Source organism: Erithacus rubecula (genome assembly GCF_903797595.1).
Source record: "Erithacus rubecula genome assembly, contig: SUPER_Z_unloc_7, whole genome shotgun sequence".
Taxonomy (NCBI): Eukaryota; Metazoa; Chordata; class Aves; order Passeriformes; family Muscicapidae; genus Erithacus; species Erithacus rubecula.
Genome location: NW_027635539.1, coordinates 80,516 through 188,637, shown reverse-complemented (window position 1 = coordinate 188,637; position 108,122 = coordinate 80,516). Strand labels below are relative to the sequence as shown.

General features: G+C 41.8%; 1 protein-coding gene and 1 long non-coding RNA gene across 2 annotated transcripts; both read right to left on the bottom strand.

Annotated features, from left to right (window-relative positions):
* Positions 1-12,608: 12,608 nt before the first annotated feature.
* Positions 12,609-61,713, bottom strand: CAST (calpastatin). Its single transcript, XM_079331684.1, has 30 exons — positions 61,532-61,713; positions 56,936-57,001; positions 49,293-49,361; positions 34,709-34,765; positions 30,516-30,566; positions 30,187-30,243; positions 29,899-30,015; positions 28,786-28,884; positions 28,157-28,258; positions 27,501-27,581; positions 27,354-27,407; positions 26,651-26,746; positions 26,410-26,505; positions 25,621-25,719; positions 24,424-24,507; positions 23,701-23,748; positions 22,148-22,252; positions 21,757-21,852; positions 21,252-21,368; positions 20,217-20,300; positions 19,681-19,728; positions 19,436-19,531; positions 18,827-18,925; positions 17,979-18,080; positions 16,875-16,967; positions 16,413-16,466; positions 15,882-15,974; positions 14,984-15,063; positions 13,780-13,846; positions 12,609-13,261 (listed from the first exon to the last, which is right to left on the bottom strand). Exons 1-29 carry the CDS (start codon positions 61,691-61,693, stop codon positions 13,789-13,791), a joined length of 2,463 nt encoding a protein of 820 aa, XP_079187810.1. The 5' UTR covers positions 61,694-61,713; the 3' UTR covers positions 12,609-13,261; positions 13,780-13,788.
* Positions 61,714-81,312: 19,599 nt separating this feature from the next.
* On the bottom strand, positions 81,313-83,575 carry LOC306815086. The gene is made up of 3 exons (XR_013777313.1): positions 83,468-83,575; positions 81,876-81,949; positions 81,313-81,578 (listed from the first exon to the last, which is right to left on the bottom strand). It is a non-coding gene; the product is annotated as an uncharacterized lncRNA (long non-coding RNA).
* Between the last annotated feature and the right edge of the window lie 24,547 nt (positions 83,576-108,122).

Below are 108,122 nucleotides of genomic sequence, written 5' to 3'. Positions count from 1 at the left end.
TTGGGATCAGGTCTCCCAGCTGTGCCTCCTCCCAAATCCTTGTGCATCCCCTTGCTGGCAGGGCAGTGTTAGAAGCAGGAAAGGACTTGGTGCTGTGCAAATTCTCTTCAGGAATTAAAAAATTATCAACACTCCTTTCAGCACAGAGCCAAAACAGCCCTGTGCAGTAGCCTAACTACTGTGAAGAAAGTTAACTCTATCCTAGCCCAAATCAGCACACATGCTAACCTCCAGGTAACAAGTGCTGGTGGATGGCAGGGTGCACCTTGCAGGACACAAGGTCCCTAAAGCTCCTTCGCAGCAAGGATTAGCTGCTGTCCTCTTAATGGGCTCAAGACCTCCTAATCCCGGTTTTGTGCTGCAGGCTGGCTTGTCTTCCTCACCTAGGACAGGCACAGGTTCTGAGTGTGATGTTGTCTGCCACAGGGAGCTTCTCCAGGGAAAAGATGTGGTTGTGTGGAGCCCCTGCCTCGGGTGGGAGAGCGCTGTGCTGGTGGCTGAGGGTGCCCAGCTGGTGGCACTGTGTCCCTGTCAGTCTCTTCAGCCCCAGGAGAAGGTGATTCACCCATGCCTGACTGGAAAAACGCCTTTTGCTGGCCAAATAAATCATAAATAGCTTTACTCCGACGGGCATTTATATTTAATAGTGTTTTTACCCTGTCCTCTGGAGGCATGTTGTCTTCTGAAGCAGTGGTTTCAATAGAAGTTGTCGGGCACATTTGGACAACTTTGTCAAAGGAGAGCAAAACAAGCCAGAGAGATGGAGGGTGTGAATTTGTGAGCACTTTTGCTGCTTCATGACCTGCATCATCCCAGGGCTTCTGCCACATCACCACAAGACCTGAGTCTAGGTTTTGCGTCTTAATGAAATGTAGACAAATTGCTGCTTCTATTTATATTTTTGTTGTTTTGCTGAGAATGTAGTGCTAACAAGGGACCCTGCATCTACCACTTCCACCTTAATAATACTTCAAGAGTGAAGTTCAAACCCACCCTACCTAAGAGTCCTTGTTCAAGTAATTTCAAGGTGAGATGGTTAAAAGTAATTGAAAGTGCATTTCTGCCTGTGGGAGTTTTTGTTGGTTGGACAGTCATCAGGACAGACTCAGGAGCTCTCTATATTCTGGTCTTGAAGTTTGTAGTTTATTGCTAGGGTGTGGGTATACAGGGCCCTGCTGAGAGCTGGCAGCCACAACTCATAGCAGGATGGAGAGAGAAGTATGAGAGGGAGATAGTGTAAGAGAGAATAAGAGAGTAAAGAGAATAGAGTATAGAGAGTGATTTCCCATTTACAATACAATAAGTATTCTTCTATGTTGAATATTCTAATTTCCATTAACCAATCTACTACAAAATACTAATTTCCTAATACTTGCATGCAACCTATAGGAATCGCTATATTACCATGTTTTATGGCTTTCTTATCTATAAACCTTATCTCTAAACCTTTCCTGCCATACTTGGAACAGGATGTCTGTTAGCTCCTTGGTATTTGTGGTATTTGGCATTATCTAAACAAAGGAAGAGGCCTTAAACCTTCACATGGTTGCTCAGCCCCACAGTTGAAAACTGCTATCATTTCTATTTCACTTATGGTTTCAAAATCTTTCACTAAGCACTCATATTTATAAGATTCTTCTATTTCCTCATTCCCAACATCTGCCCTCCACTTTGCTTGCTGAGGGGGTCAGAGCCAAGAGCAATTGAAAATCCTACCATAACATTTTGTAGGGAGTGGTCCCACTGGTTTCCTCACAGAGAGAGGAAGTGCAGCACGGATGTTCAGGGAGATAACATCCACTTTCACTCTTGCCTGCAGAAAGCAAGGAGATTAAAGCTTAAAATAGCAGCAGAACTACGTGGCCATCAACTCATCTTGTAAAAGGCCAGGCAGAGATTTCAATATATTTCACCACCAGCTATTAGGGCAAGCCAGAATTGGAGGCAGCTTCCTTTCTTTTTTCCTTTAGCTCAGGTGATGTTTAAAAACACCAGTGAAAAATCACACTTTATATCTGACTTGGCAAATGACAGAGAAGTGGAAAGGTGAGGAACTTTGTCCCAGATTTCAGGAGCAAAGTTGGGGTGCGCAGCCATGGCTGTGTGATGCCTTAGGTCTGAGATGGAGGAGAAGAGACATAGAAGGAAGGTCTAGTTGGAGGAGAGGTTTGGATCATACGTGATGTGCAAGGCTGGGGACATGGACTTGATCTTGGAGAATGATGGGACAGCAGAAAAGAGAGGGAGGCACAACCAGGCAAGGATTAGGGGAGGGTGTGGAGGAGAGAAGGGACTTAAGGCAGGTAATGGAAAAGGAAATTGTCAGCAGAAGCCCAGACTGAGTTTTACATGTGGCATGAAGACCTCCTGTGTGTTCAAAGAAAAGCAAAAATAAGGACTACAGTGACTGAGGTAAGGTAAAAAGCAAAATTTCTGATGTGTGAGCCTGGGGGACAAGAAGAGGGTTTAAAATCACATTTCTGCACCTCAGTCCCAAATCCAGGGACTGCTGTGTATCCATGCATGCTGTAGGAAGCAGTTCTACTCTGCCAGGACATTAAATTAGATTCCCTGATGGGCTCTGAGCTGCCAGCAAGATCCAGAAAACTCAATTTGCAAGGATCTGCAGTGAAATGAGCAGGTCTGGTTTGGTTTCCTGATAATGCATAGTGTAAAGAGCAGACCAAGGGTGTCGCAGAAGAATGTGTCAACACACACAAAGTTGAAGCAAATGCAATTATTTATGGAGGATATTGCAGAGCTGAGCCTAACACTGCGTGGCTGCAGGTCCATGAGGGGAACTGTGGGCACCTAAAACTTTTTCAGGTGATTTTTATAACTGTGGCCTCCTGGCTGTGCTGGGACAAGGGTACCAGACAGAAAGCTTGCTCTTCAGCACTGGTCTGATCACAGCATCCTGCTGAAAAATCCCTCTTGCTGGCAGGCCACCATGAAAATTGCTTCCTAGCTTCTTGGCAATACTGCTCAAATAAACACACAGTGAGTTTCAGGGAATATGCATTTACTGTCATGCTGTTTCCATGTCAAAATTACTCAATCGGCAGCGTATTTAAAATGGGGTCATGATGAAGCATATCATACTCACTGATTTTACTTGCTTTTGTGGCTGGCCTATGGCTGCACAGATAATTTGGCCGTGACAAAACCCCTATTTAAGAGAGCACACATCAATAAACTCCAGCTATTACTGCATAAACTCAAGTGTGTATATGTTGTGTATTTCACACCCATGTCACAACAGGTGGCAGTGTTGTATTGGTTATATTACACATTTCTTGTGGTGCTGCATGCTTCTCTGTAATGAAAAATTACTTAGTAATACAATATTATCATCATTGTTTTATGGTAGTAGGATATGTAGCTGGGGAGCACAAAAGCCCAGTGAAGCTTTAGCATAGCCTATAAAGACTTGTGGAGATAGAGTCAAGTTTGGTGTTTTGTTACTATAGCATAGACCCAAAGCAAAGCAAGTGCCATGGATACCCCAGGGTCTCATGAACTTGCAGACCAGAAACTTAACCTTTTAGCATTTCAAGGGAAATGTTAAAGAAATTAACAATTAAATACATATTCCTTCATAATTACAAGTGAGGGAATGTATTGTGTGGCAGCCAAACTGTTGTGGAAACTTACTTTATTGAAAGTTAATTTGCTTTGTTATTATCTTTTTTCCCCTTCCACCATACATTAACAGGTCATAGGATATTGTATAATAACTTAATGTTTGACTAACTCTTTCAGATTGTGGACAAACAGCAGGTTTTCTTCTAAGTGCACCTTGTATATAACATCAAATACTTCCAGCTTTTAAAGGGTTAAAGTTCACTGTGGGCATGACTTTGCCAAAGATTAGAATACATTAATGGAAAACAATCATTAGCACATCTAAAATGTTCCTCTACATCCTACTAATAGGATGCAATCAATTTAATTTAATCATTATTTAATAATGACATGTAATTTATAATTTATAATTTAATATAATAATAATTCATAGTTTAATATAGTTAAGTTGTGCAAGTCGAAAACGCTCTATTTAATGACAAACATCCATTTTAGGAGGCTGCTCCTAAAATTGGGGTGCTGGGGCATTGCTGGCTGATGATTGTACCCGAAATCCATGTGCTGGAACTTGGAAATAAGTTCTGAACTGGAGCCCTGGTTCCCTTCCGTGCTGTGATGAGAAGGGTGACAGAGGAGTCAGAGACGAATTTGCCTCTCCTGTGACACACCCCAGTGCTGTGTGCCCAAGGCTTGGAAGCATGACTGACTCCTCTGTTTCTCTCACAAAATGGCTCCAGGTGTGGGAAGTATTTTCCTCAAGTTTTTCCAGAGCATGAGGGAATTTGGATAATTTTGGATGAGAAAACTGATCAAACAGGTAGTTTCATTGACATTATAGCTTTAAGCTGGTACAATTAAAATTATTTTTGAAGTCATAAGTCACAATCAAAATAATTTTTTGAAGTCGCAACCAAAATAATTGTGTGAAATAATAGTATTATTTTCCTGTGTCTTTATAACTGCACTAATAATTCATTTAAATAAATGTTAAGGCTGCTATAAGGAAAGCACTTCATGGCTTGGAAGGGTTTGTTGGCTGCTCTTCCTGAAAAGGGGCATTTTCTGAGCTTTAAGCACCTGGCTGGCACAAAACAAACAAAAAAATATATGGAGCAGTGGCTACACTGCCTACTATTTAAACTGTTCAAACTAATCCAAAAAGCAGTATCATATGTTTCTTTCTGGGTATATAACTCAGGAAACATAGCTGTTGTGTTTTCCCCTGCGTATATGAAAGTTGTTGTCATTTTTTTCTGTATTGTCAAAGAGGATGCTTGATGCCTGACCATCTCGTATTTCCTCTCTGTGAAATTAAATCTAAACATAGTTGAATTTTATTTGAATCTTTGTTGTTGTTACCAATATAGAGTAATCTGGTTCCTTGATTGCGTTTTTCTTCTTATTTGAGAGATTTATTTTGATCATTTGTTTGTTTGGTTTTCAGCATTAATAAGTACTTATCTTAAAATATATATATATTTCAGCCTAGAAGCATATTACTAAGAGTGACATCTGGCTGAAATCAGCAAGATTTAACCATAAAATATTAATTCCTCTGCTATTGAGAGAGAGAAATGTATCTTCTTCAGCTGAAAAAGTAATCAATAATTTTGAAAATGAGAGTTCTCATACAGTCTGCATCAATTGTGTATGCAGTAAAAGCAAAGTTCTATTGTATTCCATGGCTGTCCCATGTAGCAAATGTCCTTTTGAAGAGGAAAAAATAAAAAAAGTCACAATTGAAATTATTTTTATCCAATCTGCCAGAGACATTTTTCTCTCATGATACAGCCTTAGTGATGCATTAAGGTGACCTTTATGACATTAAGGAATGTTGTTTTCTACAAGAGAAACAAAACAAAATGAAACAAAAAAACTCCAAAACAACTCCCCCCCCCGACTTATTTTGCAACTCCATTGTGTGCAACTCACAATGTTCTGTGAAGGGTTTCCTCAAGAGGTCAATGTAGCCAAAAAATTGGAGGGGTGATCACTTAATGGTGTCTCTACAGATGGTGGGGGGGAAAACTAAAACTTCTGTATTCACATTTTATTGCATCTCTGTGGGAAATGGTGAAACACAACAGAATTACTGTATTGTGGTTAAAGTGCTTGCCTAATTGACAATAAGCTAAATAACACACTGCTTGTGAAGTTCTCTGTAGATGAATTGCATATAAAATAACCTAGTGCAGGAATATTCTATGCAGTTTGTTGAATTTCCTTCCTTCCTCCTTTCTTTCCTTCCTTCCTTCCTTCCTTCCTTCCTTCCTGGAATCCTGGAATCCTTCCTGGAATCCTTCCTGGAATCCTTCCTTCCTTCCTTCTTGCCCCAAAGAAGGGGCCACAAATCAGGAGGGACACCTACAAAGTAAAATTATCATGTAAGATGGCAGCTGTGCAGTAATTCCTGTGCATTACCATGGCACAGCTGTGTCATTTTATATGGAAAATTGTTTGGGTGGTTTTGCAAAATGATTTCCTGGGAAAGCTCCATAATTATTTATATACATAGAGAGAGAGAGAGAGAGAGAGAGAGAGAGAGGTTCTCTTTGTTCAGTGATAAAAAAAGTCAAATTTAGCACAGCACCACTATTTAGCAGCACAGGTCATACACAGAAATGTCAGTGGGCAGAGCACACCTGATATGTTTCAAAACAAGAAAGTTCTACAAATTGCTCTTATGAATGCACTTCTTAGAAAGCAATAATAAGGATAAATGTTTCACGCCCATTAATGGTTGCTCTGCCTTATTTTAGCTTTCCTGTGTGTTTCAATATTTAGCAAGGTTCGTCTCCGAAAACATGAATCACGTGCAATATGAATTATTTCTGAGCACTATATTGGTGGAAGGAAGCAGCCTCTCAGGGCTTCAAGTACTAAAGGGAATGGAGATGATTTCTCAGAGGAGATGATAGGTATGGCCAAAGCTGAGGAGTTGCTAAATTTCTGGATTGCAGTACTTAAGAATTCCAGAAGTTTGCTTCAGGTTCATCCAGTATTTTCCTTATGTAATTAAAGACATTACTCCATGACAACAAGTTTTTGGTTTAGAGCTTTATACCACTAATTTTAATTTGTCAAATTGTTCATCATCTTTAAAAAAATAAATTTTATATACTGCGTATACCCTTCAAGTTGCAAACCTTTTAAGCTCCAGGTGAGTTAGCAGTTTGACCAGTCTTCAGTACAATTTGGAAATGGGCATCAAGTAAATGTGCAGTCCCACCCTGGCTGCAGATGTCCTCAGCATCCTTGGTAACTCTCTGATAAAAGATTTTTGGCCTCCTTTTAAGATATCTTTTAGAGCCAAACTTATACTTCAGGGGGAAAAAACAACATCTTGACCCAGAAATATAATTGTAAGAAAGTCTGAAGATGGATGGGCACCCTGGAAATTGATGCAGGTTTATTGAATATTTTTTTATGTATAGCTTAGTCCTGACTTGACCATAGGGAAAGCTACCTCTTTGTTTAATTTTAATTTGGGGCTATTTGAGACACCTTTTCCACATTTATTTTCCACTTTGGTTAAAATTTAACCTCAGTTAAATTTCCTCTGGAATGTGCTTATTTAATCAGATAGAATACTGAAGATAAAAACTTGACTGCACAGATCGGTTGGTTGGTTTTGTTGATTTTTTTTTTTTCCTTTCAACTTTTAGTTTGTGCTAAAATATTTCATTCAGAAATGTGCTGGCACATTTTCCCTTATCATGGTGAGCAATCCCAAAGGCTTCAGTGATCCCACCATGCCTTAGTACCCACATTAATCCTTTGTAGCCCATGGGCCTTTCCCTCTTTTGTGCCACTCTTGCTTTCTCCCATAAAAGCCCCAGTTTTTCCCCCAGTTCTCCAAGGGAGCTGTCGTCCCTGGCTTCCTTCACAGAGCTGCTTAATAATTCAGGAATATCTGTGGAATTGCTGTAAAATGCTTCTGTCTCTCTGTCCCTGTGTTGGCCTGGGATGGCCTTGCCAGCAGAGCTGAAATCACTGATCAGAGCTGGCTGCTTGTGGCCACAGGCTGCAGCTTGCTGAGGTTTATCTGGCAGCCAGGAGACCTGCCAGGAGACCCCCTTAGATGGCTGTCCTTATGGACAACTCTCTAGGAAGGTTGTGTCATTCCAGTTCAGAGCATTGCACCTCCACGGACTCCCTAGTCACCTACAAATGGCACAATGGAACTAGAATATCTACTCCTTGAAAGCAGAAGAGACCCCGAATAGACCTCTAAATTTTATACCTGATAGACCATACCATGAGTTTTTTTACCCCAGTGTGATCAGTTTGTCATTTTGGGTCACTCTTCACTCTTTGTCCTTTTACTCCCAGCTGTTGGCAAGAGATTTGGGTTGAGATGGAAGCAGGACTCATTCACCCACAGAAGGAAGATTACCTCTGAGAGGAATGTCAGATTTGTCTATACAAACAAGCTGTGGATCTGCTGGTGGATAAAACCAGCACTGAGATACGAATAAAACAATGGGATGGATACCACTGATTGATGGATGGAAAAAAATATTTGCCTTTACAAACCAACTGTAGGTTTGCTGATAAATGAAATTGGGCATTGAAAGATGAAAGAAGCAATGGGGGAAAACTATGAATTCTATAAGAATTAAAAGGGAGGGTTATGCATTATATGGAAATCTGAGGTATGAGACGTTCCAGGAAGTCTGTATCTCTCAAGTACCTCAGCCAATAGGGAAAGAGAGAGGGAAAAGTGGCCACAAAAAAAAAAAAAAAAAAAAAAAAAAAAAAAAAGATAAAAAGGAGGCTGCATCCTTCAAAAATTTGAGAGATCCCAGGGGAATGCCCCATGGCTTCTCCCTTTATTCAAATTAAGCAAAAAGGATTCCTCTCTCTCCTTTCTGGACATAAACCTCTGGTGTTTGTGGATTAATTTTCCTGACACCTCCAACTTAAAAAGACTCTTCACTGAGAAAATTCTTGTTTTTCCAAGCGGGAATTGAAGTGCTTTTACACTAGCTAGTTGAACACTTTCCTTACATTTCATAGGACTCATTACTAACTGATGAATTTTTGGAAGAGGTTTGGAGAGCACTACATATTTTTTGCCCCATTTCCTTTGGATTTCAATGCATCATAGGAGGATTTACCAGTGAGGAAATTTTGTCGTTTGTTTCATACCATTGCTTCATGCAATCCTGACGAACGTTTGGGAAATGCTAAAGTTAAAAACCTCTCCTCCATGTTCCCCTCTCTGTGCCCCTACATCCCCTCTCCTGTTGCAGGAAAAGTTTTCTTCTCCAGATTTTGCCGTCCTTACCCCTGCTGCACAGGACAGCTCCCACCGCGTGGCCGTGGCCGTGTGGACCTGTGCAAGGTAGCAAACATGCACCAAACCACAGCTACTATCCACCACACAACTGCCAAAGAGATGGAGTCCAAAGCCAACAGCCATCAAGTTTCAGTGGCATCCTAAAAGCAGGGACAACACAAAACACCGACCAGCTGTCCTGCAACCAGAAGTTCCCCCCATTACAGGCAAGAGCCCACAGCCATGGGGATCCCACCAAGCCCCGTCCCCAAAAAAAGATTGTCACAGTCGTGGGGGTCCTGCAAAGTCCAGAAGCCCCTCCTACCAAGAGGGTAACATGGCTTTGGGGGTCCCAGGCAGAGGGATCAGGTGTTAATGCCCTAGGGGTCCTGATGATTCCAGCCCCACTCACAATGGGTGCCATTACTTTGGGGATCCCTTGGAGAGGGGGCTGCAATCACTACAGGAGGGACTCAGAATTTGAGGGGTTAATGCTCCTGAGTGTCCTGACCCCCAAATTGGGGCTGCCACACTTCTGGGAATCCTAATGGGAAGAATGGATATCCTAGCCCTGAGGGGAATGCTGCAAAATTCAGGAGACCTCCTGAGAGAGCATCCTGGCTGTGGGGGTCCCACAGCTGCCCCGTGTCCCGAGTCCTGCCAAACCCAGCACGCCCAGGAAAGAGCATCCCATGGGGGTCCAGGGCCATACTGCTGCCACCCCACCATGCAGGAGCAGCGGCCAAGGGATCAACATTTGCCCCTGCCCCACCCACCTTGTCCCTTGGGAAGGCACCAGGCCCCAGGGAAGCTCCAGCCCTGTCCCCGCCAGCAGGTATCCCTGTCCCTACAGCCGCAGAGCCCTCCAGCCCAGGCTGCGCATTCCCGCCCTGCGGCGCCGGGCGCGGGCAGGGAGCGCTCGGGAGCCGCGCTGGGTCTCCTGCAACAGGACCTGATGAACATGGACTGCAATCAACAAACCATCCGAACAACAAACACACTCGCAGCAACAGACACAGAAACGTGTGACAATAAACAAAAAGCTTTTATAACAATAAACGCAAAAATATGTAGACAATAAGCAAAAATATTTATAACAAAAGACAAAGTATTTGAAACAGCAGGTGCAAAACCAATCTTAACACTAAACACCATCCCAAACACATCCTAGCAAAGCAGACCAAGCCAAGGTGCATCCCCGGCCAAGGGAATCCTTCTACAATCCCAGCTCCAGCGTTCCCGTGGAATGGTCACAGGCCCCACCCGTGGACGAAGAGTGCCCGCCGGCCGCGTCGGCTCTGCCCGCGGAACTGCGCAGCTCCTCCCTGAACGCCGGTGGTCCCGGGGCTGCAGGGCCGGTGATCCCGGGGCTGCAGGGCCGATGGTCCCGGGGCTGCAGGGCCGGTGGTCCCGGGGCTGCAGGGCCGGTGGTCCCGGGGCTGCAGGGCCGGTGGTCCCGGGGCTCTGCACCCCACGGCTCCTCAGCCGCGCAGCGCCATCCCGGCACAGCCGCTCCCCGGCAGGGCAGGCGCTCAGGCACACGGCGGCGCCGGCCATGAGGCGCGCCACTCGCTTGGGGGCGGAGCCTCAGCCGAGGGGGTGGGTCCGGAGCAGAAAGGGGCGGGGCGTGTCACATGAGGGGCGTGGTCAATGAGAAAGGGGCGTGGCCAGCGTTGTCGCCACGGGTGGCGTGGCTGGACCTTGTCACTGCATGAGACACTCGGTCACCGCCGATGGTCCTCCTGTGTCACCTGCAGGGCAATAAACTTAGGCTCTAACGCCACCCTGACAACCCTGAGCGGCACATCCAGCCGCAGGAAAACAAGGATGAAATCTTGGGCATTTTTATGGCTGGAGCTTCTTTTTTTTAAAGGCAGTTTTGAATGGCGTGCTCTGTTTACCAGCTGGAAACTTTTATTGCTGTATTAAACTTAACAAAAAACCAATTAATTACCATTTGTGCTTAAGGCTGCTTGATTTCTTTGCTCTTGCAAGCATGCCCTTGACACTGAGTCCTGAGTGTGTATTTCCCCTGTGCTTCCAGCCTGCCTCAGTTTCCTCATGGATGTGCCAAAACAGAATTTTAACAAGGTAAAGACTGAGAGGGGGAAAAAATTACAATCGAGAACTAATCCCAAGTGTTTTATTGTGCCTCCCTTTTCTCCCACTTTCAGGTCAAACCTGCCCAAGGAGTCCAAACCCATGGGTGTTTGAAGGCACCCTGTTCCACTGCTGAGAGCCAACAGCTCTGACACAGCCCTGCAGAAAGCAGCAACTCTATGTATAATTTTTTAACAGGAATTCTGAGAAAGCTGAGTGTCATGCTAGTAGCATTTTATGCTATTCAAGCACTGCCGACTCCTGGTTTTAAAACTTTTTAAGAGCCGAAAGGGGAATCTGACAAAAACTCAAATAGCATGTGATTTCAGATTAAGGTGGTTTTTTGTCTCCTTTTGTGCAGTCGTTTCTTTTGTGAGCAGTAAATGGAATTTCTGTTTTCTGGTTTTAACTGCTCTGCTGTGAAGGAAAAATTAAGTGGCCTTTCTGGTACCCCAGATTCCTCTTATTACTCCATCCCTTCAATTTTGGACGTGCCCATTCTCCCAGATGCAGCCCTCCTACAGAAGATGTCACACACATGAATATAAGGACCTGTCAATTTACTGTGCCTTTATCTGGGCACAATGAATTTCAGAGACTTACATCTTGCTCCTCCCAGCACAGCGGCAGCCCACAAGTTGGATTTGTCCAACTATAATGCATTGAAATCCAAAGGAAATGGGGCAAAAAATCTGTAGCAGGGTCTCAATGAGTTGTGAAGGCCTTTGTGGAGTGTCACTAACATGTACAGAATGAGGGATTGTGAACTGGAAGGGGTTGCCCAGGGAAGTGTTGAGTCCCTGTAGCACTAGGTGTTTAAGAAAACGCTGGAGGTGGCACCAAGTGCCATGGTCTGGTTGGCAAACTGTTGTTTGTTCATAGCTTAGACCTGATGATCTCAAGGCTCTTGCCCAACCTGGTTGATTTTGCAATTTTTTGAGGGTTTTTTAAAAATGTTAGATTTGATTTTAATATACAAATGTTTATTTTTTTTTAATTTTTTTAATTATTATTTCAAGGCTTTCTGACAGCAGTGGTGATAAATAAGAAGACAGGAGGGGCACAGTGCATCCTTAAAAACTTTATTGGAGTGGCACGGTGCAGACTGCAAGTACAGTCACAAGTCTAAATATCCCCAACTTCAGTCCCTGCACCATCCCTGCCTGCAGATCCCGGGCTCTGCTGCCAGTGGCCTCCCTTTGCCTGCCCCAAAGCAGAGCTGTGCACATGCCAGGATGTGCAGAAGGACGTCCTGCAGGGCAGGGAGGCAGAGGAAAAACCCACGGAGGTGGTGGCAGCCCAGGGCTGCGAGAGGCGCCTGGCTGTGCCTGTCCTGGTAAGGAACAGGAGAAATGGAGCTTGATCTCTGCAGCATCACCTTCAGCCCCATCCCTGCATTCCCTGCTGGAGTGCCAGGAACAGGAGGACTAGAAACAGTGCAAAATAAAGATAAAAAGGAGCCTGCCCCGGGATCTGAGCTTTGATCGCTGCTGAGGGTTGTGACCCTCCTTTCTTTCCCCACCCTTGTTGTGTGCTGGTAGCTGTTACATTTATTTGTCCAGTCCAGGAGACTCCTGAAATTATGAGCTAACAACACAGATACAATTGGAAATAATGGTAATAAAAAAAAGAAAAAAAAAAAAAGAAAAAAAAAAAAAAAAAAAGTCCTGTCCTAGTGTGCTTTAACTATGGCTAAAGGCAGTATCCCAAATACCTGCTTGATGTCCAGACATGCTGGAAGAAGCGGCTAATCCCCAGTTTCTCATTCTTTAGCCACCCCACAGCTGGCCTACAGATTCCCATCAGGAGCTGGCCTGAGCAGAATGCTGAGCAGCTCAGCTGAGGGTAACTAAAGCTCACTATATTCCAGAATACTTAATGCATTCACTGCAACTTTAAAAAATGCTAGCACATATGAAGTCCTCAGAAATTTACAGGCACTATGTGAAGATTATGTGCAAAAGTCTGCGGATTTTTTTTTTTTTTTTTGGCATAGCTCTTCGTTGATTCAATATATTTCCTGCAAATAGAAAGCATTCTTTCCCCCTGAATGCTGAAGGAAATGACAATAAAGTCAGACATTATATGAGTCTTAATAAACTGAATTGCTGGGGGAAAGAAACAAACCACCTGAGTCTACTACTGGGAAAAAAAAAAAAAAAAGAGAAAAAGTCCAGCAAGTATCACCATAAAAAAACCACCCAGAATAACTATGTTCTTTAGGCATCAGCTTTTGTTCTTCAAGAATAACCATCCACCCACAAAAGAAGACATTTTACATGATGCAGCAGGATCCTGGGGAGGGGAGGAGAAAACAGAACAAAAAAATAAAGTTAGAGTACTCATCTTCTGTTAATTAGAAATAAAACTCACAGCATAAATCTGGGAAGAATTATGGGAACTAAGCCTCCAGGTGGGTCCAGAGCAAAGGTAATATCTTAAAGTGGTTAATATCCTGAAGAGGTTAATATCCTAAAGATCCAAACTACTAGCTGAGATGTGCTTGCTCCTTATTACTCAGAGAAAATGTCTCAGGGAAGCAGCACTTCACATCTTGGAATGCTTGGAATTCCACCAGCCTAAAGGAGTTTAGCTACATGAAGTAGTTCTGTAACAAACTGAATGGATAAAAGGTGCGGAAAAACCTTCCTGCTGAGAACCCTGAAGTGAAAAGTCATTCCAAGCATTTTGATTTAGCAGCAGTTTTAATCATGTCTTGGTTTGATTTAAAGACTGCTAGCAAAGCTCAACTTTAATTCACAGGCATGAAATTGTCTTTGGTAGCCCAGGGAACAGGGAAGAAGAAATCGCACCTGGTAAGGTTAACGTTTAGCTTGTTTTCTGCTTCTCAGATTTGCTGCTGGAGGACTGTCCCTTTGCCTAGAGAGAGGATGAGACAATAAGAAACTGAACCAAGCTAAAACCTGAAATCAGGCAGTGACAAGACACCTGTCAGAATCACAGTACAGACATAAATACAATCTGCACTTGAAGTACAGATAATTTAGTGAGAGTATTTGTGACTCCTGCTGTGCATAAATATTTTCACCTTTTCATCATCAACTGTTTTCTTTCAGAAACAGTGGGTTGTGTCTGACCTTGTAATAACCTGTTCCCAAACACCCTTTTACCAACACCTGTGATCAGGTCACAGCACAGAACATCCTCCTGAAGAGGAGATAAAGACACCCCTCAGTTTTACACTGAGAACTGCAAGTCAGTTCTGAGGTCACACAAAAGGTATCTGTGGTGATTTAATAACAACAACAACAACCAGAAATCCCATCACTGATATGTGAAATGTAAAATTTCCAGAGCAGATGTAGTAATCTGATTCAGGTATCTACTGCATAGATCCTACGTAAGAACAACATGATGGAAGAAGCCTCACCCTGACCTGAATCAATTTTCTATACTTCTGGATAAAAAGTCAAGCAATTGTTTTTATCTCTCCCTTCCCTCCACATTTTTTCCCCTTTTTGAATATAGAAACAGGTGCCTGCAGTTCCCCACCATGTTAATTCATACTTACTTATGAAAGTATGTAGGTCTTCATTAATCAAAAAAAAAAAAATTATAATAATAACTTGGGAACTTGGTAAGAGTATTTTTTAATCACTTTTAAGATGCTGTTAATCAAAACTGTCAAGGATGAGAGAAGTGGTGGGGATCCTGACCAAGGCAGATACAGGCATGCAAAATGGGACTCTTAGATCAACAGGTCTGGAAGGAGAAGGCTGTAGAGTGTGCACTGAAGACAATTGAAAACTCCCTCAGAAGACCACCAAAGATATGTATTTTTTTGCACGTTTACTGCCAATTTCCCTTGAAACAGAGAGGAGGCTTTCTCCTACGTGCATGCTTACAAAATTAAAAAAAAAAAAAAAAAAAAAAAAAAAAAATCAAGTTCAACCTATTGATGAAAAATTCTCCCCAAAATAACAACCCTGTGATATAAATCCAAATCCAGCTGCACCTCCTGTATGACTGTCCATACTATAATAAATGTGTTTATACCGTTTTAGGGTCTCTGGGCTTTCCTTTATCCTTTGAGCTTGGTTTAGTGATCGTAGCTTCCTTTCCACTTTTGTCCTACACTCCAAAGAAAAAAATAAAAATTACAATTACAAGGAGAATAGAGTACAGATAGCACCTGCTTTCTTTGACATCTGCCAAAACAAAATCTTTTTAATGGAGTTTGCAGCAGCACAGGCCATGCTGACAGACGACTGCATCAGAAAAGCTTGGTAAAGATGGGCAGATTTTGTATTTACTACTGAGCAATAATGCTGCAGCAGCATATTTACCTCTAGATTTCATGAGCAGGTGAAGCAGCACTTAAAACACCAGTGCTCCAGTCTTCAGCTGCCTGAGAATTGTTTGGAAACAGCTCTTTCCTCCCAGAAACACAGCTGATGTGAACATCACTTTCATAGCTGCTGCTCCTTTTCTCAGTTGCAGGACCTCTCCAGTCCTTTCCTTCCACTTTCCTCTTGCCAGCTCTTCTGTTCTCCCTCACACATCTAAAAGTCTTTGCTGCTCCCTGCTTTTCTCTCTACAAAACCCTCTTGAGCTGTGTCTCCAGCCAACTGCTGTGCTCCAACCATTGTTACACAGTGCCTCCTATCACTGAGCAAAGGTTTCTTTCTCTTTCTGCAGTTTTTGAACAGTCCTAAAAGCTGTTACCACATTCCTCTGCTCAACTTACTTCTCCAAGCTTGTCTGAAAGGCTCTAATTACCACATACCTTCATTCTTCCAAATATTTAGTACACAGCAAAATACACCCAACTACAGAAGTGAGACAACACCTACATCTGGACAGGCTTCCTGTATACCTAAAATGAGCTACTGCAAAGAACAGTGAGGACTGAAAAATTGTTTATTTTGCAAGTTATTAGCAGAAAATGTCCTACCTTTGAGTGCTGGGGTGTAGTAGCAGGAGCCTTTGCACAAGTATCAAAGTCACCTGATAAGGCATCAATAGCTGCACTGTCATCCGTAGGTTTCTGCAATAATTTTAATTTTGAAGTCATAAAAAGCTTCCCACAGTCAAATTAGTGGTTGAGGAATTTATGTCTGCTTTAATGAATTGTCCATTTTTTAAAGAAAAACACACCTGAACTCCACACATATTTTAGAGAGATCTATTTGAGGTTCTCAAGAGGCTTGATTTCCTCAACATTCATTATACAGCTTTACATAAAAACTGCATTTATTGAGAAGAGTTACTTCTCACAGAAGTTTTACTCTCCACTGCTGTTTCTATTACCTCCTGCATTAATGAACATTTGCAATGAATCACCCCTTAAGCATCAAGTGACACAGCTCTGAAACAAAATCAGAGCCCACAACATGAAAATACCCCACAGAATAAATATCACTAATATTAAAAAAATATCACTAATATTAAAAAAACCCTCGATAAACCCCATCATAAACATTACCTTCTTTCCTTTGTGTTTCGCATTATCCTTTGCTGTTGGCTTTGCTGGTTTACTCTTGGGAAGAAAAAAACAGCATTTCCTCATTTTGAACTGGACAGATTAGTTTAGAAAAAACCAAGTACTTCTATATGACACTACTGGGTATTCAGATTTCCAATGAACCTGCACCATTCTGAATGGATTTCTTTAGTAGTTCAAACTGATTTATTTGTTCATACTGCCCAGCTGGGAAAAACAAAACAAAACAAAAACCCACCAAGAACAAAGCTTTTTTTCCCTCCCATTTGTTTTTTGCTTTACAAGCATGTGAGGATAGAGCTACTCTCACTGAAGGGTATTTCCATGTTTTACCCCAATATATTAATACAGTACAGACACTCACATATTCAACTTATAATTCCAGAGGGGACAGACTCAAATTTCCACAGTTGCAAATAAAAACCAGGGAAAGCTTTTCCCTACCTGCTCTCCTGACTCCAGAAGTTTTCGATAGTCAGGTGGAATTGTTTCATCTCTCTCTCCGAGTTTTTCTCTGTATTCAGATTTAGCCTTTTCCTGAAAGTATTTAATTATTTAACGAATTTAATACCCATGTTAGAAATATTAGCAATAAACAAGTCAAAGGGCATGTCACACCTAGGACAAATATCCTCTTTTCACTTTAAAATTTTAAACTGACTGAGAAAATCCCCTCATATTCATTTCACTATGAAGTGTGTTTCATGCCTGAAAGTTTTAAAAACTACATTTATTTTTCTTTTGGCAGCCTACCATCAACATGCCACACAGAAAAACCACAAGGAGGTTTATAAGCAGACTGCTGAAAAACATTTTTGTCTTTCTAAAATGCAGACATTTTAGGGCTCTCCTTTCATTTTTCTCCAGCTAAGTTTCCAACTTAAACTTATTGATAGGCAGCATAAGGTGATTAGTTTTTTTTTTCCCCAGTAATGTACTTTACCTTAGCTATTTCAAATTACAATTTATTACTACTATTATTAGAAATCTTTTTATTGTTGGCAGAAGGGCTTTTATAGATTTTATGAAAGATTAAATGAAGACAAAACCAATAGAAACACGGAATTTTAAAAATGTGCCTGATTAAGTGAACTTGTTACTTGTGGTTACAGAAGTCCACGCTTGAAAAAAACAGGGCCAGAAAATTAGTTTCTAAAACTGATTTTAGAAACTGAGGCCCAAGAAGACACATGAAAAATTATGAGAATAATGGCAATGAAAGGCACTGAACTAAAATTATTTCAAATATCATGTAACATTTTAACACTTGGCTAAAGTACATTAAACAAATCATAATTTTTCACAGAACAAGTGACTGAAAAGAGGTTGATATACCTATATGTAAGAGCATGGATTTTTTTTTTTTTCTTCAATAACCTTATTCTTAAAACATCTAAAATCCCAATGCCACATACTCTTGTGAGCATCTGAGAACCACTGCAGATTTTGGGGGTTTTGGAGTTGGTTTTTTTTTTTGTTGGTTTGGTTTATTTTCTCCCACCTCTCTCCCTCCCCAAATCCCTCAAGTTTCAGAATGTCTTTTGTTACCTTCACTTTATCCACAACTGGTTTGTTCTCATCAGGGTCAGGTTCCCTCTGTCCTAGGGAATCAGACAAGAGATCCAAGGCTTCATCCATCTCTTTTCCTCCCTAACAAAGCAGAAACACATTTGTGAAAGCACATCTGCTGCAAAAATGATGTAATTCATCAATCTACTTTAAGTACTGCTAATGAACTGTAGAACTTGAGTAAACAAAGAGCATTCCCTTTGTACTTGCAGTGTAGCACAACAGCTGGGGAAAAATATGGAGCATTTCTGACCTACAGAAAATATAATTTCAAGAAAGGGTTATGGAATTTACTTGAATGGTTTTCTTTTTTTATAAACAAGCCTAGCTGCTATAATGAAAACAGATCTATGAAATGACTGTCAATTGTTTGGCCATTATTGTTTAGCAACTACCATTCATTTTGCAATTTTATCCAGAAGCTGGATGGCAAAAAAACCCTAAAAACCAACATAGGGCAGGAAGACTTTATATTCCCCTTCCAAGTCAGGCTGGGAACAGCAGGGGAAGATCCCTCTGCATGGATCAAAATGTGAGAGCAACATTACAATAAACATAGGAAGGAAAGTTCCCTGGTATTCAAAGGTGGTCATGGTGCTGCCTGTGGAACTTTGTTGAAAATGGAGTGTCCACTCATTCTTTTTTCCTTTTGTTTTTTTTTCCCCCCAGCAGAACATTTTCCTTCTCCACAACAGCCAATTTTAGCAATAAATTATCAAATTTTGCAACAGTCCACGGTGGTCAAACTGTCCGGACCATGCTGCTGCCTCTCCTCACTGCTTAGCACCTTGTTTTGGGGTAAAGGACCTACAGGAGAGGTTTCTTACTGAGGCAGAAGGTGCAGGAGCTGCAGCGTGCACTGAGGAAACCGTAGCAGCAGAGATCACATCCGAGGAACTCACGGGCTTGATACTATCCTTGGCTTTCTGGAAGAACACAGGGGATCCAGAGAAAAACACTCACCAGACCCAAAACACATCCAAAACACAGCACCCACACGGCTGATTTCTAGGATTTAATTTTTCCAAGGAGCTTTGCTTATTTCAGACTGAAACATACCCCGCCACACACACTGTGCAACTGTTCCTCATCTCAATTTGTTCTTCCATCTCAACCACTGGGTTAAACCTTGCCACAACTGAAGTTTAAACAGGTTAAACATGGCTCCAGAAGAACTAAGATTTCACCAAGTCATCTAATACTCCCAAAAAACTCTTTTATAATTCACATCTGCAAAGCACTACTTATGCAAGCAACTGGTAAAAAGGAAGGTCACATGACTAGTTGTTTGTTTGTTTGTTTTTTCTATTAAATTATTGCAAGGAGTATTTTAAATTTTTAGTTCTTGGATTTCGTTTAAAGAACTTTATAAAGGAAACATGAGAGTCAAAACAATTTGAAAATAAAACCAGATTTCAGAACTGTAATATACTCACCTTTACTACAGTTGATGTAGGTAATTGTGCAGGTGGTGATGGAGAACAGGAAAATCCTTCTGTCAAACCCTCTAAAAGATCATTTTCACTCATAGGCTGTCATCGGCAAGAAAAAAAACAAAGAAGATTATAAATCTCTTAAAAAGTAAGAAGGTAACATATCCATTTTTAAACTGAACACTGGGCAACACTTGCTATGTTAAGTAATGAATTAAACAGTTATATGAAATCATCACTTTTTTTACCTGCGACTTCTCTTCTGGTTTTGGTAGGAGTGGTTTTCCATCTTTATCCTATGAAGAAAAAAATCTCTTGTATTAAACCTTAAACAACTATGCAATGCAAGCACTCTGGGAGCTTCTCTGAGCAACAGTGTTATTTACACAGGTCAGAGACCTAACCAGCAGCCTACACAGCATCTACTGCTGCTACTCAAGATGCCACTTAAAACATCCAGGTCCTTGGGGTTTTCTTAACAGCTTTAACCAATCACAATTTATTTATTTCTAAAATATCAGAAACTGCCGAAAGACTCTGGTGGACTGATCTCAGACAGAATTATTAATCTGCAGGAACCTGCATCTAAACCACTTCTACACCCATGCAGGCAGCCAACGATACATGACAGATACTTGTGGGAACTACAGGCCAGGACTTCTGGACATTATAAAAATGGCTGAACCAAAACATCAGTGCTTCAAAATGAAATGGGAGTCTCAGATTCAGCCGCATGTTTTGAGGAATGAAAGGGAAGCAAGACCAAGCATATTAAATAAATTACTTTGGCTTCTGTTAATCTGTACTCTGGAGGAATTGTTTCTTCTTCTTCACCCAGTTTTTTGTGTTGTTCCTTTTTGGTTTTTTCCTGTGAAGGCAAAATTGTAATCACAGTGAGAAAAACAGCTATCCACAGAAAGGCACATCAGCTTCTTTCTCATTCAATCCAACCACCAGACACAAATCTCATGAAAGTTAAAGAAAGCATTTTCTCTTGAGAAAGCCTTCATTCCCCTTTCCTTCTCTGTGCATCAGAAGTGGTTCTAACTATTTCAGTGAGGGTAGTAGAGGTAAGTGAACAGACAATAGTGGATCAAAATAAAAAATACCTCTGGGTCTTAATTCTTTACATTTTTGGAACTCCACTCAACAGCTGTCTGGACTGCATGCAGAGGAAGGCTGAAGAGAGAAACCAGTGGCTCACTTCAAAAATTATTACCCCCACACAAGTTATGCTGGGAAAATGCCAACTAAGGAAAGAGACTAAAGCAAACTTTGGGAACTTGGGCTTGACAGAATTCCAGCCACCAGAAGGGCTGATTTCTGACTCCAGCCAATTCCAGCTGGTTTAGGGTGGCACATGCATTCAGACTCTGCCCATGAAGAGCATTCCCTTGGGCAGGAATTCAGTGACTTACTTATGGCACAATTTAAATATATAAACCCCAGAAGTTTTGTGCATTATTCCTAATTTAAACCCCTCATCATAAATTTGGTTCCTTCAGAAAAAGGACCATACTGTGTGCTACCCCTGATGTGCACCTTTATTCCTCTTCAGTTCAGAAGAATACAACAACAAAATAGTTTCCAGAAATTGAGGGAACTACTGCACAGCAAAAATCAGAATTATTAGCATAGGGTACTCATTGTGTTGAAATCCTACCAGTACTTCCTAAGCAGAACTTAACTGCTTTCAACAGGAGATTTTGTTTGTAAAAAAGTGAAAACATAATGTCTACTTTGTGACCTGAGGAAAGGGAGAAACACGGAAGGTGATTACATCAGTAGTCTATTTTATGGGGTCAGATTTTTTCTCTACCTTAACTTTGTCCACAGCAGGCTTTTTTTCATCTGGATCAGGTTCCCTCTTTCCTAGGCTACTGGACAAGGCTTCCAGTGCTTCATCTGACACAGGACCAACCTGCATGGGTTTTCCCTACAGGGAAAAACAATTTTTAGTCTGAAGAAACCTGGTTTTACCTTTTCCTGCAGTCCCTCTTAGGTTCACAAACAGCATCCCCTTTTAGGGCAGTAGGAGCTGGAGACACCACATGAACTATCAATTTGGCTTCTTCTATGAGGAAGGTCACTGACCAGACAGTTTGCGCTTGACTTGGCTTTCTTAAATTTTTTTGTTTGTTTGGTTGGTTTTTTTTGTTTGTTTGTTTGTTTTGGGTTTTTTTTTTCTGTGTGTGAACCACTCAGTCTTTATGGGTTACCACAATGGAGGAAGAACATGCAATACTGAAATGATGATCCTGGTGATCCATAAATGAAACAGTGCGTTTTGCTTCAGCTCCAGCTGAAGGGGCTCCACTACTCACTGAAGACACAGGAGCTGCAGACAGCACAGTACAAGCTGTGGCACAAGGGACCTTTTTATCCTCAGTGGTTTTTGCAGACATAGAAACTGATGGCTTCTGAAACAGAACAATTTAAACCACATTTTAGTGAATATGCTTAGGAAACACAAACTGTGCCCATTAAATGGATTTTTTTTTTTTTTGTAAATACAGTATTAAGTGAGAAAGAAAAGTCTAAATTTAAAGGCAGAAGATGTTCAATGAAGATTGCCAATACTGCATGTTACACTAAAGGCAATTGGAAGGGTAAAATAGGAAAAGAAGAAATGTTTTTTTTTTAAAGAACAGTACACAACCCAGTCTTAGCAAAGCTGTCAAGTATCAGCTTCTCCAGGGAACCAGAAAGACATACTTTAAGTATACTGCAGGGCTTTGGTGCTTTGGGTTGAACTGCAGGGTGTGCAGAGCAGGCAAAGTCCTTTGAAAATTCATCAACAAGATCAGATTCACTCAAAGGCTGCAACAAACAAACAAACAAACAATTAAAAAAAAATCCCATATGTGACACGGGAGACTCACTGCCTCTCTTGAATTGACTTTTTCAAGAACTCTATTTCAGCTACTTTGCTACTCATAAAGTAGGAAAACATCTGTAGCTTACACTGAAATAACCTTTCACAATTATGTACAACAGAACAGAATTAAGGCATTTAGGTAGTAACCTTTATTCACTAAGAAAAATGCCACTGCATATGCTTAAGGCAGAATGGAGACCCAAAAAAAACCAAACCAAACCAAAACACTAGCTGAAATCCTGGGGGAAGTACTTCATCAGAAATCATGGAAGAACAGCAAGTGGCTGATGGTTTCCAGCTGTTAACACAGCTTTTCCCACTTGGCTGATTTTGGTTTCTGATATGTAAATAAAGATAGAAATATAAAAATGTAATATAATATAACATGTATTGTATTATATATGTGTGTTTATATATAATATTTGTATTTTTATACATATATATATTATATATATAGATATATAAATATCAGTGGTGATCCCACAGGGCTCTCTCCTGGCAGCAGGGTCTATTCCTCTAGGGCAGAGCTAGTCCCTTTTTCTCCTCATGACAGGAGTTCCCTTCTGTGCAGCTATCAAACATTTACCACTCAAAACAACCACACATGTCAGACCTGACACAAAAATTTTTAGGAGACCAAAAGCCTTTTTTTCCAGCACTTTGCATTACTTCCTTCCACTCTTTAACCCTGAATAATATGAATTATTGCAGATTTCTGCTCAGAAGGCACTCAAATTTTCCTGATCTTCACACTCATTTCAGGAGAGCAGATTTCCTGTGCTTTTTCAATTTCTGGCAGCACAAGCTCACAGTATTTTCAAAGTGGAGCCCTCAGTTTCTTCAGTGCAGAGTTCCTTCACTTTTTTTCCTGTGAAAATAGTATCTGCTACTGTCTCTTTCAGTATTTTAATCCTCTTTTGCACTTTCTAGGCCACAATGGATACTCCCTGCAAAGTCCAGGTTGTTGATAAGGAAAACATCCACAGCAGCTTTTTTCTTTCTTTCCATTATATTTGATCACTAGCAAGAGGAAACTGTCAAGAAAACAAAAGATTTTCCTGCTTCACCTCTCTGTATCCTTAACAGCTCCAACAGACCTCTACAGAACACTTCCCACAGAACCTTTCTTTGAGTCAGCAGTAATTTTTGTAACTCTCTTCTGTCTTGAACTCTCTAAACGTTTTCCTTATATGTGTTCTTCATTCACAGACAAGCAAATTTCAATAAAACCAATTTCCACTTGATGCTTCTGACCAGCAGGATTTGTGCAAGGAAGTAAAACACACAAGCAGACCAAGAGACTTACATCGTGGCACAGAGAGAAGTGATGACAGAGAGGGAGAAAACAGGATATCTAGCCACACTCCTACAATACTGTCAGTTTTCTAACCTTTGGTTTTTCTTCAGGCTTCAGCAATATTGGTTTTCCATCTTTATCCTAGAAGGAAATTATGCTTTATTGACATTTTTCTGTTGTTACAAGAAGCACCATGCTCAGTAATCACCACCAACATAATGTAAAGGAAATTACATACTCAAGATTAATCAATGACAGGAATTCCCCTAAACGAGGAATTTTTACATGGTCAGATAAGTAGATCAAAAAAGCAAATGGGATGTCAGCACACTACAAGGGACAAAAAGCATCCTGCTGTTGTTTTGGTTAACTTTGATGCAATCTCCATCACTTTGGGAGACAATCCACAGGGAAAAAAAAAAAAAAAAAAAAAAAAAGTGCAATTTTCCCACCATTTTACACCAGTGTTTCAGGGTTACATTACAAAGTGATACCAAAAAGCATTGCTGCTAAGTGATAGATTTTACAAGGCTGAGATTTAATGCCAGAAATAAGAAATGCCACTCCTGTAGAAGGAATGGGTGATTTTGCCATTTGAGATGACTCACCCATCTCATGGGTAAGATAAGATTTTTAGCCAGACTGGAAAAAACAGTGATGCCCACAAAGGAAGAGGAGGAAATCAGAGGCACAGAAATCACCAAAGAGAAAAAGTCTTTGCTTAAATACTTTCTTTTCCCCACATTCTTTCCTTCTCTGTAATTCAAGAAAGTATCAGGTACTGCCTACACAGCAGTGGAGATATGAAAAACTTACCAACTCTGGTGTTAACCTGTACTCTGGAGGGATTGTATCATCACATTCTCCAGGTTTTTGTTCCTTCTTTTCTTTGGCTTTTGCCTTAAAAAGAAACAACATTAAAAAAAGAATGCTTAAAGAAATTAAAATTAAAGCTCCATGTACACAACTTCCCTATCAGCATTCTTCTGCCTACTGTGTACAAAAGGATAGTACATACTAAAATCACTCCATTTACTCCTGCCAAATGTCTGTGGTAAAATCATAGTGGTTTAAGATTAAATGCCATATGTGAATATGGCTAAATTATTTTAAAACCTAAAAAACCTCTAGAGAGTATTTAGAGCTCTGTCTTTGTGGCAGGTACTTCTAGAATTTTTTGTGTGTACAAAATAATCAAGTTTTCCTGCACTTTGGCACTCTGATTACATAAGGCAGAATTCTGTGTCTTTTTCCATCACTGGCACCAAAATAAAGTTTTTAATTCTCTGGGCCCCCTTCATGAAGAAATGCATCCACTAAGTTATCTGAAGGCCCAGACTGACTGAATCTGCAATACAAGAAGCTCTTCTTTTGTCAAAATTTAGCTCAGCAACAGAAGATTTTTACTGTTTCCCTGTAACTTGTTCTCTCTGGGCTGTAAGTGAAGACAGGAAAAAAACTGTTTTAACTATGGTTATAGACAGAGTTTGCAAAAGTAAGCCTAAAAGTTAAAGCTTAACATCCAAACACAGGGTAACTATTTAAATTCTATCTGTTGGGGAAAAACAAAACTCTAAAAAGATAGTGCAAGACTCAGATTAGAAGGATAATGGAATTTGATGAAAAAGGAGCACACACATAGGATGTCAAAAATCAAGCAGCAAATATGTACAAAATGAAAGCTTGATATAAATAAATTGTATGGAGTGCTGGGGGAGAAAAGCCCCAAACAGAGCTGTATCTACCCGTGAATGTATGTATGTTTGCTTATATAAGCAAACAAATGACATGCTCACAGTTTCCCAGACCAAATTACTACGTTCTACTCTACGAGTATCAACTTCAGATTCTTAATGTTTTTCATTTTCTTAATCACTGAAGAGGTTCTTAGGCCTTTGATATCAAAGTCACTTTCTTGTTATTTTACACATTTGTTCAGAGTCTAAACAGAGAGAACTTGGGATTCCACAGCCAGAGTCTGGAAGTCAGGGTAAAAATGGAGTGAGGTGTTACCTCTGACACCTCTACAACACAGGTGGGATCTTCTTCAGGTTCAGGTTCAGGTCCTCCAAGACTATCAAGAAGAGCATCCATTGCATCATCTTGAATTTCCTGTATTTTAAGAAAACGTGCAAATCATTTTGTTATTTCTTTAAACTGACAAGGATTTTTACCTTATGTATTTTAATACTGTATATGAAGAAAACAGCTAGCACCACACTGGTCTTTCTGATTTGGCTTTACCCAATTTAATACCAAATTACGTGACAGAATTAGCACTGCTTAACTCAGACATGGGGCTTTTCTTAAGGAGGAAAAAAAAAAGGAAGTAAAAAGCCCCCCAAAACCCACCGTGTCACAATGTTATCTAACACAATTCTCACATGCTTTGACATGGCAAGCTGAAAAAGTGTAAGGTCACACTCGTTCTATTCAGAAGGGGAAAAAAAAGGTCCATAAAAATGAGAAAATTACATCATATCCAAGTTTTATATACAGATAACAGAGCTAAAAAAAATTTCCTACAAATATTGCTACTCTACTTCCTCTAGTGAGAAGAACCACAGTTATTCCACAGAATCCAGAAGGAAAATCATCCAATACACTAAAGTCAGATCTTTAAGGCACAATGGAATCCAGGCAATGGCATTTCTTGTTATTCCTGCATTTTCTGTATTAAAGAGGATTTCCAGTTCAAAATGATAATGATGAGCATCTTTATGAGCACAAAAACACATAATAGCAGCATGTTTACTTATATTTTAATTATAAGGTAACCAGTGAAAGAAGGACTATGTGTACCTCTTTTGATTTTGTTTTCTTCTCCTTAGGAGGAACTGAGGTCTTAACTGAACTTGCTGCTTGTGCTTGCACAATTTCTCCTTCTTTATTTGGTTTCTACAAGTGAGATGAAATTACAGGTAAATTTGTAAAAACAGAAAAGAAGAAGGAAATTTTATCCCTTTTAAAATGAAATATTATGACAACAGCATCAATTTTTCCGCACAATAAATGCATGTAACAGCAAGGAAAGTGTCAATACCTCTGTCAGGCTTGTCTTCTTCTCCTGAGCAGCAGCAGCACTGCAGGCGAAGTCAGATGACAGGGCCTCTGCAAGCTCCTCATCTGTCATTGGCTTCTGAGCAAGGAATTGCAAACCAAGTTACGACCATGAGAAAATTCAAATATCATCACGGGTCAAACTCAGTTTACAGCCTGAGTGTGTCCCACAATAACTCACACAGTGACCTCACTGGCACAAGTTCCTGACACAACAACAACAACAAAAAAGATGCTTGCTCCCACTAGTTGGTTCATGCCCCAGATAAGCTTTTATTTATAGTATGTCAAACTTCTAAACCAGCAAAATTATGCTGGCTGACAGAAATCTCTAGTCAAGTGTAGAAACACAAGTAGTCATTGCTGAAGGCATTACAGAAAGATTCCTGCTTGCACAGTATTTCTCCCCTTTGTTATTTGTATGCCCAATATTTCTGTAGTTTCTGTAAGCACTTATTTGACTCATTTCAGCTTCAGCATTGTGAAAATTCCTACATCTTTATTAAAAAAAGCCAAGCTCTATTTAGTCTTATCAGTAGCTAGGTTTTTTGGCACCTCACATCCCTCTCCCATTGCCTGGGACTTTTGGAGAACAGGCAACATTTACATTTTCCCATGAATCCAATGACACTTCCACCTGGGTTACTTTCATCTTACAGTATATTAAAAAAAAAAAAAAATCTTACTTCATCTTGCTCATTTGGTTTCAGCGGGACCACATCTTTGCCATATCCTTTGCTCTAAAATGAGAATTAATTTTGTAGTAAATGGGAAGCAGAAATACCCAACATCACAGAAAACACACATGAAGAATGTGTTTTTAACTCACTAACCTTCAGCAGTTTAACATACTCTGGAGGTAGACTACCTTCCCGTTTGCCCATTTCTTCCAAGTATCTTGAATATATATCTTCCTGTGAAAATAATGCACACATTAATGTTTGTGTACCGTTCTTTGCTGAAATAAATTTATGGTAAGAGTTACCTACAGTGATACCACCAGAAAGAAAATGCAAATATTGACCAGGACACTCTATAGTGTCTTTCAGTACCTATTATTATGCACATGCCTCCCCACCTGCTTCAACAGTGCATATCATCCAGCAGAACATTTCCAATTCCTAATTTAAGCCATTTCACTGTCTCAGACCATAGGATGTATTGCTGAATATACATTGCTTTTTAAATATTTATCAATTCCAAAATTTTTGTCATGCTTTACTGAACCACTAAGCTTGTAATCTAATCCTTTTTACATGATTCTCCCATTCAGACTCAGAAAGTTATGTATTCTTCAACAAATTCCCAAAAGTGTGTCATTTCCATATTAGCAAAATCAATGTTAAAATGTAACTGTGCACACTCTTCTCTCTATTTTAAATCTTCACAGATCACAGGTACAAGTCCTGGATCAACACAATAATGAGCAAATACAAAGGTAAATTAGGGATGAATCTTCTAAGAAATAAGAATGTGAAGTGTAAAATACCGTAATTTCTGGGCCAGTGTAAACAGGATTAGTAGACACATCTTCCTCAGGTCCACCAAGGGTGTCTATTAGGCTATCAAGTGCTGACTCATCCATACCAGGCTAAAAAAATATGCAAACCATTTCAGAAGTTACCAAGGTGTACAGAGGGGCAAAAAAATAAATCTGAAGCATCTGGTGAATCTGCAGAATATTTCTAGAAACCAACCTAAAATCTTTCCTTCAGCAGGACATATACTTGCCAGATTTTTCAGCAAGAATGGTTCTAAACTCAATTCTCCAGTATCATTAACAAGGTATTTTGTATTTGTGCATCAGTGGATACACATACATATTCAAATATAATCAAAGATAGGGAGTAAGTGATTTTAAGCAAGCTTCTAAAGAAGCCCTATTTGACAAAATACAAATGACACACCACTTCTTTTTCACCTCTTCCTTCAGATGTCCCTCCACCATCATATATATATTGAGTATGTATCAGTTCTTTAGCAGTTACACATTCTTTTTTTTTTTTTTTTTTTTTTTTTTTCCAGAAACTCAAGTTTTCAGGAGAGTATTCAGAGAGAGAAGCACTCTCTGAGACAATATTACAAGAGAATTCTTTGTCTGTAGCTATGTTTACTAACCTCAGTACTTGATTTGTCAGCAGCAGCAGCCACACTTGCACCAGCTGTGCCTGTTCCAGCAGCTGCACCAGCCACTGCAGACATCTCCTTGGACTTCTGCTGGAGAAGAGAAAAATTAAGAGATAGCTTATTGCCATGATAAAATAGAGATAAAGCAAAGTAAAACATCCAATGCTGAGACTGTGCAGAGTTTCTTTGGACTCAGCAACTGGCTGGTGCAAATGCATAGCAACCAGATGCTTGGGCAGAGTGAGCTACCACCACAAAAGTTCTGTTTCCAGTGGGATTCTGTTGTGAGAAAGAAAGCTTTATATTTTAAGTATTCTACCTCCTTATATGCTGCCAGTGGAAGAAAACTGTAGGGCAAAAAGGACTTCCAGGCCCTTTCCAAGCCTCTTTAGAAATCTGCCATATATTCCTGGCAGCTCTCAATGCACCATTAAGCTCCAGCTGCAGAAGGTGCTCAAGCAGGTGGGGTGGAAACTGCTGCAGGCAGGGAGGTGGAGAAGCAACAAAATGCAGAGTTCTGCATTACTCACACTCCCATTTACTGCCAAAAATAAGTGTGTTGTAGAAGAGCTGCAGGAGCCTTTGGTGTTACCTTGGCCTTGTCACCACACCTGTGCACACCAGCAGACCAAAACATCCACATCCTGATGCCACCACGTGCTTTTCCTTCACATTTTTTCTCCATTTGCCACATGGAAATGACCCCTCCCCAGATTTTTTCCCCAATCTTCCTCACTTAAGATTTTTTCAGAGCCTTCTTCAGGGCTGACCTGCTACACTTGGAGCCAACCCTCCAGTGAGAAGGGAAGAGCTTGACAAAGAATCAGTGACAGCTGTGTAGCTACCAGGAACTTTAAAAAAAAAAAAAAAGGGATAAAAACAGATGAGCCTCAAATACAAAAGTACAGGCCTAAAATTGTGATGTTCTTAATGCTGTTTGCTTGGCCAACAGCTTATCTCCACCATGATTTTTGGGAACCCAAAAGTCTTACCTTGACAATATTCAGCAAAAGAATCCATCTTGATGTGCATTCCTAACACCCCCTCAATAAAATAACAAAAATTGGCTTAAATAATAAAAAGTAGTTGTTGCTTCTACAATACCTTTGCTGTCTCTGTGGAGGCTGCAGGTGGAGGCTGGTCAGCCTGACCTGTAGTTACTTTTCCTATGTTATTTGGTTTAGAAGTTGTTGTCACAGTAGGTGTGGTTTGGCTTCTTCCCTGTATAGCAATAAACCATTATCACTAGATATGGAGGACTGGCTTTTTGTTTCTTCAAACTGTTTTTCTAAGCGAAAGATGGAAGTAAAATACGAGAAGGAACCCTCCAAAAAGTTAAAAAGTTCAAAGAGAGATAGAGAGATAGAGAGAGGTAGATATTATACAACTTACATCACTGGGCTCCTTTTGCTTCTCTTCAGACAGCTGCTTATTTTGAGAGTCTGTAGGCTGTCATAAAATAAAAAAATGAGATAATTTACCATTTCCACCACTCAGTGCTATGGAACATGATCCATGCTAGTCCAAACAAGCACAAGACAGATCTAAAGAAGGTTCACAGAACACTTCTTGGGCTGTCCTGAAGTTTATCCACAGCAATGTCACTGATCACACACCAATTTAATGTAACACAGAAACAGCCAAGAGTTCAGCCTCTTTTTTCAAAGTTAGTAAAAGACCAAAGTCCAGCAACCCCGCAAAGGTGAAAGGTGGGTATTTACCTTGTCTGACTGAGTGCTTTTTTCAGATCCTGCTTTGGTTGTCGGTGTGGACTGAAATGCAACAACGTTTAAGCAGAGATTAATATGCATGGTTATTTGCAGAGGATAAGATTATGCAAAGCAGAGTATCAGACAGGTTCACACTTGTAAGCACACATGCTGCCCAACTACTACACACTAATCTTGCAGTTCACAGCATCCTAACACAGTCTGGCAGTGATTTAGGAGCATTCACATGTGAGCAAACATCTCCACACACACACACACACACCACACACACACACACACACACACACACTCATTCCTCACATGGGGAATTGAGAGGCAGAGATGTTAAAATATAGTAAACAGTTGGATACCAAACCCAAATTGCCACCAGCAATTTCTGAAATAGCCTGAAATATTATTTAATGAATTATTTTTCACTAATTAATCAATAAAATAATTATAATTGTCAAGTAAGTAATTATAAAAATACAGGTAGTCCTGATTGAAAAAACATTAATTACTTAGATTCAACAGCACATACACAGGGTGGAATATGTTCAGCTTATATCCTTATTCTACACACAGTAGAAATTTTGTAATTTTTCTCTCCTCTGTAACCTCCTAACGCTCTTATTTTACAACAGAGCTGGACAACCTGGCTAGGATAGTATTACATGTTTGCACTTCCAGGGTTTACACCTGAAAATCTTCTGCAGCCATGTGGTTCATTCAGTCAAAGCATAGTAAGCAATAAACTACAACAGCAAGAACTAAAACTGAAAAATGAAAGAATTGTAATGTTTGCTAAGAAGAGAGAAACCCGGCCTCCTCACTATGTCTTTCTTCCTACTTTTTCTTGCTACTTCAGCTGCACTATGAGCAACACAAAAAGAGCCTTTCGTCTGCCCAACATTCATTACCATTTAGAATCACTCAGCTTCTGTTTTCTGGCTGACCACACAGAGAAATTTGCTACGTTTGTTTAGATTTTGTTACGCAAGTATCCAGAACCTCACACAGAACTGCAGATGCTTGGCTGGGAAATCCTGAGCACACATTAAATGCAGATGCCTGGGCATAATCCTGGCAAAGGTTTCCAAGCTCTGAGGGACACCCTCCACACACAAGTGGGGAAATACTGATGGAGAGTGAGAAGCAAAAATTCTCAAAGTGAGAAAAAAATATTAAAAGCAAATATATATTAAAAAAAAAATCATCTCTCGAGGTCACAGATTCCCACCCTTTCCTCAGATTCTCTGCATTTGTCTTGATGCTTAAAACCTGATTAAAGCACGGCAACTGTCAGGTTCAGTCATGCTTTATATGCTTCCACTTGTGTGTCCTTATTACATAACTACTGTAAACTCTGTTATTTTTGTACCTGTACACTAAATAATCCTGTAATGAAAGGATAATCTGAAATTTTCCTAGTTTATAAAATTAATTCAGCTTGGGTGTATTTCTGTAGCATCTATAGCTAAGAGCCAATCAGACATGAGGTGTCCTTCAGCAGCAAGATGCAAAAAATGTAATGGAACTGCAAAGATGAAGTACAAAAAACACAGAGTTTGACTTTTCTTACTCTGGGACTACTGCCTGCTAAAGATTCTAAGTACCCTGCTGTCAGAGCAAAAAATTCAGGTTTTTCTTATCTGACTTTTAGAAGAAGACTAAACACACCTTATTTCTGCAGGATCATAAAATATATCTACTTTCACTTCTGCCCACACCCAACAAAACCTATACAGAACACTGAATACAAATTCTCAAGCTGCCAAACCAGTTATGAACAACTGTCTTTTTTTTTATACTGTAAGTATTACTTTACTGAATACTTTATGCACCTTCTGTGTGAGGTATGCCATTCACTATCCTTTTGTAATGTCTAAAATATGCAGAATTGCCCATACTATAAATTTATGGTTGATGATGCTGAAGAATAAATGGATCCATATGGCCAAGGATTTGATTCAAGACTTGCACACAAAAGTAGGCTGAAGCCACAATAAAACACATGATTATAAACACCTGCTCAAGATACACTTCTAGCAACTACGAAGTTCAAATCTAATTTAAAAAAAAAAATCAAACAAAAAAACAGGAAATCAAACCAACAATTTTACTATGAGGCTATCCATTCAGAGGACTTGTTCAGCCATCCTGCAAACAAAATCATCTGTGAGCAGCCACAGACTGAAGCCATGGCATCAGCTGATGGCGTGAACTGAATTCCTATGGAGAAAAAGATGTTCCACTTCCCCTTCAACTGCACTGTGCCAGGATCTGATAGGATGCTTTAAACTGACTGAAAAACAGTATGGAAATGAAAAATAGCAATTTTTCAATGGTTCCCTGGCTCACAGTGCAGTTGCCCAAACATGTGCAAAAGGAAGGTGGCTGAAGGCGACATGTTTTTGATGGAGGCAGAACCCTGTTTCTTCCAACCATGCAAAAAAAAAAAAAAAAAAAAAAATTGACAGGGTGCTGGCTCTACACTCTGCTCCTCCAAATTGTCCACCTAACACCAGGCTTTGTCCACAGATCAAGAAATTCCACATTCCTTCTTCTGCCGCAGTGAACTCAGGGCTTTCTCAGAGAGGCACAATGCTGAGGGCTCATTAGAGGCAAAGCACACATGCAGAGAACTGAAGGTTAAGGAGGGGTCCAGGTTTAAGAGCAGTGGTACATCAGAGAGACTTCAGGAAGGACAAATGAGATGTGGTTATAGCAGACAATTGGGAAAGACCTGCTAATTTGCAAGAAATTTAGGACTAGAAATTGAAGTGACTCAGCAACCTTACTTTTTTTCAAAGAAGTCTGCTGTGAAAAATGCAAATTACTTGTTTAATCCAGCAGGAGAAAGACATTAATAATGCAACAGACATTAAAATGAAGCATTAATTATGTTACACATGCAAATGCAGGCTACTATTTCAAAGGGATTTGTATTTACCAGTCTAACAGTGCTGAAGCATGCCTCATTTACCACATTCTTCTGAGAGTTGTTTTAAATTTCAAGTAGGGAAAGACCATAGCCATCTGGATTAGACCATATGGAGAACCACCCATTTTAATGAACATGACACAAGTGAGTTGGCCCACAAACACAACAGGGAGGAGAAACCAGAGGCTGGCAGACGCCTTCATTTGTGAGTAATGATGATGGTGCAAAACCAGAAAATTTGTTTGCCATTCAGCTCTTAAGATGTACATATGCATGGAGGAAAAGGGTTTCAAAAGGCTGAAGGGGATGTAATGACCAAGTTTAAACAGGGAGAGAGAGATCCAGGCCAGAATGACGGGAGACAAGAGGAAAAGGTCAGAAAAACTTCCCATTTGATAAATGGAAAAGAAATATAAAAATAAAAATAAATAAATAAATAACTAAATATTAAAATACTATATATATATGAAATACTGTGAAGGTAACCAACCCACAGCTCTGACTGTGCCAGCAGGCTGTAGGTGTTCAAAAGCTGCTTGGCAGGTCCCCCAGCAGTGCCATTTACTTGCACCAGAGCACCTCCCACCCTCACCCCTTTAGAGGCACCTACACAACGTGAAAGCAGCCCAAGCCCTTCCCACCATACAAGTCCCTGCTAGCCTGCTCTGGCACCCAGCTTTTGTTGGTTTTGCTGTTGTGGTGGTGGAAAAAGGAAGAACTGGGGGGGAGAACCATTAATCATTTGTTTAAACAGCACATGTAGCTCCTGTCAGCCTGTTAGGCAAGGTGAGGATGATGACTCTCTCCCAACAAACAAAGGACAGGAGTGATGACACAGCCCTGAGGAAGCCCCAGTCATAAAACAAGACAGAACAAGCATGAAGGAGAAAGGCAGAGGAGCTGTCAGACAGAGAAACAAAAGAGATTAACCAGAAGATGCGACTGTATGCACACAAAAAGCTGGGTTTGTTGAGGATGTGAAAAATCATCACCAGGTAAAATAAAATAACCCTGCAGTTACACTGGGGGGAGCTATACACATGTCATGAAACATGAGCTAAAATTAAACATTGCAATTAATGCTCTTTTTATTGTTGTTGTTAAAACCTCTGCTATGAATTGCTTTGAACAGCACTTTTTAATATTTTTTTTTCAGAGGAAACTAAGCTACAGATAAGAAAAGTTACTCAGTATCAAAGCACTAAAAAGCAAATTCCATGGCTTCACACATGCAAGCACAACTTTCTTCTGAAATTCTTACCCCAGTTTCAGATGGCTTCATAATTTTTGGTTTTGATGCATCCACAGGAGACTGTTTCTAAGAGGTAAAGAAAAAAACTTTATTTTGTAATAAATAGTTGTATTAAGCAGCATAAAGAATCTGAAATCACTTGTTATCCAGATGAAAATTAAGAATAAACAATTTCTGAAAATTAGTTATTATTTCAGATCTTTTAATTGGCCTGTATTTCCACAATACATACAAATTTTGACAGTTTGATGATGCCTAAGACCTTCTTTAAACATTATTTTTTCTCCTCTGACATGTACTGACAGCAAATTTTCCACCAAGTACCCAGACAAACTCAAATCCTGCTCTCACACTGAAGCACATATACTTACTTTGCAGGATTCATTCACACTTATTTTAAATTTTGTTAAAACAAAAACTGTGCCTCTGGATTTACTGGTTTGTTACAGAAAATATTTAATATTAAAGTATCAAACTCAAATATGTCTAGATAAAAGGAGTAGTTAACATGTAAGCAACACCATGTCTCCCCCACAGTGTTCCTATACATCACCCAGCCTTTTTGGAACTCCACAAAGGACATGGTCTGTTCTCGTGGCTTCAGGGATGTCAATCCAAAAACACCATGGTGTGTTTCTGTTGTAGCCGTATCAAACTTCAAAGAGCAGAACATTCCAGTTGTCTCATCAATACTTCATAAAGAAGTAATACTACTCCTCTATTCCAGCTTCACACTCTTCTGCTTAAAGGTGCATTTTGTATTTTTGCATATGCTCAAAGCTGTATTCTATGATTGTGTGATTTGCTGTCTCTGTCAGAGTAACATATTCATATGTCACATTTAAATTTACACCATTTATCTTTCTTTTTGACTTTTTCTCTTCTCTTCCATTTTTAACCTTGTCTGTGTTTACCACGCTTCTTGAAGTATGAAATCACTCAGTTTAAACGAACAGAAGCCATATTACTACTGCACACCCAGGGTGGCTTCTTACTTCCACATGGAAAAATTTTTAATTTCCCTAACTTTCTGGAGCATAAGCACTTCTCATCAGTAAGAGAAAAGCCGTACGGAATTTAAAAGGCACACTATGATGACAGCAGCATGGTCTCCCTACCAGCTTAGTTTGTCTCACACACCTCAGTGAGAGGTTTGACTGCTCTAATTACAATAGAGAATCTGCAGCTGTCACACTACAAAAAAGTAAACAAATAATACCTGCTTCCATATACCTACAGATTGACTATTCAATAGATGGGAGCTTTTGCATGGGTGGAGACACACATAGGAATGTACAGAGCCTCCTACACCAGGGCAAAGAACTAAATATTTTAATAACCTTTTAACTCATTTCCACTACCACCATCAGGTAACCTGCTGGCAACACAGTATTTTTCTTCACTTGCTTTTTAACAATTTTTCCTCTTCTTTCTTCTACAGGAACTGAATCTGAATTCCTTCTGAATGACTAACAAGTATGTATCTGTTCTACCCGTTTGTATTAGTCACCATAGTCCCTGTCTGTTTAATAATAAAAACATTTATCTCAGCCCTTCTCCCTTCCACCCCTCAGAAAACTTCTACCAAGCCACTGTCTTAAAATACATTGAAAAATTATGTTTTCCCCATGTCCCCACACAGCAGCACCACCACAACCTGCAGGGATGAATGAAAACCTCCCAAAACCCCAGCTGCTTCTCCCTGCCTTGTCCAGCTGGAAGGCAGTGACCAGCAGAAGCAAAAAGGTGAAGAACTGAGGAAGAGGAGCAGTCTGGAAATAGAAAACAGCTCACTGTATGGCACTGACCAGTGGCTGTGGAGGACACCAAGCCATTCTCTCCCTGGGGACAGTCAGGGTTAACTCAGGGGAACAAAGCCCTGAGGAGAACAGCAGGACAGAAAAAGAGTACAGGGACCAGCAGGGAGTACCTTGGTTCGCTTCCCTCTCTTCCTGCTCAAGTTCCACAATAATAGCCCGTGATTTTCCACTCTCTCCCCAAAAAGAGCCACTCCAGGGAAGATGCAGGGTCCTAGCTCTCCCTGTCCTTCAGCCAATAGGCTGACAAGAGGTTGCTGAGCTCAACTCCTCTGGGTGTCACCACTGTCACCACCTTGTCACCACCAGCCTGGCTCCTGGATCAGCCTCTAACCGCACAATGCTCTGGTGCTCCTGTCCCCTGGACCCTGCTCTGCTGCTAGCTGTGCCCACATGTTTCTGCCACAGCTTCACAGAGAGACTGCAGAAGGTGTGAAGCAACATGGGGACACGTGTCTGGCACGGATGTAAATACTGAAATGCTGCCTGGAGCCCAGCAACAAAACCCTCCTGACACAGAGCTGCAGTGGGGCTGTGGCACACTCTGCCTGCACCCCAGCATGGTCAGCCACAATGGAATGCACAGAATCACAGAATTACTGGGTGGGAAGAGACCTCCAAGATCATGGGAGTCCAACACATGCCTTAACACCTCAACTAAACCATAGCACCGAGTGCCACATCCAGTCTTTTTTAAATACATCCAGGGATGGTGACTCCACCACCTCCCTGGGCACACCATTCCAGTACTTTATCACCCTTTCCTTAAAAATCTTTTTCCTAATATCCAACTTATATCTCCCTTCGTGTAGCTTAAGACTGTGTCCTCTGGTTCTGTCAGTGCTGCCCAGTGAGAGAGACCAACCGTACCTGACTAGAACCTTTCAGGAAGTTGTAGGAAGTGATAAGGTTACCCAAGTCTCCTTTTCTCCAGGATGAACAATCCCAGCTCCCTCAGCCCTTCCTCATAGTGTTCCAAGCCCCTCACCAGCCTTGTTGCCTCTTCTGGATGCACTCAAGAGAAAACCCCCTTGCTGCAAGGCTGGGGTGTCAAACAGTGAGGGTTTAACCAGACCAGGAGGCTGGGGCAGAGAAAGCCAGTAGATGTTGCAAAGGCAGAGTGGGGTGTCCTGTGAGCTGTCAGGGATCCCCGGAGGGCAGAGCTGGAGGGGACACCCAGCAGGATCAGTGCTGGTTCCCCTTCTCCTGCAGCTGCATCCTCTGGGTCCTGCCTGAAACCAGGTGTGGGTTCTGGAGGGTGTTGTGCCAGCCCTGGTGCCCTGTGAGAGAGATGGAGGAGGGATCCCAGCCTGGGGAATAATGAACACTCAGCTCTTGTGTGAGCTGGGAGGCAAATACACAGCATGGCATCCAGGACCATTGATAGCCCAGCAGGAGATGCTCTCTGCCTAAAAATCCTGAGACCACCCAGCAGGGACCCAACCCAGAGAGAAGAGATTACAGGACAGCACTGATTAAGCAAAGACTGATCCTTGTTATTATAATTATAGCAGAGATGCTGCTGGGTGACCTGCAGTGTGGGGTAATTAACAGGGATCAGTCTTTACACAGGAGCTGACCAAAGGATCTCAGGTGCTCTTGAGTCAGAGGATGGCTTTCCTGGAATGGCTGATGAAGCCCAACCTCAGAAAGGGGCAAAATGCACCAGGTGGAAACCTTCAAAACCAGAAGAGATGCTGCCAATATTTACCAAACAACCCATACAGAAATGCTGAGATGTCAACAAGAGGATAAATAAGAATCAACAAGAATAAAGCAACAAACCTCCAGAGAAGGACACACTGTTGCTGCAACTTTTCACTTTACTTGAGGTGACATTTTCTCAAATAAAATGGGGAAATTGGTCGGTAATACTGGGTTACAATCTTGATTTCAGACAGCTGAATAAAACAGAGCTCCTGATCTGGGACACTGCTGGTAGGTTGAAGGCAACAACACAATAACCCAAAACAACAAACACCAAACCCTTCTAGGCAGGCAGCAATACTGACAAAAATATGCAAAGGTCATGTCACAGACTGAAATTGTCCTGGCAAAAACAAACAAGGGAAGAGGAATCTGGGAAAAAAGTAATCTGTTGCTGTGACAACGAAAATATAAACATAAAATATAGCTTCCAACCTCTTCAGCTTGGAGCTTCTCTATGTCAAGTGTTAGCACAATTTTCACCACCACACTGCAGCAGAGATCAGTACTGAAAGATATGAGGTCAAGTTTAAGGAGAAGAAATTAAGAAAAAGTATGTATGAGGGACTTAGTGGCAGGTAAAGGCAAGTCAGAACTTGATGCTTTGTACTCTGTTCAGGGACGCAAGAGAACAAGAAGCAAAGAAGAAAGTGATCTAGCCTTTAATAAAGAATCTTTCAGGTCTGTGCTGAAACATCTTCCTTCTGGAGAGGAGAGTCACTGTGAGGCAAAGGCTACAAATCAGGCACCTCCAGCTCTAGCAGCCTTTTGGGGAAGCTTGTATAAATTTCAGAGTGATCTAGCTGAACTCAGTCTAGAACAGAGGACTGAAGAGCTACCCAAGTTCACTTGTGGGCTAACACCCCTCGGGTATGACTGAGCTGGCACTGCTTCTCAGGCTCAGAGCTCACCAACACCTATGATTTCACAATTACTAACTCACAGGATGTGTAATGCAAGGGAAAACCTAATCTACCTGACCATGAGTGACTGCTTCTTTCCATGAATGCCCCTGATTCTGAGCTTTAATTAATGGCGCTTGTTAAGGTGTGGGCAGCAAAAGCTCTTCTGAGAACTACTGTGAAAAATAATGGGTTATTTCGCTCAAGTGCGAAATACCACTTGAGCTATTAAGAGGTTAAACCTCTCACTTGCTTTGATGGTGTGAGGCAAGGGCTGTGCAGCCCTCCCATCCCTGGACACACACACAGGAGGCAGAAGGTGGGACAGCAATAGCACCAAGAGGGTGTGCATGCACATTTACAAATAAATACATAAATCCATCAACATGTACATTTAAAGCTACACAGCATGTCAGACACGCAGTGACTTGAATGGGAAAAATATTAAGAATTAACTCTTAATGTATTTTTTATTGTTACAGTACCTATAATAGCTGGGTTAAAAAGTTACAACTTTGAGTGCTCCAGTGTCATTTTCCATCCCAAGTGATTTTGGAAATACCACATTTTTTTGCAACTGCTGCTCTTACATGCAGGTATGTTATTATATCTCTAATAAACACAACAGCTTTTTAAGAGAAAAATAAAAATATCCACAGCAACCAAGAAAATGTTATTCTTCTCAGCATTTCAAGCTCTCAGTTAATTTTGTGGAGGCTTAATATTAAGAACCCAATGAAACGGAAGAGCAGGATGCAGGTTTCTAGTTAGTACCTGTGCATTACTCAGACACTGGTTTACTTGTGCTGTCCTGTTCTGAAGGGTTTCTTTGTGGAAGTGATGAGAACCATTTCCAAACGATTTACACTGGAATTTCTGATGGCAGACTTTGCCCACGTAAGTTCCATCTCATTTCCAAAACCCACTCCCATCCCTGAAACTCATCAATACTGCATCTTACAAACAAAGCCTCCTGCCCCTGCCAGCCACTGAGGGTAGGTGGTCAAACAAAAAAATCCTTGGAGGGCAGTTCCAGTTACTTTATATAGCTCTATTCTAATTCAATGTAAAACTCTTTGCCAAAGTTGTTCTTTTGGCTGGTTTTCAAATTCAATCTACTGTAGTTCAATTAATCAATACCTCTCTTTGAAAAAAAAAACAAAACCAAAAGCAACAACAAGAAGTCCTGTCTCTAGAGATGCTTCCTTGTGCTTTCAGCATTCATAAACTCAGCTGATGTGAATACAACTGAAAATATGTACAATCTATTACTATCATTATAGTTCAAATTTCTGTGACTACTATTTTGGAAAAGAATAACCCTAAAATTTCATTATTCTGCCATTTTCCCACCACGCAGAATAAGCATTTGCAGCAATTATTAATCTATACCCAGAAGCAAGATCAACCACCATTTAGAGATGGTATAAGAGACAAAGGAAATATAGCCACTTCCTCACGAAACAAAAACATGAGAAGTTTTTTAAGAAACTGGTTTGAACCAGGAGATTGAGACCCTGAACAGCTTGTAAAGACTTTTACAGCCTCAGGTGGTGCTAATTTATTAACGATCATGAAACATTGAGCCAGACAACTCCATTACACAGTCACTGCTTTCTTCTATTGGAATACTAGAGTAAAATTTCTGCCATTCTGGCACACAGATGAAACTCTTCAATACTTCACTACTGAATTTTATGCATCAACTAAAGCTGTTAACCATCTCAAATTTAATGCAACAGGTTTTTAAGCAGTGTTTTTAGAGGCAACCTACTCTCACTTGAATTTGGTCACACTAAATGATATGTTATCCAGCAAATCAGTGAAAAAAATCATAATTATATTTACCATAGTATAGAACAAGGCTTCACACCTCCTAGAAACTGCCGAACCACCTTCAGGTGAGATGTCTGTTTTAAGATGTCTGGATTGCAGCAATCTAATTCAGGCCCAAGGCTTAATACTGGCATGTTTGTTTTTCTTTATTTTAGCAACTGTTAAAACCCTGAAACAGGTTCATGCTGGGACATAACACAGCTCAGGCCAGTGAATGACAGTTCACTTCCAGTAATTTTTGTACTATTTGAGTCTTCCTTTAACTTCCAACACCTCATTTTATGCTCACTTATATGCAGGAAGATAGGACTGTAAAAAATTTATAAGTATCCCACAGCTGATGGCAAGAAGCACCGTGCCTGTTTGCTTCTTTTGGAAGCAGAGTTTGATCACAGGTCATGCACAGAAGCTTTACAGGAACAACTTTACATACTCACAGTTCAATTTGTGGCGAGACTCCATGTGTGCATCACGGCTTACTGCATTAAAGGCTTTGCTATATACAAAGGCAATTTCTACTTAATGTCCTTCCATGATACTGGAAGCAATCTGGAAACGAAGTCAGTACATTCCAAGCAGGGTAAAAGACTTCATCTGCTGCCTTCACATTCTGTGTGCCTGCAAACAGACCACTCCAGTATCTCAGGCTGCACAATCCTTGTTTCTTTTAAATTAATCATCAGTCAGCTTTAGACTCCCCATTATTATTTCTCCTTAAAGCATGCTCTTCAATAACCTCCTCCTGGAAACTTCCTGTTTCTGTGACAGTAAATTCTACAAGCTGGTACACACTGAAATTTCACTTTCATTTAGCCATAATCAGATACTAGAAACAGTGCCCCAGTCCTGTCAAGCCTCTTCTCAGGTTCCCACTCTGAACAAGAGAGGATTGCAGTAATATGTGAGCTGGTTACTGCAGACAAGCTCTCCTGTTTTCGTGGGCAGCTCAAAAATCCTCTTTCCAGTTTTGCCTCGTGAGCCTTTAGTAGCAACTTATCCAGCCAATTGTTTCCATTTTCAGCACGCTGTTTCAAAGAGTAGAACTTTCCACAGTTGTCTGCAGCAGCAAACTGCAGGCTGACAAATAAACACACCAGGAAAACAGATTAGGTGCCAGCCATATGCCATGCAGTGCTGCTGAGCTCAGCCAGGATTTGTGTCCCTTGGTCTGCAGTGTCACAAAACACCCTGCTCTGCAAAGCTGGGATGCAAAGGGGAATTACAACCAGAACCAGGGAGTCACAAGCAGAACCAATGCTCTCTAAACCGGCGGTTGAAAAAAGACACTAAAGTTATGTAAAAAAAATTTCCTCTTGAGGCTAAAGGTTTCTGAGGTTATGAAGTGAATTACTCCTACTACAACAATCAAGCCAGGCAACACCCAGTTTGAGAGGAGCACTCAGAACAGGATTTTTTTTTTTTTTAAATTCACAGAATCCAGAGAAAATGGAAAAGAAAAAATTATCCATGAACAGCTGTATGGACTGACACACACATGGCTACCAAAATGATTGGAGAACACAGGAGAATAAATAACCAACCACCAAGTCAAGGAATCTTAATACAATTCGGCTGTTAAAATATCATCTACAGGCAATGCTGCATAAACAGGAGTGGTGGTGGTGTGTTGTTGGGTTTTGTTCTTCAACCAATTTAGAAAATTTAAATTGTTTTATTATTCCCACATAAAAGGGGCACATTGGGCCACTTTTTGCTTCAGCATATGCTTCAAATCAAAATCACTTTGGAAGTGCCTTCAGCGTTCCCTGGAGGAATAACTGCATTATAGTTCAGTTAAAAAATAGGGTATCTCCAGTTTGGTGAGGTTTTATCCTGCCTCACAGCAGTCTTCCCTCCTGGGAAATTAAAATGTTCATTTTCAAGTTGGTAGCAGCAGTTGTGCTGAGCATGGCATGAAGGCAGGCACAGACCTGACCTCTTCCATAAATCCAGCAGGGTTTCTGATCCTTAAGGAGCTCCCAAAGACTGCTGAAAGCCACCATCCTCCCTTTCTCCCTGGCAGGTTCTCCCATTGCAGAAAAAACTCTGGACAAAGGCCCACAGTGTTAAGGAGCACAAGCATCCTCCTCTCAGGGAAAGAAACAGCAGAAATGGTGACAGTGGAGAGGCTGGAGATCAAAGCAAAAAAAACAGCTCCTTTGCTTTCTGGAGACAGAGGATTCTCCTCTACCCCTATTCCCAGCCCTCCAAGAGACACCAGGGCAGCACAGCCTTGCCCAGAATTCAAACCGAGAGTGTCTCCCTAATGTGCAAAGCTCTACAACCAGACTCACGAGGAAAAACTGGCCACGGAGCTCATTTCTGCAACTCCAAGATCAGAAGCAGAATCTTCTACAAGCTCTATATACCCTACGTATCTAACCACTCAAAGGAAATTAAAAAAATCCCCAAAACCCAAAAAAAACCAAAACCCCAAACCAAAAAAGTATTGTGTTATATAAAAGACCAATTGTACAAATGTTAGCCTAGAAAAGATAATATTTAATGCAGAAGAAGCTATTATAAATTGTTTTATATAAATCTAAAAAAAATACAACACTGAGGAAACTAGCTAATAAAAAGAAAAAAAAAAGAAAAAGAGATCAAGAACTCAGTAGAGGTGTCTGCAATTTTAAAAAAATGCTGGGCTATTTCATGCACTACTTTAACTTTCTCCAAAGGAGAGACAATATTAGCAACAATAACCAAACAGTGGCATAACTTAGGCAATACCTTACCTACCTAATTTTCACGGCTGCAGAAACAATACAATTTATTGAAAAGTATTCCTTTTTTCACAGATGTTTTAGCACTTTTAAGATCATATATTTTTAAGTGCAATAAACCCCTGACACCTGAGCATAGTTCAAACATGAAGTTGTTCTTGCAGATCACCACACCCTGACTACCTAACACCCTGTCCAGGCATATAGGCTCTGCATTACTATGCCAAAAAAATCTCACAGGTCTTGGAAGCCAGAACAGCATGGGCTGTGAGCAAAGGAAAAAATACCAACCACACCCCAAAACAAAAATATAAATACAGAACAACTTCGACACTGCTTTTAAAGCTTGCTCCTCCTTGTCCCTCACTTCTCCAAACTGTCATGTCATGTGGTGTCTGAAAAGGCTGTTTCCAGTATACTACAATATATTCAAAAGCTTATTAACTACACACTGCTCTGGAATGCCTCAAGCCTGCTGACACGGGCAGGAACGCCAGAAAACCACGGAGCTGGCAGCCCATGTTATCACAGCCAGAATTCCCAGAAGAGGGGGAGAAAGCGGAGAAAACAAACAAAAACAAAACAAACAAACAAACAAACAAAAAAAAGAAAATGAAAAGGAGCTACAGCATGAACACAAACACAAAGGAAAGCAAAGCAGGAGCAGGTAACTCACTCAGTAGACGTGTGGCTCCTGTTTCCTGCAGGGACACAGCTGCTCCTGGCCCCGCACTGCAGGGGCTGCGGCTGCGCCTTCCGGGAGCTGCCGGCCAAGCCAAGCCCTTGGCAAGCCTGAGCGCTGAGTCCCCACCCAGCAACATGGGAAGGGCACCCAGAGCAGCAGGTTTGGGGCTCCCACACTGAGACACAGTGTGCAAACCCTTCCTGCTCCTCCTGGAGCTGGCCAGACCAGGGAAAGCTGTCACTGAGCTGTCACTGCAGCAGAAACAATGGGTGAAGTAAAATTCACCATCCCAAAAGCAGTATTTGCCTCCCACCTTCTGGTTTTTCAGCACTGGTGCCAAAGGAAGGAACCTGCTCATTCCCTGTCAGCAGAGTAATAGCCCTATTACAAGTTTACAGTCTCTAAATTTGGACTGATTGCCCAGACTCTATGAGCACATGGATGTTACTAACTGAAAGTAATTGAGATGGTTTAGGCCACTTAAGGCCTAAACTTGACTGACTAGGGCTATTTTTAAGCATAACAAATCTGTATGAGTTCAGAAATTAACAGGCACTTCTTGAAATACCAATAGTGATCTGGTCTTAAATTTCTTTTTGCCATATAATCGTATTTCCAATACCTGTAGTAGCATGGGAGAGCTTGCTTTTTTTAAAGAAAAAGTTCCTGTGCTACTAACAAAACCTTCAGCCATTTTTTCATATTAGCCTCTGTATTGCCCTTTATCTTGTGTGAATAATAAGAAATAAGTCAGCACTGGAAGGGAGTTAGAAAGGGATAAACATCTGCAGACTGATGAAGAAAATACCCCATTTCTGAGTGAAGTCTAGATTTTTTTTTGTGAAAGGATTGTGCTATTTTGACCACTGCACAGCTCTATAAATTGCAAATCTTGTGCATAAGGCATCTTCTGTACCCCAGCAGCTTACAATTTTTAATGTTTAGGTCTATTTTTCGCATGCCTCTGCCACCAAGAAAGCCAGCACGGTTCTCCACACAGGCACAGCCCTCCTGATTTTCATGTGCTGCCAACAGCTCTGAGGGCAACTTCCAGAAAGAACCCCATGATGTGTCACAGTCCTGCTGTGAATCTGTGTCATGATGCACACCTACCCCAGAGAGAACGTGGAAAGGAAGCCCTCAGATTACCAGAACTGTTATTTTTCTGAATAATCTCAAATTTTAGAGACACCTTTTCCAGCCTTCACAATATGACTGGGAATGTAAGAACAAATTTATGCATTTCTGTAGACATCACAGCAATCCTGTGACTTCAGATTCCTTCTACTCAAAAAATTCCTTCCTTCAAAATAAGGTGCCTCTGCAAACCCCACAAAGTAAAAACTTGGTGACAGCTAATAAGGTGTGGAGAAACTTACTAAAAGCAAATAAGTTGATTTTAGCAAAGATAATTAGGTGTGTAGCAGAAAAAAAATCACTGAGAGTAGGTATTTATCATCATTTTTGATGATAAACTAGATAAACTTGCCTACTGCAAAAATAGTAGGGATTTCACTTAAAGATACTTAGCAACTGCTCTTCTTTTTCCCTGTTTTCTCGTTTGTTGCATGAAAAAGCGGAGGGAATTCCCCTTTAAAACAGTGTCAATTTGGGTGCCAGCTAAAAGTAATTAACCTTAAATTCCTTAAATCATGAAGGTTAAGAAGCTTCCTCTGAAAATCAGAAATGAAAATAATTCTAACTACATTTCCACCACTGTTGTTGAGCACTCCCAGCACTGCTTCAATAGTGCATGAATGTAATAAATACAAGTATTCTCACTACTCTAAGCTATAGAAACCAGCCAGAAAAAGAAAATAATTACTCATTAGGAGCAATGCAAAAAATCTGCTACATAAAAAGCAGCAAAACTTCATCTGTTATAAACAGAAATGCCATATAAGAACACAAAGATCCAGGAAGAGTGGCTGGATCCAGCTGTGTTCAAGTATTACTGCCTTCTATTAATAGACATGATTGAACACTGAGGTGGAAATTGGCTTACCTGATGGCTGTGTAACTGGCAAAATCTTAATTAAAGGCTGTAAAAGGAAACACAGCAGTACTGGCAGGAGACCTTCTGCAGAGGAAAGAGGTTAGTTCAGTTTTTCCTCTCCACTGCTGCCTGCTAATCCTGGCAGCCACAACCTGATTTGTGTACCTTGGCAGACAGTGTGGACATGGAAGAGGCTGCTCTTAGGGTTTACTCAACCCAGTAAACATTTCTTATGATGACAGCCTTAGCTGAGCCTCCCTTTTCACTCCACTCACCTGGCAAGCCCCTGAAAACCCCCCTAGTCCAAGCCAACAGCTGAAGAGGACTCCACCATCCAAGAGGAAATAAAGGCTTATCAAATGAAAGCAAAGGAGTCAGAACACCTGCTTCAGTGAAGCCTCTCCAAATTACCCATCTAGATTTGAGTCACACAAAAACTGGGCACATCCAGGCTGCTGACTGAGCCTCCTAAGTGACTTTAGTGCAGAGGAGGAGGCAGGAGAGGCAGCACTTCTTAGACCACAGGGACACTCAGGCAGGAAATTAACATCCCTGTAAGAGCACACAGTGGGTAAATACTGGCTGCAATTCCAGGAACTCAGGAGTGACACAGGCCTGATGCGGAAGCAGCAAACCCTCTCTCGGCTCTTCAGTTTAACTAATTTCACCATGAGGTAGGAATAGGTTAAATAAACAAAAAGTGTCAGCTGGAAAAACTTAACTATCTCACCTCTCTTGCCTCTGGTAACAATTTAGAAATTCATCTAGTGTAAGTAATGACAAGTAAGTACTACTAACCAACAGAATTATTAAAGCTACCTCAGGAGGAAATTAATAGAAGAAACAGCAGTCCCGAACTGTCCAAAAACTGGTGGAGTATTTCTGATCTCACTAAAATATTTGATCTGGTTTTGCAGAAAAACAGAGAGGGCTGTCTTGCCTTTTCAAGAAATAGTTCCCTTCCTGCAAAATCCCCGTCAAAAAAACCAAAACACTGCAAAATTTTTGTTTTCAGCAAATATTTTTGCAAACACAAATAAAGGCAGGAAAGAAAACAAATGTCTTGAAAAAAAGGTATGGGTGGCACCACTACAAAAAATATCTGAGTTTTCCTCTATTTTAAATAGCAAAAGAGGATCATAGAGATTGTTGAGAGAAAAAGTTACAATTAACAGAAGATTTAGCCTAAGTGAAAAAAGGTGGAGATAGCTGAAGGGGAACTTAAAAGGCTGAAATTAAATTAGGTATTGATTAAAAATCGATATTAGATAGTATGAGGTATTTTCATAGTACATAATCTTTACCAGCAAGTATGCTGGAATGTCACAGAAACTGGAGAAACACCAATTTAGGTTGCTAAAATACACAACCTAAGCTGCCACAACCTAATACACAGCAATTCCTGGCAATTCCATTGCATTATTTTCATGACACCACCTTCTAGTTCTTAGACTTAATAAGATGTATGAATTGTGCCTTCCACACTTAAAAGTTCTTTCTACTTATCACAGAAAGAACATATACTGAAAAAAAGTACTCAGATGTGTTAGTCAACAAATTAGATTTAAGAATCCCTGGGACTGTGCAGCTGGTGACATCCAGGTTTACTAGGAGAAGAAAACCTCGGCAAAGTGCAAGGAATGGAAAGAAAAGAAAAAAAACAAAAATGTTGGGCTCTCTGTAGTAATAGACAGAAACATTGAGAGAAAGGGACAATAGAATCTCAATCTTTCTCTCCTCCCTCTTTGAGTAGAAAGGAAAAATACATTACTTAGGAAGTATGCAGATAACTTTACGTGTATTATTTTATAAAAGCACTTATTAAGAAAATAAAAAATCCCATTCAAAAGCAGAAACACTTCCTGCTGTTAGACCCTTCAGACAACAGGGTCAATCCAGACATGGAACACTGCCATGGGTCTGTGGACCCCTCTCAGTAGGGGGGACTTAGGCACAGCCAGCCTCACATCCTGGGAGAGAACTGAGGAGCTGGAAAGGCCCTGGCTCACACATGGGAGTGAAAGTGGGTTGAGAAATATGTCAAAAGCTGCTTCTGAAACCCAGAATTTCAAGGTAACTAAAGTACAGAGCATGGTACCAGAACTAAACAAAGACACTGATCTTGTCTCTTCTGCTGACTAGCACCCAGCTGCCTCACTCTTGAACGCTGCCATCAAAATGGGCCCATCTGAGTTCTCCCTGAACTACAGCTGGAGTTAAACTTTACTGTCAAACCTCACTAAATTCCATCTTAAAGTATTTATTTATGTCAACAGAACATACTGCTGCTTCTCTTTTAAGTGATCTGCCTTTTACTCTCCTGTGACAACTACACACCTAACAATGGCTGCCAGGTGCATCATCAGTAAATGTACTTTCAGCCCTCTCTTCCAACACCCTGCAAGACCTATACACCCTGCTTCCCCACAAAAAATATCACCTGCAGTCCCTTGCAGCATTTTTAAATGCTTCTTGAATGATCAGCTGAACTGCTCTCTGGGCGCAGCGAAAGCAAATGCAAGCTGCCAGCTCTTCAAACTCACCAAGTTCCACCAAGCAAACAGAACTCAAAAAATACAAACACCTCCAGGTGGAAAAAGAAACACAGCACCCCAAAAGTCAAATGAAGGTGCACACTGACATCAGCAGGGCCAGGATTCTTGAAAATAACTGGGAGACTAACAAAGAACATGTGAAAAGTGAGAAGGTTACCATTTATTTCCTCACTGCATTAACACTGGTGTTCTGCTGACTTGTGCTCCCCATTCATTTCAACATGCTACAATTTCTAGCAAATCGTGAAGAGCACCCTTGTGGTGCTGCATGCTGGCAAACAAACAGCTTTTTATCCCCAGTGCAGGAGATGGAGTCACACTACATCCTCTTCACTTGTAAAAAAGATTATTTCCTTAAGTACACATTACCTTAGCAGAAGCAGCTGCTCCACTTGTCTCTGTTTTGGGTGGCTGGCTGACATAAGCACTTGCTTGTTTCTTTCAAGAAAAAAAAAAAAAAAAAAAAAAGACATAACAAAGGTCAGAAGTGCTGATGGAAGAAGAGTCAAGTAAAACTGTAAAACAAACAAAAAACCCTCAATTGAACTAAAGTATTTATAAAAAGAAAAAGCACACTTCAGAACATTTAGAACATTTTTGCAAGGCGAGTCACCAAAAACTGAATTCTTCTATGCGACTTTAATTCACATAGGCACATTTCAGAGCCCAGAAATGTGCACACCCAGAACAGCCTGAGTTCTCTTGCAGTGTTTTATGAATGATACATAAATCTGTGCTATATCCTGTGGCATAGCAATTTTCAGCTAATACTTTAAGCTAACAGTTAAAGCAACAGTATCTACATAAAAAATATCACAAAAACAAGAAGGGCAAGCTACTGCTGTTCAGACAGAATGTGAATGACTTACCCAGAAGGTAACACCATAGGGCAGGAAAGCAAAGATACAAAATTAAGGGCAAAATTACGGTTTTTCCAAGAAGCACAAGATTCACAATGCAACTAGAGACTGCACATTTCAACAGCTCTCTTCAAGCAGTGCAGGCTGCAGAAGGACCAGAGATTCAACTAGCAAACTCACAAGCACCAGTTTTCAATGGATGGGATACCAGATTTTTAAAAATCTAGGACATCCAGAGACTTCTGCCATTCAGGTAATTCCACCTCTTCTTTCACTTCCAAGTGAAACTAAGAGAGATCTTACATCAAGGATCACACTGGAAAAATGACATCCCAGTACGACTCCACAGGATGCTGCAAAACATTGATTTTTGCCTGTTGAAAGGATGATGCACAGTGACTGAAGTCCAGTGCTGCTGCCCATTACAGACCTGTCCAAAACTTGGGGGCTCTGCCCAGGCTGAGCAATGTGGTTAAAGGAAAAAGCAACAGCAAAGCCCAGAGACACCCTAACACACCCCAGAGACACACAGGACCCTCACTCTGATCCTGTGTCAGTCAGGCTTGTCTCAGTATTTTCATCTCTGACCACACATTCCCAAGGGAGCAGGCAGGAGTCTCCTTCCACATCCCCTTCAACTCTTGTTGCAATGAACATTTTTAACTCCCTTAGGAAGGAAGCAGTGTTCCAGCCAAGGTGGTAATGATCCTCAAGGTAGGTGATGGTGGTGTGATGCATTTGCAATTTTGTAGAGACAGTAACAAGATGCAGAACACCATGGGCTTTGTTTCTGATATAGAGCACTGAAGACTCTGTAATAAGCATTACCCACAAATCCTTCCACTTTTAATTAAATTGTCCAAGTAGCTCAAAATCTGAAGTGCTATCCTCACCTTTTCAAAGAGAAAAATAAAAAAAAGAAATAATAAAAAAGAAAAAAGTCACCATAAAAGAATCATAAAAAAAAAAAGAGCAAAACCCTGAAGTGCAATCATAATTGTGAGCACACCTTCAGCACTACAGATCTTGACTGCTACCTCATGCTCAGCCTTTGGCTCAGGGTTTATGGTGTTCAAGATTTCACTTTGGTACCAAAGACTGTATTTAACAGAACTGTGATGCTCTGAAGTCACAGAATCACAGAATCCCACAAATTCACAAACTACTTTTAGAGAAGGGAGTCTTAATGACACTTACTAACTTATTCAAAAATTTCAGGCACAAGGATAGTTTTCCAAAATAACAATTAAAAGCAAACAAACAAATAAACCAAAATAAAAATAAAAAACAACCCTAAAACAAAAAAACCCAGCCAAAAAATCAAAAAAGAGCAGAAACCAGAAACAAAAAATTCCACCTCTCAAACCCATTAAAAACAACAACAACAAAAACAAAGCAAAAAAAAAAAAAAAAACCCACCAAAAAAACCCCCAAAAAAACCAAAAAAAAAAAAAGAAAAAAATTTTCCCTGCCCACAACTAATCCTAATGATGGCCTGAGGAAGGAGCAGGTCTCCTGGACCATTTATTTTACTGACCACAGCACATGGAGGTTTTAGCTCCCAGATAATCTTTAAACAGCAGTCTTTGGTATGTAGGTATCCCTTAATACATTTGTAAAAGCAGGACTGGCTATGTCAATCAATTCAGTTTAACCTTCCTTCACTCTTATTAAAACAAGGATGTTAGGTTATTTCCCAAGATGTTCCCTCCATGCAAACCAGCTCAGATATCCTTTACTGACAAACACATCAGAGCTTTTCTCATCTTTTTCCTCTCATATTCTTCTACCCCAAGAACTGGAAGAATATTTTTCTTCTTTGACAATCTCAGACACAAACAACTGAAAATTACCTTGCAACTGCACTCACACCTTCCCAACCTGATATTAAGAGAAACAATGAATTTTCAAAGCTTCTTTATGAAATGAATTAAAATAATTATGGGCCTGTAAAGAACTGTGTGTGAAGGAATAAACGCTGTGGCACAGGTACTCATAATCTACTCTTCATTATTATGAGTGGCTTCAAAAAGACAGAACACTGTTTCTGAGTGGAATATTAATTCTGCAGGTTTAATAAAGAAGAGATGAAAAACACATTCTTCTTATCAATGGATTTTGCAAAGGAATACGTGTTAAGACTGGTGTCCAGAAATACAGACTGTAGTTGATTTTGGACTACAAAATTCAAGTGTTCATTTTAAGATTGCAGTAAGAATCTTACGGTACACTTGTTTTAAGAAAAAAACCCCAAAAACCACAAGAGACAAGGATGAGCAATCTTTGTTTTGCAGGTGCTTTTGACAACCATCAGCAGCATTTCAGCCTTCCCCTATCAATCTTCCATTCAAGAATATCTCAAGCAGCAATCACCCTATATTCCCTCTGAAGGCAGAGACTTATATTGCAACAGCTCTCAGCTAGTACCAGAATTTAATGAAATAATGTTATTTTTCAACTACCTTTGGCATTTTAGCCGAAAGGAGCACCAAAACATTAAAGGGAGACAGATGAAGCTGCTGCTGTGCTTCTCAGAACCCCCCACTCCTCTACTGAAGATGGATCAAGGTCACAATCCTCTCTGCCAGTGCCAAGATGCTGTGAGGTACATGGGGGAAAGAAAACACAGCAAACAAATTGATAATTTGGTACCCAAGTAAAAAGAAACCTCGAACACTGCAGATAAAAATTACCCATGCACTTCCACCCCTCAGACCAGCAGTGGGCACCCCAACAAGACTGTCACCAGTTCTAATGCCTTTACTCAGCATTAATGCTTTTTCTGGATAAGGAATCCTAAGTGGCAAGCCTGAGGATTAAAAAGTGTCACAGACACACAGATTTCAGAGCAGAGAATCAATTCTAAAGGATAAAGATGCTTTAGCACCAATCATCACTGTCAACCTTTCCAAGTAAAGAATGTATTTCCTGATAAGTAAAATACAATGAGCTGAGCAAGCAGCACAAGTTCTGCCACAGTCCTGTAAAGAACAACTCAAAATGCCAGGCCATGTTAGAGAGGGCCCTGTTTCACACAACATACCTGGTGAAATACGGCCTCACTCCTAGCTGGGGCTTCCAATTCTTAGGATATATGGCTCTGTCTTCCTTTCTAGTATCACATTTTCATATCTAGACAGCAGCCATGCACAGGCTGGGCTTTTACACAGATACAGAAATTCTCCTTGCTATTTCCCTCAGCGACAGTAAAAAGAAAAGAGGTGTTCTTCCATATTATTAGTATGGATAAACCCAGAGCGGAGGGATTCCAGGGTACAGCTACACGTAGTGTGAGCACTTGTTCTGTATTATTATTATTAATTTCATGTGGTTATGTAACAGAACACTCTGAGCCCCAAGGGGAAACTTTCTTACTTGGTGTGCAAGATTAGGACAGCAGGACCATACACCTCATCAGTGCAAGACTTGCCTTCCTGAATTCAGGTAAGCTTCCCTTTTATCATTCCCCTGTCTCTACTGGTCAGCAGCAAATAGGAAAGAAGACAAAACCAGTGATGTAAAAACAATTCAGCTCCATGTTGATGTTTCTTCTAAATACTCTTCCAGACTTACTTTGTGGGCCAAGGATTTCTTAAGCTCAATGTATTTTATAAACCATCCTGGGTTTTTCTTCAGTGATTTTGTGCCATCTGCCCTTGAAAGCATTTAGCATCCAAGAGCTTCTAGAGCACTAGTGCCTCAATTGCCTCAAAAGTGAAAGTGATCTGAAATTGGTAAAAAGGCACACACACATATAAGCTGAAGACAAGGTCTAGGTGGAGGATAAAATAAAACCACATCAGCTGTCCATCACATGTTGACAAATTGCTAAACACCTTGGAGCACCAGGAATCAAGGGGAAGAAATGAAATTTACTATTTCAAACATTTTGTAATGGCATGCTGCAAACACACTGTCTCAGGTCCACAATGCCACATCACAGGGACAGATATGGGAAACCTGTGGCACACCACTCACTTTTACTGGGTGGCAGCTGCACGAGCAGCACATCACGAGCAACCAGCAATTCCAACAATGACCATTTCTTTTCTGTTAACATCCCTCCATACACACACCCACAAGGAATGAAAACATTCCAGTGAAGCTGATTGAGATATTCAGCAAGTGTCTGGTTCTCCCTAGAAGGTGAACTCAAATAAATGCAGAGGTTCTAACACCAAGGCATAAAGATTTTAAGACAGATCCCTGTGACTTGAGCCTTTGTCCTGGAGCAATGCCTAATACAACACAACACATACAATTTTATTGACATGTACACTGATGAAGAACTGCCTTTATTTTCTTTTTTTTAAATTACATATCCTAACACATCTGGAACTTCCAGCACATCTTTAGCCTGTTTTTACAAGATTCTATGCACAGATACACACTCAGCTGCTCAACACTGGGCTGACAGACTGTGTCAAACTCAAGATCAATGTAAAGATGCCTGTTCTACACCCTAACAGTATTGATGGGGAATTCCCCTTGATATTGTGACTAATTGGCATCTCCCACTCAAACCAGTGTCAGACCCTTCCAAAGTCTGCTTTTCAAAGTTCTGCCCTCCTCCTCTCACTCCTTCAGGACTGCATAATCAAAAAATCTGAGAGACAAGAGTTGTTTGTTGGTATTTTTGGTTAAACAACCACATTGATTTGACTTTTTCCTTCCCTTTGAATATAAATTCTTCAAAGATCTTCATATTTTCTTGTAATTTTTCTAGTACCAAACCTTTTCTAGTAGGCAGGTGAACAAACTCAGTATTACAGACAATGTTGCCCAAAGCTCCCTACAGATATATTACAAATTTTTGCTTCAAAAATTTGACCCTTGTGAAAGGTGTTAAAAGATTTTGAGTTGCTTCCTCAACTGCTTAACAAATCAGTGTGTTTTGGAGGTAGGTATGAGTCACAGTGGAGTTAATGTCCCCCAATGGGTCCGTGTAAGAAGTTTTTGATATATTTCCACTTTTAAGCACTGCAGAGGAGATGGAATAAATAAAACATATGAAGAAATTCACAAGAGGAAACATACATGCAGTATTCTAAGGACTCAAAAAGCAGAAGCATCTGGACAATAAATTTTAGTAAGGGTTTTTTTTTTTTTTGCTGGAAACTCATCTTCTCAATAAGAGGTCAGAAATATTAACCCCAGAACCTTGAACTACAAGCTTCAACTCCCACCCTTCCCACAAAAAATGCCAGCACTTCTCTACTAAGAAGAATAATGTGCAGTCAAAGAAAATGGCATCAAACCAAAAATGCATAAATTCACAATAGTATTTATGAAAAAAACAAGCTGTCTGAAGAGGAAAGGAGGAACATGTTCTCAGACTAAAGAAGCCTTCCCTGCTTTCTGGACAGAAAAGAAAAGCAACTGCTTGAATCATCTACTTCAGAGGACTGTAACAAAAGCATTCACTGACCCTGATTCACAGTGCAGTCAAACAGGCTTAGGCCAGGTTATTTCCCACACAGCTTCTGCTGTGGATGGATGTGCTGGTTTTGCATGAAAGTCACCTAGAAGGAGGACCACCAAGCACAGACACACACACGGGTTTTTCTCTATGACAACTTTCTCTATGCGTTTCTAGAACCAATCAGAAAGTTGATTTAATAACTGACAGCCTGGGACACCAATTAAATAATTACATGGAATGTATCACATCAGTGGAAGTGAAAACTTTCTTTTTTGACTTCCAGCTTGTGAAGAGGTAAGGCCAGCCAGCCCAGACGCCCTCCCGTGTGGCCTGGCTGGGCACAGATTGGGGGGCCACCGATGCCCCCCCTGTTTTCAACCAGGGGCCCTGATGGCCAAGGAAAAGAGAAACCTTTGCTAAGATCCTGGTTTCCCCCTATCTGCCCACTCAGCTTAGGGAAATGCAGCTGAGCTCTGTTCCAGTGGAAACCCCCCATGCATTGGCTCGCTGGGCTCTGCAGGTTCATCCAGCCTCCTCCACACAGCCCGTGCAGCCTGAGAATCCTGGCACAGCTCCTGCTCCTTCTGTGGGCAACTTTAACCCTTCCAGTGCTTGGATAGGACTGCAGATCCTGATCTCCCTTGAATGAGAGGAAGAAAGCAGAAAGGATGCTAGAGTCAGTGAAGTAAGAGCCAAGTTTCCAGATGGGAAGAGATTGAGGAGATGTTGTGAACAGATTGGCTAAAAAAAAAACATTTTGTAAGTTATGGGGTGGACTGGACTACACTGAAAATTCCTATAAATTGTGGAGAAATACATGGAGGGGTTGAAGTGTTTGAGAAAATGATCCTTTGCTCCAAGGGAATGGGGGTCTCTAGTCCAGAGAATGGAAAGATGAACAGAGACACTTAATGGAAAAAAGAGATGAAGAGAACTTTTGCCTTAAAAGTAATACCCCATGAATTGACATGACCCATAACACAGCTCTGGAAAGACTGTGAAGATGAGAGGAATTCCACGATTTGCAGATTTTCTTGGGTGGATACAAATTGTAAAACTGAAGAACCCTATGGCCAAAACAAGAAGGAACTTCTCTCTCTAGAGTGAACTGAAATGTATATTTAAGTGAAAGATTGACTGAAGTGTTCCTGTATGTTGTTGTTAAGAAATACGGAAAGTGGGGGGAAAGAGGGAGTGATCTTGAAATATTATTCCAAATTTTTTATTTTCTCTGTGTTATTAATAAATTTCTTTTTTATACTCTTCTAAGTTTTAGGCCTGCCTTGGTTTTGCTCCTAAATCCTATCTCAAAGAGAAATTGAGCATATCAAAATTGGCAAACCTAAATTAAACCAAGACAATGGAGCATCAGGTGGAAAGCATCACAGTGCATTCCCTTCACCTCTTCTTCTGGGCAACTGAAAAATCAGGGTGATCAGATGTGTCCCACACTGCACCAGCATTGCACAGCAGACTCTCCATTGAGGTAACTTCCACAGATACCAATGTGAAGTATTAGGGAAAATATGAACAGAGCAAAAAAAAACCAAAAAACATTTCCAGTAGGATGCTCAGCAGCACAAGACAAAATTAAACATTCCTGCAACGAACAATGACTATCTGGAGTCACCAGTTAATTTTCCAAAAACTACCATTTTGCTATCAAAAGGAAAAAAATCAGTATAGGAGGAAATTGGTAACTTTTCTTTTTAACATGCTCAAACACTTACCTCTTCCGCTTCTGCTTTTTTCTCTCCTGCCTCGGAAGAAGCTCCACTTGCCTTCTTGTCACCATGCTGTGAACAGAGAAAATGGACATGTAGTTATTTAGATCTTAAGTCATATCTTCCACCCAAAGAAATTCTGAAACTTCTTAGTGTAAATGATTATTCCTTTCAGCTACCACAATATGACAGCAGGGAAACACTTCGAGTTTTCCTTCTCATTAATGGACAGGATTTCTAAATGGCCAGCTGGATAGCTTTGGAAGAAATCAGTCATAAGGTTAGTCAGTCATAACTCTTAGGGCAGTCCCATGACTGTTGTTGTGTAAAGTTCTGGAAGATATTCAGCTTATCACTCATCCCTCAACAGCAAAGCACTCTCCAGTGCTTGTTTTGGGAATGTCAGAACCACAGGCTTCAGCAGCAACTGAACATAATTCAGAGACACCAACATGATATGTGCAATCCACTCCAACATCTGAACGCCCCCAAGACACACTGAAATGCTTGTTATGCCCAGCCCTCACCTGAAAGAAAGCTACAACCATGATTGCTGTAATTCTGGTGCTGAAATGGAAAAAAAACCGCTCCAACCTGTTCAGGCACAGGTGCACATTAGGAAATAGAGTTCTTCCAGGATCCCTGAACCTCCTGCATCTTTTATCTACTCCTTTTCCTTTCACTTAACCTGATGTACAATCCCAGTAGCTTTCCAAATGCAGCAATGTAAAGACATGTTTTGCTCAGCACACACACTGGTAATCCAGCATGTTCTAACTGTCTGTATCTCTGAAAAGTAGTGAATATGGTCCCTCAAAATATCTATTTTCTAAAGTAATGAAAGCAAAAAGCCAGGACTTAATATAAAAGGCAATAGAATACATCTGCTCTCTAGTATCTTAGTGTAACTTCCCACAGTATCTGAGACATCTGGGAGGAAGGATTCACATCTGGTTTGTTTCATTAAGTAAAGATGATTCAAGAGCCATTTATTCCCTTCTGTTTTCAGGACTGAGCAGCAGGAGGTAGAGCCTGCTAATCCACTAAGTAATGAGCTCTTGCAGATTTTTCTTTACATGGCTATAGGGAAAAAGCAATGATCCATGTATCACTGCACTGTCTTCAACAGGAATCAGTTCCAGCACATCAGCTGGAGAAAATGCAGGTTGATAAAGTATTATAGCAACAAAAAATTCAGTAGTTGTTTTGGACAACCTCTAGCAATTCAAGGTTTTAAAATTAGTTTGGTTATGACTAAGACACTCGACGAGTTTTAAAATTGGAAATGCTATACTCATATTCTAATTGTGCCTCTTCAGAGGAAAAACCACCCCCATAGATTGTGTATTCACGCAAGAGACTAATTGATTCCCTGGTTTATAACAGCACTTCCAGTAGACACACAATTTATCCAGCTATCAGTAAATTTTACTGCTACAATAAAAGCATATCACACACGTATGAGTTATAGCAGTGCCAGTGAGTGTCCTGTTACTGACAGAACAGGAATTTCAGAGCCAGCCCTGCCATAAGGCTCAGGAACTAAAGAACACTGTTGATAAGGCTCTCTTCTTGCATGGATACTCTCATCATCAAAATGCTCCAAAAATCAAGTTTTATCCTGAATTCAGCTATTAAAGTTTTCTATTGCTTTCACTTGTTTCCTTCTTCAAATTCAGACATAACCTTAAAAGCAGCAACACCAATTGAAGTGTAGGGTCTCTAGTTGTTTCTTTCTTTTCTAAACCAGGTCAGGGAATGTAGGAACTAAATACTTGCTTCCTGATGAGTATGCCAGGCCTTCATCAGGGCTGAATCTGGTGTAGCCCTTCCTCCCTAAGTCCACTTCCTCATCTTCATTCCAAAGAAACCCACAGCAGACAGGACCATGACACCAAAAGGGCATCCTAAACCAGGATTAGGAAGAGGGAGATATGGAAGGGGACTGGCAGGACTCCCTCAACCACCCCTCAAGGCAGAACAACTTTGTGAGGAACCCCAGGGCAACTTCACTGAGGATGCAGTGAGATTGCAGAACGGACCAGGACAAGGACCACAACTTTGTTATCCCTAAACTCAAGTCAGAGAGATATTAAAAAGCATGACATCTTCCCTCCAGAAGGCTATGTCAAACAGCATCTGTAACAACGAGACTTTGACTCAGAGGCCAAATATGTTCATTCCAACTCAGGCAACAAAGCACATATTGCCAGACCAAAGTAGTTCTGTTTTGCTTTTTTTCCAGTAAGTTGAGTAATGCACTGTGTACACACAGAGCTATTACACTCATTCCCTGGCCTCAGATAATGGGACAGCCTGTGAAAGTACAGCCTTGCAGGAAATCTGTCCTGAAGAGGTAACTTCGGAAGCACAACTTCACAGTACACCTGAGGAAACCATACTGGCTCCCTCAACAGTTGATGTATAAGGTATGATGAGGGACCCTGTTTCAATAATGGCCCTCAACAGCTCTTTTCTTATCTGGTTTTCCAAGCTTTGAATCCTCCATTTAATTTTTTAAAAAATTAAACATACAAAAAAAAAAAAAAAAAGAAAGAAAAGAAAAAACAGGCAGTAAATTAATTGGCTTAGTCAGAAGGCTAAGCTCAGGTTTGTGGTACATTCCCTGCTCATTCATATTCACAAACCATGATGACAAACTGACTTTTTTTTGGGCAGTCTTTTCTTTCCCTGCTCATCTTCCTTAACAGCACCAAAATACAGGTTCATAAACCAAGGCAGTGGATCACAGCAATTTTCTCATCAACGGTGGGCATACAGCTGAAGTTACAATTTTAGTTTAACTCATGAGCTAACAATTCCTTGTAGCTTTTAAGCTGGCTCAAATATTTTCCAATCTCACTAACTAAAAAAAAAACCACAAAACCCCACACAATCCTACCCATAATTACATGTTCACATGTGTCATGAGCAAGAAAGTTTATCCTGAGATCTTCATCCTGTTCTGAAGTGCACAAAAATGTCACCACACTATTAAGGCACACCTTTAAACTTCTGACTCAAATAGCTCTCATAAACTAGAAAGTAAATGATGAAAAAGCACAGAGAAACTAACAGCTGAATAGACACCTATGTTCACAAAAATCCAACTCCCACTAAAGGCTTTGTTTCCAAGAAATTCCTTCTAAAACTCAGGAGATTTAGAAGGCATTAACAAGCCTTTGGACTAAGGCCACTTCCCAGCATCTTGGAGGACTGGGCGAGAAGTGAAGTCTTGCAAGATTCTCAGCTGAAGTCAATCAACTCAGTATTACAGACATTACAGAATCTGACCTATACTTTCAGCTGGAACTGCGAGAAAGACCTGGAGATCTTTGGTCTGTAAACTGTCAGATGCAACAAGTTGCTAGCGGAGTTACAATCAAGCCAGGTAAGGAATGGAAACATGAAACCCAGATTCTTATTACATCCAAATGCAGCTTTAAATACACCATACAGCAAAAACCTTAATGTGTTTCTGCTCCTTTCACCCACCCTTCCTACCTCTCCTATGCCCCCACTGTGAATCACAGGCACAAGAGAGGACTCCAGTCCCACGTGGAGACCCACAAGTGCCAAAAACCACAACCAGGGATTTCCAAAAGAGCAGCTGTGGGAGCAGCTTTCTTACCTGACCACATATAGCTGTATTTAAACATCTTTTCTACCCCTGGATGCAATGACACGGAGCTAATAAGGCCTACTGCAGTAGTTCTCAAAGTTTCCCCTTTGCAATTTTGTGTCACCTCCACCACACTGATTTGACACAATGACTAATACCTGGAAAAGCTGCTAAAACACTGATCCAAGCCACATGGGGCAACTTAAAAGTACAGTTATAACTTCAAGAGATTTCATCTACCTGATCTCATATTTAGGAAATACATTAAAGTGGTATTTTTTTAAATGTTTAAGAAAATTTCAACCAACATTTCACAACATATGCCTCCTGTAAAACTTCAACAGAATGCAAACTTTTTGCCTTTTCACCATTCTATTCAGAGACCAACAGCTTCCTCCTATGTGTAATAAACCATAAAGGCTTTTCAAAGGCTTTTTAAAGCCTTTCAAAGCAGTGGCGGGCTCATCATAGTAATGAGCAGCGATCCAAGTCCACCCAAACCGCACGGAGCCGTCAGAGAGCCGTGGTTTGCTCGCGGAGGATCCGGCTCTTCCCTACCACCGCCACCTCCAAGGCGCAGGCTCCTGGAAAAAGGCGCAGCGCAGTTTTCCCCAAAACAGCCACATTGCCACATTAAATCCTGTCATACGCGTTCGGGCGCGGTTTCACCACCCCGCTAGCCTGCGTTACTAGGGCGACGAAGAAAACTGCGAACAGCACCAAAACCCCAGATTTCTGTGTCGCTTTCTGACAGCAGATGGGATGTGGAGGGACAACCGGAGCGCACCGCGACCTGAAGCACTGGGGCTTTTTTTTTTTTTTTTTAAGCTCTGTCTCGCCTCCAGCCGCATCACAACCCCCTTTCCTTACCCCCTCTCCATCCCGATCGCCGGGAGCATCCCGACTGCGCGCCCCATCCCGCTGCTCCCCGCTCCCCTCCGGGACGCTCCCGGCTCTGCCTGGGCTTCCCCCGCACTCACCATAGCGTACCACCAGCGGGCAAAAGCCATGGCGCTGCTGCGGCTGCTCCTCCTGCCCTGCCTGCACTGCCCAGCCCGGCCCAGGACGCGGCCAGGGCGGTGCCCGGCGGAGACGCTCCCCCGACGGGGCCGCGGGGCACCGGGGCCAGCCAGGAGCGGCATCGCCGCCCTCCTCACACCCCTCCCCGCATCCCTGGGCCCGCCTTACCGCCGCAGGCGCTGCCATGCCGATGGCGGGGAAGAGCAGCGGCGGCTCCCGGTGGCTCCCGCTCCACGGGCGGCTGGAGCGGCCGCCGGTCCCTCCCCTTCCTGCCGGGCCTGGACGGGGGAGCCGGCGGGGGGGGCCGCGGGGCCGGGATGAGGTAGCCGGGAGGCCGTGGTAGGACGGTGCTCAGCTGGAGCGAGAGAGGGATTTTTAAAATAGTGGTTTTTTTGGGGAGGTGGGGAGAAGACTGCACAGACTTTTTTCTCCTCACTAAAGGGCATTCCCCTTGGAAAAGCATAAGGTGTCGACAGCCGAACCGTAGGCGGCTCCAGGCTCCATGGCAGCCCCCAGCGAGGCTTTTGCCCTTCTCCCGGGATGGATCCGGGCGGCGGGTGTTTGGGACAGCTCCAACACCCTGCTCTTACACAGCCTGTCTCCAGCCCCTGTGCCAGCATCCTTCCAAACTGGGTACTCTGTTCCTATGACAGCCTCCTTCCCCAGCCTTTGCCTCCCAGCCTGTGGCTCCTGCGCCAGCTCCCCCAGAGCTGTGTCATCCCAGCTGGCTCCAGCCTTGGCCATCACCTTGGAGAGAGCTTCTAACACCACACAAACATGGGCATCCCGTGGATTGATGTGATGTTAACCCTCACATCCAGGGGATTTGTTGCAAAAATGGAAAACACAGGTGTTGTGGGCGGTAATGGGCACAGTTTGACGGGTTTGTCGTGCCAGGTTGTGTGCAGTTTATAAAGTCGGTGTTTGGGGTGTTTTGTGCCAGGGAACCCCAGGCTTGGGCTGGATGGATGGAACAGCTGTTGGATGAGTTGCACTGCTCTGAAGGGATAACAGCAGCAGCTCCTCAAAACTTTCTTGTGTCAGGAGACCCTATCAGCAAGAGGAAAGAAACATGTCCCAGTCTTTAGGGAGTGCTCGTCATCTACTTCCTTAGGGAAGAGGCAGTAGGACTAATTCGCGTGCTAGGAAGCCTGCACACCCAATTAATACCCACACCCTCGGCTGCCCGAGATTAGTGGGTGAGGCCTCTGCTGAGCTCTTGGTAAATGGCTTTGTTCTGTGGAGAGAGAGGGAATGTTCAAATGGATCTGCCTAAAGCTGTCCCTGCTTTTCCTTTCTGATTAGATCCATGCAGATTTGTGGCTGACTCTGAAGTGTTTCAGCATGTGACACCTAGGTGAGGTGCTCTAGAGGAGGTGGAAGCAAGGGCCGTGTTTAAAATCCACATGGGGCAGATGTGTGCAGGTGTACCTGGGGTCATTCTGACAGGTCTGGCAGATTGTGCTGCATTCCTTCAGGTGCAGGCAGCCCCAGGGAGCCCTCAGGAGTCATCACCCATCTCCCTGCGACGTGCCTGCTGACCAGCATCTGGACCTGGCAGGAACTGGAGTGGTGGAGCTGCACAGGAACAGCACAGTAACACATTAAACCCTCGGTGATGTCAGCCTGCATCACGCTGGACATGCAGGGTTCTGCTGACCCAGAAGCTCATCACCCAATTCCAGCTCTGCTGGTAGGTTCAGTTTATAAATGAGGTCTGAACTCTGCTGTGGGGACAGGGGAGCTGTCCAGACACTTTCCCCAGTTCCTGCAGCTGTTGCAGTATTTTGTAAACTGCCTGGGATCCATCCAGGCTTGCAAGGAAATCTTGCTTTAAGGCCAAGGGCTTGGCATTGTTGCTTCTACCACTGTTTATTATCAATTTCTTCCTAAATTTATTCTTAACTAGTTGAGCTCACTTGTATATGTAAAGGATGTAGGCAGCACCTGGGGATGGAAAAGCAGGTTCTGTTTGTCTGACAGGAGAGTTAGCTGATGTATGCCTGAGTCAGCTTTTTAAATACTGCAGGCCTAAACCACTGCAGCAGCTTTTTCGTTTGAGTAAAGATTTGGGTACTTGAGTGGAGCAGTTGCTAGTAATTATCCAAGTAATTCTGACACTTATTATCTTTAATTAGGAAAAAATAAGTTTTCCTTGCAGCAGCATACAAGTGTGTGGTATCAAAATCATGTTGTTTTCTGTCATAGTTTCTACTTATTCCTTCAGAACATGTGCAAGTGAACAAATCCACTGAGGCTTGCTGAGATTTTACATGGCATTAGCCATGAAGTTCTACACAGGGGTGATCAGAAACACATGCAAGAAGTGATGGGCAGCACAAACAGCAGTTTTTTCAATCTTTATTGGCTGGAAAAAGAACAGAGGACCACATCTGGAATAGACAGATTGTTCTTTACTCCAATGATGTGTGATGTGAACAAGTATTCAAAAAGAGTTTGTGGTGTGCTTTTAATAGTCATGGATATATTTCCATGTAATTCAAGATATTAGGAGACTAAAATTGGAATGAAGAATCACAGATTCATTCACCATGCATCATCTCCAAAGGGCACCAGTTGACGTCAAATGCCTCTCAATAAAAAGGTGCTCAAAATTCTGGCAGGATGGGATGAAATTTTTGCCAAGCAAAAATTTTTTATTAATATAACTTGCATAATGGTATGACTGCAAGCTTATGAGTCATTCACAAAATCTACAAAATAAAGAACAAAATCTGTTGTGTAACTGGATTTTTATCTAGGGTAGTTTAAAAGAAGTCTTAGCATAAAAACTAGTTAAACAAATAGCTTTTAAAAACTTTTTAAAAATTTCTTTCTTCCTGTGATTTACAAAGAAACTCATTACAAGTTCTTGTTCTTTTCTCTTCCTCTGAAACCAAAACCATCAGGATTTACTTTATTTTTTCTTTTTAATTTGTTGCGTTCAGTCCCTGTTTTATCACACCCACAATAACAAAGATGAGCAAGTGCATTTCATTTCTTCTGCTACTGTTTTTTATTCACAGCATGTTCAGTAAATGGAAATTTGAATTTTAAGTCATGGATTTCTGTTTGTTGATAAGACTAGTTTGATGTCATTCTTGCTCTAGAAAGCAATAAATAATAAAATATATAATAAATTAAAATATAAAAATAGAAATATAAAAATATAATAAATTAAATAATAAAATAGATAATAAAAATAATAAAATATAAAGCAATACTGCCAATCCTTACTATTGAAAATAAAGTTTTCTTTCCATATCTGTAGATCAGTATATTTTTGCACACGTTCTAAGCATCTTTTATCGTATGAATTGTATGTTCTCTGCTAGTTTATAGAGTTTTTCCTGCTGGACGCAATCCCATTCCTGAGTGCAGATTTCCTCCCCCTCAGACAAAAGACATAAACTTTGACACCAATGATGAGAAAATTAGTCTTCCTTGAGGTTTGATTTTTGTAATTCCCTAAATACCGAGTTGAACTTTAATTAAAAACCAAAACCATTTTGAAATAAATCTTGAATAATTTCTTGAGCTAGATTTGGGTGATATGTGTGAAAATTTTTATCTATCTTTCATTACATTGAAATGCAGCCAATCCCAAAGTTCAATATAATGCATCACGCACAACCATAAGGGAAAAAAATAAATTGTAGCCCTCATCATCCTGGATTGTGTTCCACTCAGGTGTGCTTGGTCCTCTGGTCTCTCCCCAGTTTCTGCTGGGGAAACCAAAGAGTGCTGTCAGTTGTGGGAGTCAGCAGAAATTCAAAATGACTTGAAAACCACACCATCCATAAGTTAGGCTTTTAGCAAACCACTAGCATATTTCTGCACTCAATACAGATCCTGATGAGGCTGTGACCCCAAAGTGAATCCACAAGGAAGAGCAGCACAATGACTGGGGCGTTGCCCCAGTGAATGTCAAATATTGCAGCTATGCAGGAGTGGCCAGCCTGCAGCTCAGGTCTGGCTACTGGCTTTATCTGAAAAGAACTTTCCCAATATGATACATTCTCTCAGGTGTAAGTTGAACTGTGAAAATGCAGAAAAATATATGAACTAAGCCTTACTGATTTTTTGTAAGCCTCATTTGTAAAGGTTTATATGTATGAAAATGACAGTACCATTCATCTTGGGTTCTTAAACTGTAAGATTAGAGTAGTCTGTAGGTAGAATTTGGAGATTGGTGAGTTCTGTAAGAACTAAGACAGAAAAGCCTTGTGTGTTTAGAAATAAACTTTAAACTCTTTATACAGCAGGGTTTCAAAATCAATAGAAGCCCATGCTAACAAAATCAAACACGTAGCTTCTAAGTACAGCTTACACTGTCAATGTGTGGATTTTTGGAAAATGTTTTGATCTGTGCCAAATCATAAAATCCACGCAAGGGACTAAAGATTCCTTGGGCTTTTATTCACTTAGTCTCCATTTGCTACAGAAACAGTGATTTGCTTGAGACTGATAGCATTCCCTCCAGTGCCACAGTGCACTTATCCTAATCATCAAGGTGAACAATGCTCCCTCAGGGCAGTACCCTTCTTGAGGTGAAATTAATCCTGAGATTCTTGGTATTAAGAGGAACAGTTGTGAAAAAGGGTTGTGGTTTTCTTAAGTGCAGCCGGTAAAAGAAGTTAAAAATTGTCTGCTTTGATATGCAAAGATCCAGTAGGTGACTTTTAATGCCAAGGTGATGAAGGGAAGGTTTTACATGTAATCACATCCCTGCTTAGGTTTTGGTTTGTCTTTTCTTTTTCTCGCTGTGTAGCCCATGCACAGATACACATGGAATCAAGGTTGAAAAAAGCCCAAGCCAAATTAAAATACAGTTGATAACTAATCCAAAAGCAAAATGAAAGGTAATTCTCAACTACTTTATATATAGTGTGCATACATACATAAATATTTTGTACAATTATTTTGTACAAGATGTAATGCACTATACCACAAACCAATGTTCCCATGGTTCACAGGTTCAAAGGACTAATGACTAAGCACTGAAGAAGAATAGCACTGATAGGTATAATAATTTGCAATGAAGTTTCACACCAAAATGCTAGTGTAAGGCAAAATTTTGACAGAAACCTTGGAGATCATCTGGGGAGGAATGTGAGGAAAAAACCTCTTCCACCTGCCTCCACTCATCTTTTGCAAGGATTATCCAGAACAGCAACTTGTATCTGGGTATCATCTGTAGCTGTCAGTGACAGAAGCAGCACAGAGTGGCCATGACCCTGCAATACAAAAAAAAAAAAAAGATTTTGCAGCTGTTCCTTGGGGTTTTCAGGACTGTGCTTCTGGGAAAGAACTGGACAGTGCTGGTTGTTATAAAACACAAAATGCCCTTTTGCTAGGACTGCAAAATATCTCTTTTGCTTCCTCCTAGGCTTTGAAAATTCTTCCCTGATCCTATGTTTTTTGGAGAGTGATGCTGCATAGGGCAGGGGTGGCATCACCATCCCTGGAGGGATTTAAAAGACATGTAAATTTGGCACTTGGGGACAAAGTTTAGTGTTGGTCTTGGCAGTGCTGGGTTAACAGTTGTTCTCGACGATCTCAAGGTCTTTTCCAACTTAAATTATTTTGTGATGCTGTGATTCTTCTTGTATTCTTCCAGCTGCCTGGGAAACAAAATGTCAGTAATTACAAGAGTACTTCCATAGTCTTTCTTTCTGCACTTGTGACAGTGTATGGAAAAAAAAACCTCTGGCAAACAAGAAATTCCTGTTGAGAGGCAGGGAAATTACGATGCTTAGCTCTGTCTGCTCAATAATTGCAGATTGGCTGGATGGGGGCTGGTGGACCTGGAGTTTTTATCAGCCTTGTTAGAAACTGGTTCATCCTGTGTTTAACTTGGTTAACTGGTGCCTCATCTGAAAGTGACATCAATAAAAGCTACATTAATATTAACAACCATGTATCTGCTTATAGCCTGCCTTCCTGAATCCATTATATCCACTGCTCTACCATTACTTCCCTCTTCATACATTTCCTCAGTTCTCGATTGTTGTCGTGATGGCTCCCTACAGATAAAGCTTCACCGGTGTTTTCTTAGATTAATGCCACCCTTGGTGCCTCTTAAGAAGCACGACTTCCAGTCAAACCACATAAAGGAAGCCAACCTAAGGACAGGCCAGCACAGGAATGTTTTGTGGGAAATTGCAACACTTCTTCACAGTAAATTATTCGTTGCTTCAGAAGTCCATGAATACATGGAACTGGGATTGCTCGGAAAGGAAACATGGGTAACGTGGAAAATATTTTACAGCTGTGTGTTGCTCTGAGGGCAGCAGACATTTTTCATGGTTAAAAAAAAGCAAGCAGATTGAATGGGCATTGAGCTGAACCTGAGATAAGTGAGCTCCAGGGCCACAGCACCCAGTGCAGCTTGTCCGGGTGAAAGGCTCTGCCATACATTGCCTGAGGACATCCCTGCTTGCAGCAGCTTCCCTTCCAGCTCATCAGACATATGGCATTAATGGAACAAAAAAAAATCGTGGATAGCTTCCACACTTCAGTACACACCACTTTCCCATGGGAGCAGTTCTCAGTTCATCCTTTATCTTTTAATCTGCTGGGTTTGTGTTTGCCCTGAGATGTGCAGTGGGACAGCCCTGCAGTGCGACAAAACCCATTTCTGTGTATGTTTGGGAGCAGGAGGAGTGCAGAGAACTTGATTTGTGGTGAAACCACTTGGTAGAGGAGCCCAGCACGATTTACATGCAGTTGACATTCAAATCATTATAAGCTGTGACAGGGAGGGGAAGGAGGTTTTGCACATCACAAACCCACAAATGTGTCACTTCTACGCAGAGCCACATGCTGCTTCTCCGAGGCAAGCTGAAGGCGCCAGACAGCCCTGTGAGCTGAGGTGATGCTCTGCTCCCTGTGGGCAGTGACCACCCCAGAGCTGCCTGCCTGTGGGTGCTGTGAAAGTGACAAAACTACATCTGCAGACACACCAAAAATGTGATACAAACGCAGGTGGGTAACAAATGCACGGTGGTTCTAGGGGAACTTAGGTTTTGTGTACAGCAGCCCCAAATGTTGTCTGAAGTGATTCAAGTCACCACGGAGTAGCAAAGGAGTGACAGGAAGTCCTCTGCTTGAGGAAATGGATTTGTTTTGTGTGGAGTGCTTTGTAATGGCACTGCACGGGACAGACGCACTGTGCTGCCAGAACCAGTCTGGCCACCCTTGCTGCCCATAGTGATGCTGTGTACCAGCAGAGTTCCCCTGCCCCGTGTCCAAATTCCCAGGCTGTTTTTGAAAGAGGAGCAGAGAAGCTCCCTGGTGGGGAAGAGGGCCTGGACCCCCGAGATTCATGCTGGGAAGTGGATGATACCTCATGCCTGCTGCTCCCCTCACAGCTCTGCTGTGACTCGCCTCAGTGAGCTCCATGACAGATCTGTCCTGCTCTGCTCTCCTGAGTCACCAGGCCAGCAGCACAGCAGTTTTGGGGTGGAGCAATAAGCTAAATAATTAATGTGCTGTTATTAAATGTGGCAAAAATAACATCCTTGAGTGAGAAAATAAATGCATCCTGCTCTTCAGACCCTTAAAATAGAATATTTTTTGCAAATAACCCAGTATGAGTGTGAGCACCTACTTACTAGGGACACCAGGAAATCAAAATCCTCCTCCGCCCCTCAGAATTTGCCACAGCTGGAGGAAATGTGGTCACTTGTTCTTGCCAGGGACCAGCTTCCAACCTCACTGCAAGTACTGGCTTTCCACTGCCACTCGGTTAAGTTTCAGATCAAGTCCAAACCCGTTATTTCATCAACAGTAAAGTGTAGAAACAATACTTTGCATGAGCCAGGTTAAGATACCCGAACCTCTAAAAATCCCCTTTCGCACTGTAGGGAAAAAATAGATAAATCATAATAGCCACATTTTCCTTTTAAAAAAGGCTCCAGAAAGCTCCGCCAGCATTGTGTGCTGTTGCCAGAAGATAACCGATCCTTTTAACATCCTTTTAAATGCCAAACTCACTGCCAGTGCTCGCAAGCAGAATGGTAATTAGTGAAGAACAAAGAGTTTGAAGGGTTCAGTGCCAGTGTGTATCCGTGCGGTGATACCGGCACAGACATTCCCTCTACAACCTCTGCCCCTGCTGCCCGAACCGCGTGGGCTCGCCGCGGGACCCGGGGAATGACTCCGCATTCCGAACAGAGAATGAGGGAACCAGGTCGCCCGTGGAGATGGGAAATTTTAAGTACAGTCCACAGAACAAAACACGAAGGGGAATTCGCTGCAGAGCTTGGGGAAACGGCAGGGATCTGACAGGGAGAGTAGCCCTTCGCTTGGGCGATGGTTTATTTATCTCTGAGGCGGGCGCCCTGTTCCCAGGCTGGTCGGCGTGGGTGCTTGGCTGCCGGATGATTTTCCTCCCCCTGGCAGCAATCTTGCCGTTCCTCGCTGCTCCTCGCTGCCTGCCGTGTTTACAGAGCAGACTTTATGGGATGCTTAAGGCGTGACTCACCCGCAGCAGCGCCCGGACTGTGTTGTTAAAGCTGAAACTTTCCTTTCCCTACCCTTGCTCTGCAGATGAGCCGGGCTCCGCTGCACCGACCTGTTGACAAGACTGTACTTGTACTCTTTGTTTTTCTTGTTTATCTTGCCAGAAATCTTGTGCGGGAAGGTTCTTAAGAGTCACTCTAGCTCTGATCTGAATTTCTGAGCAGAGAAACGACATGTTTGGGACAAGTTGGGCACTACTGTGCTTGTGCGGTTCGGGGAGCCTCCCTCCTGTCGGTGGGGCTGCGCTGTCTCCCCTCCTCTTCACCTCCTCACCGTGTGGACCAGGGTTCTGCAAAATATCCCAAAATCAGCTACACCACACATCCAGGAGGTACTAGACTTTATACCCTTCTCTTTCACAGCTAAAGATGTCTGTTAAACGTTTCACCACAGTGCTTTTCACCTTTTTTTTTTTTTTTTTTTTTTTTTTTTTGACTACTGGATGTTTTGAATTGTTCTTCTGACAATGCAGGTTCATTAAAGGTAACTCACACCTGGGTTAACATTTGCTGTACACTGGCTTTTGTATCCTCAGCCCCAAGTCCTCCAGAAAAGGTCTACCAGGTGTACCCTGGTTTCTACCATTTCTGGGAATCAAAGTCAACTAAGCATCATTACTTTAATTAAATTACATTATTCAGCTTTTTATTCTAATCCTCTGACGATATTTGTGAGTCTCAAGCATTTCCCTACCATACTGAGAAACACTGAAAGATGTAGCAGAAAGATGGAATCTGAGGAGTTTAAGCTCTTAGACCTACAGAGCCCTTCCACAGCTCAAAATGGCTCCGAGCATTACTCCGAGCATTAATGGCATGATAGTGGTGGGTTCTCCTGTCTAATAGTACCCTTTGTCCCAGCCTCTGTCTCCTCTTCTTCAGTGTCCCAGAACGACAGTAGATTTTGATTTCTCCTGTCTCTTCTCTGGGGAGCTCCCTTTGACCCTCTGGGGCTGTGACTCATTTCCTCCCTGTTGCTCATCTCATCCTGTCTGCTGCCAGGGCTTACAGCTCCTTCTTCCCCCTTGCTGCAGCAAAACTTGTTACAAAAACAAGTGATGTCATGTTGTTGGAAGTCTTGCCCCCTTTCCTGCAGCACATAGACAGCCTTGTCTGTGAGGCTCTATGTGTGGTGTGACATGTATGAAGAAAGTGGGGGGAAAAAAATCTGGTAATTTGCATATAAAGTCATTTTATACTCCTGTTGTGCAAATGTTGGGGGACACACAACTCAAATAGCAACCTCAAGCTTCAGTCTCCAATTTAATATGAATTAAAAGCTTGAGCAGTGCATGAAGGCAGAAATAACCATGCTGGCAGTGCCACTTCTGTTGGTAAAAGGCATCCTGAAAGTGAGCTGGCCAAGAAATTGGGTTGCACATTTCCCTGCCCTGTGGGTGGGACCGCACATGCAGTGAAACTTCTAACTTTATGTTGCTCAAGATAGGTGATCTTTCTTTGCCTAGGAAACTAATCCTTTCTGAAACTGAAAACACAGAAGTTTTAGTTATTATCTTGCCTTGCCTAAATTTGTTTTCACCTGTCACTCAGATTCAGTTTGTGTCATTATTTCTACAAATTTTGGAACTGGAGGCAAAGAAAACTGAGTGGTAAGAATCTTAAAATTATGCAATGTCCTTTTAATGTAACTTAACTCTGGTATTTGGCTTTCTACAGCTACAGGGGAAAATAAGGACTTTAAAGGTCTACTTTTATTTTTTCAACTCATCTGGTTGTAAAGCCCATTGAAGATGTGCCAATGAGATTTTTGCTCTGTGAAGAGTTACTAGAGCTCATCACATCCAAAGAGATGGGCTGATGGATCCTGCACCTGGAGGTGAAGGATTGCTGTCATGTTGGGCCTGAGACAGGATGCAGCAGGATAGGGAAATGTGGAAAAATAAAAATCATTCTGTGAAATCAGTGTCCAGGCTGTTCTCAGGTCATGTGGAGAGAGACACATAGGGAAAATATCAGTCCTCTTACAGCTGAGAGAGAGCAATCTGCTGTGAACTCTGTCAGATGCATCCTGGTTTTTTTCAGACTTCAGTTTTAACAGGTAAAAGGCAGCACTGTAGCAGTGATGGTTCACTGCTATAAATAAAAGCATCAGTGTTCTAACCTCAGAACTGCAATTAAAATTTGATGCACAGGGTATTCTGCCAGTATACATGCGAGGACACAGCTGAAATGCCAGTAATACAGAGCCTGTTTAATTTAAATTTTTTTTAAAAAACTAATTGCAAACTACTAATTGCAAACTGGAGCCAAACTGGCAGAAAAGGGATTATAGTCTTGGGGCATAGTCTGTTGATTAATTCTTAATTTTCCCTTGAAACACTTATAATATGTGCCACCCAGTGAAAGCATCGGATCTGCTTGATTTTTTTAATCCATTTTACTCCATTTCCTTTTCCTTCTTATTTTCCTTTTTCTTTTCCTTCTTTTTTCTCTCTTTCTATGTTTTGCACTTTGTCTTTTTTATTTTTCTCTTTCTTCCTTTTAAAGGCAGAACAAACAGCTTAAAACTAATCCACGGCCAAGAGATTTCTACATGCAGCTGTGTGCCCACACTTCACCCTTAACACCATGCTGTCAGTGCCTGGCTGCAGTGAGCTAAAAAAAGCCTTCTTGAGGCAGAGGTACACTTTGGAGAGAGGGAATGGTGAGCCTGCCAAGCCATGCTGCGGAATGAGACAAAGCTCTGGATGTGGCCCAAGGACAACTTTTTGCGTCAGCTCAGTGGTACCCAGCAGATGGAGATGGTGGGGACAGGCACAGCATTCCCCATGCCAGCAGCTGTCTGGGGAATGGGAATGGGGACAAGAGCCCTCCAATGACAGTGAAGTTGGGAAGAGTGCTCAGTTCTTCCTTGATTCCTGGAATGGCTCAGGAACTACTTCGCTTTCCTGTTCCAAAGTTCAAGCGCAGCACCAGGGAGCCAGGAGTGCTGGAATGGGCAATGGCTTTTGGAGGCACTGAGCTTCTCCTGCACTATGCACTCTGCCACGGCACTGCCAGGCTCTCAGGGTGGCTGCAGACTGGCAGCCAGGCCAGATCTCATCTTTTCCCCCTCAAAGCAGCTCACTTTGTAGCCATGGCAACTCGCTGCCAAGTGCGGGCAGGCCCTGGAGCTGGCTCTCTGCAGCAGCTCTGGTCCTGCACACCGTGGCTGGCCAGGCAGGGGAAATTCCAGGAGTCCCCTCATCAGCTTACAGTCAGCTGTTGTGCTCTCCCAGATGACAGCTATGAGGCTGAAGACAGAATGAGAGTTTATGAGCATCCCTTCGTGCTGTGTGAGACTCATCACTAAATCTGTGCAGGGGAACAGGGCTCAGAAAGGGCTCAGTTCTCCTCAGAAAGGCTGATTGGGTTTGCTGCTGTCATGGAGAGCCCTGTGTCACAGTATGCCCTCTCTGTGTCTCAAAAATTCTCCACTGGGATGTGTATTCTGGAGTGGAGCAAGGATTTGATCTTGCTCCAGCAGCAGGCTCTAAGGGGTTAAAGGATGGAGTCATACAGCCTGGGACTTTGCTCATCGACTTCTTGCTGTTGTTTGCTGTTGCAGACATTTGTTATACCCTGCATTAGTCAGACTGTCCTTTAAGACACCTTCTCATTACAGCGGCAGCCTTCCCCAGTGAAAGTTTGTTAATTGAGATTTCTTAATGAAAACCTTTAGGTTGCACTCCTGTATTCACAAGGGCAGCCCAAACCCTTTCCTTCATTGGCTTGAGGAGTTCTCCTCCTGAAGAAAGAGAGGACATAAGAGAAAAACAAACCATCAAATTCTCGTTTTCTCAGTAGCATGTTTTTAGGGCTGTAAGGGGAACTAGGGACAGCTCCCTCCAGACACCACCCTGAGGTGGTTAACAGGAAATTGTGGACACAGCTTGACCTTGGTGTGAGGCATGGCTCCACCCTTGCTGCTCAGCTTCTGCAGTTCATCTCCTGCTACAAGAAAGCATTGCTGTAATTGGGAGCTGCAGTTCCAGAAGGCTGATATTTTTCCCTGGGGAGCCATTCTGATTTTGCTGGAAGAGGCAGCACAATGCCTGTGGGGCAACACGTTCAAAAGCCAGGAAGAAGGCAGTGCTGGAGTCTCGGGTTTGCATTGCTCATATCTGCAGTGCTGATATTTCTGTGTGCCCAAGCACCCACCCCTGGGTTTCACGCCAAGTGTTGTTTCTAATACAATGATTTCTCTGGAAAAGGGCAAGTCTCTAGATTCACACATCCGTTATGGCAGGAAAGACAGGGAGGTGGGACTGGCTAAAAAGAAATATGATACTTGCAAAACAGAAAATAATCAATGGTATTTTGTTATACCAAAGAGCTGTTGGCAGATTATCAGTGCCATCACAGGGACACTTGTTTGAATCTTGCGAGGATTCATAAATGAATCATAAATCATTGGCTGGAGACTTCAGCACTGGCCCAAAGCAGTCACTGCTGTTGCAATGCTAATGAGAGCAGGGCTTCTGTGGTGCCACTGCTCCCCTCCATCTCCTTCAGGAGCCAATCCCTTTGGCTGTGGACACATCAACCTGGTGCTTCAGCTTCAGGCTGGGCAAGAAGCCCAGCAGAGCCAGGATGAGCATTGTTGGACCCACGGCCTGGAGGGAGTGGGGGCAGAAGGCATTCAGTAGGCCTGGCTGGGAGGGTGTTGCAATTATGTCAAGAGAGACACAACTGGCACCATCACCAGTTTTTTATCAAAAACTTCTCGTGCCTTCTCTCAGTGGACTTCTTTCAGATAACTCTGACTCCTTTCCTCGTAGGCAGCTCCACACAGCACTGACTCCTTTCCTCATCAGCTGCTTCACACAGCATTGACTCCTTCTCTCCTCTCTGCAAATTTCCTTCTTCCTTCTGCATGACTGCCTAACCCCCAACCTGTCCCTTACCTGGCTGCCTAGCCCTGTCTGTCCTTCACACAGCTTCTTCTCATCTTGTCTGTTCCTTACACAGCAGCAGGCTCCATCCCAAACTGCAACAGACTCTGTGTCTTAAACTCCAGCTGCAACTAGTAGCCAACTAGCCCACTCTTTTATAAAACCCATCCTCATTGGGCAGGCAAGGCTGTTTCTACACCTTGGTAATCAGAACAGCTGTAATTCATTGGGAAGGATTGCCTTCTGCTGTATCTTTGCAAACCTATCTTCCCAGAGGAGGGAGCAGGGGGCTGGCAGCACCTGGAATGTCCCCACATCATCTCTGGGCACCTGCTGTCATTGAGAACCTCCAGCTCCACCTTCCTGCAACCCCAAGAGAAACACCATGCCCTGCCCTGAAGGCCCCAGCTCTCACTCTGTCTTTAAACCCCCAGGGCATCTTTCAAAGCCCCCATCCAGCCCAGCATTCCCTGGGTGCGTGCACTCACTGGCTGCCAGAATCCAGGTGTGCTGCATTTGTGTCTGGGGCTGCCTGATTATGTCCCTGGCACAGTTTCCAGTTTGACACATCTGCCATAGTATTGAAACCCCCAGAGCCAGCTATCCCAGGCTGCTGGCTCCAGCCTGGTCCCCACTGCTGAGTTCCATGGGTCCTGGGCATCCCCACCCTGAGTCCAGCCACAGGAGACCCCTGCTGCTCTCTGGACTAAGGGGACCCTTGACCAGACCTTCCAAAGCTGCAACTTGCTGGATTTTAGAAATTAAGGATTTTTTTTTGTTTTTTGTAGAATACTGTTTTTGACTTGAGGCCTTAGAGAAGGCTTTCAAATTTGTGTGATGGAATTAAGGGTTCCAGGTCTGCAGTTAAATGGGAGTGTGTGATTTTACATGGTGAAGAGTTTTAATTTTGAAGGTTTTATAATGTAGTAATAGGTATGGGACAAGATAGAGGATTTTGGCCATTGTTTCTTTCAGTGTTCACCTTCCTTCTTCATGGTTTCATGTAGTATTTTTTGGTTGGATAGCTAGTGCTGCACTGCGGATCACTGGAGTTTCATTATTGGGTCAAAAGAATAAATAATATAGGTGTTAATTATCTGTTGGACTGTTTAGCTTTAAGAGACCTTGTAACTAGCTACATTTGTCTCCATTTTGCTCACTTTCAGCTGGTAGCTAGACGTGTTGCTGAACTCTCAGTACTTTAGATAAGATTTAATAAACAACCAGACCTGAACATGAGAAAATTAATCTCCTTCATGTTTTTAGTCCTGACTTTGAGTAAAGACAGAAGAAACTTCAGACAAGGAACTAATTAAGTGGTGCAAATACCACCTTTACAAAGAAACATGGGGACTGTAGGTAGATATTGCTGGCATAGGTGCAGAGGTGAAATGTTTTCTGGGCTACGTCATCTTACTCCAAGTTTTCTTGCAACGAAGAGTTATGTCCTCTTGTGCAGAGACAATATTCTCCTCCCTCACCTCTTGTATTCTTGGATTGTTTCTGCTCTTGTAACTTGTTGCCTTGGAGAAGAGATCTGTGCCCACCTTGCTGCCATCTGCTTTCAGGTCTCCCCTGAGCCTCCTTTTCTCCAGGATAAACACTTCCAGCTTCCTCAGCCACTCATATGATTTAATCTCTAGACCCTTCCCCAGCTCCACTGACCTTCTCTGGACACACACAAACACCTCAATGCCTTTCTTTCCATGAGTGGCTTAAAACTGAACTCAGTATTTGAGATGTGACCTCAGTGACCTTCCATCACTCACTCAGTAGGTCGCCCTGTCACAGAAGGAGACTGGGCAGGTGAAGCAAGACCTGCCCTGTTGTCACAGCTCTCCTCCACAGTTCTGCTGTTTGTCAATGCATTGAAGCTAAATCTGTGTCTAGTCTGCATGATGAAACCGATTCTTTCATTCTGGGTTGTTTTGTGGTCAAACTGGAATCAGCAGTGTCAGCAAGTGACCTAGACTGCAGGCAACTATTTTGGGTCACGGTTGTATGCTAGTGATGTCCATATTTGCCCTTTTCTTGCAATCTACAGTTCTATAGTAAAAGCTACAAGCTTTTGTTTTTGTTGTTGTTGTCTTTTTTTTCCAAACTATTTGTATTTTTTGAAGAGAAGGAAGGGCCAACACATGTAAGGACTTTTGAGCTGTTGCCCAGTGTTTGCATACTCTCCTGGAAAGCGGAAGAGATGAATGAGAACAAGCCAGCCAGCAATGAGGAAGGTCAGATTCCAACATGATAACTGCCCTCCTGCACTGCTGGTTCATCCACTTTTCAACTGCTCACAAGTGCAACCCAGCAGAGCAACACATGGAGCAAGGGTGACACACTGTGATGGCCCAGCAGAAGTACAGAGGTGTTGCTGTGGTTGTCCCCTCTCTGTTCAGGATGGCTTTCAATGCACAGTTAGATAGACTTCATTCACTGTGTCCAGGGCCAGTTGAATGTCCACCTACCAGGGTCTGTGAACACACAGGATCTGCAGTTCCACAGGAACAAGCACAATCCCAAAAGCAAGTGAGAAGAAAACATGCTGGCCAAAGCATGAGCTGTGTTTTTCTTAGCAAGGCTGCCCATACTCTTAAGGAAGCAAAAAATGGTTTTAAACCTAAAAGTAAAAATTTTCCAAATAAGTTAAAACTATTTCCCCAAATATTTAATTTCCCAAATTATTGAATTATAATTATTTCCTAAATAATAAAATTTTCCTGTAAAACAAGTTGCTCCTTGATCCTGAGAGTCAATGACATTTGGATTCTCAGATTTCTGCCTTCTAGTTCTTTCCTACTGACTTTCAATGAGGTTGTAACGGAAGGGCCTGCCTTGCTGATGTTAAGGGATGCTTATCTAAAGGTGTCATGAGATGAATCTAGAAAGGCTTCAGCCTGTTAGATACCAAATACCTTTCTGACCACCAAAAAAGTTAGGAAAGAAACCAAGCAGTGTCCTCTGTCCTCCAGTAAATTGTGGACTCTGAGGGAAGTTTTAATTTCAAATAATATCAGTTATAAAAACAACTGGGGAAAATTATTCCAAGTATGGACCTACCTGCTCCCACTGGTTCTTTTTATTTCTTGTACAAATAGGAAAAAAAAAAAAAGATTTCACAGGGTTCAAAGCTCTTTAGGAAACTAGGCTAAGAATGAAAGATAGGTTTTGCCTTAGGAAAATAACAGCCCAGGAAACTAACACGGTTAGCAATGATGAGTATCTTGGGCAAGATTGAGTTGGTTTCCAGCATTGCTTTGGGTATTGGCTGTCTTTAAAAGGAGGCCTAAGTTGGCCTTTTCACCATATGTCTTTAAAAACAGCAGGACATGGAGTGTGGCTGCTGTGACCAGAGGTGTTAAGGTAAGAGCAGGAAATTAAGCAGCCTGCATTCCTGTGAGACCCTGAGAACACAGTGTGTTCCCACCTCAGAAGGGCCATGCTTCTTTTCAGATTCCTGATGAAAAAAATCCCAGCTGCCTCATCTGGATGATGGTAAAGTAGAACTGCTCCTCTCTCAGAGCAGCACAAGTCTGATCTCTGTCCTGGAGCTACAGCTGAATGATATTATCTGATTTCCGGCATTTACTGAAATACAGAGATCTTACAAACAGAAAAAGGCCATCAATATGTGACAGCTCCTCCCTTGCATAAACTGAATTTTCAGAGATTTTGCATAAATCAGGATAAGAAACCTGACAGCAGTTTTCATCATGCTGTCTTTGAAAAATAAAGGAAAATCTTTTCCACAAAATATGACATCCATAAAGCCTATATAAATTATTACTTTGTATCTACTTTGCATTATTAACCATTCCAGGTTTTATTGTGAAGCTTCATTGATCATTTGCATCTTGCAGAGGCAACACAACTGGAAAGCAAATGAACTTCACCACTGGCTCTGCAAGTGATTTGCATTCTGGAGCTATTGAGATGGTGATACAGAATAAATTTTATCCTGAAATCCTTTCCTTGGGGCTTCCCACCCTTAATGTAATCTTTTTCTCTTCAGCACCAAGTATTTCCCTGCACATGTTATAATATATTTTCTTTCTAAATTGTCATATACTTGCAATATATTCTGTCATATATGACTATCTGCAGTGACTGATGCCAAATTGTAAAAATTTTTCTGTATCCTGCCCTGGACCTTTGCAAATGCTCCAGAGTTTTGTTAGAAACAAAGCTCAAACCATTCATGTTTTCTTAATAGAAGATGTTAAGAAGATAGAAACGATTACCTCCCTGCTGTCATTCTCTGGAAAATCGATAGATTTGCTAAGTAGAAGGAAGAATAACCTGTTATACTTACCAGTATTTTTAATCAGGAAGTACATTCATGGCATGTTAGCAGAGCCTTGGCTTCCTCTGTATGCTGCCAGCCTGACACAGCATCTTCTTCCACAGCCGTTTCCCTAAATCTTCATGGGAGAGCTGTAACTAAGAAAGGCTGGCTTGTCCTTATGGTTGTGTGATGAATTTCTGTGCTGCATGCAAGTCAAGGGATGTGGCTGATTCACAGGGATGGCTACAGCCTTGGGTATAGCCAGGATGATGCAAAAACCGCTTTTCTGTTAAAAGCAGACCATTTTTTCTTCCCTCCCATTATACTGGCAGCCAGACCTCTGAAAAATAATCAGGAATTTCAGCAGCTGGCACAGAGAGTTGGTAATGTTGGGGCAGGCCCTACTTGTGTTCAGACTCTGAGGGCCAGCTCCTGCTGGTGACAGCAGACACAGTGCTACTGGGCTTCAGTGGGCATTGGAGCAACCTGAAGAAGCTCAGTGTGCAGTGATGTGGGTTTTGGTCCTGCCATCTTCTGTGTAGGCACATGAAGATGTGTGTGGCACCTGGGGTGTGGTTTAGTGCTTGGCTTGGCTGTGCTGTGCTAACAGCTGGAGCTGATTTTAGAGGGCTTTTCCTACCTGAATTAGTCTGTGATTCCCTGTATCTGTGATTCTGTGAATAAAGAGAGTGTGAGCCTGTTGGCTATGGCTGCATCCAGCCCTGATAAAGATATCAAAACTCAGTTTCTCCATGCTGAGATGACTTACTAGACCCCATTTTCACTATGGCTAAGCTTGGTTTAAAAAGAGACTCAGCTGAACCTGGTGAAAAGGTTTTCTTCTAAACTCGTGGAAGTATTTTAACATCATACATCAGACCACTGAGATATACCTTCCTGTCATCTCTGCTGGTGTTCTGGTAATTCTCCTTTGAGTCTACCTTAATTTAAGGTTTATTCTTCTCTCTGCAGAAAATGCTCCTTTCCAGTAATCCTATTTCATAATCCCTTCTATGACTGTCCAATTTATATTGCCTTGAATCTCCCATGAACTTCTTCAAAGTAGCAATCAGATCTCTACAGGCTTGTCCAACCCCATTCTCTCTTCTGTCAAGGTGTAAACATCTCAAAAACACCCCTGTCCTTTCCCACTCTTCCCAGACATGGTTCAGACAGAGCTGCACAGGCTAACAGAGAACAGCCAAATTGCACTGGTGCAATGGAAAGGATGCCCTGTGCTTATTGCTGCATTTCTCATTATAAACCTTGAGGAAAACTGGCTCTGTGAAACCTGTAACTCATAGCTCATTGCGTTTAGGAGGTCCCAACAGTAATTTCTGCTGCATTTCTACTGTTGTTTTCTCGATGTTGCCTCCTAGGCACAGTAGTGAAAGACAGTTTTTAGTATTTTATAGAGAAGTCTGTACAAATTAGGTTAGGGAAGTCCCTCTTCCACATGAGATGATGTGATGTACTCTCTGTACTCCCTCTTGGTGAAAATGGGGCTGCAGCATTTTGCAGACCCAGGCCAGAAGAGACTGAATTGTTTTACAAGCACAAATTTTCCCGATTTGTGCCTCAGCAGCATGGACAAGCCACTGGAGCTGTCTCTCTTTCCAGCCTCTCCCAGGAACGGGAAGAGCAGTGGCAGATGGGCTGAACACCAGCATTTTGGCCATAGCCCTGGCCCTGTGTCCCCAGGCAAGGAGATACAGATCCAGCCCCTAGTACTACTCCAGGAGCATCACTGTGCTCCAAATAGCAGTGGAAGGATTTCTGCCTCATTTGAATAATGGGTTAATTAGTGCTCCTCTGTTTAAAATTGCTCCATTTCTGAGTCCATCAAAGTCTGTGAAAGCTTTGTCACGTGTTTTATGGGTATTAGGAGGCAGCATAATTTATATAAGATATGGAAAAATTATACAGGAAAAGGAAGAAATTATTCCAGAATAGAACCCATTAGTGCAAACAGTAAAAATTACTTTTTTAAAAAAGAAAAATGCTATTTTAAGAATTCATTTATATATTTTTGGGCCTCATTCTCTCTCCTAGCACCACGCAGTGTCACGGCAGGACCCAGCTCCATGACAGGATGCACTGGGATTGTTGTGCAAAGCCTTGTTTGACCTGGAAGCATTCCCCTCTTGCAGGGCAGATGAAAGCTGTCAGAAAACATCTGGTGGTGGGGGTGGTCAGCTCCAGGAGTTTGTTCTGCAGCAACTACAGCAGAACAGAGAAGGAGGAGCTCTGTTTGAAGGGACTCTGTAGGTGGTGCAGAGAGCACATCTACATCTTTATTTTTTTCCTGAGAAATAAATGGAGATAAATAATTCATCAGGAGAGACAGCATAGAGGATTGAAATTTTTGCCATTCCTCACAGAGCAGGCTGTTAAAACACAGTACTTTCAAGGACCAGATGAAAACTTACTGTCTAATAGCATGAAAACATATTAGGAACCCATGCAGGGTTTCTTTGCATGAAAATAACTATGTGTGAAGTAAAAAAAAAAAAAAAAAAAAAAAAAAAAAAAAGTTATGCTGTAGGAAAAAAATCTTGTAAGGTCATTGCATAAATGTGAATTGGTTGGTTCGGCTGAGCACACGCTGAATCTGAGCATTCCACTCCATCACCACTGTGACCAGGAGCCTCACTGCTTCCTCTGTCAGGGTAGGTTCTGCAAGGCAGGGAACAGGGGAATCATAGAATCACAGAAACATTCAGGTCCGAAAATTCCTCTGAGATTAGGTTGGAAAAGTCCTCCAAAATCTTTGAGTCCAACCAACATTGCCAAGTCCACCACCAAGGCATATCCCCAGGCCATATCTACGTCTTTTAAATCCCTTCAGGGATGGTAACTCCACCCTGGGAAGCCTATTCCAATGCTTGACAACCCTTTGAAGTGAAAAAAAAAATTCCTAACATCCAAGCTAAACTGACCTGGAGCAACTTTAGGCCCTTTCCTCTTGTCCTATTGCTTGTAACTTCTGAGAAGAGGCCATGCAGAAGAAAGACCTGAATAGCATAAGGCTCATTAGAAGGCAATGAGAACTCAATACTGATAAGCACTGATCATTGTTTGTTAAAGTCAAGACACCAATATCAGTAGAATTTTCACTAATGTGAGCATTGGCCCATCCCTGTAAAAGTGATGCATATGGCAGACTCTTGGTGTGGAACTATCACAGTTTATCCAGGAAGGACTAGAGAAGGTGCTGGATGCAGATTTTCCTCTGGTGATCTGTGTTGGGTTGATGTAGCCAGAAATGGGTATTCTATCACCACCTGTTAAAACCGGGTAGGGCAGTGATTCCTTATCTCCGTGGCACTATTGTCTGCTAATGGGCCATCTTTAAGACAAGATGGGTAATCATCTTTATCCTCTCCACGACTCATCCTCCCTCCAGGAAGATATCATCTGCTGCTGGACCATTAAGTGCCACCGTATGACTGATAAAATTACATCATCCCATTGGGAGAGCCAGAGAAAGGAGCCGAGCCTTTCCTACCAAGATAAAAATGGAGCTGTTGGACAGCTGTTAGACCCTTCTTTCCACTAGATTCCAGAGGAGAAGCTGGACCTTTCTACATCATCCCCGGACTTTTGGAGGAAGTCTTCTCCCTTCTACAGGAGCACTGCTTCAGCTGAACCAAATTTGCCACTGCAGGAGGTCTGTATCCACCATTTGATCGGATTGATACCAACACCCTGACTGACTGATGGGGTGTCAGGTTGTATTCTGACTCTGTCAGGGTTGGGATTATTCTTTGTAATACTGTATTTCTATTTTAATTTTCCTAGTAAAGAACTGTTATTCCTAATTCCCATATCTTTGCTTGAGAGCCCCTTAATTTCAAATTTATAATAATCTGGGGGGAGGGGGTTTACATTCTCCATTTCAAAGAGAAGCTTCTGCCTTTATTGGCAGATAACTGTCCTTCAAACCAAGATAGGATCCCTTGAACCTAAGTCCATGCCCACCCCCTTTGCACCAATGGTTGGGAACATGGGCTGTCACGTTGTCTGGTTTTAAGACAAAACTTTAAAATTTGATGTCAGTTTGTCTAATATTGCCCATAAATGACATTTCAGTGGAATAGAAGTTTGTGAAAATACCCTGACACCAATTTTTATTTTTAAAATTGCTCTGGAGGAGCCAAATAACAGGAACATCTGGGGTCAGCTGGCAATTACCTGTGTTTCCAGGTATCATCCTGCTTCAGCATCTGATCACCACCTTTACAACCCTTTTTCAGGCCAAGGCCACATACTGTTCTAACTACCCAGGAAGTTTGTCATGAGGAGAGATGTCCCCTGGCAAAGAGATAAGCATATCTGAATGCATTCTAGAGGTTTTCCTCATAGCTCAGCTCATTGGCAAGTGGCCATACAAACCTGTTCATGTGCTCACAACTTGCAGGTCTACTTACCATGGTTGTACATGGACTGGCTACAGCATGAAGAAATAGAAACAGCAAGGAAACATCTTGGGAATGACCTGGTTTCATGGCTCCCTTCTTTTCTGGCTTTGTGGTGGCTTGCCAAAACTGGTACCCTGCACTAAGCATCATCAGTGAGGGTTTGTGAGGTGGGACCCTGGGCTGATGCCAGCTGCAGAGCTGGGAGGATCAGAACAGGGGATGTGGGAGTGCATCAGTCATCCCATACACTTGACACAGGGGCAGGGGTGATCTCAACCACCAGCAATTTTCATTACCTTGAAAATCCTGACTGCCATCCAAGGCATGATTCCTTGTTTGCAGAGATAATGTCAATGGCTGGAATAATCCATCGACCCGATCCAAACGGAAAAGTAAACACTTCATTTCCACCCAGAGCCCTGTTTGCTAGGCTGTAGTGCTTGTGACGCACTGGAGGATGAGCTCACACTCATGAAATATTTCAGTTCCTACTTCTATTGTCACCTCTATTTTTACTATAAAACCCTTGTAGGAGACAGATCATCTGCAGTTCTGACTCAGACCATTAAGGGCATGTTGAGAAATAACTTTCATTTCCCACAAGACTAATTTACGTCAGCATGCAAGAAGATAATCAGTCATAAATATTTGTTCATGTCCATATCTCCTGATTGCTTTAAAAATATCAGGACAATACTTTCTATACCTTAACCAAAAGCAGAAATTCAGCTTGGTTTTCCTACGATCTGAAGAGCATGGTAGTCAGGCTGGTTTATATTTGCCTCATTTTCAGCAGCATGGAATTAGGTATGGCCTGAAAATCATGTGTGACTTTTTACCGTTCATGAATTCCATATTTTTACTTAATTGATCAGTTCTTTACCATAACTGGCAACGGCCCACAAGGAAATGAATGTTCTACATCTGGCAAATGGGAATTTTATTGATGTAGTATTGGGAAAGCAATAGGCATGATTAGCCAGCACAAATGTTGCTATCCTTGATGTTTGTTTGAGAGCAGTGTTGGTGTTTTCCTGCCTACATTGTACTTCATGGGAGTTAGAAAACGTGCTCTATTTAATATTTATAGGGAAGCTATTTTATCCACTAGCCCTCTATTAATATTAATCAAGGTAAAATTGTGTGTTCCCTCTATTAATATTAATGTTAATGTCAGTGAGCACAAGTATCAGTGCAGGGATTCCAAAATTTTTCCTTAGGACTAGCAGCCAATTTTTCCTTTTCCCACTCTCTTCATCCTCATTCCACAGACTTTCTGAATAGGCACACATGGCCAGCTGCAACACCAGGCTCTTCTGCTGGTCCCCATGCTGGAGGAACAGCAATTCCTTTAACTTCAGGAGAAACAAATTCACTGTGAATAATCTGGTTTAAAAAACCCATGTACTCAACTACAGCCTTTGCCCTTGAGTCAGCTGTAAATCACAAAGGGATAGAATCATTCAGGTTGCAAAGATCTTTAAGGTCATCAAGCCCAGCCTCAGCACTACTGAGGCCACCACTAAACCACGCCCTCAAGAGCCACTTCTAAACATCTTTTAAATTCTGCCCTGGGATGGTGACTGCACCGCTTCCCTGTGCCAACACCTAACAACCCTTTTGGTGCAGAATTCTTCCCTAATATCCAATCTAAACCTCCTCTGTTGCCACTTGAGGCCATTTCCTCATTCTGTTGCTCACTTCTCACCTGTGAGAAGAGGCCAACTTCCCTCTTACTACAACCTTTTTTCAGAGGGTGGTAGGATCCCCACTGAGCCCCATTTTCTCCAGGCTATACAAGCTCATCTCCTTTGGACACTCCTCACCAGGTTTAAACTCCAAACCCTTCTAAAGCCCTGTTGCCCTTCTTTATATATGCAGAGGATTTAAGAGACATTAGCAACCAAAAAATCAATGTCCCAAGAGGAGCCACAGCCATATCTCTGCTGTCCTTATGTTCTGATAATGGGAAAAGAGAAATGGATCCCTTTATTCCAAGGGTAAACATTTATTTAATTTATTTTATCTTTGATAAAATAGATTTATTACAGAAATGGTTCCTGCTTGGACAGGGTAGCATCAACCCCTTTCTTGCCTTGAAGAATGTGGACAGACAGTCTTCCTGGTGGGCCATGAAGCAGAGACATTTAGATGGTCCCCCAAAGAGCAATCATAATAACAAAGCATTGATGGTGACTTTTCATGAGTGGTGAAGGTGAAGATTCATAGTGTGAGGGCAGTTAAAGAAAATTCAATTCTCTATGTGCACCTCCTAAATAATTTTAATGTGCTGTTTGCACTCCTTGCATTCTGTTTTGGGATGACACCTGATCATGTTGATAAAAGTGATTCGGGCAAGAGACTCAGTCCTGTGTCAGTTATTGGGTGTCCATAATGAGATCAATTTTCTCATTTTATTTCCTGCTCATCAATCACCCTTATGCTTGTTGGGTGTACCTGAATTTGTGTCCAGCAGCAAAATGAAGATATTTAAATTTACTCTAATAAAATCTTGTACCAAGGTTATATTAAACTGCAGAGATAAATGGGAACTGCTCTAAAACATCTTAACTTGAGGTCTGCATATGTCAAAAATGCATATTGTTCAAGCATATCTTGCCTTTAACTCTTCATTTTTCTCTAGAGTGCATAGCAACAGAAATAAAAATGGTATTACCTCAGGGCTTTTTTTTTTTTTTTTTTTTTTTTTTAAAGGAGGGAGATGGGGGATGGAGGGAAAGAGTTTCAAAACAATTGATAAAAACCCCTTAATTGTTCTCTCAGGTCTTGAATGGGCTCACATGTTATACAAAGTACAAGTCTCTGTAGTTTTATTTTAATTAAGAAAGGATTAATAGGAAGAGAATAAGAGAAAATTGCACACAAATAATCCTAAAAGTGAAGTACAGGGTGCATTTAGTATCCATACTGGCAAGGAAAGGTGGTATAATGCATCAGCAGATAAAGTATTTTGGCATCCTGGAATCCAACAGCAGAAAAAAAAAACCAGAAAAAAACCCACAAAATACCCAAAACAGAGAAGGGAGGCAAGGGGAAAGGAAACAAAACTGCCTAAAACAGAATGCAAACAGTCTTGGGCCAAGGAAGATTTGTTATGAAAGCACCCTTATGAAAGTATCATCAGCCTTCTTGGGAAAGCAGCATTCGCAGACAGCTTTTTTGGGAGTAAAATCCAACATAACTCCCTGATATTTAACTTACTGGCCATTAATAGATGGTTTATGAGAAAACTGTTCTTTATTATGCATCATGTGAGAGAGCATATGTCTTGATTTTCGAGTTTTTGGGAAAGCAGAGAATGCAATGACCATCTAATTGAGTTACTGACCGTTTTCTTGGACATAAGCAACTACACCACTTTGTTTTTTCATAAATAGCACTTTTACCATAGGACTACCTTATATTACACAACCACAGCATCAGAAGGCATTTACCACCCTTTTTTCAATATTTTTGATTTTCATAGTAACTTTATGACTACGCAGAACTCTTCATAAATATTTAATTTGTGTTATTCTGCAGGCACAAGTGCTGGGGAGGAGTCAGAAAGTGACTCATTGTTTCTTAATAGGAGATGAGAGACAAAGGAGTTCTGGCGTGGAAGTGGGAGAGGGCTCTTGGTGCTGATAAAATTATCTAAGGATTTTTAAAAATCCTGTGAAATGAAGATAAGTGTTTCTTACACCATCAACAAGGGTATGTGTAAGAAAACAAGCAAAACTGGTCTACTCTATAATAAGAAAAATAATGTTAGCAGTAAAGTAATGGTAAAAACAATAGGAATAATTTATTTCATCCTTCAAGAGCTGTAGCCATGATATCAAGGATAGAAATAAGAAATAAACAGTGTGATCACACACTAAAATAACTGATTTATCATTGAACACTTTATGCAAGGTAGAACCATTCCTTTGCCCTTCTGGTACGACTTGTGTTTATGCTCACATTTTTCTGGGATTGGTCTTCACTGATTTGATGGCCATTTACTAAACAGCAAATTTACCATAAATGGTTGTTTTCAAAATGGCTCTGCGACAATGCCAAGCATTAGCTCCACCTTTTGAGTAGCTGGTTAAATAAGAGCAGGTCCACTGACAGCTATGAAGATCCTGAAGGAAAAATAAGTGGAAAGACATTTTCCTGAAGTAAACTGTGCATGAAGTTTCCCATCCCACCCCACCTCCTTGAATTATCCTCATTACCGGACTCTTACTCTCTCTGACTATGAAGGTTTTTCTGTACTTTGCATACCCTGGTATTAAACGCCATTGTAATATATAATACGATGTAATTAATGTAAAGTTGCATCTCAATTCCATCTTCCAGTAAGTCTGAACTTGCCTTCATCCAAATTCATCATCTCCCAGGATATGGTTTTGTCCAGCCCAATGCGGTGAAAGAAAACTACATGAATATACTGAACGACAAGAGAAGACAAAGACCTCCACTGCGGAAAAACTGTATAAAAACTGACTAACTAAAGTGGGTTTGTGAACATTTGGGGATTTGGAGCGATAGAGTTCGAATCATTGTGTGTTCACCCGCTGTCGACCCCGGGCTCGGCATTGTCCTTTCTGATTGTGGCTATCGAGGACCGTGTTTCGGTCGCAAAATGAATATGGCTTATTTTAATCATATTTAATTCGGCTTGATCTCGTTTTTATCTATAACACCTTCAAGCAGAAGTTCGAGCAACAGCCCAGGAGATAACTGGTCAGGTGTACCTTGCTAGAGTAACTATATACTTCTGGTTTTGGCTGGGCTACATTTTGTGTTGCAGCACCACCACAAAAATTATGTCTGATGCGTGATAGTTATTGTTATTGAGAGGAATGTTACATTTGTCTTTACAAACAAGTTGTAGATCTGTTGGTAGATACAGTTAGCACCTAGAGATAAAATAAACAATGGGAGGGATTCCACTGATTGGTGAATGGAAAAAGAGAGTTGCCTTTACAAAAAAACTGCAGGTTTTCTAGTAGATTAAATTGGGTAACAGAAGATGAAAGAAGCAACAGGGGGGGAAACTATGAATTCTACAAGAATTAAAAATTAAAAGAAGGGTTATACATTAGAGAGGAATGTCAGGTGTCAGGGGTTCTGGGTAGTCTGTACCTCTCAAGTACCTCAGCCAATGGGGAAAGAGAGAGGGAAAAGCGGCCAGGAAAATAGGATAAAAAGGGAGGCTGCGTCCTCCAAAAATCCGAGAGATCCCAGGGGAATGCCCCATGGCCTCTCCCTTTATTCGAATAAAGCAAAAAGGACTCCTCTGTCTCCTTTTTGGACATAAACTTCTGGCGTTTGTGGATTAATTTTCCTTACATTATGAATTGCTTTTGCAGATCTTACAGGCCTGCAGGATGCGATCAATCCTCAGGGAAAGCACTAAAGGGTAAATTCTACATCAGTTCCCATTTTAATTTTAAATTAACCATGTCTCAGTTGAGTGGGGCTGCACACCAAATAAACATCCACAATTTAATGAAAAATACCCAGTTTTTTCCAATTTTCTTGGTCCTGCTATCATTTTTTCTGCACCAAGCAGTCAGTGCTGGAGAGTTTAACCCATCTCCTGGGGATCTGCCAAGTGCTGCTCAGCGTGAGGGGAGGGTTGAACATAGGGATGCTTCACATGGAAGGAGCAGGCATTTTCTTTTACAGTCCCACTGAGCCACTAGGAAGGTTATAAGTCAACCAAGAAAAATGTGAGTGCCTACATAAATAGATTCTTCCCTATTATATCCTCCAAAACAGGTCAAAAACAGTGGTGCTACAGCTAATGCGTATAACTAGTGCTTCATGAACCTGGCATTATCACAAATAATGTGTCTTCATGTTACTATAATATTCAGGTGCTGCATAAAGAGAAGTGCAAATCCTTCAGGGTGGATTAATCCTTCATGGTCGAATCAATCACTCCTTTGTTTTATATCTGTTAAAATCCAGATTCAGGTACTGCTTTGAGCTGCTGTGTGATCTTGGAATGGCCACAAAAATTAGAAGAAAATTGTCCTTTTTAAGGTGCATTGAAAATACAAACCCTTTCAGGTTTCAGGGGGCAGAGAGTCCACAACAACAACAACAACAACAAGCTAAATTGCCTGAGCTGTTTTACCAGACAAGAGGTTGCCAACTTTCAGGGCAGATCAATAAAATCTGAGAGGCTGTGTCAGCACAATGGATGAGTGCTGGCAGCAGGGCAGCCTGTTTTGTAAAAATCCTCCTTGGCTCAGAGTAGTCCAAACCCCAAGGAGAAGGTGAGTTTTGAGTGGTGGCTTTGGTCCTGCACACCCTGAAGTTGGTAAGGAAAAGCATCCCCAAAAGGACCGTGGTGACATCCTTGCCCTCCCCACTGCCGGTGGCACTCCTGCTGTCCAAGAGATGGAAATTGCCTTTATTGCTCCTGGATAAAAAGCACTACCATTTTCTCTACCTCACAGCCACCCAGGCTTCCAAACTTATGCAGTAAAATAAGATATAAAGTCAAGATACTGCTGTTTTATTCCCTGAACAATGCCAAAAGAGCTAAAAAAGGCAACATAAATATCTGCCCACAAATGAGAAGGCTGCTGTGCTTGATGCCAGTTTTATGATGCCAAGGTGAACCTGGATCAAGTCACTCATATAATCTACATGGGCATGGCACAGGCTTTTGATGCTTACTATTTTTTCACTCTGTTATAGGTGATAAAGTGATCAAGCCGAATTAAGAATAATCAAAAGAAAATATTTTTATTTTGCTACTAAAATACGGTCTTAGATAGCCACAGTCAAACTTCTGGAGCCCCAGTTCAGCGATGGGTGAACACACTGATCTGAACTCTATTGCTTCGGATCCTCTCTGTTCTCGAATGTCGTTTCTGCCGGGTTGTTCTCACACAGTTTTTCCTGCCTGGGGCAGAGGTTCTTCTTTCTTTTCTTAGCTTTGCATATTCATGTAGTTTTCCTTCTTTGTGCTGGGCTGGACAAAACCATTTCTGGGAAACGAGGAATGTTGATGAACGCTGATGTTGGTTTAAGGGAATCCAGTATTAAGATGTATGTTCCTGGCTACTATGGTTATATTGATTGGTGATACTTATCAAGTGTTCATCGCTTGAGTATTTCCTGGACTGTCTCAGAAAGAGCCATCTCCGCTGGAGTCACATCTATTAACTTGCTAATTTAGATCTCTTTTCTTAGTTGCCAGCTGTAGTTTTACAATTCTGTGAGGCAATCCTTTTCCCCAACTGCTGCGTGTGTTCTAAAGATATTTTTTTTCCATACAGGCATGTTTTATTCCACATAATTTTCACACAAACACGGATTATTTTATAATATATATTACAACTCCATCAAAAGTTACAATCCTGAAAGTGTGGATCCACATTCTTTTCCAAACTTTTATTGGAAAGAAGCATACTATGTGAGAGATCTCAAACACAGGGCGCAGGAGAAAATCTGTGCTTATTTCACCTGTAAAATTTGCTAACTTTTCTGAGCAAAGTTTTGTGTCTTAAGACTAGCACTGCCTAATTGTGCTGGTTGTGCATGAAAAGTCACCTGAGAGGAGGAGCACAAAGCACAGAGACACAGTATGAGAGCCCGTGCAGCCATAAAGTCTTGGTATGGTTTCCAAGATGGCATGACCAAGATGGCTCCCTTCAACTTCTGTGTACAATTTTAACCCTTCTAATTCTCAGATAAGACTGCAGATCTCCTGACCTTCATTGAATGAGAGGAATAAAACAGGAAGTATACTAAGTCAGTGAAATAAGAGCCAAGTTTCCAGATGGGAAGAGATTGAAGAGATGCCATGGATAAGTTGGCTGAAAAACTTTTTTTGTGGGCTATGGATGGCGGGGCGGGGGGAAGGGGGGTGGAACTGGACTACACTGAACATTCCTTTAAATTTTGGAGAACTACTTGGGGGGATTTAAGTGTTTGAGAAAAGGATCCTTTACCCTGAGGGAGTGGAGGTCTCTGTTCTGGAGACTAGAAAGATGGATAGAGACATTTAATGGAAAAAGAGATTAAGAGAATTTTTGTCTTTGAACAGCTTATTCTTAAAAGTAATACTCCAGGTGTTTCACATAACCCATAGCATAGCTCTGGAAGGGCTGTGGAAAATGAGAAGAGTCCCACAATTTGCAGATTTTCCTGAGCAGATGAAAATTGTGATAGTGAAGACATCCCCTATGGCTAAACCAAAAAAGGACCTTTTCTCTCTAGAGTGAACTAAAATGATTATTTAAGTGGAAAACTGACTGAAGTGTTCTCTGTATGTTATTGTTCAGAAATATGGAAGGTGGTGGGGGGAGGATGGAACAATCTGGAAATCTTATTCTGAATTTCTTTTTTATTTTTTCCTGTGTTATTAATAAATTTCTTTTTTATAGCCTTTTAAGTTTTAGGCCTGCCTTGTTTTTCTCTGAAATCCTATCTCCAAGAGAAATTGAGTATATAAAATTGGCAAACCCAAATCAAACCAAGACACTAATACATAAATAATACTCCCATAAATATGTAAGAAAAAGCATTTTCCTGGTTTGAAATGTGTGTTTACTTTGTAGGAGAGGTGTTTATTTAGTGTCAAAGAGATGAAGATTTGAGCATTGTGAGCTCAGAATGAACTTACCACTACCTGCTGTGGGGGCAGAAGAGGGTCCTGGCCCAGCTGGATCACCCAGCTGCTACTTTCTTTCACACGAAAATAGTAGAAAAGGGACAACTGAAGAGGATAGATGTTTTTTATTATAACAAAAATACAGTAAATCTGGCAATATGGAATGTTTTCTTTATCTTTACGGGTTTGAAGACTAAGATTTCCAACAGGAAATTATCACTGGTTATGAGGCAGTGTGATTACCAGCAAATTGCATATAGGCAGCCCATGCTCTAAAGCAATCTAAGGTTCATTTTATACATATATGTATACAATTTTATATATAAATTCACATTTTATACATACATATAGGCACTTAGCATACTGAATAGCAACAGCTGGTGCACTTTCAGTGAAGGGAAATGCAACATTAGCAAGTGGTAAAGAAACAGATTTCTATTCTTGTTGATCAGAACTTGCAAGATGGACAGCCTGTAGGATGTCCATCTTAAAATCAGTTCAAAATTAAAGATTAAAACCAGCTTAATTTTCCCAGCCCCTTTATCTTTGAGTGATGGATTAAGAAATAAAATTCTTTTGCAAAATGTCTTGTGATATTAATTACTAGTCCTGCTGTAAAATGCACCATGATAAAGATGGCGTGTTGTTTGCTGGTTTTGTTTTTTTTTTTTTTTTTTTTGTTTGCAGGTTTTGTTTTATTTTGTTTTGTTTTGTTTTGGTGGGTTTTTGTGGGTTTTTTTTGTTTGGTTGCTTGGTTTTGGGGTATTTTTTTTGGTTGGTTTTTTTTCAGTTTTTGTTTTGTTTTGTTTTGTTTTGTTTTGTTTTGTTTTGTTTTGTTTTGTTTTGTTTTGCTTTTTTTTTGGCATAAGAAAATCATAATAATTTTGATTCCAAATGTTCTAAGGCCCATTTTAAAGGGTATTTCAAAGCTTATTTCTCTTGTTCTCTACAAAAGCCATCATTTAAAAATTCCTCTCCCCTTACAACAGGCTGTCAGAGTGCTTTGCACAGGAAGGATACTATTGACATATTCAGTGGGATATTTTTAGCATAGTGAGAAAAATAAAATATTGGGAAAGGTCAGCTCTTTCAGTGTGCTAATTAAATTTCTGCAGAAGGAGATTATATCACGATGGTGACATGCAGGCTCACGGGGACATCAGGCAGCAGCCTGCAGCAAGCAGCCTGGGTGAGAGAGGCTGGCAGAGGTGGCAGCAAGCCTGGCAGATCACCCCTGAGTCATGCAGCACCAGATTTCCTGCCCTAATGCTTTGATTGTGGCAAGCAGAGGGATCTGGCAAAAAATAAGTTTCCAGTTAGTCAATGCCAGATCTGTGCATCCCCCCTAGCAGGATGTGCTGAGGGAGGGGAGGATGCTAGGTGGGGCCATCAGTGAACCTGTGCTGTCCTAACTGCACTTCTAACACTGCCTGGGACTGGAGAAAAGCCAGAAGCTTTCTACAGTGAGAGTGGTGATACATTGACACAGTTTTCAGAGGAGCTGTGCATACCCCATCTCTCTAAATGCTGCAGGCCAGGTTGGAGAGGGTTTTGAACAACCTGGTCTACTGGAAGATGTCCCTGCCATTGGTTGGCCCCTTCCAACCATTCTAAGATTCTATGATTTTATGTTTCTGTGACTTGATGCTTCAATGCATCTTCAATTCTATGATTCTATGGTTTTGGAGGAGGAATTCAAGCCTAAGGTCACTTTTAAACCGAAATGATGCCAGCATGACCACAGGCAGAGGTGGGACTTGACACATCTTGGTATCAGCAAAGTGCCGAGTATTGCCTGGGATTTCAAAGCTCTGCTGAGTGGTAATTGTTCCTTGTCAGTAAACAGCCACCTTCTCCTCTCTTCAGAGGGGCAAAAACAACTCACTCCAGTGGAAAAATCAAGAACATGCTAAGTAAGATATTTCAAATAACTAACCTATTTTTTAAATTGACTTCCAATGGATATAAAGAATGAAAAGTTCTTAGTGGTTTCTGTGGTAACTTGCTGTCTGGACAAGGCAAGGCACAGGGTATCTGCATCAGGGGATGATTTGTGTTCTGCAGGAGAGCAAGAGGAGAAGCTGGGCAGCAAAAGCCAGTGGCTTCACTGTCACCTGCAGTCTGGCAGGTCCTCCCAGGCTTTGGATTCCTGTCTGCACCTGCTGGGACATAAAGAATGCCATCAATTTGTCTCCCAGCACTGTCAGAGGAGGATGTTCCTGCAAGGTGAGCTGTCACAACAGGCACAGATGGCAAGCAGGAAGGCGTTAATGTCAGGACTACACCAAGGTGAAAGGCTTGGAATTAGCACACTGGACAAGATTTCACTGAGCAAACTGTGGGGAAAGCAGGAAGGGAGCAAGAGGAAGATGCCAGGCCTGGTGAGGCAGTTCTGGGTAACTCATCCAGACAAAAATTTCTGTCATGGCAAACTGTGGGAAAGGAAGTAGCTCTTTCCATATATTCCATCCCAACCTATGGAAACAGCTCATATGGCTCATGGGTATGGACTTTATAAAAGTGGCACTTCCAGAAGAACACTCAGGGACCCACTCCACTGAGCAGAGGAAGAGGGGCCAGCAGGACACCAAGGAACCTGTGTGGTGATTATCTACTTAATCCATCTCTCTCTCTTCCTCTCCCCCTCTATCCCTTTCTCTACCTCACATTTACTGTTAAATAAAAGCCATTCTATTGGCTTTGGCATATGGTCTCATTTGCATCATAACTCTGGCAGAGGCATCTTTTATTAATCAGATCCTAACGCTGTTTCAGAAGTAGAACCCTATCATTTTTCCAGGGGGTCATAACAGCATGACAGCACCGCTATCATGTACAATCTCTTCCCAAAACTCCACTCAGAAACCTTGCCATCCCTGTGACTGCTGCCTCATTCACCCTCTGGTCCTACTGTGACCACAGGTGTCAGCATGGCTCCCTTCATCATTCCAGGCCAGAGATGAGCAGGGGCTTTTTTTTCCAAACGTGTTCACTGATCTCCTGCAGAGCCCTGTGGTAGTTCAGCAAAACCTTTGTGGCTGGAGACAATTTTGGTTGACTACCTGTTGATGGCACAAGGGCTGTTCCTCCTCCCGGTCGAGTCACTGTCACTTCCCAGCAAGTATGAACTTGTCTTCACGCTTCCACAAGCAGACAGGGCAAGTTGCCTGCGTTGTGTCTGTTCAGTGGGAGGATCTCTCCTCCAGGGTGGAACTGTCACCGTCTTTCAAGACTCAGATTTTAATTAAAAAATTCTGCACAAAGCATCTTAACTCTGAGCTGAATGACTGCTTTGAATAGAACAATTAAGAAGGTGAAAGGTGGGGAGGGTAGCCCTGTGTATCATGTTGTCATATGTTTCAGGAGAATTCCTGGGGTGGGTGTGATGAATCCATGAGCATATAAATCTGTACAAGAAGATCAACAGAATCAAATCTGGTGCTGCAGTCCTGGACCCAGCAATGGGAGGTTGTGGCTGAGGATCCCGGAAGAATTTGCTGGGACTTCATTTAGGAAGATTAGATTTGGGATCATTAATTGCCTATAAAATCCTTGAACACATTGTATTTAAATTCAGATTAATTGCTCCAATCTACAAGTTAATTTCAGAGCTGCTGTCAGTGTGCTCTCACCGACACAGACGTGAAGGAGGCTTCTGAAAATAATGTCTGTGGCTGAGCTTTTGCCCCACAAATGAGTGAGCAATGCTCCCAGCATCACGTCATTGGCCTCTGCCCCCTTTTCTGCAGTCTTTTCGGGTTGGATGTGCGGAGGAATAGCGGCCCAGCATTTCTGAAAATGCTTCATGGCGGAGATAATTACACGGTGAAATGCAAACTAACAAGCTGCATCTACTTAGTATTAAGGATTAATGATCTCAGCTTTGGTCTTTGCCTCCCTGCAGGGCAGCACATCTCTCAAGAATCATGCTACAGTAAATATAAAAAGTGTGGTATGCAGCCTATGCAGAACGTATGTACAGGAATAAGATCCTTACTCTTCTCATCCATCTGAGACTGGACCAAGTGTTCTGCAGCTTCACTTGCCTGGGGCAAAATTAAGATGCAGATTAAAGAATCACAGCATGGTTTGGATTGGAAGGGACATAAAAGACCATCCAGTCCCACCCATGCCATGGGCAAGGAACACCTTCTGCTAGACCAGGCTGCTCCAAGCCTCATCCAGCCTGGCTTTGAACACTTCAGGGGCAGGGCAGCCACAGCTTCTCTGGGAAACCTGTTCCAGTGTTTCATCACTCCCACAGTTAATATTTTCTTCCCAAAATCTAACCCTGTCTCCTGTCAGTTTAAAGCCATTCTTCCTTGTCTTTTCACTCCAGGCACTTGTCCAAAGTCCACCTCCAACTCCCTTATAGCTCCTTTAGGTACTGTAAGAGGGCTCTAAGATCTCCTCAGAGCCCTTTCTTCCCCAGGCTGAGCAACTCCAGCTCTCTCAGCCATCACCAGACTTGCCATCTGCTGTGACACACACCCTGCTCTGCTCTCTGCTCTCTGGGATTATTTATCCCCATTTCCAAGCTGCCTTCACCAGTCCTTCCTCCCTGCTCTTTGTACATATTATATATGGTGAGATGATTGGCACTGTGGGCCACACCACACACGCTATGCTTTCCTCTTAAGTCCTGCCCACATTTTATAGCCAACACGTGGTGCTTCACCCACCCTTGGCTGTGACCTTGTCTCTGGACCTTCTCTCTGAACCAGAAAATATAGAATAGTCTGTCTGCTTGCTCTTTTGATCTCATTGGTATCCATTTCCCAGCCACCTGCTGATGGTGGGCTCCTCTGGAGCACCCTGGAATTTGCTGGACAGGTGGCTGGAAGCAACAAGTTTGAGCAGCAGACAGAGGCTGGGACTTGGCTGGCCAGCCTGCTTCAGTCTATTCACATCTAGTTTGTATTTACATCCAGGTTCTCAGTCTTCTCCAAAACTCCACTACAGGGGTAATGTTACGGGAGGGAAAATATGGCTTTATAGACCATAGACAACACAGTTTATGGAAACAGCTGCCATCTCCGTGGAGTTTCTGGTGTGTCCACCCCTCCCACATTGCCTTTGGCAGGCAATGTGTGTGTAAAGGCTGTTCCAGGTTATCATCTCCCACAACCAAAGGATGGAGATCCTATCCCTCGTTCAATTTTATTTCAGTTTAAAGAGGTTTGACACTTCAAAGTGAGTCTCAGTCTCTGTTTGGGGTGGCTTGTGTCAGACACCAGAGACAACACATCCATCAGTGTTCCCACATGGCAGTGAGCTGGAGTAAACCCTTCAGAGTGTGAGCTAGAGTCAGAAATGCAATCAAACCCTTCAGGTAGTGTTTTTACATCTGTTTTTACAAGCCCTCAGACCCACTGACACATCCAGTTTAATAATCCTAAGATGGTTTGAGCAGGAAAGAGCCCCAGGTGAGATAAAAGAAAAAGTGACATTTCTGTATGCAAAGAGAATAGGGTTGCCTGGGTCATGTAGGCATGAAACACCAGGATCTGCCTGGTATGCCAGATTTTGGATTCTCTAAATGAGTACCTCTAAATGAGCAGAAGTGGATTCCCCCTCTCCTGGAGCACAAATTACCTTGTCGGGCAGGCTCCCCAGCCAGGATATCTGTATTCTGGAAATAAGCTGAAGGTTTCTAATTATGTCGTTTCTGTGGCTGGTTGTGCGAGTAAATCTTATAGTCAGGCGAAGTGTGAATACTTGGGTACATATAATTTACTCAATGTATTCGGATGCAGTGTCCTGAATGCTAAGCACTTCTCTCCCATCAGTGAGAAAGACTGATTTTAAACATTAGGGGCTTTTTTTTCCTCTTTCTTGGCAGTCAGTGGGGGTTATATGTAAATCCTGCACTTGCATGGATTGGGGCTTTTTTCAGAAAAAGAAATTATCCAGGCTTGCAGTGAGACAACTGACCTTTTGAGTCAGACTCCAAGGGTAAATATAGGAGGAAGAAAAAAGGCAGGTCTGGACTGAAATGGGAGAGTAGGTTTTGAAGAAAGCTCGTGGGAGTGTGCCCTGTCCTCCCTTGGAAGCAGGACATCTGAGCTTTTTTCAGCCCCTGGAAGGCAGTCATTCTCTGTCACCCATGCCAAGCACTGTAAGCTATCATCAGTGACTTCTGAAATGTGCTGCTCCCAAGTCAACACCTGGCAACACCTCTGATCCCCATCCCTGAGGAACAACTGGAAACACTTCTGTGCATCCATGCTGAGAAGTGGTGGATGTTTAGTATGCAGAAAGCTTCCCTTCTATTTTCTTTTTTTTTTTATTCTTGCCTTTTTTTTTTTTTTTTTTTTTTAATTAGAGAGCGCTGTAACAGTGAGCAGCTATTATGGCACAGCCTGTCAGCTGTAGTGCTGTCAGGTGGGTATCTGCAGGTTGTATCTTGGGTTTGCTTATAGGGACCTTACACAAATAATATGTCCTGCCTTCATCAGTTCATCTGAACCAGCCTGTCAGCTCAGGAGATAGGGAGCAAGGCTCAAGCTTAATTGCAAGCCTCTAGCTCCCTGCTGGGGAGCTGAGAGGACAGAAATCTAACCCTGGGGCTGATTTCTAATTGGTAAGATAAGGAGACTTTTTAAATGAGATAGCTGCAATTAGGATGAGAGGCTCTACAGAGATCAAGAGAAATGCTTCTTCATTACAACAGGCTGTTGCTTCTCTCAAGGGGAGCAAATAGGGGAAAGGGAGCCTGCCTGAAATAGGTTAGCTGCAGCAATTAAGCAGTATACAGAAATATATTCTTTCAAGCTTGCAACCGATTTCAAAGGAACGAGGGCTCATTGAAAAATAAATTAATATTATTAATCTGACAGCTTGCTTAGCTTGGTTATTTTGCTCTTACCTTCATGTTGGGAACATTGTTTTTAATTACTTCTATAATTTTCAAGCATGCATGGAGGGAGCATGGGGCTACTGCAATGTTTGAGAAGAATGAGACACTATTTATGAATCCAGCAGGGAAAGTTAATGGTCTGCCAGGCAAGTGGTGCCTGTGGGGCAGTGGGGATGTTGACAGTGACCTGTGTCCTGTGGATGGTGGCCAACGCTATCTGATTCCTTCAGCCACACCTTTCCTCTCAAGAAACCATGCACCAGTTTGGAAGCTGGAAGAGCTCAGAAGTCCTGTTTACCCCTAAGAAAAGGAGTAGGAGGACAACTGCAAATTGTTTAGCAGTGGCAGATGACAACTGGGATCAGAGCTAACACCAAAATTCCTGGTAAACACACCTCCTAAAAGCATTGACAGAAGGTATCCTCTACTACCACAATGCTCTTACCACAAATCTCACTTCACCTTCTCTATTTTCTTCAGTGCTAATTTTAGTTTACCATATTTAACATAGTCTTCAGGTTTCTGATATCTATAACTTTCTGGTGCCACTTCAGTTATGACACAGTTTAGATGTGATTTGTTCATCCACAGGAAACTGGAGATGAAATTTCAAGAATTTGAAGAACACTGCTTGAGCATATGCGGAATGCAGAGCAGCTGACTTTTACCTAAAAGTTACTTAGAAGCAGTGCTAATTATCTTATTTTTCTGAAATTTTATAAGTGGCATCAGTGCTTAAAAAAACATCAAGATAGTCTGAAGAATAAGGTTTTTCTGGAAATGTTGAGCAGAGCTCAGAGCTGTAGATGACACGTTCATAGCAAAAGGGAGCATAGAAACTGAATTTCTTTTGACTGTGCTCTCAGTGCAGCAACTGAGTATCAGAGAGAAGCAGAGGTTTCCATATCTAAAAATAAATTGAAACGAGCATCTTGTGTTCTGCTCAGTAGCATAGAGCAGCAGCAGCTGTAGCACTTCCCTTGGTCTCCCCAGGGCTCCAGCTGGGAGGATTCAGGCCACTGCCTTTCGTATATTGTTTAAATTTAAGCACTCCAAACAAGCAGCCAACAAGTGTTTTGAAATTAAAAACTTTCCTTTAGGGCTTCCACTTTTTCTCATGCAATTTTTTTTCATCCTTCCTTCTTGCCTTGCACTCCAGCACCCTTATTAGCACAGCAGACAGGGAGCCATAGAGCAGTCTTGATTCTCATCTATTTCAGATCAAAGGGGAAGGAAAAACAGGGCAGAACCTGCATTGCCCTGACAGAACACAACAGATCTTCAGAAATAAAAAGAGGCCAGGATCAAGCTCTTCTTCATGTCACAGGAGTGCAGCAGATAGAAACGGGTTCACAATGACCCAAATGCCTTGAGCATAGATCTTTTTCACAGTGCTGCTCTGGTCCTTTGCTGCATCCAGCAGCAGAACTGTGGGCTACATGGGGTAACCACTGGCAAGTGAGGGGCCACACACTCCCAAAAACCTGCTGGCACCCTTGCTGCTGCCTTCTGTGGGTGTCTTTGCTCTTCTCAGGGCATGAACCAACATATGTGGGCAGCCTCTGGAGCTCCACAAGGAAAAGCCAGGTAGGGTTGCTGTCAAAACAACACACCTATGGATTTTTTGTGCTTTTAGATAAAAACTTGGTTTAAGAGAAATGGACATTTGAAGAAATTCTTTCCTGTGAGGGTGCTGAGGCACTACCACATGTTTTCAGAGAAGTTGTAGATACTCCATTTCCTGAATTCTGAAGGTCGGGTTGGTCAAGGCTTTGACCAACCAGGTTTAGTGGCAGGCAGAGTGGAACTGGATGGACTTTAAGGTCCCTTCCAAACCAAACCTTTCTATGATACAATGTTTCAATGCTTCTTTAATTCTATGGTTTTATGATTATGGAGAGGGAATTCAAATCTAAGGCCACATTTTAACCAAAATTATGCCAACATGATCAGAGATGGGACTTTACATATCTATATTATTTTATCTCTGCCCTCAGTATAGTTTGAAGAGGATTTTGAAGGAAATCCTAGAAATAAGGTTTCAGTAGATACAAATGCTTGCTGAGGTTTTTTCCCCAAAATTGAATATATTGCTGATGTTTGGTGGACAACTGTTGACTTTTTCTTGGTATCAGCAAAGTGCTGAGTCTGGGATTTCAAAGCTCTGCACAGTGGTGTTTGTTGCTTATCAGTAAACAGCCACCTTCTCCTCTCTTCAGAGGGACAAAAACAACTGACACTAGTGGAAAAATTAAGATCCAGCTAAGCTATTTAAATGCCTGAAAACTGACTTCCAATGGATAAAAGGAATGAAACTGATTTTTAAAGTTAATTCAGTGTCTGGTTAAAGTACTGGCTTTTCCTCTGGGTGCTGAGATTTTATCTGTCTGCCTGAATGGTCCCTGCAAAGTCATGGCATCTCCCTGTTCCTCCAGTTTCTTTCTGAATACAACAGAAAAACGATTCTGTTCCTTGTAAAGAGTAAGTTGATGAATCATGCTGTATTCATGTTTTATCTTTTAACTTGCCTTTCTCCCAAGAGGAATTACGGGATACTGTCAGAGTACATATTAAATAACCATTGGGATTTCTCCTTAAGATATTCTTTGCATTTGTAAAACCAGAGCAGATGTCGTTGTTTATTCAGTTGAAACAGACCTATGATTTTTGGCATTGTTTCCAAAATAAGAGCTGGCACACTAGAAATGCTGGTGGAACCTCATGCTTGAATAGGTTTGGGGTTTAACTTGTAAACAGTGAGAAAATTCTGCTTTGCAGCTCTGTGTTTGGTTGGGCTTAATCCTCATCCATTGTTTACACAAGCCAAAAAAAAGAGGTAGAAAGAATTGACAGCCTCTCCCACCTTTCCAAGGACCATCACCTGCCCTGGATCTACAGCCATGAGGAACCCAGAGGGATGGACACCATGGTGTGGGCACACGAGCACATGATGTGCATGGAACACATAAATGAAACACAGGAATGGATAAAGGATAACAGATAAAGGAAACACAGGATGCCTGTCTTGGAACATCCATTGCCCTGGGAACTCGGATGGGCTTTTGTTCAAGGAAGCAACCTGAAAGACCACCAAGGTGCAGACACAACATCTCTTAAATTTCATCAGTTTAAAGAGGGAAGGCAAGACAAGGCAAGGCAATGCAAGAGAAGTAGCATATGGAGAGGAGCAGGAACACAAGTGCCCCAAAATCCAGAAGGAGACCTGTATGCTAGGATACCAGAGAGGCCAGTGAATTCCATCAGAGACCGTCTCCAACCTACTAAAGCCCACAGAAGTAATTAGAAAACTGTCAGGTGGCTGACACCAAGTTCAACATATTTTTTTCCTCCATTTTGCCCTATACTTCACCCTCTGACCTTTTTTCTTTAGCTCCAAGCAAAATATCAGCACAGAAACCCTCCACTCAGGAAAGGGGGTTAGAATTTTTCTTTCTTTCTCTCTCTCTCTCTCTCTCTCTCTCTTTCATTGGCATTTTGTTCTGAAATTTTCTTCAAGAACTGTTTATTCTGAGAGTGCAAAGTTGAAATGAATGCCACAGTCACTTTGAATGCAAAGCTTTTTAACCACCCCTCTCATCTCTGAAATCAGTTGTGTTGGTGATACACGACACTGTGATAGTGCAAACATCTGCTTCTTGGGCATGGGCTTGCTCACTCCAACATGCTCTTGTTTTTATTAGGGAATTTCCAGGCATATATTGCTCATGCTCTTTCCAAAATAACTTGGTAAGTGTGAAGTGTATGAATTAATCATCCTTTTAATCCAGCAAAAGCTGTGCTATATCTGCTCAATCACGAGACATTTATTTCTGTTCTGGGTATTCAGGATGGAATATTTTTGGGTTGATTGTTGGGTTGGGTTTTTTTTGTTTTTTTCTTTTTGGTTTTATTGTTTTTTGTTTGGAGTTTTGGTTTGTGTGTGTGTGTGTGTGTGTGTGTTTTATTTTTGTTTGGGGTTTTTTTTGTTGGTTTTTTCACAAGTGCTGGGAGGAATTTCCAGCTTAAAGAGGTAACAAAGTTGTTTCTTGCAACAGAAAAGAGATTTAGCAGCATGGTTGTCAATCCTGATGCCTTAAAGGGAGAAGGTCAGCTGAAGCTGTTTGCTTGATTTGGTTTGTCCAGAGCTTCACACTACACTGAAGTGCATGCACAGTGTGATAGCATGAGTGTCCCCATAGCTCAGTCTGGATGCACACACCAGACACCCAGCAACATTCTCTCCTCGTTTTTGTGGCTGAGGATGAGCACTTGACCGCTCAGACACCAGCCCAGGTCTTGGCATGTCACTGACCATTCTGGTCATGCTGTTGTCCATGCTGAACTGTGCAGTTGGGTGTGCTAGTATTAGTTTTGACAGGTCATTTCAGACCTGTGCACAGCTCAGAGCACAGTGCAGAGAGCAGTGGGTAGGGATGAGCCTTACAGGACCATGTGGCACAGACAGTGCTGTCACAGTGCTCTGGTTCATGGCCGTGAGCAGGTTGTGCACACCATCCCACTGAATTTCTGAGCACTGGGGGTATGTGCCCTTGGGTTTCCTATTATGGAGCTGTGCCCAGGCAGCAGCCAAATTGTTAGAGGCTCATGTCACTTTCCCAATGGCTTTGTCAATGCCCGTTTCTTCAGGGAAGGATCAAAACGAAGCAAAATGCTTCTACTAGATGACTCCTGAAGTATGAAGGTGATTGCAGTACTGAACACATGGGCAGGGTGAGTTTCACAACCAGAAACACTGTTATATCATAAGCCAGTACTACACTCTGCACCAAAACAATCTTAGTCCTCACCCCATGGAGGATAAACATTTGGAAGCCACAGAACAAGAGGAAATGGCCTCAGATTGTGCCAGGGTAGTTTTTATTTGGAATTGGGATAAATTTCTTCACCAAAGAGGCTGTCAAATGTTGGCTTCCCAGGGCATCCCAGGGCAATGGTGTTGGGGTCACCATTCCTGGAAGGATTTAAAGACATGCAGATGTGGGACTAAGGAAAATGGTTTTGTGGTAGGTTTGGCAGTGCTGGGTTGATGTTGAACTTGATGATATTAGAGGGCTTTTCCAATCCAAATGAGTCTATGTTTGTAAAGGAAACATGGCTAAAATTACTGGACTATAACACACATCAGATGTATTGACTGAACTTCTGCCAGACCCATGAGAAGGAAAAAGGATGAGTTACAAAGGAGGAGCTCCCTCACCTGCATGACCCTTACTAGCAGCTATGACACAGGAGATTGATTGTTTAGCGACTGTACTTTGTTAGAAAAATAAAATAAACTTTTTATTTACTTAATGGTTAGAGCGAGCCTTTAAGTGGTTCTTGTGACTGAAAATAAGGAGTTTTCTGCAATATTGAACTTCAGCAAAAGTTGCTGGGATTTGGCTAGAGGAAAAAGAGACAAGCATATTGACAGAGTATCTGTCTTTAACTGAAGAAGTCTTTAATTAAAAATTATCCCATTTCACTCATTAGATAGAGAAGGCAATTTAATAATGAAGGGTGTCTTAGCAGTTTCATCAAAGTGATATGTTTAAGCCAAATAGCATGATGTCTTATGTGATATTTTCTAGAATATGGTGAAATATAAAATACTAGTCATATAGTCAAGTCAGATTTTTATGGGGGAAAGCCATTAAAAGAGAAGCAGTTACAAGAAAGTGAAATATCCACAGCAATTCAAAGATGAGCTGGTATGGCTTGCCTTCTATATTGATTTTGCTTTCTGCTTAGCAACAGGATCTCATGTGGATTATATAAAAACACAAAAACATCCAACAGTATGATTCAGGATAACCTTTTCCAGAAACATTGCTAGTATTAACCTTGGGTGGAACTGTTTTACCTGGGAAGATGTGAACAATAAAATACAAACCTGAAAGTATTTGATCTGTGGGGAACTAACTAGGAGTGCTTGCCTGCACCTAAACAATGGCTTTGATTTTAGTGTGATTAAATACCTCTTTATGTTTCACCTGTTCAGACATATTGGGGCAACTGAAGACAAAGGAAATGGGTTGATGGAAAGCAGCTTAGAAAGGCAGGCTGTCCATAATGGCTTATTTCAGAGAATAAGACTTGTTAAACGCTCTGTAAAATTCCGAGAATCCTCAAGTATTTCTATTTATGTAGTTCCATTCAACTCCCCAGCAATGTTATGGTAGGATACCTTTTGTTCTGCACCCAGTCTGGTGGCTTTTGCAGGACTACTGAAATATTGGTGTGAGATGACTGAAGTTTCAAATGCATGTACTTTGATTTCTCTAACCTTTTACATCTCTCTTCTGATGATGCTTGAGTGACTGTATTCCCCAGAAAGGATATTTTTGCCTGTGGCTAGACACCATCATCTTGAAAGACGCTTAATATTTTCAGCTGCCACTGGAATTAATTTTAGCTTGTTGAGAGCTGAATTTTCTTTGCCTGTGTGGTTGGCTTTGTTTGTCCTGCAAGGTTCTACCCAATCCTGTGTTTCTGCGCTCTGCCTGAGCTATGTCTTCCTAGAGGAAAGGATGGCAGATTATTCTTGCCTGAACCCAACAGTGGTAGCTGGGGAAATCCCAACATGTCTTTTTTAGGCAGAAGGAATAAATTTCTGTGATTGTTTGGAATTAGAAAGGTGATTTGGGGAATGCTTTTTAAGACATACACGCTTCTTCCTTTGTGGATTCCCTCAAATACAGGATGAGAAGAAAACATGCAGTGTAGCATGAAGCTGCTACTTTTGTAGATCACAAAGGAAATACTTCTTCAGACAACTGAAGACACTGTATGGAATGTAACATTAGAAAAAACAAACCAAAACAAAAACAAACCGAGACAAACAAACAAATAAAACCTCAAACTAACCCATAGAGATGGATTCAGGTTACACAGTAAATTCAGAAATGCCAATACATGTATCTAGGAGTAGTTTTCATGCCTGCTTAAAGCATGCAGCACCTCCTTTTATATTCCACTAGCACAGTTCACTGCTTCTTGGATAGCTCCTGGTTCCTGCTTTGCTTGTGGGGGATTTCAGCCCTCTCATGTGGCAGCCCAGGATGCTGACAGTACAGGTGGGGAAAGGGTCTCGTGTCTCTTTTTGACTCCCCTATATTTCATTGCAAATGTTATATATCCTAAATCTCAACAGGTACATTAGCTTTGTGGTAATCTATAGATGACACATAGTAATGGGCTGACCCCAGCCAGCATCCAAGCATCCTTTTCACTCATTCCCTTTTGCTGGGGGATGGGGAGGAAAAACTTCAAAGGGAGGCAAAGAGACTCATGTGTTGAGATAATGGAGTTTATTAAGCAGTATAAAAACTGCCCATGTAAGCAAAGCAAAATAAAGGATTCATTCAGCATGCACCATTGGCAGGCAGATGTCCAGCTGCTTCCTGAGAAGCAGAGCCTCAGCTTGGTTGATGGTCACTTGCAAAGACAAGTGCCATAATCACCAACAGGCCATCTTCCTTCTCCTTTCTCTGAGCTTTGATTGCTGACCCTGACATCATATGGCATGGGATAGCCCAAAGGTCAGCTTGAATATCTCCATGTCCCCTCCTAACTTCCATCCCACCCCCAGACTCTTTGCTTTGGGACAGGGTGGAGGGAAGAGAGAGAAAACCTCAACAATTCACAGCAATGAAACACACAGGGTGCTGTGAGGAAAATGACCTCCATCCCAGCCAGACTGGCATCAAAATGAGATGGAGTGGGTTGACCATGGTTGGCAGACAGACACAGAGCCAGCTGCTCTCTCACTCCCTTTCCTCAGTTCAGCAGGGAAAAAATTAGATTAAAAAGTTCATGAACCAGTATAAAGAAAGGGGTACCACAAACTGATAATCATCATGGGCAAAACAGACATGGTTTGCTGAAAATTATATTATCAGTGCCAAGTAGAAATGAAGAATGGTTAGAAACAAAGATGGAAGCTAAAAAAGCCTTCCCTTTCAACCCTTCAACCCTTCTACCTCCTTACACCCAAGCAATGTGAGGCAATGAAGAGTGAAGACTGTCAGCAGCTCATAACACTCCCTCTGACACTCCTTTCTCCTCAGACTTCCTTTCCTGCGTCAGCACAGACCCTTTTCCTGTGCTGCAGTCCCTCAGATAAGCCCATGCCAGTGTGGGTTCACTCTGTAAGCCACAGCCCCTGGCTGAGAATGAGTCCTGCACAGGAGCTCTCCCCACACCAAAACATTCCCCACATCAAAACAAAAGCAGGGCCATCACAACACCAACAAAAGTGGCCAATTTATGAACATGATAACACTCCAGTGTTTGGCCCCTCACAACATTGCAACAATTAAATATTCCCCACAATTATTCCACTCTTCTGGGTGTTACCAATCTAAGTTTGGTCTGCTGCCTCTCCCTGTTGCTGTCTTTATCTCAAATACCTGACCAGATCCTTCTTATTCCTAACTGAAGAGGAAAAAGCAGATCCAGATGCCATCCTCTTGTCCTTCCTACTTTCCAGGGGGAGGAGATGGGAAAGTGAGATGGTGAAACCACCTCTAAGCTGAAAGCCCATGAGCAGAAATTGATGGGGAAGACAGCTGCTCAGTCCCTTCTTCTGTGCTTATTGCTGGCATGGGTCCCTGTGTCAGCCATGCCCTTCTGATGGTGCTGAATGCTGCAACAGACACAGCCAAGCCCCAACAGACTGGTGAAGAGACCTCTCAGAAGACTTCTTAATTTTAGAAGCCTCCCTGAGATCAGCAGGGCCAGAGCAGCTCCATTTGCTGTGGCACAGGACGCTTAAACACAGGATCACGTATTCCAGCCCATGAAGTGGGAAGCACAGGTTTTCCTTCTTACCTTTGTCTCTCACCATCCTACCCTTATTCCCAAGCAGTAATTAATTATTGCCAATTCAATTGAATTAGCTAAATGAAATAAATTTTCTCCAAGTTGTGTCTGTTTAGCCTG

What these genes read in the sequence shown, in the direction of transcription:
- CAST (XM_079331684.1), bottom strand. Translation starts at nt 61,693, where the DNA reads ATGCCGCTCCTGGCTGGCCCCGGTGCCCCGCGGCCCCGTCGGGGGAGC. An exon ending in AAAGCACTCAGTCAGACAAG is followed by an intron (nt 30,244 to 30,515) that starts GTAAATACCCAC and finishes ATTTTATGACAG; the next exon opens with CCTACAGACTCTCAAAATAA. An exon ending in AGAAAACAAAATCAAAAGAG is followed by an intron (nt 25,720 to 26,409) that starts GTACACATAGTC and finishes CTTAAAATACAG; the next exon opens with GAAATTCAAGATGATGCAAT.